The sequence below is a fragment of the Mya arenaria genome, chromosome 6 (assembly GCF_026914265.1).
Source record: "Mya arenaria isolate MELC-2E11 chromosome 6, ASM2691426v1".
NCBI classification, from domain to species: domain Eukaryota; kingdom Metazoa; phylum Mollusca; class Bivalvia; order Myida; family Myidae; genus Mya; species Mya arenaria.
The window spans coordinates 47,112,029-47,250,992 of record NC_069127.1 but is presented as its reverse complement, the minus strand read 5'-3'; the positions used below and the strand labels follow the sequence as shown (position 1 = coordinate 47,250,992).

Genomic DNA, 138,964 nt, shown 5'->3' with positions numbered 1-138,964 from the left:
AGTACATACAAATTACCTAGGATATTAGGCAGTCTATGCGAGATAGGGACATGAAAAATGGCCTCCTATGCCTATTTGCCTTATTTTCATTACATGTTATGGTGAAGAAAACGTAAAACGAGCAAGGGGACCATAGAGACCTATGACAGTTTGTTGCTTAGACCTAGTCCTAGGTGATAGTACATATGGATTACCTAGGATTTTAGGCAGATTGTACGAGAAAGTGACATGGAAAAGGCTCCAAATGCCTATTTTTACCTCATATTTATTAAATGTTATGGTGTAGAACCCATAAAAAAACAAGGGGACCATAGCGACCTATGTCAGCTCGTTGCTTGAACCTAGTCCTAGATGATAATACATATGAATTACCTAGGATTTTAGGCAGGCTATGCGATATAGGGACATGAAAAATGCTGCCAATGCCAATTTGCCTCACATTTATTACATGTTATTGTGCAAAAACCTTAAAACAATTAAGGGGACCAAAGTGACCTATGTCAAGATGTAGCTTAGACCTAGTCCTATGTGATAGTACATATGAATCACCTAGGATTTAAGGCAGGCTATGCGAGATATGGACATGGAAAAGGCTCGCGGTGCCTATTTTTACCTCATATTCACTAAATGTTACGGTGCAGAAACCTTTAAACGAGCAAGGAGACCATACCGACCTATGTCAGCTTGTTTCTCAGACCTAGTCCTAGGTGATAGTACATATGTATAACCTAAGATTTTTGGCAGGCTACGCGAGATAGGGACATGGAAAAGGCTCCCAATGTATAATTGTCTAATATTCATTACATGTTATGGTGCGGAAACCTTAAAACGAGAATCGGGACCATATCGACCTTTGTCATCATGCAGCCGAGACCTAGTCCTAGGTAATAGTACATATGAATAACCTAGGATTTTAGGCATGCTATGCGAGATAGGGACATGGAAAAGGCTCCCAATGCATGTTTGATTCATATTATATACATGGTTTGGTGCGGAAACCTTATAACGAGCAAGGTGACCAAAGCGACCTATGTCACCATGTAGGACAGACCTAGTACTAGATGATAGTACATATGAATTATCTAGATTTTAGGCAGTCTATGCGAGATAGGGACATGGATAATGCTCTCAACGTCCATTGTCCTAATATTCATTACATGTTATTGTGCAAAAACCTTCAAACGAGCAAGGGGACCATACCGCCCTATGTCGGCGTGTAGCTTAGACAAAGACCTAGGTGATAGAACATATTAATTACCTAGGATTTTAGGTAGACTATGGGTGATAGGGACATGGAAAAGACTCCCAATGCCTATTTCCCTCATATTCATTACATGTTATGGTGCAAAAACCTTAAAACGAGCAAAGGCACCATAGCGATCTATGGCAGGTCGTTGCTTAAACCTAGTCCTAGGTGATAGTACATATGAATTACCTAGGATTTAAGGCAGATTGTGCGAGAAAGTGATATGGAAAAGGCCCCAAATGCCTATTTTTAACTCATATTTATTAAATGTTACGGTGCAGAAACCTTAAAACGTGCAAAGGGACAATAGCGACCTATGTCAGCTCGTGGATTAAACCTAGTCCTATGTGATAGTATATATGTATTACCAGGATTTTAGGCAGGCTATGCGAGATAGGGACATGAAAAAGGCTCCAAATCCCTATTTGCCTCATATTATTACATGTTATGATGCATTAACCTTAAAACAAGCAAGGGGGCCATAGCGAACTATGTCAGCGTGTATAGACCTTATCCTAGGTGAAAGTACATATGAACTACCTAGGATTTTAGGCAGGGTGTGCGAGATAAGGACATGATAAAGGCTCACGATGCCTATTTTTACCTCATATTCATTAAATGTTATGGTGCAAAAACCTTCAAACGAGCAAGGAGACCATACCGACCTATGTCAGCGTGTATCTTAAACCTCGTCCTAGGTGATAGTACATAATTATGAATATTTAAGATTTTAGGCAGAAAAGGATCCCAATCCCTATTTGCCTCATATTCATTACATGTTATGGTGCGGAAACCTTAAAACCAGCAAGGGGACCACAGCGACCTATATCAGCGTGTATAGACCTTATCCTAGGTGAAAGTACATATGAACTACCTAGGATTTTAGGCAGGGTGTGCGAGATAAGGACATGATAAAGGCTCACGATGCCTATTTTTACCTCATATTCATTAAATGTTATGGTGCAAAAACCTTCAAACGAGCAAGGAGACCATACCGACCTATGTCAGCGTGTATCTTAAACCTAGTCCTAGGTGATAGTACATATGAATATTTAAGATTTTAAGCAGAAAAGGATCCCAATCCCTATTTGCCTCATATTCATTACATGTTATGGTGCAGAAACCTTAAAACCAGCAAGGGGACCACAGCGACCTATATCAGCGTGTATAAACCTTATCCTAGGTGAAAGTACATATGAACTACCTAGGATTTTAGGCAGGGTGTGCGAGATAAGGACATGATAAAGGCTCACGATGCCTATTTTTACCTCATATTCATTAAATGTTATGGTGCAAAAACCTTCAAACGAGCAAGGAGACCATACCGACCTATGTCAGCGTGTATCTTAAACCTCGTCCTAGGTGATAGTACATATGAATATTTAAGATTTTAGGCAGACTATGCGAGATAGGGACATGGAAAATGCTCCCAACGCCTATTTGTCTCATATTCATTGCATGTTATGGTGCGGAAACCTTAAAAGAGCATGGGGATCATATCGCCCTTTGTCATCATGTAGCCAAGACCTAGTCCTAGGTGATAGTACATATGAATAACCTAGGATTTTAGGTATGCTATGCGAGCTAGGAACGTGGAAAAGGCTCCCAATGTATATTTGATTCATATTCTATACATGTTTTGGTGCAGAAACCTTAAAACAAGCAAGGGGACAATAGCGACCTATGTCACCATGTAGCAGAGACCGAGTCCTAGATGATAGTACATATGAATAACGTAAGATTTTCGGCAGGCTATGCGTGATAGGGACATGGTCAATGCTCTCAATGCCAAATTCATTAAATGTTATTGTGCAAAAACCTCAAAACGAGCTAGGGGACCAAAGCGACCTTTGTCAGCTTGTTGATTAGACCTAATCCTAGGTGATAGTACATATGAATTACCTATAATTTAAAGCAGGCTATGCGATATAGGGACATGGAAAATGGCCCCTTATGCCTATTTGCCTCATATTTATTAAATGTTATGGTGAAAAAAACCTTAAAACGATCAAGTGGACCATAGCTCCTATGACAGTTCGTTGCGTAGTCCTAGTCCTAGGTGATAGTATATATTAATTACCTAGGATTTTAGGCAGGCTATGCAAGATAGGGACATGGAAAATTTTCAATTTGTCTAATATTCATTACATGTTATGGTGCAGAAACTTTAAAACGAGCAAGAGGACCATAGCGACCTATGTCAGCTTGTATCTTAGACCTAATCCTAGGTGATAGTATTTATGAATTACCTAGAATTTTAGGCAGATTGTGCGAGATAGAGACATGGAAAAGTCTCCCAATGCCTATTTTTACCTCATATTCATTAAAGGTTATGATGCCGAAACCTTAAAACGAGCCAGGGGACCACAGCGACTGATGTCAGCTCGTTGATTAGACCTAATCCTATATGTTAGTACATATGATTTACACAGGATTTTAGGCAGGCTATGCGAGATTGGGACATGGAAAAGGCTCACAATGCCTATTTTACCTCATACTCATTAAAGGTTATGGTGCAGAAACCTTGAAACAGACAAGGAGACCATACCGACCTATGTCAGCGTGTATCTTAGACCTAGTTCTAGATGATAATACATTTAAATTACCTAGGATTTTAGGCAGGCTATGCGAGATGGGGATATGGAAAAAGGGTCCCAATGCTCATTTGCTTCATATTCATTACATGTTATGATGCAGAAAACTTAAAACAAGAAACGGGACCAAAGCGACCTATGTCATTGTTTAGCAGAAACCTAATCTTAGATATGAATAACCTAGGATTTTAGGCAGGCTTTGTGGTATGGTGACGCGGAAAAGGCTCCCAATGTCTATTTGACTCATATTCATTATATGCTATGATGCAGAAACCTTAAAACGAGAAACGGGACCATATTGACCTATTTCACCTTATAGACGAGACCTAGTCGTAGGTGATAGAACATATGAGTAACCTATGATTTTAGGCAGACTATGCGTGATAGGGACATGGAAAAGGCTCCATATTCCTATTTGCGGCATAGTCATTAACTGGTAATGGCGCGGAAAAATTAAAACGATCAAGGGTACCATATCGACCTATGCCATAATGTAGTCGAGACCTAGTCCTAGGACATAGTGCATATGAATAACCTAGGATATTAGGCATGCTATGCGAGTTGGGGACTAGGAAAATGCTCCCAATGGCTTTTGACCTATATTCATTACATATTATGGTGCAGAAAACTTAAAACAAACGAGAAACGGGACCAAAGCGACCTATGTCATCTTTTAGCCGAAACCTAGTCTTAGGTGATATAACAGGATTTTAGGCAGGCTATGTGTGATGGGGACATGGAAAAGGCTCCCAATGTCTATTTGACACATATTCGTTACATGTTATGGTTCAGAAACCTTAAAACGACAAACGGGACCATAGCAACCTATGTCACCTTATAGACGAGATCTTGTCCTATGTGATACTTCATATGAATAACCTCGTATTGTAGGCATGCTATGCGAGATAGAGACATGGAAAATGCTCCCAATGCCTATTTGCCACATATTCATTTATGGTGCGGAAACATTACAACGAGCAAGTGGACCATAACGACCTATGTCAGCGTGTAGCTAAGACCTAGTCCTAGGCAGGCTATGCAGGAAAGGGACATGGAAAGGCTACCAATGTCTATTTCCCTCATAATCTGGCATTGCGCGGAAACCTTAAAACGAGTAACGGGACATAGTGACTTACGTTACTAAGTAGACTTGACCTTTCCCAGATGATGGTTTATGTGAATATATAGGCAGGTTATGTGGGATAGGGAAATGAAAATGACTCCCAATTCCTATTTACACAATAAACAACTAAAACGGTGCGAAACCCTTAACACGAGCAAGCGCACGAAGGGACCTATGGCACTTTGTAGCCCAGACCTCGCTTTAAGTGATAACATCCATGAATTACCAAGAATTTTAGGCAGGCTTCGAGGGAAAGGGGCATGAAATAAGCTCCAAATGCCTTCATTGCATTAATAGCAAACAGCGAAAACATGAACACGAACACATATACCATAGCGTCCCAAATCGCGACCTGGCCATACACGGTGAGTGAACATATGAATATCATAGGAATTTATGCAGGCTATGCGGGATAGGGACATGAAATTTGCTCCTAATGGATATTTAGTTATTTATATTCTGGCATTGTTATGGTGCGGAAACCTTACAACAATCAAAGAGATCATAGCGACCTTAGTCACTGTGTAGCCGAGACTTTACCCCAGATGATTCCATATGTGAATTAGTTAGGATTTAAGGCAGATTTTGCGGGAAAGGGGCATTTAAAGGAATCCCAAGTACTATTTAGCCAATATAAAACTTTTATGGTGCGATAACATTACAATGAGTAGTAACCTATGACACTTTGTAGCCAATATTTGGCTTGAAGTGATGGTATATGGATCAACCTAGGCAACTTATAGATAGATAGGGACATGAAAAATACTTCCAATGCCTACCTGGCATTACTAACATGTTATGGTGTGGAAACCTTTAAACGAGAAAGGAGACCATAGCGACCTATGTCACCGTTTAGCCGAGACCTGGCCATACTCGGTGTTGAAACATGAAAATATCCTATGCTATGCGGGATAGGGACATAAAATATGCCCATTATGCATATTAGTAATTTACCCGATATTCTTGCAGCGTTATTGTTTGTTATTGTGTGGAAACATTAAAACGTGCACTGCGACAATATGGACATATGTCACTGTTCAGCCGAGACCTTGCACTAAATGATGGCATATATTTGAATAACCTAGGATTTTAGGCAAGTTATGCAGGATAGGACATGATAAGACTCCCAATACCTAATATCCAATATACAACTGTTATGGTGCGATAACCTTAAAACAAGCAAGCGAACCATAGGGACCATTGCCACTGTATAGCCGAGACTGGTTTAAGTTTATGGCATATGTGAATCACTTAGGATTGTAGGGTGATAATGCGGGATAGGGACATGAAATAAGCTCCCAACACCTACCTGACCCACATACATACCGTTTATGTTGCGGAATCCTTACAACGAACAATGGTACCATATCGACCAATATCACAGTGTAACTGAGACCTGGCCCTTGGTGAGGCCTTATGTGAATAACTTCGGATTTTCGAAAGACTATTCGAGATAGGGACATACATTTGGTTCTTAATGATTGTTTAATGTGTGTATATAAATGTGCCTGTCATAGGCAATTAAATAAATAAATAGGTCCAGCTTTTATTTGTATTTAGAGTTACTAAGGTGTTAACACCTAATTGTGTGATGGCCGTAAACGACAGTGCACTTTAGTATTTACTTAAGAAATGAATTGCAGGGTTCGGACTCCACACCCTTTGACAAGCCCAATTGCGTTCATACCCCGATAATGATATCAACCCCGCAATTAATTCCTTATATTTACACCAATAGTTCATTATTTCATTCAAGAATCGTTAAAAAAAATACTTCATTTCATTTAAGAAATCCTTTCAGTAATGCTTCCTTACACATTCTGTATGTGAATCACTTAGGATTTTAGGGTGATAATGCCGGATAGGGACATGAAATAAGCTTCCAACACCTACCTGACCCACATACTTACCCTTTATGTTGCGGAATCCTTACAATGACCAAGGGTACCATGTCGACCAATATCACAGTGTAACTGAGACCTGGCTCTTGGTGAGGCCTTATGTGAATAACTTTTTCGAAAGGCTATTCGAGATAGGGACATACATTTGGTTCTTAATGCGTGTTTAATGTGTGTATATAAATGTGCCTGTCATAGGCAATTAAATAAATAAAAAGGTCCAGCTTTTATTTGTATTTAGGGTTATTACGATGTCTACACCTTATTGTGTGATGGCCGTAAACAACAGAGGACTTTAGTATTTACTTAAGAAATGAATTGCTGGGTTGATGTTATTATCGGGGTATGAACGCAATTGGGCTGGTCAAAGTGTGTGAAGCCCTAAACTGTGGACTCTGCTGTATAATTAACATAAATACACTGTCATATCGATCATAACATTGACATAACACCTTTGGGTGTGCACCGTCTTTCATGGAATCCCAAAATATGTTGTTAAACTTATAAAGCCAAAAGGGGGTTGAGGCCTAGGGTACCCTAATAAGATTCGCTATTGCAGTAAGGGGCGGTCCACGATTTGATATTTCCTAGGGATCACAACTAAGTCTTGATCCGTCTTCCCCTTGAAGCATAGAATATGGGGCATAAATAAATAAGGAGATTTGAGGGTTCTTACGCTATAATATCGCTATGTCTAAATTCAGTCTTGAACTGTGCACTTTGGTGTAATATTTGTTTATTTATATGGACATAAAACATTAATTTTATGGCGTCACATTGGGAATATGACGTCTTCCATGTTAGCCGAAAATATGTTAACACCTAAACAAATGCGCGGCTAAAATAATTCCAAAACTGTGCATTTTGTAATACATACACATGACAGAGGCTTGGAACTATCCCGGAATACGGTGAAGATGTTTGCCGTTACATAATGTCGTATCCCGGAGAGCAATGCTGATTTGTGATAAATGCATATTTATATACTTGATGTATGCTTATTAATGACAGGCTTTGATAAATTACCGCTTCAAATGGCCACATTCAGGAAAGGATACTAACACATTCATAAGTTTACAAAATGTTACCATATTTTTAAATATAATTCATTCAAGAAATATATTGTATATATGTAGCATACGTTTATAGACATAAACATAAAGATAATGCTACTTATCTTTATCTAAAAGTAAACATATTGGATACTCAACAACACTGCTAAACGAAAAGCCCTCTTTTCCCCTTAAGTAATCACTGTTTTCTCTCCTGCACCTCTTATACCATCCAAAATGTTACCCCTGTGTACCCTCCGTTAATACGGATGTTCGGTAGCAGTCAATCGTTTAGTCATCATTCGATTGTTCATCGTAAGATGCGAATCGGGGATCCCAAATTTCTGTCTATAAGGCATTGAAGGTAAATTTCGGCAATATATGTCTCTAAAAAATATAAAGCTATTGTTTTTGTTACAGGTACTATGTTACGATGGTTTCTTATATAGGGCCAATTTAAATTCGAAACTGTGCTAGAAACACCCTACATTTCAAATCTGAAGCTAAGCTTTAAAGCTGTACTCTCACAGATTGAACGTTTTGACACCTTTTTTGTCTTGGAACGAGAATATTTTTGCGTAAATATCTGCAAACCAATGGTAAAAGACTGCTGACTAAAGATCAGATCGCAGCTTTATATATTTCCGTCCCAAAATTTATGTTTTATGCATTTTTCTTAAACCGTTAGTAACGGTTTAAGCCATAAAACATTAAATTCGGAATGGAAATATGAAGATCTGCGATCTGATTTTTTGTCAGCAGTATTCACTGGTAAGCAGATATTTACGCAATATTTTCCAATTCCAAGACAAAAAAAAATCTGTGAGAGGGCAGCTTTAAACCTGATGTCTGCAACCCGGTGTTAATCAATCTCCAACGCAGTGTTCTCAATAATTTACATTTCATTTACCAAAATAACGGGTTTTTTTTCTATTGACACGGGATTTTCATGTTGTGTGCTCAAACACCTTAGCGAAGTATATTCATGTGTTCGTTCATTATGCTCAGACCAGAGTTTCCCCAGATCAATGGCCTATGTGAGGTTGAAGTGATTCCAAATTCCTACCACTCTGGCAATATTCATGTTAATTGAACATAAACTCGTGAATGCCTCGAACACGAGCCATCACAGCATATTGAGGCATAAGGCAATGCTCACATGTTAATGTGCTCAAACCAGACTTTTCCAAATACAATGGTATATTTGAGGTTGAAGAGATTCCAAATGCCGACCACTCTAGCATAGTGGCAAAAGCCATGATAATTTTAAGCAAACGTATCAATGCCTAGAACATGAGCCATGAAAGAGTATTTTTATTATCTATAGTTCACATTAAAGGCCCTGAACCTAGTTATCATTACACTTTCTGTTAAGGACCTCTTAGTCGAATAATCGGGTCAGTCCGTCCCAAAAATGGCGTTTGCAGCAGCAAAGTTCAATTTTCGAGCTCTATTTTCGGCTATTCAGTACAACAGCTCCAGCGAAATAAATTGATCATAAAGTAGGCCTCGTGGCCTAGTTCATCCCTACACTTATCGTTATGTCCCCTAGGTAAAATTTTTGAGTCAGTTTGTCCCTATCCCGCATAGCCTGCCTAAAATCCTAGGGTATTCACATGTGCCATCACCTAGGGCCAGGTCTCGGCTACACAGTGACATAGGTCCCTATGGTCCCCTTGCTCGTTTCTGCGAGAACGAGCCTTACATGTATGGTAGGGGTCAGTAGGGCTTATATTGCCCATATACGCACAATGTTGGGCTAAGGACGGGGCCAGACTAAAATCCTCGTAGTATTAACAGTTTCCCCGAATGTATCACACCGCCAGGTAACCCTTGGATACAGTGCCATTGGTCCCCTTGCTCGTTTTTAAGGCATCCGCACCATAACAGTGTCTGAATATGGGCCAAATTGGCATGGGGGATCGAGTTCATGTCCCTATCCCGCATAGCCTGCCTAAAATCCTAGGGTATTCACATGTGCCATCACCTAGGGCCAGGTCTCGGCTACACAGTGACATAGGTCCCTATGGTCCCCTTGCTCGTTTCTGCGAGAACGAGCCTTACATGTTTCCTCAATATTAATGCTATTATTATATTGATTTTGATGGTATACGGTGCTAGCACCGCATCCCCGCGGTGATATGGTGATACGGTGCTACGGTGCTAACTTCACGCACATCAACATAGCTACCTTATCCCGCACTCAATATCCCTGCCGTCAAATAGTTCCTCTAAGAATCACGTTTTAGATGACGGCATAATGTACTTTTCATTAACCATACAACAAAAGAAATAAGTGGCGCGTGCCTGACTTATCTTATCTTATCTTACAGCACTGATCACATAACCCGGAAACAAACACTTCCTTATTTTCGCTATTTTTTGTGCATTCGCCAAAATTTTATTCGAAAAATACTTACGGGTATGATTTCTTTACATGTAAACCTTTTAAAAATAAAAAAAGACAAAATCTGAATCCCCAACTACTAAATAGTTGGATATTCGAGCACAAACCAACCGAAAATGTTCAAATAAGCAATAATTAAGCTATGTTTTAAAACACAATTTTATGTTGTTGCATATACGGAACGAAATATAGAAGCGTCGTCAATAAAACAGAAGTCCTATAGCTACTACTAGAAGCACAGATAGCTCATAAGAAATACTAAAATCTACTTAATTTGAGGTACTTAAAACATAACTAGATTTTAAATAAATAAAAAATCGACAAAAATGTTGACAAATTAAAAAATGGATTTTAATATTGAAATTTACTATGCAACGGTTAAGAAAATGTGTATGAAAAGTGAATTGAGTTAGTAGGTGAAGTAGCATATTGTCTACATGTTTAAGAATGTTTTTAATAACATATTATAAGCAGTAGGAAAAGATGTATTTCATACCAGAAAATATTATATAAATATACATGTATGACAAAGTATTAAATGGAATATCAAAGTGACGGAATAATAGCCACAATAGTTTTACGAATATAGGGTGAGGAATCACTTGACTTCATCGGGGTCACCATTATTATTATAAAATAAGCATGTTATGATAAATTTGTAAAGCCTGCAGATTAAATATAGATAGCCTTATTCAAGTGAGAAGAAGTTCATGTTAAAGACAGCATATATAAAATTCTCGTTAACAACAGCGTTTCTTGAAAGTTTGATATTTATTGAAAGAACTAAAAGACATTTTACGAAGAATTCGTTTTAGGTAAGTAATGAACAAAACTAAAATTTCAACGCATGTCTGACTTCTTAAATATTACTTATAATTAAAAAATGCGAACACAACAAAGAATCACGACGCATACAGCGTTGCATCGTCCTACAATATTCCGTCAAGTTGAAATTTTGGCCAATGATTGCATCGTTAAAATACAATCAAATCTAAAATATTCCACGTGTAGAAGCAGAAATTAGCATAGTCGTTCATAGACTAAGAAATAGTTTTTTATCTTTTCTCTTAAAAAAGTTATTTAGGAATTAATGTCACTTTCTTGCTTGTTTACATCGGTTTTGAACCGTGATGACCCATGTGAGAACCATGTTGAAGTCACGTGATTCCTCACCCTGGAATATATATTGAATAGTCATGCATATTGTAGATTTTAAATAGTTTTATTAATAATTGGACTAGTATTACCATATTATTATTATCATTATTATTATTATTATTATTATTATTATTATTATTATTATAACTTATTTCATTCAAATAGAGTGTTAAAATACATGAATAGAGAGTGTTGATAACACCGAAGTTAACAAGCGTTAAGAGGTGTTGATGTTCATACAAATGGTGCAGATGTGCATGGTGCTCTCTCAGAAAATGGACTTTGTCTGTGTTAAACTTTCGATTTACCAATTTTACATACAAATTTCTATGAGCTTCTTTCTCTAAATGCCTGGAATTTAATGGAGGTGACAGAAAAAGTGTCTTTTATAGCAAAAGAAGATATTTAAAAGATGACAACAACTAGCAGACGACAAAAACTCATCAAAAACGAAAGTAAAAAAGATGCTCGTCAAATCTGATTGCAGTGATTATGGATATCCAAAATCTGCTGATGAATTTACTGAACCACTTCTGCAACGATCCTTTCACTACCTCGATAACGAACTTTTATACTTCACTAGAGAAGCGTACGTCATTATATCCTGAAAAGTTGTTCTAACGAAGCAAGACAAATCAACAAATATCGTGAGAGGTTGGTGGTTCCGGCGCGGCAACTTCCTGGCTGCCCTTAGTCCAAACTAGTGAACTAGCAATCCCAACACTGTTACTAGGGAAGAGAGAAGCACCACGATTACTATACAATACAGGCATATATCATTGGGGAAAGAAACAAATACATATCTTAAGTTTTCTCTCAAACTGGAATGCAAAATGACAATATCTTCATTGATGATGATCTGTTATTGACGACCTATTAATGACACGAATATATTTGCAATCGTTTTATCTCTACAATTTTACATCATCAGTGACGTTATGGAACAGCAAGCCAGCGATTCATTTGAGACATTTGGTTGAACAGTAAATAGTATCCTCGCCGGACTACCCCGTCAAAACCTATAACAGAATATGGCAAAGCTGGAGTCCAGCATATGCTTGATGAACAAGCGCCTGGTCAACAATGGTACCACAAAAAGCGCACCAAACACGTTCTTACACGCAAACCGGCCACAGTTCTAAAGTAATGAAAGTAGCCAAATAAAACAGGTAAAGTCAGACGACTCTACAATACGCGCGGGTCAAAAGAAAATGATATTAAAAGTGGAAGGTTAAAAGGGCAGATGAAACAACGTGCGTCACAGCCGGTACTTACGCCGGTGAACAACATACAGGTAGAAACAAAGGATGCTAATGTTCCATATTGTTACTACGCAGCAGAAGGCTACAATGAGTGTTGTCCAACAAAGTGAACATCCGACAAGAGTTTTGCTGTCAGAAAGAAAACGGTGTCGGGTCAACTCGGCCCAATTACCTTTTCGGCCTGGTCCTAATTGGCCTAGTCCTTTACACGGATACGAAACAGTGGCTCCAGCTCTTTTAGTAGCTGTGTATTAAAAAGAGCCAATGACACATCCGAGCTAGAGCAAAACAACGGATATCATCGTAAAACGTAAGTATGACTCGTTATTTTATTTAATATCACAGTTATGAGGGCTTATTTGAGAAATCGGGGAATGCAGTGCCATATAAATATGTTTAATCTTCACACGTATTTCGGTTATTTTGTAAACATATTGTTTATGGAGTTATAAAACCGATTCTCGTACAAACAAATGCGTGTCTACATACGAAAGTAGAACGTTTTCACCAATTTTCAGCTGAATTTCACTCAAAAAGCTGACATGTACAGGGGCGTAGCTTGATGAAAATATATGTGTAGGCCACGTTTAAGGGGACCCGGGGGCATGCTTCCCACCTCCGGAAATTTTGCTTAGCTAGGTGATTGTAGGTGCGTTTTGGCGTATATTTCGTTGTTATAAAAACATTAAAGAGAGCAACAATATCATTATGTTTTACCTTAATTTAATTTTGTACGTATTTTAGCTAAAGAAGACAGGCCATAGATTCTGAAGTAAAACATTGAACATTTTATTAATTAAATTTCACTCAATATTAATGCATTTTGTTGCCAAAATCTAAGTTAATCATATGTGTATTTGCACAAATAATGTCATATATATATATATATATATATATATATATATATATATATGTCGCTTTCTACAGCACAGTTGACTTTCCGGGATCACCTCTAGCTTCCTGCATTTTCGCGACGCAAACACATTGATTAAGCGGTCAACATCTATGATCATGCTCTCGTGGCTGTGATTTAGGGCCAAGGATGACAACCTGTCGTTTTTCATTGTCGTTCGCTGGAAGTTTTTTATTCGTTTCATTCCACTAAACGACCTTTCACAAGAGGCTGATGTAGGTGGCATGGTAAGAAGAACCTCGAATATTGTAAATATGCTTGGATACAGGTCCTTGTTGGTCTGCTTCGTGGTCTCTTGTAGTCTAGATAAACTTGCGTCCGCGATGCTCCATCTCACATTCCATTCTGTTTTAAATGTGTCAAATGTTTCGTGGCGATCAGGGGCCTTAGCAGCGTAAATTGATGGCAGCATTTCGTCCTGCAGAATTTCCAGTTTTGATGGCAATAAATGTTGTGCACTGTATCTGTCTTTGAAGACATTGTACAAGGTTATTCTGAAGTAGTCAGATGGTGTTTGCACCTCAGGATTTGCTCTGTTTTGCTGTCGACTAACTCTTCTTGGCATTGATGGTTGAATGTCCGTTGCTTTCATATACAGTCCATTCTACACATCAGGATCAGCCCTCCCGTCATTGCACAATTTGACAATGACGTTTGTTTCTTCAACAGCGTGTAGTAGATCATTGCATTCCTTCTGAAGAAGATTTGTCAGGTTTACGGTAGTACCCAATGTGTTGCGCCACTACAAGTGAGATAACGAATTCAAAGTGCAGTACAGCGGACAAATACTGGCCTTCTCGTCTCTGTCTTCATTAATAGTTGCAAGTGCGTGGACCACTACGGGGAAAGCATTTTGGAACGTTTCGAGTGCGTCTGCACGACTGAACCATCGGGAATTATCAACAAAGATTGGGGTATTTACAGTTTTCATAGACGCACATATTAAATTATCTTACTTTTTCGATATATATTTTATATATATATATATAATGAGTTACACTATTTACCGAAACACAACGCAAGCTTGGCTTAGTTTAAGTAAAAACTAGTGTGTATTCTTACAATAATTCATTGTTTCCTCGACCAGCAAGGTCGTAATACAGTATATTTTAGCAAACGATGTTTAGCCAATAAACATGTGTGTGCGTGGTCTTTCATTTGAGATTGACAAAGTTAGTAGCTAGACATTGTGGGTATAGTGATGTACATATCTAGCATAGAAGTGTCATAGCCTCTCTTATATACACAGCTCCTAAAAGAGCTGGAGCGCCACTGTTTCGCAGCCGTGGTATAGACAGGCATCAAAGGCAAGCGGAGGTTTGACGTTTGTCTGTCGACCATGCCTGAAGTAAAAGTGATTTCAGAGAGAGTCTGAGCTGAGCACAGTGGCTCTTACAGAGAGCCAGCAAGCAGAAATGTTGAGCATGACAGCGGTAATTGATGTATTTTAATGTTTTTTTTGTTAGTATTGTAGACCTACGCGTCATACATTTAGAACCTGCGCGAAAAGGTGAGTCATTAGCGCATGTTTAAAATAGTGTCATTTGAATTATAATACTGATAAAATGACCATGAAATGTTATTTCAAGTCCCTGAGGTAGAAGCCTAATGTACCACTGCCGGCATCATAGACAATACGGATTTCATGCAGGAATAATATCATTTGAAGTATAATACTAATAAAGTAACCATATTGCATGGACTGCTTTTTCGGGTCATTGAGGTTACAGCCGAGGGTACCACTGCCGGCGGCATCGACGATGCGGCTTACATGAAGGAGCATGCAGGCGACAAAGTCTTCTTGTAGATTACAAGAGAAGAGATTAGTTAAGTAAGATGAAGAATATTTGTTCTCAAATGGGTCTTTGTGTTGTACGCATGTTCAATCAGTCGATTTCGACATAACAGTTCGATATGTTGGATAGATTTATGGCGTCAGATTGTGATGAACATTTTGTATCGTCGTGGACTTGAGATCACCCATACTTGTTACGTATTCATTATGTGATGTGATTAATTTCATAGTAAATTAGTAAGGAAGCATCGTATTTCTCTTTCTTTCTGAGTCCATTTTGTATCTTGAAGAAATAACATGTCTGTTAATATTCAAAACATCATCGATGTCATCTACTATATTCATTAACACACATATTTTGGGTATTTCTTGTTATTAATTAATAAAATATTTAAGAATAATCCCAATGAATTCATAGATGAAATCGTCTAGCCCTTTGTGGCATTGATTTTGGGCTCATCCTACTTGGGGCACAATTGCCACATCTTGTAGACCATTTTGTTGGTGATCAATCTTTAATGGTTGATTACAACTATACTGCCAAAAGATACCTATTTATTAGGAAAATGACTAAGGTGCTATTGCTTTACTGTTATAGTGATGACTCTGCAAGTAAACTCGTTTAATGAGCTACATGCATTTCCTACATTTATAAAATTTCGTATGCATTCTTATTAAACTTCTAAATACCAAAACTTCAATATGAACTTTGTTGATTATTGCTACTTGTACTGTGACTGTACATTAACATCTAATAAAACCATTCCTTGTAATTCACACTGGTCGCAATTATGGAACGTCAACGTCACATGCTAGACAGTGTATTGTTTAACTTTACTTCTACTTAGAAGAACGGTCATACCTTTTTGTTACTCATACAAACAATGTAAAATGTTGAATACTTTCTTGTGCATTTCCCTCGCACTATATGTATTTTGGAAAATATTAACTACTGACAACAAGATTGTAACCGTGAATTTAATAGAAGAAAGCGCAAAAATATTAAATGATTGGTGAATGCTTAAAGATTTACTGTGGTCTACTATAGTCTCATAAGGTAGAAATGCCGTGTTTTATGCACATTTCCTTCAATTTAAGCACAGTATTCTTCATAAGAACAATCGGTTTCGACATTTATTCATTCTTTTTGGAATATTAAAACAATATTATTAATTGTGGTTAATCTTATTTGGGAGTAAGAGTGCATCTTTAAATGCATAATTCTTCGTTTTGCTAAAACTAATAACTGTTTGTTGATTCAGTTGTTAATATTTTTTGTATAAAAGGACATTTTGATATTATTTTAAGAATATTTTGGAATTGCAGTTTGAATGTTTTTGTATGAAAGGGATTAGTTTCTTTTGGAGTGTGGAAAGCCAGATGCTACTATGGATAGAGTCTGGACTATTGTTGTTATTGTAAATTGATATATGTAAATCTCAGGGCTTAAGTGTTTGCAGCGGTCGTCTTGGAAATGACGCCGACGTTGGAAGGTCAACATGTTACACATATAACGGGGAGAGCGTAGTAGATTATCTATTAACTAGAAGCTCTAATTTTGATTATATTAAAAACTTTACACCATTCTCTAATCACGCCCCGATTTCATTTAATCTTAAGGTATTAACGGTAAAATCCGAACAATTGAATAGCAAAGTGATCTTTAAATGGAATGTAGGGCATAAAGAACAGTTTTTAAAAAATTATCATGTGAAACGATAATTGAAGAAGACGTAGACATCAAGAATTTTGTTGAAAACTTTTCTACTGAGAATTTAACAACATTCGAAGAACTCGACTCTCCATTTACAAAGGATGAAATTAGAAAAGCGGTGAAATTGCTAGGAACAAATAAAGCATGCTCTTTTGATAACATTATTTATGAATTTAAAGATGGGATTAACATATTGGAAACTCCTTTCTCTCAACAAGCGAAAGACAGTGAGTGAAACAGAAAAAAATGTTATTTAGATCTAGGATAGTGAACTACAGTGTTGTAAAAGTGTGGATATTATAACAATAGTTCGGTTCTGGGTATCAACATGGCGTCCGTTGTTGGACCTTTCCCAGCTCTTGCGGGGAAGGCAATTGGTGGCCCTACGGTGGTCAGTCAGATTCTTCTTGAGAATCCGCTGACCCCCTCGGAGTCCACTGCCCAGGATTCGGTCATGAATGAGCTCGTGGCTTTACAATGAGCTCGTGGCTTTACAGAGTCCTACTATGGCTTTTTTATCTAATTTGATTTACCCTTGCCACCTATAGATACTGATTTAGATTATGGATTGTACAATGTTAACATGGAGAATGATTTGGATCGTAAAATGGACTTTGATTTTGAACAATGATTTGATTATACGGTTTTGCCGGTTTTATCTATATTTAATTAGAAATAGTCATTATTCAATATCATTAAAACTGTTCCTTTATCCTTTAAAATATAAAAATAACCTATGTCCTTTTCTTAAAATGGTAATGTACATGTACTTTTCCTCCAGTCAAGTGTTATCTCATTTCAGTCGTGTACATTTTATTATTTTTTCCAATACCATGAATACACTGTGTTTTTTACACTCGCTTAAACTTCATGTACATTTAAACACACGCGTTAAACAATGTAGCCTAGAAAGATTGTCAGTGTTATTGGTATTTTTATTGTGTACTCTTTTACATCGTTATAGATTTAAACTCTGTTTATCTTGCGCCATATGTAATAGGAAATATTGGGAACATGTATCGTCTATCCCGACTTTCCTTTTCATTAAAATATTTTACAAATATGGATTTTACTCGCCGGTCAATTAAAACTATAAATTAATGTTTGTAAACATATATAGTTTAAATATAAACGTACTTCGGTCAAAATTAAAACAATCCTTTTTAAAGAATTACATACATGATATCGATATTGATATACTTTGTATTCAGGAAACACACATTGATAGCTTCTTTTTGGTAAGAAATATTGAACAAATTATATCCGATAAATATAGGTATATATGGAGTTACGGACACGGCGAGTCTTGTGGTGTATGTTTAATTATTATTAATGATAAAATTAATCTTGACAATTTCCAGACTGCTTTAAATGGACGGTTCATTTACCTAGATTTTAGTGTTTTTGATTTTAAAGCTAGATTGTGTAATGTGTACGCGCCAATTGTTCCAGGAGACCGAAATGAATATTTTTCTAACATTAAACAATTTTTTTGTTTCATCTCGGAATTTAATCTTATGTGGTGATTTTAATTTTATTTTTAACAGACAGACAGACAGACAGACAGACAGACAGACAATTTATTTTGACTTGTACAATGTACATGGTCAACAACACATAATGATATAACATATAATGTCAACGTGTATGTAAAGTAACAGATAATGCAAACAAATTATTATATATATACAAATATATATGTACAAAAGTATTCAATACTTCTAAGTAATTAAATTAAATAAACTAATCTATATATATATATATATATATATATATATATATATATATATATATATATATATATATATATATATATATATATATATATATATATATATATATATATCACATATCTATGAATATATAATGGATATCTACCCAACTCTCCGTAAACAGTGGCATTGCAAGTGTTTGTTTTAACGTTCAATAATCTTTTACAAAATTTCAAATGAATTCTTTCTAATTCCTTTGATTTAGTATACCCCCAAAACTCTGCCGAATAATTTAAAATAGAACCAACAAATGCGTCAAATAACTGACACATAATTTTGGGTTTGAAGTCATAATCTTGACATTTACAAAATAATACGTTCATTGCCTTAAGTGCTTTGCCATTTAAATGTTCTTGGTTCAGGTTAAAATTTCCAGTATAATTAAAAACAACACACAAATAATTAAAATCATTAACAACTTGTATATCATGACCATTGTAAGTCCATCTTTCATTGGGAAATAATCCGCCTCTTTTACGAAACACCATGATTTTGTCTTATCAATATTCACCTTTAATCCCCAGGTATTACAGTAATTTGACAAATTGTCCAAATGGGTTTGAATTTCTTCACGAGATTTTCCTACAATGGCCATATCATCAGCAAATAATAGCATAATTATGACAATATCATCTATTTGTAATCCTGAATTAATATCATTTTGTAAATACAATTCAATATCTTCCACAAATAAAGAAAATAACAAAGGGGACATAACTTCACCCTGACGCAACCCGGCAGCATAGCTAAAGTATTCAGAATATAATGACAACGATTTTACACAAGATTTAACCTTCATATACATATCACGCACTATTCTAAGTATTTTTCCCTGTATTCCACATTTATACATTTTCAGTCATAGGGCATTTCTATACATAGTATCAAAACATTTCATCATATCAACATATATAACATAAAGCTTTTTGTTTTCAAACAAATAATTTGAATAAGAGATAACAATATAAATATAGCATCAGTGGTAGAGCGGCCTTTTCTGGATCCGAATTGGGCATCCGAAATAATATCATGTTGTTCACAAAACTTTTCTACACGCTTATTTATAACAGTGGTAAATAATTTCGATAAACAACTAACTAAAGTAATTCTCCTATAATTATTTACATCAGAATATGATCCTTTTTTATGTAAGGGGATTATAATCCCTCCAGTCCATTGTTCGGGAAAATAATCCGAATTTAATATAATGTTAAACAAATCACATAGATGTGATGCTAAAATGTCTATAGTTTCAATAAAATATTCATTTAACATATTATCATTAACATAGGCTTTACAACGTTTTAATGACTTAGTAGCATCTATTATTTCTTGTACAGATATTGCCTCGTCAAGTTCTGGAAAACTATTATTTGGTGCATTAAAATCATAATTAATATTAAAATCCTCTGCGTCATGATTAAGGCTGCCAAAGGCAGAGGTACTTAGATTTGCGAAATATTCTCGAAAATTATCGAGTGGAATTTTATTTGAATTGTTTGTAGTTTTAGACTTAAAATATTTCCAGAATTCTCTAGGCTTACTCTTTCTCAAATTTTCAATATCTCCCATTCTCTTTCTATAATCAATATTCTTTCTCTTACGAACTATATTCTTGTACTGTTTTTTCGCATTACATAATAACAATCTATTTGCATCTGACCTATCATATTAAAAATTCTAAGAGCATCTAAATACCTGTTACCTTATTTTTTTAAACATGTTCATAACTTTAAAGAATATCGGGATCCAAAATTAATTACAATAAATCTTCAGGATTGTTTTTAGGAAAATGTAAAAATAGAAGTGATTATCCCTTTGGAATTTCATGGGTAGAGAATTGCAAATTACTGGGGTATAAGTTTGGATATAATTTGACTTACGATGACATCTGGAGTAAATTATTTAATAATTTTAGAAATACTTTGAACTTGTGGTCTTCTCGCCGTATGTCTTTTAAAGGAAAAAAGTACCATTTTAAATAGTTATGTAGTTTCTAAAATACTGTACTATATTTTTGCCCAAGATATGCCTCAATATTATCGAAATATGTTTCAAAGATCGTATTTTAGATATATATGGAACAGCACTTTTGAACCCATTTCAAGGAAAACCCTATATTTACCCTTAAGTCAGGTTGGTTTAAACGTTCCTTGTATATCGTCCAAAATTAAAGCATTTTATTTGTCCCATATTTGTAGATATTTAAATGATGACGCTATTCCTTGGAAGTATTTTACAACATATTGGATTGGTATACAGATGCGTAGCTATAAACTTTCACTTGCTTCAAATTTAATTCCACATAGTGAGTTTGTCCCGTCCTTTTATAAGAATTGTCTCACATATTTAAAAGAGTTTAAATAATTATATCCTTTTCTGCCTAATATCTTAACGGCAAAACAATTATACATTTCCTTTGTTAAACGACAAATTGAACCAAAATGTGTTAAAGATAGTCCATATATCAACTTTGAAACTCATTCCATAACATTTTTCTAGAGCAATTGATCCGACATGCAGAAATACTCGTTCACAACGTCATATATTTTAACTCATTCTTATCAAGGTTTAATCGTTCCCTTCCAACTAAGTGTACTTTCTGTAATAAACCTGAAACAATTGATCATCTTTTTTATAGAATGTGGGGTTTTTTCTACCAATAAATAAAACATGCTTGTATTTATTTAATTTAGTTACAAATGGAAATTATTCCTTTAGTAAACAAGAGATGTTTGTCAAACATTATGCCCCCTGAGCGCCAAGTTGCCAGAAATATTTGGACAATTGAATGAAATATGCATGGACTGAAATGACAGCTGATTTGTCATTGGATGCATATGAGGCAGGTCATCTACTGGTCATACCTAATCTTCATGTCAAGTTTGATGACCATAGGTCCGGGAATTGTTGAGTTATCACTCGGACAAGCTTTGGTCTTCCAACAGACCGACCGACATGTGCAAAGCAATTATATAACCCCTCTGCTTCGAAGGGGGGCATAATTAAACTAGATGTTCACTGAAAAGTGATACTTCAACTCATGCATTTAGTGACATATAAATTTCTACTGTCTACTATATAAGAAAATAAAATATGGACAATCAGAAAACCTTTTTTCAGCTTACAGTCACACTGACCTTGACCTTTGACCCACTGACCTCAAAATCAATAGGGTTCATCTGCTGGTCATGACCAATAAGCCTACCTAGTATGAGGTCCCTGGGTCAAAGCGTTCTCAAGTTATTGATCGGAAACCGTTTTTCATGTTAAGGTCACACTGACCTTGACCTTTGACCCACTGACCTCAAAATCAATAGGGTTCATCTGCTGGTCATGACCAATACACCTACCAAGTATGAGGTTCCTGGGTCAAAGCGTTCTCAAGTTATTGATCGGAAACCGTTTTTCATGTAAAGGTCACACTGACCTTGACCTTTGACCCACTGACCTCAAAATCAATAGGGTTCATCTGCTGGTGATGACCAATACACATACCAAGTATGAGGTTCCTGGGTCAAAGCGTTCTCAAGTTATTGATCGGAAACCGTTTTTCATGTAAAGGTCACACTGACCTTGACCTTTGACCCACTGACCTCAAAATCAATAGGGTTCATCTGCTGGTGATGACCAATACACATACCAAGTATGAGGTCCCTCGGTCAAAGCGTTCTCAAGTTATTGATCGGAAACCATTTGGTATTCCGACCGACCGACAGACAGACAGACAGACAGACAGACAGACAGACCGACCGACATGTGCAAAACAATATACCCCACTTTTTTCAAAAGGGGGCATAAAAATGGTTTCACTATGTTGACATAAAATGTGATGAACATGTGAAATATGTTCTCCTATCTGAATCAAGACATATTATTTGGTGTTCCAGAAACGAGGTTAAAAAAGAAAGTAAGTGTTGTTTCAAATGATCTTATTCATAGGTTTTTAAATAGAATAAAACATTGAATAATGATAGATTTTAAAAGGATACATATTGATAAATTTAAGTCATATTGGTCGAATTTCTGTTTAATAGAAAGCAATAAAGTACATTATTTTACCATTTTAGAGGCAAATCAGTATATTCGATAGACATTTCTTAAATATAATATAATCATTATATACCGTGGTTATTCGTGTGCTGTTGTGTAGGTGTTTTTTCTGCTTTCAGGCTGATGGTTGTACGAGAAAGGCCTGACAGCTTAGACCGTCAGCCATCTTCCTGCGAGCTGATGGTATTTATTGATTTTTTGTACATACTTGTAAATTACTGTTTGATTCATATAATTTCAACAACCATCATTCCACTCATCCTTCATATGTATATATTCTTCCCCTTCATAATACTGTGTTAGATTGTTAGTAAAACAAGAACATTTTTCGATTTCTAAATATATAGCTCATTGTGAACTTTCCAGTGACAATGTAAATATTTGACATTCATCTTTTCTAAAACACACACACACACACACACACACACACACATATATATATATATATCTTTTTCAGTTAGTTTTGTTACTGTGTTTGTTTGATGCATGTTTGGTGGGGCGCTATACACCCCACCCTCATGTTTGTTTTATATGAATAAATTTTAAGAAAAAGAAAAAAAAACTCCTTTGGAGATTATGTTTAATTACGTTTTAGAAAAGCAATGCTTTCCGAGTTCGTGGTCAAAAGGCGTAGTTTTGCCCATGTTTAAAAAAGGTGATAATTCAGATCCTAATAATTATCGAGGCATTACATTAACTAGTTGTTTCGCCAAGTTATTTACTATGTTGATAAATGAAAGGCTGAAACGATGGGTTAAGGAAACAAACTTACTCACCGATGCTCAATTCTGTTTTAAAAGCAATTATAGTACAATAGATGCAATTTTCTCGTTGAAGTCGTTCATTGACAAACAACTACAAAATAAAAAGAAGCTACATTGTTGTTACATTGACCTACTTAAGAGGTCCTTAGACTTACCGAAATACGATTATTTACCGAAAGACGGATAAAATTACCGAAAGACGCATGAAAGTTACCGAAAGACGCCTTCTAATGCATTTATTTTATTGTTTTTATATTAATATTATACAAATACGTTAGAGAAAAATATAATGATGTAATAGGCAGTTGAAATTTCAGTGTTCGATGTTAATGTAGATCGAATTCCGCGTGCCGACTCGCCAACCGAAAGACAGATAAAAGCTTCCAAAATAATCAATGAATGATGATCTCATAATATTCATATAACTAAAACACACTCATAAAAATGAAAAAGTTGATGAAAATATTTACTTATTGTCCAATTGAATAAAGACAATATGTCAGTGAAATAGTTGTCTCCCTTAGCCAACAGAAAGACGATTTAACGCAGGTAAAAATAACTTATTAGTTGTTGTATTATAAAAATGATTATGAATTTGGATTCAAATAATAGCATTTATATTCTTATGGAAATGTTAGATCAATATACAGCATTTGAAAGTATTTGGGAATATACTTGAAACATTGCCTTTGAAATAGGTCGAACATGTCGCTAAAATCATTTTCTTTTAAACTAACTTAGATCAACAGTATAGTTCAGGGCTTTCAAATGTTAATTTTTGTTTATATGAAAATTGAAAAAAGAAGTTTTTTAACAGCGAAGTTTTTATCTTCAGATAAATTAGCTTACTTATGGACAATAATAACCAGACCACACCAAATCAGGCGATGTTTAAAACAACATAATTATCACCCGGTATATGACACCCCTCAAAGTAGCGGCACGTTTTTTGGGGGACAGTTTGGTATTATTGAAAGTGTGTTAATTTGGGTAAACCCTTTTCGGCTCTGTGACACGTGTTGAGTAAATACCATAATAATTACGCATTAAAGGACCGCATTACGTGTACATTTATAATTGCGGGTGATTTTTTCACACAAATTGACGGCTTCATTTGAAGGTTCATATATAACAATCGCGAGTAAAAAAGTAAGTTATTGCTGTAAGTATTAAAAAAGTCCAAATTAATAGAACTTTACACTCTGAAATCATTAATGATGGATGAGTTTCCTTGTGCTATATGTGCTGTTGACTGTAGTAGTGATAATTGCATACATTTTTCTAATCGTAGGAATTGGGTTCATGCTAAATGTTCTGAATTGTCCGAGCAAGACCTTAAGTCATGGAGTGCCAAAAACCTCAAATTAGTTTGTATAATGCCGGAGCTGCACTTGCAAGGTAAGTGCCTGCTATATTGAAGGAGTAGACATATCTTATTCCTAATACAAACATATCAAGGCCGAAATATGAAGTGTTTTAACATGAAATAATTTGGGAATATCCGTAACGAACATTATTTATTACATTTTACACAGTAATATAGAGTGTCTTCTCATTCATTTTGTTATTGCAATGATATGATATATCTATATAAATGCTATTAGAAGAAAATTTTATCATATGATGTAAATGTTAATTGTAGAACTATGTTACCGGTGTTGATAGTATGTATGTTCGTGAACCGTATATATATGTGGTTTGGTGAAACAAGAGGTTTTGACATTTAAATATTTATTACGTCACGTATTATTTACCTGCGGGTTATTTTACGAAATTATTCCAAAGTTTTTACCTAATAGCATTTAACAGACATACTTTCAATATCGATACCAAGAACGTTATAAGTAGTGAACATGGTACAGACTCCAACATTCCATGACTCCGGAAAGTCATTAAGTCTTACAAACCAGGGCAAGTCTGAGTGTATGCTGCTCGATACCTACGATGTAGCGATCTGCTTTGACCAGAAATGTGATGTGTTCGAAGAATACTGTGCGGACATATCTGAAACGTTCGTGCAATATTTCCGGAAACGCCTCAAATCATGTATTAAGGAAAAGATTAACGACCCTGTAAGGAATGAGGCGATTCCCCCAAACTGGACAAACAATTGCGAGTCCATTAACCATGTCTTAAAACAAACTGTGGATTGGAGGTCACAACCATTCACAAAGTTTGTTCACCTGTCCAATGAGCTAGTTGAAGGTCAATTCAAAGAGTCTGCCATTGTAGGGACAGGTGAATTCCGCCTGGTCGAAACCCACTCCCAATTCCATAAATCAATCAAAGCGCTGAAAGCGCTGCAAGACTGTCGGTGACGTAACTGAAGCAAGCAAACACTACCGCAAAGTTCTTTCAAATGAAACGTGATCAAATGATTTCATACAAATGATGAACACTCTTTAAGGTAGATGAAGAAGGATAAATGTGATTATAATAAGCACAAATATATTGGCCCTACTTAATCATGTATCCAAAGGCCTACAAGATTCTTAATTCAAATTTCCTAATTTTGAACCGCTTTAAATTAGTTAAATGCATATTCATTTTGTTAAAATTGCTTCAATTTATGACGTCGTTATAACAGTTTCAGTAAGCAATTACATTCCTTCATTTCATTAGGGTCTGTTGAAGCCAATGTCTTTAAAATGCAAATACAATACAAACTATACCCAAGATTCAAGGGACATAATAAAAATATAACTTTAAAATGATGCTCTTTCAAGCCTAAAATGCCTCCCAGAACTTCTATCAACAGAGTCCACATATCTACAAAATTTGTGCTCGAGTTACTTTCTTTAATATAAAAGTGAAAACAAATCTGCATGGTGCTGTGGCATCATACCATGAAAAAAACTAATATCTTTAAAATGTGTTTTCTAGTTTGTTTTTATTATAAAAGTGTTAATAAATCTGCATGGTGCTGAAGAAAAAAAATTAATGTCTTAAATTTCAAACCTGCAGCATTAATTAGCGCCATGTTGTCAAGAATATCTGGACAATTGAATGAAATATGCATGGACCGAAATGACAGCTGGTTTTTCATTGACAAAAGATGCCTTTCAGGCAGTTTTAAGATTATGCTATTCAAAGTATGAGGGTAGTTGGTACAGTTTTCACTCATATTCAGATGATGGCTGATATTTGCTGATAAACATGTATCCTCTTAGCAGCAGGGAATAAGTAAATGACATAGTTTTAATGATCAATATTGGAGATGTGACCTTGACCTCCAAATCCAAAGGGGTCATCTGCTGGTCACCCCAAACCTAAATTTCAAGTTTGAAGGCCATGGGTGCAGACTTTGTCGAGTTGTCACACAGGCAAGCTTTTTGCGTTCAATGGTCTGTGACAAATCAATAGGGTTCACCTACTCGTCAGGCCCAACCCCAAAGTCAAGTTGTTCAAGGGCCATGGGTGCAGGCTTTGTCCAGTCATTATTAGTACAACCTTTTAGCATTCAAGGTCACTGTGACCTTGACTTTTGACCCAATGACCCCTTAAATCAATAGGATCTTCTAATAGTCAGACTTAGCCTCCATTTTGAGTTTGAGGGCCATAGGTGCAGGCATTGTCAACTTATCAGTCAGATGTATGGTTTGACACCTTCCTGTTCAAGGTCACTGTGACCTTTGACCATATTACCCCTAAAATCAAAAGGGGTAATCTACTGGTTAAACCAAACTTTCATGTCAAGTTTGACAATAGGTCTAGGAATTGTAGAGTTATCAACCGGAAAAGCTTTGGTCTACTGTCAGACAGACGGACGTAGCGGCCAACATGTGCAAAGCAATATACTCCTCTTCTTTGAAAGGGGCATAATAAATTGAAATTGATTAAATATTTTTGTTTATTATGTTAATTAACTTACATTACATACAACAAGTACCATTTTGATATTTTCGAATGCTCATTTGGGCATGTACATGGGTTTTGATCTATGAACATGAAACTACATAGTGATGTTCCCTCCTATCAATTCTAAATTTAAATAACCATGAGAAAAAAAGAATGTTTTCACTGCACCATGAATAAATATGTCAAACAAAATAAATGTCAAGTTATTCAAGATTAATTTAACACTGTTCTTTTGATGATTTCCGTGCATTCCTGACTGCAGGTTTTTCCCATTTTCTCACACAGTTATTTCATATTGGCCTTACAAGGTCAGATCTTGAGTTGGGTCTTCATTGCTGGACACTATCTCTTTATCTCCACACAGAAAACACACTGGTGCAAGTTTCACTGCAACAACTGCAAAAAAAGTTATATTATATTCTAACTGAACTCTGCATCAATATTCAATTATTTTTTATTGGATTTAGGAAATGTCTTTGTTTTAAAGGGTTCATATAAATTAATGCATTTTTTTCAATTTAATGCATTATCATGCTGGACTCTTTGACATTGATGGTTAAAACAAAGAAGGCATATGATTTGTGTACAGATTAAACATTATTAATTATAAATGTGTTCTTTAATTAATAGACAAGTGGCAACAATTTCCCCAGTTAAAAAAGCTTACATTTGTATATCTGCAGATTAATCATTTGCATTTCTTTTGCTTTGATCATTTAAGTCAAATGAGTTAGACATGATAATGCATTAAAATAAGAAATATATTTTTGGGCATCAATCTATAGTGTGTGCCTTCAATCTAGAAATAAATTTCTTCTCAACAGATGCTAAATTATAAAAAAATATATAAACCAAGATTTTGATTATGACATACCTGCATAGTTAGTGGTCTCCATAACTGCTCAGAAATGCTCCCTATGACAAACTAAGTGCTGGTGTATGGCTGGGTAATAGTGCTGCTCCAACCAATAGCGCAATTCTTCCTACAGGTGGACCAGCTCCTCAATATGGTTTCTGTCATGGCAGTGATAACAGTATGTAACATGCCCTTTTCTACTTTCCAGAGAATGAATATTCCAATCAAAATTACAAATTTAAGAACAAATATATACATATGCACATGTAATGTTGTTAAAAACAAACCATTTAGATGCCACAAAACTATAAGATTTTAGGTGAAAATTGAGCCAAATCAAAACATTTAGTCATTTAAAGCTGCACTCTCACAGATTTACTGTTTTTACAACTTTTGTCTTGGAAAGACCTATTTTTTTTGCTAAAATATCTGCAAACCAGTGATATAAGACTACTGACAAAATATTAGATTGCAGACTTCCATATTTCAGGTTGAAAACAAAGGTTTTATGGCTTAAAGCGTTACTAACGGTTTAAGAAAAATGCATAAAACATTTTGAACTTAAATATAAATATTTTCTGACAAATTTATTGTCAGCAATCTTATATGAATGGTTAACATGCATTTTCACATAAATTGGCCCGTTCCAAGACAAAAAATAAATAAAGTAGTCAAAACATTCAATCTGTAAGAGTGCTGCACTCTCAGTCACAGATTGAAGGTTTTGACAACTTCTTTTACCTTTTGGCTTGGAATAAGCTAATGAAAAGCAGTATGAAAACTGATGAAATAAGACTGCTGACAAAAGATACATGTAAGATCATGTTTTTTATATTTACATTTGTAACTATTGGTTTTATGGTTAAAAGCATTACGAACGCTTTACTAATAATGAGATTTTTGGCACAGAACATCATCTTTGACCATATTAAAATAAGAAAACAGCGTTCCAATATTTTTAGTTGTCTTTTTTGACTGAATTAATATAAGAAAGCAGCGATCCCCTTTTTCCAGTTGTCTGTTATGTCCAGTGTTCAGAAATTCGCATAAAATAATTCATTACAAGACCAAGAAATAAAAAAAGAGTTGGTAAAACAGACAATCTGTGGGAGTGCAGCTTTAACATATATGATATGCATTATCAGCCAAGTGCAGACCTACTCACATCCTGGCTACACAACCAGTACATTCATCAGCTTTACTGATTCGAACCAGGCACATTTATAATGGTAGACTAGCATTTTACCATTCTGTGCTGGCCAGTAAAGTTCTCATTTGAATTAGAATTCAAAATGTGTATACCTTTGTTCATTTTTTTTGCCAACTCTGTTTCAACTGAACTTCCTAAATGAATGAGAAGTTTCAAAAAATAATTACAATATCTCAGTAAATAGCTGCAATTATGTGTTTCTTGTGCAATCTGTCAGCTTTGGTAGGCTCAGGTTTCATTTTGTCCAACTCAATACTTGTAATCTTCTAGTCTGATGTACTGCCATCCAATTTTTAAGTCAGGTCAGGCAGCCATTTCAGCTTTGTTCCAGTTGATTGTATCAGATGATGTTAACAATACTAGCCTTGTATCCAGGCACTTCTCAATCTGAAAGTTTACAAAAGAACACGGCCTGTAATATTTAATAAAAAAATCATAATTGTTTACTCCTGGATGATGGGTTCTAAAGTAAACCTTTGAGAAAAGATGCTACTGGTATAGTGCTTGAACCCACGACCATGTGAACACTTGCATGGAGATCTGTCAAACTGAGCTAACTGGGTAACTGATTTTTAGGCAGCTCCCAGCTTGGCTCTACAATTGACAGGTGCATTATACATTATAGAGACAATAAATCAAACACTTGAAGCACTAGTCCAAATAATAGTAACTTAACTGATCTTTTTACAAATTTTGATATGCCATATCCTTCACATACAAATTTTTTGTACCAAAAGTGGGTAGCTATTCCGATTGGGATGTCAAAACATAATGATATAAACTGTTAACTTATACATGAAGATCACCTGCAAGGCTGCGGTGCATAGATTTACATAGATGTAAAATGGTTGTGTTTAAATGCATTAAATGCTTGTTTTGTGAAAAAAATCTTTGCACTTACATGGTATTAATAACTAAAATACGAATATAAACCTTTAATATCTATTTCAAACATATAATACTTATCTAACTACGATTTCAATATCTTTCAACCCCCCACCCTGTTTTGCACAAACCCGATTAGATGTAAGGGATTGGAAGAATCCCATATAACACGTCTATTTTTTAGACTATTGAAGCATATATGTTCTTTTTTTATGGTTGAGACGTTTCAGGTTAAACAACAATTAAAAATGCGAAATAATTTTAGTGAATAATCTACTCTGAATTGAAAGTAACATGAAGATGTTGTAGTGAAGGATTTGCCATATATATATATTCATTTTTTTTTAATCGTAAAAAGAGTCCGTCAACGTACAAATATTTAGACTAAGAGATGTAGATCAGCAAGATGTACCTTCTAGTACAAATAATTGTACGTTGACAGATTTTTTTACGATTTTTGAAACAGCAAATCCTTCACGTACAAATTGTTTTGTACGAAAAGTGGGTAGTTATACCGATCGGGATTCCAGGTTAAAGCATATTGCATCTATAACATAAAAACAAGAAATATTACCAGATAATGTTATGTTATATAAATTCCGTAACCAAAAAGTAATATCAAGCAAATAATTATGAGTTTGATGTTTTTTTTCTTCATTTCATTCTGTCAAAACATAACAATATATACATGAAGGGCACCTGCAAGGCTGCAGTTCACAGTTTTACAACAATCGGAACATTTCGGCCATCAATTGTAACAACTCGCCATCTTCAGTAAGCTTCGAGATAGTCAATCCCTGTTGGATACTCGCTGAGGTGTTCAGATTGTTCCGGCCAAGGCCGAGTTGTTACGATTGTATTATCTCGAAGCTTGTCGGAGGTGGCCGAATTATTACGATTGGGTCAAGTTGTTCCACTTGGCATAATTGTTGTCTGTGTCAGTCAACTTTCCTTTTAATGAAAAGGTGAATAATGTGTTTTAATGCATTAAATGCTTGTTTTTTTTGCAAAATAGCTTTGCACTTCCATGGTAAATATGAATATAAATCTTTACTTTATTATCCATTTCAACAATAAAATACTTCACTTAATAAAATTTCAATATTTTTCAAACACCCCCGCTTTTTGCACAAAACCGTTTAGACGTTAGGGATTGGAAGAATCCCGTATAACACGTCTATTAGTTCAGACTAATGTACATGTACCTTCGTGTCCGAAATCGATCACTTCCTCACAGCTCATTTCTGGATTGTCTCCATCTAAATTTAACATTTTTAGACGCATACATTGATGCCATTTTTGCTTCGATTGATGTTAAAGCAATAACACTAACTACAGGTCCGTTATTTTGTAGAAGAACGTGTTCGAAGTAACATTCAATTTCATTTCCGCATAATCGCCGCCATATTGTGTCATTCGGAGCTCCTCGGCCATTTTATTGAAAACAACCTCGGATGTATGCCGGTACATCTGTTGAAGTAGTTCGTAAAATTTTGAATTATATCATTATTTAAATGTAATGTTTTAGAGTCGTATTTATTGATCTAAGTTTAAATTTATTCTCATTGAATTGTATTTTAGCAAACATAATGAAGAATCCCAAGAGTAAAGTCACAAAGTTTAACTGCTAAATAAAATTACTACGCGATCTACTTGCAGCGGACTTAAACGTACCACTTTTTGAGGGTGTAAACCATCCAAATACATCCGAGGTTGTTTTCGATAAAATGGCCGAGGAGTTCCGAATGCATATTGTGTATGACTTTAAAAACTACACCCTATAGTCCAAAATAACAATAGGCATAACGTTGACACACTGTGATAGGTATAATCCAAATAATTTACTCAAACAAATACAATAGTTCGATTGCTGCTGAAAAAATCATTTGAAACATAAAAGCTATTTCACAAAATATGACATGACATGAACTCTTTAACCGCGTATGATTTATTTCTTAATAACTTTCATTCATAAAATAAGTTCTTTGCCGGGGTTTGCCGGGTCAGTCTTGAATGCCGGGATATGTGTGACGTCACACGGGGTGCAAACATGTGGTGTAGCTTACTATTGGTTGTAGGGTAAAATGACTTCGTATGTAAATGCTATACTTTCATTATTTTTCATTATTTTGTTCAATAAAACTCACCAAATTGCAACGGTACAACTATACTAAGAGTAACACGCAATGTTTGTCATAAAAAAGGCAATAACGCGTTAAATACACATAAGCAGGTACTTGACGCGGTCACGGACACTACGGACCATGGACATTACGGACCAGATTTAGGGACACTACGGACCAGATTTAGGGACATAACGGACCATCTTCGGAATCTTATGGACCATGATTGAAACATTTTTTTTTTAAAATAAATCACTCATTAGTTTATAATTTGTTAATAAATACTTGAATATGAGTGCTCAGTATGACGTTATATCTTCCATAAAACTGAAAAATCCCGTGAAGTTCGAATAGATCTCAACATAAAATCTTGTGAAATTCCAAAAGGTGTTAAAGGCCTATGCATTTATAACAATTATGTGAACAATAATGAACGAAATTTGAAAGATCGGCAGTTAAATCAGTTAAAAACAACAGAAGAAATATTTTCCAAAACAGTTTATTTCCCAAAATAAATCGAGCAGAAGTATTTTCCAAAACAGTTTATTTACCAAAATAAATCGAGCATATATTAAATAAACGATGTGTGTTTGTTGCAATTCTTGCAAACTGATGTTTAAAACTGGCAATTTCTGTTGCCTTAATTAGTGTTTATTAGTTATAATTGTACCCGCAATTATCGGCGGTATATAACAAAAGAAACAGACATTATACTGACAACCTTTAATTGGCAATCATAAAAGTGTGAAAACCCATTGTAACAAATTTAAGACCAATGAGTGAATAAATTAAAAAAAAATGTTTAAAAACATTATAAATGATGGTCCGTAAGTTTCTGAAGATGGTCCGTAATGTCCCTAAATCTGGTCCGTAGTGTCCCTAAATCTGGTCCGTAATGTCTGGTCCGTAATGTCCATGGTCCGTAGTGTCCGTGACCCCTTGACGCCCCACATTCACGTTAGTAGTTCTGTTGCTACGCAGGTGGTGTGTATTAATATATTCATGTTCAATATGTCGTGTCAGGCGACTAGTCGCGTTTCTGAAATACCGCTCTCTAAAACTGCTTGGATGTCGATGTCATTGGCCCAGCGCCAAAAATTACCAAAAATTCCGTAGGCATGTTCCCAAAGATCGCTCCGTAGTAACATCTACTGACGGTCTGTCCTCTGTGGTTTTACCAAGGACCAACGGCCGAAAACCGGGACAACGCAAACGCCCGGTTAATGTCCGCACAACCAGCATTAAGCACCCACGTACGTCAGAAGACTCAGACTAGTCCAAATCCATTGCAGACAATGGAAATGCAGGCTATTATTTCTAATGCACCATGCTAAACCATAAAAAATTTAAGTATTTTAACTTTAACTGTTTGATGTCAACGATGAAGATATCTACATAGATAATAATAAATATTGCACATAATAATGAAACATAATTCAATTCGGGCAACATTTTTGCCATGCACATATGAACTTAGGTAACAACAACTTTCCTTTCTTCATGGTCATATACGCATGGTGCATTCAAAGGTAATTATTAATATATTCTTATAATTCAATCTCAATTTTATTGTTTGTATGTCTGACACATTTGTTTGTAACACAAGGTGAATTTTCAATGTACATTTACCATAGCTTTTGTCATTAACATGTATATATTGCAGCGTTCAATATTTCATGTAATTTTATTATGTGTATGACTTATGTTTTATGCAGCCTTCCATGTTCGATGTGAATCAAATGTATATGTCATGTATGTAGAGAAATGATGAAAATAAAATAAAAATTTAGTATTAAGTTAACGGTATATATTTGTCATGTTCTTACTTTACCTTAAACATATTGAGAACAGGAGAATACTCTTATTGGCTAAATAAGGCCACTACTTTTATATAAATTGGTTTACAAAACCGGCGGGTCTAATTTTCCGAAAAGTACAAAAAAAATAAAAAAGGAATTTCCCTTTTTTTTCAAAATTATTTTTCCGACCGTATTGATTTGGTGCGAAACGAAAGAAAAACGAACATATAAGAGTACGAAAGCAGTAGATCTCGACTGGTTTGTTGTTCCGTAGCAGTATTCGCCGATTTATAGTGATAGCATGTGAGCCATCCAACTGGTATGGCAGCGCCGTTGGCAATGGCGGAATTGACGATAGCAGTCATTCTTTGTATGAAATAATTTATAAAAATATGCAGGAGATGTTAAAATAACAATAGTAAAAACATTGGCAAATTTAACAGCCGACACTAACAATAACTGTCACGTGATTGTTGTTTTCCCCCGCCAATTTAGGTCATGAAAATACTGTTGTTTATAGATAAAAAAATAAAAGTGTCAGCGGCTGCCATCGAATTAGTAGACACAAATATCTGTAAATTATGTGTTAGAAAAACATTTTAAAGCATTTTATGGTTAAATATGAAATAACAGTGCACTAATTGTGAGTGGTGAAATCGAAAGTAAAATTTCTAAGTTGACACCGGTGACCTAGTTTCACAATTTCGGTCGTTGGTGTTTATAGATTTTAAATCACAGACTGGTTTGGAAATACTTGTCATTGAGTCAATTTAAAGCTTGTGTTTAATCTATATTACATATTTATTCATGTTGGGGTTTAAAGTTGAGTAAAAACAATGAAAGAGTTGAACACATGTGTCAATGACATTACCGGGTGTTGTAACTGTGTAAAACATTTAGATAAAACAACACAGAAAACTTTTTGAATTAGTCCGTTTAATCTGTTATGAACTTGACATTTCACTATAAATGAGATTTGTTGTTGTAACCAAGGAATGCTTTTTGAAATGAAAAATAAACAAGCAAGTATAGATGCCCTGTGGACTCATGTATACACAAAATGGCAGAGTTTGGAGAAGTTGAAAATATCCGATACATAATTATGGATTTCACTATCAGTTTACTATCATTGTACATAAAGTTAAGTCACATGCTAGATTTATTATTTTGCTATGTGATTTTTATGTACTTATGTGGTAATTTGCTGCAAGATTTGAATTTGAAATGGATTTGGTGAACATCCCATGGTAAATATCCCGGTCCGAAAATAACCGGACTTAGCACGGACCGGGTTACACAAAACTAGGACCCCGCATGGTAAGGGTAATAAAAACTCAAATTAAGGTCTAGTTTGGTTTTGAGTTTTCCAGGAATTGTTTGAATATTAAAGCTCAAATGTCTTCTTAAAATGTTACTTCCTTATTTACAAAATTGGTAATTATTTCACTTTATTGACATTTTCCAATATTGAATTAAATGAAACAATGTTTAGAAAATGTAATGTATTGTTTTAATACAGTGCAATTGTTGTGTATTTTAATGCGTAAAATTCGCCTTCTCCTTTTTTTCAATTTAATATCGGTCAGTTTTTAAGTGTGCTGCATTTACTTTTGCTTTAGCAATAAAATGCTGCATACCATTAAAGTTAAACAAATGTCTTGCTGAGTGATATTCAATGTATCTTTGAAAAAAGTGTAGTTTATACGTGTTAACATGTTTTATAGTCAATTTCATTGATGTTTCATATGCACAGTATGTAAGCTTTAAACTGCGTGTTTAATTAGAACTTTGAAACTTTGAGTGTATTAAAACATGCATTAATAGCAGTTTTAAGATTTAAAATGTCAAGTAAATGATATAATTTCTCAATGTTTATGTTGTTCTCTGATTTTTGCTCTTCAATAGTATGTTTTGTGACTTTTTTCCCTTTTTTTTTTTTTTTTTTTTTTTTTTTTTTTCGACCACCCAGTGGACATTTTTTCTGAAAATTCTTTTAAACCAAAAAATAAAAAAGGAGTGGCCTAAAGGAAAAAAAAAACCCTCATTATTTCTAGATATTATTTTATAATTTTTGGCTACAATGTGTAAAATCATCAAATATATAGTTTTGATTCTATTTATAGAAACGGTTTGTGGTATAAGCTATTGAAGTCTGGATTAGACGGTCGACTATTTAACGTAATTAAATCAATTTATTGTGAAGTAAGATTATGTGTAAAACATATGGCCTCGCTATCTGATTTTTATGATTGTGATATTGGCCTTTTACAGGGAGAAATATTGTCACCGATTTTATTTTCAATGTTCGTTAATGATATAGAACTAAAATAACGATGCAGGTTTAGCATTAGAACAACTTTCAATTTATTTGTTATTGTTTGCAGATGATGCTGTAATATTTTCGGATACTGTTGAAGGTCTTCAAAGATCTTTAAATAATTTTCATGCATATTGTGAACAGTGGAAACTTAAGGTTAATGTTAATAAAACAAAAATAGTTGTTTATAAAAAGGGAGGTAATAACAAAGAAAATGTAAATTTTTACTACAATGATGAATTGATAGAAAAGGTTCAATCTTTTAACTATCTTGTATTGTTTTGTCAAGTGGGGGATCATTTATGAACGCCACACAGACATTAGCAGATAAAGGACTTAAGGCTATGAGGAATTTGTTTGGGATAACTTGGGGGAAAGAAATTCCTGTTAAAATTATGTTGGGTTTATTCGACTCATTTGTGTCATCAATTTTGTGCTATTCTTGTGAAGTATGGGGCTTTTGTAGAGCTGAATATATAGAAATGGTTCATAGAAAATTTCTGAAAAGACTTCTTGGTGTAAAAATATGCACTAGTAACTCTGCAATATATGGTGAACTAGGACGGTACCCTCTGTATGTTACTAGACATGTACGAATTGTAAAATATTTTCTTAAACTGTATCAATTTAAAAGAGACAATGGCATTTTATACAATACATTGCAAAGCCTTCGATATGGTGCGGAAAATAACGCAAATTCAAACAATTGGTGTTCTAATGTACGCACTATATTACAAAATGCAGGATTCAATGAAGTATGGTTATATCCGGAGTCGATTAATATTGATTATTTTATTCCTATTTTTTAGAAGAAGGTTAATCGACTCATTTATTGGACACTGGAAAAATTATATAAACTCATTAAGTTTACTAGTGTTATACAGAGAACTAAAATGTACTATTCATATGTCATTGTATATGCAATATAGATAAATTGTATAGCTATAGACTTATAGTCCAGTCATAGGAATATTATTGCTAGATTAAGATTGTCCTCTCATATGTTAAATGTTGAAAGAGGCAGATATGTTAATATTGAAAGAAATCAACGTAATTGTGTTTTATGTGTTCATAATGATATCGAAGATGAATATCACTTTGTTTTGATTTGTCCGAAATATAATGACATTAGGAAAAAATACATAACCAAATTTTACTATGCAAGACCAAGCATGTTTAAATTCATTCAATTATTAAACTCGGAATATGATGTCTACGAAAACTACCCGGTGCTTTTAAGCTACGATATAGTGCTTTGAATAATAATGTTTAACTTTTAACATGTTGAAATCATTGATAGTTTACGGTATATGTATATAATGCACTCTCGCATTTATCAACTATTGCCATGCCATGTGTTATGTTATTGTAACAACGATGCACTGTTTATGTTCAAGTTAACAATAAATGTTCTGTTCTGTTATTCACAATTGATTAATCATGTTTTGACTTCCTGTTTAATCAATATTTTTATCACCTTTCTTTGCATGGTATAGTCTGACCTAGACCTTCAAGTTTTTAGAGTAACTTACTAATAATATATATTGTAAGTTACAATTGGCCATAGGACCCTTCCCATATTTTGTTTAAGGACTTTTTATTGGTCAAGTTTAATTATGTCCCTCCTACTAATTTCTTATTGAAGAAGACTTTTTATAAAGGGGTACTTATGGAGAATATACAGCAGGGAGACCGTCTCCCTGGTCTAGTGGTTAAGGCATCCACGGGAGGGGGAAGTCGTGGGTTCGATCCTTGGCCGTGTCATACTGAAAGATGTTAAAAGTTGCTCCCTTGCCTTGCGCTCGGCATATACAGGGTATTGCTTGGAAAAGTGGTGTACTCAGTTCTGGTTCAACCCAGGAAAGTTGTATCCCGTGTATCGGTGCTTTACACCGAGCACGTTAAAGAACCAAGAGGTCTCTTCGCAAAGAGCTAGGGTATTGCACCTAGACCTCTTGTATCTCACTCTGTTTCTTCAAGTCTTCCAGTGTCTGGATTTGACAGTGAATTGCTGTCACTTCTATCTCCTGTCACTTATGGCATTTAAATCCAATTTAAGTTGTGATGGAGTCAAACGTGGTCAAGCCATAATGCAGCCAATGGGTGCGGGCAGACCTTGATAAACTAAAATAAACATATACAGGAGGGGTCTTTTGAATTTCAATTGGGAAACACGGAAATCCATTTAAGTGGCATAACCGTAGCCACAGTGGTAATACATAAGACTAAATAGTCCAGCCACATACATGTATGAGATTTTATATGACTAAACATGAAAAAAAAACATACTGGATTTGAAATCAGGTTGATGTTATTTCTCATTTGAAATCTCTGATTTGAAAGGAACGTTATTCATAAAATAAAGGAATGGAAACCTTGAACTAATCTCTGTGTTAAATAAAACTACATCAGCCAAACTCTAAGGCTGACCAACGGTGTCTGTCAGCAGAAACTGACAAGGAGGCACAGGGCCTACCGAGCTATTCCCCAATCATTCATAGTACCCCCTGTGACCGCATCAGCAGGCTTGCACCCAAGTCTTTGCTAAAGACTGTGCATGAGTGTAACCCTCCCCTACTAGCAAGATCGGCCGCCATAGAACCTGACTGGCGACCTGCCCTGTGACAGGAGTTAACAGCTTGCATTTACATGCCCCTGTAAATGCCACTGACTTATATTTATTTCGAAAAAGCCACTGGCACATGCAAAGATTATGTTCAAGTTTATTCTGTGTTTCATTTTCTTTCTTCTTTCCAAATACTGCACTATGGCTGTTATTTTATGTGTGCTATTTCACACGCAAAATTAAGCACATGTATACTTAAGCACAAATCAATTATATTCATTTCATTTTATTTATGTATATACATGTATATAAAAATAGTTATAATTGCCATACACCATTACCATTACCATGTATATCTTGTGTAAAGGAAGCAATAAAGTATTTAAGTGGAATTGAGTTGAGTTCTAAGAGCTATTCTTAGAGCTACTTAGAATTACTAGCACTACCGTATTATTGTAAAAATTCTAAAGTGCAAGACAGAATCGTAAGTTTTGAGTAATAGCCCTTTAATTGTTAGAATTGCTTTCTGTCTAAGCCAATCATTTTTCATCCAATCCTCACCAAATGTTAAGATATGTTACAATGTTTATGGTTATATCTTGTATCTGGTTTATCTTGGACAAGTTTGATAACAGTTCTGATTGTGCCGACACAGAAGTCAAACTGCCTTCCATCAACTGTGCCACAGGTGGTACATAATGTTACAGAGTTTACCATCAACTGTGTGCCACAGGTGGTACATAATGTTACAGAGTTTACCATCAACTGTGCCACAGGTGGTACATAATGTTACAGAGTTTACCATCAACTGTGTGCCACAGGTGGTACATAATGTTACAGAGTTTACCATCAACTGTGTGCCACAGGTGGTACATAATGTTACAGAGTTTACCATCAACTGTGCCACAGGTGGTACATAATGTTACAGAGTTTACCATCAACTGTGCCACAGGTGGTACATAATGTTACAGAGTTTACCATCAACTGTGCCACAGGTGGTACATAATGCTACAGAGTTAACTGTCTTTCCATTCTCTATAGCCAGTCACTGATACATCCTCACATACACATGGAACAACTAATCACAATAGGCACACTGGCATATAAACATTGAACTCCACATTCAAATTCCAGTGCACCTTTGAATTCAATCTTCATGTACAAAAGTAGCAAAGTTGAATTAACAGTGATAGTAAAAGGCAATAAACCAATGAATTGATTTTTGAGATTTCAGATATTTTATGCATAGATATAACTCAAAAGATACCATATCAACTTTAAGGTACTGCCAGTTTGGACACTTGCTCTAGCAAGGGTCCTGTCTAGCTACATGTACCTTTAAACACCTACACCTATCTTAGCGCTTTACAAGCATGTTTTGAGCCCCAACTTACTGGTAATGACACCTGAGTGTCACCATATCAACAAGAGCTGTCACAGAGACAGCACGCTCGACTATTCCGCCGCTTTTCAATGTAAGGATTGAAACGTTTTGGCGAAACATGCATGGATCACTGTTAAATTAGATTTCAATGCAATACATGGTGTGCTGAGATATTAACATAAATGTGGTTCCATGCAAAATTTTAACGAGAATTTCTAAGTCTAATAATAAGAGCCATTTATTTGCAAAATACAGTTATCTAACTTGGTTATTCAATTAAGTTGTGTGGTTGACTACCATTGTATAAAGTATCAATGCAATATCTCAAGTAGTTGCTGAGATATAAACCTATGTGTGCTTACACGCAAAACCTTAACCAGAATTTCTAAGTCAAACAATAAAGGGCAACTAAATGCAAACTAGAGTTATCTAACTTGGTTAATTTAGTAGGTTGGATGGTTGAGTACCATTGTATCAAGTATCAATGCAATACCTTCAGTAGTTGCTGAGATATTAACCTGTGTGCTTACATGCAAAACCTTAACCAGAACTAAGTCGAATAATAATGGCCTATTATTTGCATTATATTCAAATAATTGTTATCTAACCTCATTAATTTAATATATAAGATAGTTGAGAATACATATCCAAAGTTTCAATGCAATAACTGATGTATTTACTGAGATAATGGCTTAAAGGTGCTTACATGCAAAACCTTAACCAAGGTGTGACGCCAACGCCGATGCCTCCGCCGCCACCGCCGACGCCAGGGTGAGTAGAATAGCTCTCCTTATTCTTCGAATAGTCGAGCTAAAAATGTTCTTACAAGATGACACCATCGTGTCTACCAGATCTATATGTATATGATATTTTCAGAATTTAAGAGAACTTAATGTATTGCAATAAAATTAGGAATGAATGTGGGTTTTCTTGTGCTAGGGCACAGCATTGGTAAGAAAGACACACCTCACCAAATCTTGAATCTTACAAATCACATAATGCAAATCCAGACAAAACCCTATTCCAATGATAATGTACATTTTTCAAACTGACACAAATTAATACTACAAATTACTCTTAAGAAAAAACAATTGGAAAAATATTGTCGTCAGTTTCCTGACATTAACATTCAACAATATACAATACTGTACAGCCTGGATATATCACAAAAGAAGCACATGTACAATGCATTCTCATGTCGTTTAAATGGTGAGCCAAGCAAGTATTTTAAACAATATAAGACATACAGTATATTTCCTAAATGTTATATTGTTCAGTATTGTTTTTGCATGTAGTACATGTATGTAAAATATATCAATACAATCTATTTTTGAGCAATATAGTCTTTGATTCTATCACAATTTTCCACACTTACATAACATTTCACAAAGATAACCTTGACACAACATCTTGAATGTGGAGCATCTCTAGGCTGTTCATCAAACTTTTCTACTTTTTCAGCTTCTTCTTTGAAGGCCCTAAAACAGGTAAAACTATGCTTACAACAACTTCATTAGTTGGCATAATAGCATAACAGAAAAATGGGGTACTTTAGACAATTTTTGCATGGCTACTTTACTTCATTCTTCTTACATTTGCTTTGATGATTTGTCAGACATTAGCTTAATGATATAGATGTATAAAAACAGATTAAATATTTTTTTAGTTTGTTTTAGTGCAAAATCGCCTTCAAAATGGTGTCCACTAAGAGTGAAAAATATCCTCTTATTGATGGGCAATTTAGACCATACAAATTTCAACATTTCATTAAAAATTGTCACCCAAATATATATAATACTTCTAAATATGCATGTTTCCAATGGTATAAGAACTAATGAAGGGTATAGAAGTTATTAATAAATATCCCAACCTGCCTTAAAACTTAACCTAAGTTCCAAAGTCAATCAGGGGCCATAATTTATACAAATGATAATAAGGAGTTATTTAACCTCATTATGTGATGGCCATTAACAACTATGTAAAGTATTAAGGGAATTGAATGAAGGGTATTGAACTTATAAGTGAAAATCCCCACCTGCCCTTAAAACTTTAACTAGAAGCCGACGATGGGGCGATTAGTAAAGCCCTCCTTATTCTTCTTAAAGTCGAGCTAAAAATAAAACATTAACAATGTGGACAGACAGACAGATGTCTGGACAGACCAAGGCAATAATGGACAGACGGAATAGCGGACAGACAGACAGAGCATTACTATAGGGCACCTGAAAACTTTTGCGGGGGCCCTAAAAAATAAAGGTCTATAATATGCATTTAATTGGAAATATTGTTATATTTCTTTATTTATTAAGTAGGTTGGATAGCAGTGAGCACATATCTAAAGGTTCAATACAATACATAATGTATTTGCTGATCATGCAAAACCTTAACCAAGGTGTGATGACAGCGCCAGGGTGAGAAGTAAAGCCCTCCTTATGTTTGAATAGTCTACCCAAAATACTGAAGCCAGAGTTACTGTTCTCTTGCAATGCACTTCTCCAAAATGAGATCTATCTGTACATGAAATTTGAAGTAAATACATCAAATACTTTTCGTGCTGTGCTCTGGACCATAAAAACAACACAAGTATAAAAATGAACAAAGAACAATGTCTAAAAAGATACAGCTGCCAGTGTTATGGTTCCTGTGCACTGCCCCTCTCAACATACACCATTACTATATCATCTTTGCTTTCTGCAGGGGATAGCAACAAGCTGAAACAAATCTAGGAATCATAAAGACCTGCATTGAGACAACACTCACCTTCTTGAGCCTGCACTGCGGAGCTGGTGGGTTGGGTAAAGTGTTTCTTTAGCGGCTGCCAACATGTATAGTAGTTCTCATCCACCTTTGTCTTGTTCGCCCAATCCGTCACACGGAAACTCAATGATGACTCAAACATAAATGCCTGGGAAAAAAATCATTTTTTTATTTTATTCATGGCCATGATTATTCACAGCTTAAGTTAACCTATTTAACTGACACAGTGAAATTTAAAAAGACCTTAAATATTGTTTTGCTACCATAAACTGATCAAACCAGTGCTTTAACGCTGACAGTCTGCTTGACTATTTCACAGATTTTACCAGTATTACATTGTCAAATAATAAGGAACATCATTTGAATTACATGCAAGATAAGTGTCTGACTTAATAGTAAGTTGAGCTAAGAAGGTTGGGAGCCCTTGTACGAAGTTTAACTGCAATAATGCAAGAAGTTGTGGAGATATTGACCTATACATGCAAAATATAAAGAAACAAGAGATGTTTGTCAAACATTATGCCCCCGTCTCCCTAAGCACCATGTTGTCAGGATTATATATATGTTGTCAGAATTATATGAACAATTGAATGAAATATGCATGGACCTAAATGACAGTTGATTTGTCACTGACATTGGATGCCGTTGGGGCAGTTTTAAGATTATGACCATTCGAAGCGTGAGGATAGGGTGTGTTATGACCATGACCTTTGACTCTATGACCTCAAAATCCATAGGATTCATCAGCTGGTCACCAAAAACCTGAATATGAAGTTTGAGGGCCATGGGTGCAAGCATTGTCAAGTTGTCGCACAGACACGCCTTTTTCTTTCAAGGTCACTGTGACCTTGACCCCTAATACAAGAGCTGTCACAGTATATGACGAATGCCCCCCGAATGTGACATTGATCTATGAACAAGGTCAGTACATGATAAGTTAAAGATCAAACAAATACATATGGCAAGTTATTTTAAATTGCCTCTGATCATAAAAAAAATACCACCCATACTTGACAACCTACATTTTTATGTCCTTATATTCAGCATGACATTGTGAATAAACACAAAGTGTATCTTTCACCTTAGAGGTAGGGACACGGGTCTTGCACGTGACACGTCGTCTTGGTATGTCGAACACATGTGGCAAGTAATTTTAAAATCTGTCCATACAAGAAAAAGTTACAGCCCGGACATAACAACCAATACTCTGTATCCTTATATGCAGCACTCCATTGTGAATAAACACCTAAGTGTGACCTTGACCTTGGAGGTAGGGACACGGTTCTTGCACGCGACATGTTGTCTTGGTATGCCGTACACATGTGGCAAGTTATTTTAAAATCTGTCCATACAAGGGAAAGTTACAGCCCGGACACGACAACCTATACTCTATGTCCTTATATGCAGCATGCCATTGTGAATAAACACTAAGTGTGACCTTAACCTTAGAGGTAGGGACATGGTTCTTGCACGCGACATGCTGTCATGGTATGCTGAACACATGTGGAAAGTAATTTTAAAATCTGTCCATACAAGGGAAAGTTACAGCCCGGACACGACAACCTATACTCTATGTCCTTATATGCAGCATGCCATTGTGAATAAACACTAAGTGTGACCTTAACCTTAGAGGTAGGGACACGGTTCTTGCACGCGACACGCCGTCATGGTATGCCGAACACATGTGGCAAGTTATTTTAAAATCTGTCCATAATATTCTGAGTTACTGAGTCGGACGGACGGACGAATGGTGTGATTTTAATATGCCCACCTTCGGGGGCATAATAAAAAGGGTCGGGTCATCTACAGGTCAGACGCAACCCTAAGTCAAGTTTGAGGGCCATGGGTGCAGGCATTGTCGAGTTAACACTCAAACCAGTTTTCGCATTCAAGGTCACTGTGACCTTGACCTTTGACCCCTAAAATCAATAGGGGTCATCTACTTGTAAGGCCTAATCTCGAAGTCAGGTTTGAGGGCCATGGGTGTAGGCATTGTTGAGTTATCACTCGAACAACCTTTTATCATTCAAGGTCACTGTGACCTTGACCTTTGGCCCAATGACTGCTTAAATCAATAGGGGTCGTCTACTGGTCTGGCCCTACCTCCAAGCCAAGGCATTGTCGAGTTATCACTTGAACAATCTTTAACCAATTAAGGTCACTGTGACCTTGACCTTTGGCCTGATGATCCCCCAAAAACAATAGGGGTCATCTTCTGGTCAGGCCCAACTTCCATATCAACTTTGATGACCATAGGTCTAAGCATTGTTGAGTTATCACTCGGACAAGTTTTAAAATTATTTAAAGGTTATTGTGACCTTGACCTTTGACCCGATGAGCCCTAAAATCAATAGGGGTCATCTGCTTGTTAGCCCCAACCTTCATGTTAAGTTTGATGACCATACGTCTAGGAATTGTTGAGTTATCACTCGGACATGCTTTTGTCTACCTACGGACAGGCCAACCGACCTACCTTTTTCGAAGAGGGGCATAATAAGGAATAAAAAAGGGTCATAATTTATATCATATGCAATTGAAAGTTATCTTACTTGATTATTGAAGTGGGTCGGATTATTGAAAACACCTGCCATACCAAAACATATTTGCTGTGATATTTATTTATGATTGTGTGCTTACATGCAAAACCTTAAAGGGATTGTACTCTGTATGATGAAATAGCGAAAAAAAAGAAAATTGTTGAACACTGACATAAACTCGGTATGGATGTGTACAATGCATTGAAACTGAAGTACAGTAAAACTGCGATCGCTCAAGGTCGCCAGGGACCGAGCCAAAACCTCGAGGGAACCGATGTTTCGAACGACCTGATTTTCAATTTTCCAGTTTGATATGAAATATCTTTCAGTGTATTTTAAGTTTGAAGTCGTCAAACAGACTGTTTACTAATACACTGATTATGTGTTGCGTTGTGGAAATCGCTAATATGTTGACGTAAACTAAATGTAAAACGCAAAAGAAAAAAACAATAAATGATTAAATAGAAATGTTTATTTTAACAAAAAAGCACATTTTCGTAACAAGCAACATTTGATTGACAGAACATATTGTGGCTTTAGTCAGATTTAAGTTTCGCAAAATCAAGGATTGTTGATTGGTGCATCTTGTCGGTTTCGCGAAACTGTTCAATCATAATGTGACGTGACAGCGTACAGAGCATCTGAAAATCACGGTCAGCATCGGCAGTGAATTCAAAGAACCTTCTGACCACATCTTAAGCGTTAACTTCTCATAATTAACTTCTCATAATTATGATCTCATATATATCAACTTATATCGGTCATGTGTTAACAGTGAAAAACGATTTTTTCACACCTTATCAAATTGCCTTTCAACTGTCATTGCAATTTTTACAACTTGCGAAAATTTTAACACCTAGCAATTGTTTGTTTATTTTGGAACATGCGTTCCGGAAAAAGTGTGAAATTATGTCCTCGAGGGAGCCATAAGGTTTTGTGCACGATTTGTGTACTTGGGACAAAGGATATTGCTCGACTGCTCGACATAATTAGGTTTCGATGCAGCGTGGGTATATTTTATATGAAAATAGAATATAAAAAGTTCGGGACCAAGCTCCGATCTCGAGGGAACGCCGGTTCTCGAACGACTGCTTCTTTGAAGGAACGCAGTTTCATTGTACCACATAGTTTACAATTAATTTTTTTTCCACAGTTTTTTCGTATTTTTCCATTAAAAAGATTAGATTACTAGGTATGCCTACCTAGTAGAATTCATTCGTCATGCGTGATTGGCTAGTCGATGTTATCACCTGATATAACCAAGTTAGCTATATAGCTTAAATATTCCAACTATTTAGGGCAAGCCTTCGTAGCACGGTGGATATAACACTGGACTGCAATTTTGGCGACACTGGTTCAAACCCAGTCTCCGACTCAATTTTTTTTTTTACAATTTTGATATCAAAGAGTAAAACATTTTATTAAATAATTGTCCCGAGATCCGTTACAGAAAAAAACTTTTTGGTGCCAATCTGGTGTACAGTCCCTTTAAACAGAATTAGAAGTTAAATAGTATAGGAATAAAATTATATAACATGCAAAATAGAGTTATCTAACTTGATTAATTAGTACTAGGTTGAAATAATTTGGAACATGTGTGAAGCCTCAATGCAATACATGGTATATTTGCTGAGGTATTGACTTAAATATGGTAGCATGCAAAAACCTTAACTAAAATTCCTAAGTTAGACAAAAGAGGGCCAAAATAATCATTATATGCAAGAGTTATGTACTTAATTAACTGGAGCTACCACAAAAGGTGACTAAAAACTGACGAAATGCCAAATAATCTTAAAAGCTGAACTTGTATGATAAAAAGAAAAGGACTGATCATTATATTATGCAAAATAGCGTTTATCTTACTCATTCAATAAAGTCATTAAGTAGGTTGAATGTGCCATCAGCAATTCACCCACCTGTATGCCATCACCAATGCATCCACCTGTATGCCATCACCAATTCACCACCCTGTGTGCCATCAGCAATGCACCCACCAGTGTGCCATCAGCAATGCACCTACCTGTGTGCAATCACCAATGTGCCTACCAGTGTACCATCAACAATTCACCCACCTGTGTGTGATCAGCAATGCACCCACCTGTGTGCCATCACCAATGCACCCACCTGTGTGCCATCACCAATGCACCCACCTGTGTGCCATCACCAATGTGCCTACCAGTGTGCCATCACCAATGCACCCACATGTGTGCCATCACCAGTGTGCCTACCAGAGTGCCATCACCAATGCACCAACCAGTGTGAAATCAACAATTCACCCACCTGTGTGCCATCAGCAATGCACCCACCTGTGAGCCATCAGCAATGCACCCAACTGTGTGCCATCACCAATGCACCCATCTGTGTGCCAACACCAATGCACCCACCTGTGTGCCATCACCAATGTGACCACCTGTGTGCCATCAGCAATGCACCTAGCTGTATGCCATCAACAATTAGTCTACCTGTATGCCATCAGCAATGTTCTTACTTGTGTGCCATCAGCTACCCGAACAGGTGCAAGGGGTTCCTTGGAGGCTTTCTCAAAGCACTCAGCATCCGGACCATGCGGTGTCATCATACTGTGAAGGGTACAGCCACCCGGCATAAATCCACTCTCCTAGTTTAAAACATGTTCATTTGATAAGTCAACATCCATGTAAACATCATCAAGGAAGGTTGTTGTTTTTCAAAGAAAAACACCTCTATGTGAAAAATTATGCTCAAACTTTAACTATCATTGAAGTTTTTGGAAGTTCACAATGCCTTTATAAAAAATTAATCTCTTTCATAATTGGAGCAAAACTGAGACACATACCTTAGCCTCATACTTTCCTAGAATCAGGCCCATGAATTCACTCATACAGTTTCCTGGAAAAAAACACCCAGCTAAAATACTTGACATCATACTGGTTTATAAAAACTTTTTTTTCAACTGTGTCATAAGTTTATGGCTGGATTTAAATTCCTTCCAATATTTGAAGAATAATACCAAAGACAATACTACTTTGAACAAAATCGAAATACAAGCAAAACAACTTTACAAAAATAGGTCCAAGGCCTATAACTCTTGTTCAGTTAACAATTAAATATGGTGAGGAGAGTGATGTCCCCTGTGTGGCAGTGTTTACTTTTTTGGACTCAAGAATTTGTGAAATAAAAGGTGTATAAATGCATAAAAATGTAAATTAAAAGAGTTGAATAAGGATATAAACTGTAAGTTAAAGAGAAAATATCATTACACTTCGGGTGATAATAGAAAATCATGAGTTTATAAACTTTTTCTATTGGCAAACCATTGGGTCATAAATGTATGCGTTAGTGCTAAAAATATGTAAACTGTGTATAAGCGGTATATAGATAACTCTGTTTCAGCTCAAACGCTATACCCCATTTCCACGCCGACTAAATTTTAAAATACACTGCCCAACAAAAATAAGGTATGGAAAATGTTGATATGTGAAAACGGGAAAGGGAGAGTGTAAGCAGTGTAAGTAGCATTGGGGAATTTGATGCGAGTGTTGAAGTGGCAAAGTGTAGCACTAGCAAACAAAAGAAAAAAAGGGGAGAAAAGATAACCAGGACATAAACAAAAAAAACTTTGTTACAGTGGAAGAAGAAACCACACCACACTCCAACCCAAATCAGAAGACGATATCGCTTTTATAGAATCTTCGGACAGCAATATGACTATAATCCAAATAGCACTAAAAGAAATAAACCTGAAATTAAATCAAGCAGAACATTCAAAAGAAGAGTATCTCAAAACAATTGTTCCTGAAATTGTCGAAATAGTAAAAGAGGAGATGACAAAAGCGTTTGACATCAAAATCGACAAGCTAGAATCTAGAATTTTTGAGATAGGAAAATCAAACGAGGGCTAAAGAAAACTATTAAGGATCAAGAAATAAGGACGGAAAGGGAAGCAGACCAAACAAAGCAGGTGAATATTGATCTGGAAGGAACAATTGTCACACAAGCAGGTTATATCAATGAATTAGATCAATATGGGAGAAGAAGCAATTTAATAATATCTGGGATCAAGGAAGGGTCAGGATCAAATGCGGAAACACAAGAGGAAACAGCACAAACGGTAATAAAAACATTGAACAACAAAATTAAGGGCCTAGATATGTCAATGGAGGATATAGACATGTGCCACAGACTCGGGCGCCCTATTGACAGAGCTAGGCCAATTATCGTAAGATATATTTCCAGGATGGACAGAAACACCTCATTAAAACGTAGGAAAGAGCTTAAAGGAACAAATATTTATGTAAATGAGGACCTATCAAAGCTGAACAGACTGGTGTTAAGTCACACGAGAAGGCAACTCTCCGAAAATGAAACTGTGTGGGCAAAAGAAGGCAAACTATACTACAAAAACAATACAGGCAAAATTTGCAACATCTGCTTCCACGAATATAGAGACTGGACCGGAATCCCATGGCCTCGACTTGTGCACACAGCATGTATACTTACAGCAAGTTCTACTTCGTGAAAACCGTGAGAATATCAGAGCCTTATTCCTTAACGATAATAATAACAAACTTTCCGAAACTAACAGCAACTCCTGCGAAGGCTTACTTACAGTATATGAATGTTGAAATGCCCTAAAAGACATGAAAAATAATAAAAGCCCCGGTTCGGATGGTTTCATTTTAATAGACTCTTTAAATTACTCCTTCAGAAATGGTCATTTAACACCACTTCAAAAACAAACTTCAACCAACAAACTGCTTTTTAAATTGAAACTTGTCGATTGTAGCTTATGTACATTCTGTAACTCAGGTATTGAATCTATTGAACATTGGGAATGTTACAAGACACAACAATTATGGAATAAATTAAACAACTTCATAGCTCCAACAACAATTAATATAATTATAGGTAAACGCGAAGCTTTATTGGGAACAATGACAATCAAAACGCGAGGCGCTGAAAGATTATCTGCGGGCAAACATGTGAGAGTTGCAAATTTTATTTGAACTATGGGAATGAGTGAAGAGCACATAAATAAAAGTGAAAAATGTGCCGACAGCGCTTGTGCCCACACTGGGCAAAGAAACAAACATGCCCACACTGGGCGTCGCCCGGCGAAGAAACAAACATATCTATATCTTTATGGCGTCTTGTGGCATTTTGTTTTTGTAAATGTCACTTCAAGCGTCGTAATCCCCCATCCTCATGTATTTAGTGTAACAATGCATGCCCATTTCAATCGTTTCTAAAGGTTTTTCGTTGCTTTGATTAGATATTATACGATAGGAAAATACAATACATCATAATATAAAATACATCATATATATATATATATTATTTCCTTTTATTAACATACACATTTTGTTTAGGGAAAACCATTTTTTTACAAACAACTTCAACAATAATTCCATTCAAAATGAAGTTTTATATCAATTCAGTCGACGTATCCCCATGTATTTGAAGTTATAGTAAATGCTCTTTTCAATCGCGTCTAAAGGTTTTTCGGTCCTTTGATTAGATAGCATACGTTTGACAAATTTTATGAACTTACACGTTTTAATTGTTTAAGGAAAATGATTTTATTTTACGAACAACTGTAGCAATAATTCCTTTCAAAATGCAGAGCTTATCAGATGGTCGTTTTCTCACGGTGAGGACAAACATGTGGTCAGTTAATGTATGTAGAAACTATATTTAGAATATAGGTCAGTTAATGAAGTTGAAACTATTTTTAGATAATCGAAAATTGTCTGTTTTAAGAATGAGAATATGATTGTGCTTTTTCAAGTTTTATTGATAATATGTTATTTATGTTTTATGTAAGTATCTTTGAAGAAATAGTACTAGTGCTGTTATGAATGCGTCGCACTCTTTGGATGTTTTACAGGGTTTATTTTCCGAACTACTTTGCTTCACCAAATGTATGCATAACTCACTGTCATATCAGGACATGTGTGCTAATATAAATTGAAAGCCTAATGTCTAAAGCTATATGCCAAGGATACACTGGAACAAAGCTTTTATGCAAAAAAAATCATCATATCATATTGATAATATAAACGCCTAAAAATCATAGAATGAATAGTATTTTGTTATTGTGTACCAGGTAAATCATAGTATTTGAAGCATTAGCAACGCGAAAACCTGAGATACAACTGTTTTGACACTCATAAAAGTAATATAAGAAATGCACCATTACAAATTAGCGTGCTTCAGGGTCACGTCAGGTTAAAATAACAAACCCTGCAGGCGATTGGACACTTGCGGTCGGTAATAATATCTGGAACATCTTGGGCTAAACACAGAGTGAATATCATTATGTAGTCTTCCTACCAGAGCCTCCATTATTTTGACCCACATTAATCTGATAAATATAGCAATCTAAAGATAGATATTCTGCTAAAGATAAAACGGAAATAGCCGAACAAGCAAGAACTCATACTCGGACTCCAATACAACTAATCTATATTTATGGATTTTACGTCATCCTGCTAAACATAGAGCGCATTGAGACAAAAAATGGGTTAAAACGACATGAATAGAAGTAGTTCTTTGGAGTTTGCGGTCTTAAGACTACCTGTGCGCATGCGCAGATAGTCTAAAATCAAAGGGCCATAACATTGAAAAATTATCCCAGCAGACCATGCCACTGTAACTTCTAAAGTAGACTTGGTAGATATCATTCCTGTGAGAGAAAAAAATGAATTTATGACATAGAGAAAATATTTTCTAAGATTTGACCTATTGACCTAGTTTTTGAACCGAGAACCCCAAAACACAAATTTCTAAAACAACATAAAGAGAAGTAACTGACAAAGTTTCATAACAACTTGGTAAAAACTATTGACTTAAATGATTTGGAAGAAAATTTCCTAACATTAGACCTATTGAACTAGTTTTTGAGGTGACCCATTTTCACAAATGTCAAGACAAAATGTAGAAAATTATTCTGACAAAGTTTCATAACAATTGGATAAAAACTACTGACTTTATGACATGGAATAAAAACATCCTAGGATTTGACCAAGTGACCTAGTTTTTTACCTTAGGTGACCCACATTGAAAAATGTCTAATAAAACATGAATAAAGGTGTTGGTACTTTATGACATGGAATCAAAACTTAAACATGGAATTGTAAATGCCAGCCCAGCTACTGTTTTTCTTCATTCTATAACCCGTAATTTTTCGCTGAACAAGAGCGGTCACAGACAGCTATATCCCCCGCCTCATGGGGGCATAGTTTGTAACAAAAGCCCATCAATGGTAAGGGTGGTTTCTCAGGAACATAAGAAATGCATAAAATTAAGAAAGGGCAATAACTCTTCCTAAAATAATCCCTTCATGAAATAAAGAAAGGGCAACAACTCTTTCAAAAATGGCCGAATCGCAAAAGGCAGACAATATGCGCTGTGTCACTATATAGTCATTAATCTGTGAAAGTTTGGTAGAAATCGCATGAAAAATGTAAGAGGATTTGCGAAGAAACCAATTTTAAATGTAAAATAAGCAAAGGGCAATAACTCTTTCAAAAATGGTCAAATCGGGAAAGTCCGACAATATGCGCTGCTTCACTTTATGATCATCAATCTGTGAAAGTTTGGTAGAAATCGCATGAAAAACGTAAGAGGAGTTGCGAAGAAACCAATTTTAAATGTAAAATAAGCAAAGGGCAATAACTCTTTCAAAAATGGTCAAATCGGGAAAGTCCGACAATATGCGCTGCTTCACTTTATGGTCATCAGTCTGTGAAAGTTTGGTAGAAATCGCATGAAAAACGTAAGAGGAGTTGCAAAGAAACCAATTTTAAAAATAAAATAAGCAAAGGGAAATAACTTTCAAAAATGGTCGAGTCGGGAAAGCCTGACAATATGTGCTGCTTCACTTTATGATCATCAATCTGTGAAAGTTTGGTAGAAATGTAAGAGGAGATGCAAAGAAATGAATGTGGGACGGACAGACGCATGCACGCACGCACAGATGCATGGAATCGCGTCTACCATTAATATATCCCCTCGTCATTTCAAGGCGGTGGATAAAAATCCAGCTCAAATAAATGGCTATAATTCTGTAAAAATTACCTGAGCAGAACAAGCTGATTCTAGTGCACAACTAGGTTTTCTATACAGAGTACAAACAAAATATCAAAATGTCTATGCCTAAGGGAGAGAGCATACAACACCTGTCTGCCATGAGTGATCACATATCATGTCTAATTTTTTATTAGGGATGGCAACGAGTAGTAAAATTAATACTCGAGTACTCGGACGATCGTTCGATCGAGTACTCGGGTACTCGATTACTCGGAAAAATTGAATATGTGTTCACAAAGAAAAGATTGCGTATACATGTATCGTTAATGACGTATATTGTGCGTTGGTCATATTATTGGTCATTTTCACCTTTAAAGTAAACTTTCATTACGTATTTTAACAAAAAATGATATAAAAAGAAAACAAATGTTGTTTCAGGCTTTTAATTTGTCTTATTCGTTTCATTTTATACAATTATGCACTGCAGAAATAAACAACAATCAGAATTACAATGAACGAAAATTAAAAGCATACATAAAAATAGTGAACGAAATTCAATACGAAGTTCAGTTGTTCACTCTATAATTTAATTTTTAAATGATAGTTTTTCGTACTGTGTAATTGTTGTTGACCTCATTAATATTCATAATTCTTGATTTAAAATATCAACCAATCAATTGTGATAATCATTGCAAAAATAGTTAAAATACGCCCGTTAAGAAATCAATAAATTTTCGTAACGGTCGATACTTGCTCGTAAGCGTCCATTATTTGATAAAGGTCTCTAATTGGTATACAATAGAATAGTGTAGGTGAAAGTACCGCTATCAAAACTTCGCTAATTGACATCAGCACTTATTTAAAATAGGGGTCCTTTGTTGACAGTTTGCAACTATCACAACAACTCTCAACTAATTGATTGAGGTCAATTGTGTACACAGCGGGGATTAGAGGGACCGTTAATTGTCCTCTTGGCAACTAACTAGATCTGATATTTTGTCTGTAAATCGTGTATTTGGTGATTTTTATAGATTTAAAAAAAAAAAAAAAATCCGAGTACTCGAGTAGTGATTTGGTACTCGAGTACTCGGACGTCTATAACCTGCTATGATACAGATATAGATAGTGCTATATAACATTAATACATACTGTGGTAGTATGGAGGGCGGAAAGTGTTGTCTGTCACTCCCCATCGGGGAGGGAAGATGACAAAGTCAGCGATGGCAACACCTGGCCTTGTTGATTGGCAGGTCAGGACTGTAAAGATCGATGGGTCCTGAAGTAGCACATTAAATTCAGTTGACATGAGCTTATTTTTCTTGATTGTTCAAAATCCAGCTAGGCTTGAGGCTCCCACACAAGTGAGTTTCCAGGGTAGAAACCAGCACTGGTGGTTAAGTACAACTGGCAGCTAGAAGGGTGAGGAGCCTAGAGCAGCAGACAATTGTATCAGTAGACCTATTCAAATGCAGTACTTGGGTTTACTTTCTACATTATGTAACTGACAGGTAACCTTTGATGTATAAATGTGTTACAGTTAATAAACTAAAAAATATTGTACCTTTCTTTATTTATGTATGAAAAGTGCTCTTCTGTTTTTTTCTTTAGGCCTATAATAATTAATTTTCAATGAATAACTAATACTACAACGTAACGGCAGATACTTGTACATACATGTGTTTTGCTATGTTATATCAAATATATATCTTTAATAAGAATGTTCTACAAAATCTAATCACTGTTGAAAAATCAATCTCAATATAACAAGAGGCCCAAAAGGGCCTATGCTCTACTGGCATGGCTTTTGTGGTCATATCAATCCAGAGTATGTATGTATGGGTAAAAGGCAACAGACATATACTTTATGTTTTGTGTTTGGGTTACCTGAAAACGTAGCACGTTCAACATCTGAGCCCAGAAAGTATTGTAAGTAGATTAGTTGCATGAACTATTTTAATATGTGCCAAGTAAAAGTCATCTGATAAAAAAAAAATGCTTTCAAAACTGTACTCATAGTAAAAATTTCTGTAGTTTTAGAAGTTAAAAAAAGTTGGTCAAAAGGTCAAAGTCAAGGGCATCCTAGGACAACATTGATCAATTTGAACAAACATTCACAATCAATTGTGCTGAGATGGATGCACGAACACACAAAAAGATTTTCAAACCTTTCCAGATTTATGTTTACCAAACCTGTGAACCCTGGGTGTGGCCAGTAATGACACCAGGTGCATAACCAGGTGCACGGACGCACGACCGCACGCATGCACATACTACGTACACATTACCATCACATAAGCTCTTCTGGCCTTTGGCCAGTAGAGCTAAAAATGAGTTTCTTTTTTTAATGAAATGTATGTGTGTTAAAATATTTCGTCCAAAAACATAACATATCTGTTGAGATTTTGACCAGATTTACTTTATAATCAATTAGTGTTGCATGTATTAAATATAAATGCCAGGGTTTGAATAGGCATTGAATAATTGCCTCATGGTTTTTATGAGGCAATGCCATAATTAAAACATGTTTATAACATAAACGAAGGAAAATTGACAGACAAATAAAGCAGCATATCAGTACCGTAAATCAAAACAATGTGTTTTTTTCACGCAAATTTCTATAATGGTTTTTCTCATCAAAAGTGGTGTCCCTTCTCCTTCGTTATACCAATGACTGTTTCCCTCTAGGATTTAAAACATTGCAAAAAATGAACAACAGCAAAAGGTACCAATATCTGATGTAATGTAAAATAATATTATGACAAATTCAAATGTTGAAAAATTGGCTTTGATTTCTAAAATAACATAAATCTAAATGTGCATGGAGTCTAAGCCATATAATATTTTATCACTTCTGAGTACATATGTTCTTTTTGCTAGTATTGTAACTCACAGCATGGTCAAAGGCAACTGCGTTGATAACCATGAAGTTTTTCAGGTTGTACTTATATGGTGTGTAGTTTCCATGCCAGGCCACAACATCAAATGGTGAATGGTCCTGAAATAACAAGACAGTTAGTTGAACTTTACTGAAGGCCTTATTGATAACTAATCAGTTAAGTCCTTGTCCTAGCCTAGTGTTCTATGTAGTTCAGTCCTTGCCTTACTGTAGTGCACTATGTAGTTCAGTCCTTGCCTAACTGTAGTTCACTATGTAGCCCTGTTCTTACCTTATGCAAGTGTACTACGTAGTTCAGTAATTGCCGTACTGTTGTTCACAATGTAGTTTAGTCCTTGCATTACCCTAGTGTACTATGTAGTTCAGTCCTTGCCTTACTTTTGGGCACTATATAGGTCAGTCCTTGTCTTACCATACTGCACTATGTAGTTCAGTCCTAGTCTTATCATGGTGCACTATGTAGTTCAGTCCTTGCCTTACACTAGTGTACTATGTAGTTCAGTCCTAGTCTTATCATGGTGCATTATGTAGTTCAGTCCTTGCCTTACACTAGTGCACAATGTAGTTCAGTCCTTTTCTTACTGTAGTTTACTATGTAGTAAAGTCCTTGCCTTACCCTAGTGCACTACATAATGCAGGCCTTGCCTTACCCTAGTGCACTATGTAGTTCAGTCATTGCCTTACCCTAGTGCACAATGTAGTTCAGTCCTTTTCTTACTGTAGTTTACTATGTAGTAAAGTCCTTGCCTTATCCTAGTATACCATGTAGTACAGTCCTTGCCTTACCCTAGTGTACTATGTAGTTCAGTCCTTGCCTAACTGTAGTGTAATATGTAGTTCAGTCCTTGTCTTAATGTAGTTCACTATGTAGTTCAGTCCCTGTCTTACCCTAATGTACTATGTAGTTCAGTCTTTGTCTTACTGTAGTGCACTTTATAGTTCAGTCATTGTCATACTGTGGTACTATGTAGTTCTGTCCTTGCCATACTGTAGTGCACTATGTAGTTCAGTTCTTGTCTTCACTAGTGCACTATGTAGTTCAGTCCTTGTGTTACCATAGTGCACTACGTTGTTCAGTCCTTGTCTTACTGTAGTGCACTATGTAGTTCAGTCCTTGTATAACTGTAGTTAACTACGTAGTTCATTCCTTTCCTTACTGTATAGCACAATGTAGTTCAGTCCTTGTCTTACTGTAGTGTACTATGTAGTTCAGTCCTTGCCTTACCCTAGTGTACTTTGCAGTTCAGTCCTTGTCTTACCCTAGTGAACCATGTAGTTCAGTCCTTGCCTTACCCTAGTGTACTTTGCAGTTCAGTCCTTGCCTTACCCTAGTGTACTTTGCAGTTCAGTCCTTGTCTTACCCTAGTGAACCATGTAGTTCAGTCCTTGCCTTACCCTAGTGTACTTTGCAGTTCAGTCCTTGCCTTACCCTAGTGTACTATGTTGTTCAGTCCTTGCCTTACCCTAGTGTTCTATGTAGTTCAGTTCTTTTCTTACTGTAGTTTACTATGTAGTTCAGTCCTTGCCTTACCCTAGTGTACTTTGTAGTTCAGTCCTTGTCTTACCCTAGTGTACTTTGTAGTTCAGTCCTTGTCTTACCCTAGTGTTCTATGTACTTCAGTTCTTTTCTTACTGTAGTGCACTTCATAGTTCAGTCCTTGCCTTATCCTAGTGCACCATGTAGTTCAGTCATTGCCTTATCCTAGTGCACTATGTAGTTCAGTCTTTGTCAAACTGAAGTTTATTATGTAGTTAAGTCATTGCTTTACTGTAGTGCACTGTGTAATTCAGTCCTTGCCTTACCCTAGTGCACTATATAGTTCAGTCCTTGTCTTACTGTAGCTTACTATGTTGTTCAGTCCTTGCCTTACTGTAGTGAACTACATAGTTCAGTCCTTGCCTTACTGTTGTGCACTGTGTAGTTCAGTCCTTGCCTTACTGTAGTGCACTATGAAGTTCAGTCCTTGTCTTACTGTAGTTTACTATGTAGTTCAGTCCTTGCCTTACCCTAGTGCAGTACGTAGTTCAGTCCTTGCCTTACCCTAGTGCAGTATGTAGTTCAGTCCTTGCCTTACCCTAGTGCAGTATGTAGTTCAGTCCTTGCCTTACCCTAGTGCAGTATGTAGTTCAGTCCTTGCCTTACCCTAGTGCAGTACTTAGTTCAGTCCTTGCCTTACCCTAGTGCAGTATGTAGTTCAGTCCTTGCCTTACCCTAGTGCAGTATGTAGTTCAGTCCTTGCCTTACCCTAGTACAGTATGTAGTTCAGTCCTTGCCTTACCCTAGTGCAGTACGTAGTTCAGTCCTTGCCTTACCCTAGTGCAGTACGTAGTTCAGTCCTTGCCTTACCCTAGTGCAGTACGTAGTTCAGTCCTTGCCTTACTGTAGTGCAGTATGTAGTTCAGTCCTTGCCTTACACTAGTGCAGTACATAGTTCAGTCCTTGCTTTACTCTAGTGCAGTATGTAGTTCAGTCCTTGCCTTACCCTAGTGCAGTATGTAGTTCAGTCCTTGCCTTACACTAGTGCAGTACGTAGTTCAGTCCTTGCCTTACCCTAGTGCAGTACGTAGTTCAGTCCTTGCCTTACCCTAGTGCAGTACGTAGTTCAGTCCTTGCCTTACCCTAGTGCAGTACGTAGTTCAGTCCTTGCCTTACCCTAGTGCAGTACATAGTTCAGTCCTTGCTTTACTCTAGTGCAGTACGTAGTTCAGTCCTTGCCTTACCCTAGTGCAGTACGTAGTTCAGTCCTTGCCTTACCCTAGTGCAGTACGTAGTTCAGTCCTTGCCTTACCCTAGTGCAGTACGTAGTTCAGTCCTTGCCTTACTGTAGTGCAGTATGTAGTTCAGTCCTTGCCTTACCCTAGTGCAGTACATAGTTCAGTCCTTGCCTTACCCTAGTGCAGTACGTAGTTCAGTCCTTGCCTTACTCTAGTGCAGTATGTAGTTCAGTCCTTGCCTTACACTAGTGCAGTACATAGTTCAGTCCTTGCTTTACCCTAGTGCAGTATGTAGTTCAGTCCTTGCCTTACCCTAGTGCAGTATGTAGTTCAGTCCTTGCCTTACACTAGTGCAGTACATAGTTCAGTCCTTGCTTTACTCTAGTGCAGTACGTAGTTCATTCCTTGCCTTACACTAGTGCAGTACGTAGTTCAGTCCTTGCCTTACCCTAGTGCAGTATGTAGTTCAGTCCTTGCCTTACCCTAGAACAGTATGTTGTTCAGTCCTTGCCTTACCCTAGTGCAGTATGTAGTTCAGTCCTTGCCTTACCCTAGTGCAGTATGTAGTTCAGTCCTTGCCTTACCCTAGTGCAGTATGTAGTTCAGTCCTTGCTTTACCCTAGTGCAGTATGTAGTTCAGTCCTTGCCTTACCCTAGTGCAGTATGTAGTTCAGTCCTTGCCTTACCCTAGTGCAGTATGTAGTTCAGTCCTTGCCTTACCCTAGTGCAGTATGTAGTTCAGTCCTTGCCTTACTGTAGTGCAGTATGTAGTTCAGTCCTTGCCTTACCCTAGTGCAGTACGTAGTTCAGTCCTTGCCTTACACTAGTGCCCTATGTTGTTCAGTCCCTGTCAAACCACAGTGCACTATGTTGTTCAGTCCCAAGGAACCGCAGTGCACTATGTAGTTCAGTCCTTGTCTTACCCAAGTGCACTTTCTAGTGAAGTTCCTTGTCAAGTTCAGTCATAGCAGCACTGTACATCTTGAGTATGGCCAATAAGAAAAGTATGTGTACATGAACCAGACTTTCACATAACTTCGCCAGTCTTCATGAAAATATATGTTCAATCTTGATTCCCATTTTGGCAAGAAAAACATTCAAAACAAGAGTATTGCTGGAAGTGATGGATGCTGCCCAAAGACCTACAATAAAACTGCGTTGTTTGAGAACCTGCAGTCCCTCGAGGTTGGAGCTTGATCCCAAACATTTTTTCTTCTAGAAAGTTCTAAAAATGCAATGAAAGTTGAAAGGAAATTTCATAAGGTGTGAAAAAACGTTTATCACAGTTGATGCATGGCCACTATTAGTTGATAAGGGCAACTGAGAAGACAAACATGAGTTTGAACAGTTTCCAGAGACAAACAAGATGCACCAATTATCAATCCTTGATTTTGCAAAACTTAAATCTGACTAATGCCATAATATGTACTGTCATATTTAAATTTTGCTTGTTTATAAAATGTGCTTTTTCTAAAAATAAACATACTAATAACTAATTATTTTTTTATATTTTTTTCTCTTATATTTAGTATACGACAACCTTTGAAGCCTTTGAACATATGAGCAATTTCCACAACGCAACAGTAGTAAACTTAAACTACACTGATAGATATTTCATAACAGACTGGAAAATTGAAACTCGGGTTGTTCGAAATATCAAATCCCTTGAGGTTACAGCTTGGACCACGGTGTCCTCCAGCAATCGCAGTTTTACTGTACTTTCTATGAAAAGGCAGAAATTGTAATGCAATGTGCTGGTAGAAGTTGAATGGTTGTAGCATTATTATTAGGGATACAAACAGATATTAGAATATTCGATCAAATGTTTGGTATTCTAATGTCAAAATCGGTATTTGAATATTCAAATTTTGGATGTTGAATAAATAGAATAATAAACATTTTGCATTTTTGCATTTTCCATTGTCATGTTTTTACAACAAATGGCTCATATTGCCAGAGGTGTGAATGTGATGACAATACACTAAACAGGTACTATAAAAAGTCCCTGTAATATTAAAATAACTGGCTGTTAGACAAGTGACATCCACAATTTCGATCATTTGGGATCAATTAAATGCCTTTGCCAATTTAGGATTGAAGGAAGAGGCCATCACAATGCTGTAATAACAAGAGCTGTCACAGAGACAGCACCCTCAACTATTCGGTCGCTTTTCAGTGTAAGGATTGAAAAGTTTTGGCGAAACATGCATAGATCACTGTTAGATTATATTTCAATGAAATACATGTTTTACATGGAACATTTTAACCAGAATTGTTTAGTCTAATAATAAAGGGCCATTATTTGCAAAATACAGTTATCTAACTTGGTTATTCAATTACATTGGGTGGTTGAATACCATTGTATAAAGTCTCAATGCAATACATTAAGTAATTGCTGAGATATTATCCTATGTGTGCTAACATGCAAGACCTTAACCAGAATTTTATCGCATAATAACCCTTTAGCGCATGTATACGAGATAGGCCGACATAGCTCATTACCAGATGTATACGCATTTGGCCGACCGTATCCATTACTGGATGTAAACGCATGGCCCGCATATTTCAATAGGGTCATTTCAATATTTCAATTTTGCATCTTTCTTTTTGTAAACAATATCCCGGATGTTTATAAAATTAAAGTTTAACCTTTTGTGTATTGATTTTCCCTTGAAAATATCGTCTGCTAAATTGAGAAGGTGTTTATACTCCCAATCGCAGGTGTGATATCCCATTGTGACGTAATAAGACCACGAGCTAAGTACTGTATGGAATTTCCCCCAAATTCATTGATGCGTAAATCATTAAATATATTACGTCAGTTCAGTTTACCATTAAAATCAATTGAGATTATATTTACTTAAAGGTACTATTTTGTTTACAAACAAAAGAAACAATTAGTAAATGAGAAAATGATGGGTAAATTTTCTGTGAAGCTTATATAATGTCCATCATAGTTTTGGCTGTAAAATAGGTCATGTGCAAGCGTTTTGTTTGATCAAGATCTTTTTATTCATACCGGAAAATCATTTATCGGCTTTCTTTTTTTGTAAACAATTTTATGAGGGGGTAATAAAGTTTAACAGACACCTTGGACTGGATCTCTCAGCTGGATGACACCGGATATTCCTGACATATTTCTGTGTTAATTAATACACAAGAACATAAATTGTCGGCTTTTTAATCCAGATGGGTCTTTTTTATGATAGGGGTAATAAAAATTAGATCGATCCCAGCATTTTATTACCCTTTGATTTAATGCAATTATGACATTTCAAAGAAATGTTACAAATCCATCTTAAAAATACATTCACAGCTGAAATAAAATAATTTAATATTTCATCATTGACACCATTTATTAGATAATTTAATTATCTATAAAAAATGAATTCCCATAAAAAAGATTTGGACACAATTATTTGGAGTAACATTGATTTTAAGGTCATACTGCTGTATTCATTTTCTCATTTTCAAATATCCAGAAAAGTACCTATGCAGATAAGGACTGCTTATCAGTAAGATGGCTATTGACTGGGAGGTGTAATCTGGCCACTTGTCTATGTGCTAAAGGGATAAAGAGGCAAAAATTATATAATATAAAAGATCGAGTTATCTTACTTGATTAAAGAAGAAGGTCAAATGGTTGGGAGCATGTGTGTAAAGTTTCAATGCAATACATGATGTATTCGCAGAGGTATTGACTTAAAAGTGGTAACAAGCAAAACCTTAACCAGAATTTTTATGTCTAAAAAAGAGGCCATTATTTGAATTTAATGCAAACTAGAGTTATCTAACTTGGTTAATTAAGTAGGTTGGATGGTTAAGTACCATTGTATAAAGTCTTAATGCAATACCCCAAGTAGTTGCTGAGATATTAACCTATGTGTGCCTGCATGCAAAACCTTAACCAAGGTCCAGCCAACGCCGACGCTTGGGTGAGTAGTATAGCTCTCCATATTCTTCGAATAGTCGAGCTAAAAATGAGACTATATAAAAATGCAACAACAACAACAGCAACTGACCTGTACTGCCTTGAAGAGGTGACCCTGATACTTGTTGATTACCTCATAACCTTTCACCTCTCGATCTTCATACCATGCCACAGGTGACAGGAAGTCACGCGGGTTTGCCAACCCATTCGCACCTAACAAATAACACTCTTGTTTACTAAAGATTAAATCCTATTTTTCTTGGGTTGATGTTTATGAATTTCATTGATTTTCAAGTTATATTTAAGATATGAATCAGTAATTGGAGTTTCATGTCTGTGAAACGCCATGGCGGATATTTGAAATGTAGTTTTCAATGTCCCTTAGTTGAATATGTTATGGTTGTCCAATCAGGGAGCAATGATGTCATAATGCCCAACCGTGTCATGCAGATTAAAATATTCTTTTCTCTATATAAAAAAAGGACTACAGGGCAATAAATATATTTAAAAAAATGCTGCTGATGATGATGTAGATGATAATGAATTGAAGCTTTACCTATGGGTCCCAGGTCTGGAAGGATGAAATGACTGTCAAAGACCTCCAGCACATAGCCTCGTGACTCGCCCATCACAGACACATTAAACCGCATCCCAAGCTGAAAAATAAACAATAAGGAACTATACCAAATATCCTTAATATTAAGTCCAATATACAAGCATTCCTAAATTAAGTGAGAAGTTTACCTGAATGACGCAGATTTCATTTGGTTCTACTAGCATCTTGCCGAACTCTGTCGTTACCAGCAAACTGCCCTGCTGGGGAACTGCAAACAAGGTGTAGTACAATAAAAACAAGGCAGTCCAAAGGACAGCTATATCCCCCGCTGTTGTTTTTTAGTATATTTTGTTTTTCTCGCAACCTGACTGGTATGTTGAATCTGTCCAAAAATTGTACACAACCACTGGTCAAAAATTGGAATATAGGAAATACAAGTTGTTTAATTGGTAACCTAAATATTCTTGGACATATGAACATATTATAAAAGGATGTTTGTTAAAGTTATTCATATTGTGTGTAGTGTTGGACCTATAAATGTCAGATGTGACCTTGACCATTGAGGTATGGACCCAGGTCAAAGTCAATGCACATCATCTCAATGAGAACAACGTTTGTACCAAGTAATATGGTAATCCATTACTGCATAATTAAATTATAGCATGGACACGAACATGTGTACTCTGACCTTTAAATGTCACGCATGTCATTGACCTTTGAGATATGGACCTGGGTCAAGGTCACTGCACATCATCTCAATGAGGATAACATTTTTACCAAGAAATATGGTAATCCATCACTGCAAAAGTAAGTTATAGCACAGACACGAGCATGTACTGTACTCTGACCTTTAAATGTCTTGTGTGACCTTGACCTTAGAGATATGGACCCGGGTCAAGGTCACTGAACATCGTCTCAATGAGGACAACATTTGTACCAAGTAATATGGTAGTCCATCAATGTATAAGTAAGTAAAAGCGGACACCAAATGTTACGGAAAAACAGACAGACTGACAGACGGTCAAAGTGCATTCCTATAATCCCCTCCCCACTCCGTGGCGGGGGATTAAAAATCTTTACTGTTTAGCAGGTTTGTGAATTAATTTATAACCACATGTCATGTAGCTTTCATTTCTATTTAAAACACCATTTTCTACTTAATTCAGAACAACTCGGAGAAAATATTAACAAATAATTAATTAATTAAATAAATAACATTTGAAAAGGCAAACATGCTATTTTATTACCTATGAGAAAATCCCCATCAGAGCTGTATACACACCTGAAAATGAAGTGTAAGGCATCGATATGAAAATTAAAGGCTGTAAGAAGTTTAAGTGCTTGACATTGAATGATGTCAAACAGACTGGGAGAAGTTTAAGTGCTTGACATTGAATGATGTCAAACAGGCTGTAAAGAAGTTTAAGTGCTTGACATTGAATGATGTCAAACAGGCTGGGAGAGGTTTAAGTGCTTGACAGAGATAAGTTGTCCTACAAGCTGCAATAAATTAAGTGCATAACAGAGAGATGAAGTCCTTCAGGCGAAACACCTTAGTGCATCTCCATGTTTATTGATCAAAGCTCCGCGGTATGGCATGATTTTTTAAAAGCATTTTATTTATGTCTTTTAAACTTCACTTTGCCTCTAATTTAACTAAATTGTATGAGATAAACATAACAAACACAACAGTAATTGTAAATTAAATTAACTGTACCAGGACAGATAGACTTGTGGCAGCCAAATGGAAATAGAACCTATGTGGTGGACAAGTATTGGACAGAATAATTTTGGATGGAAAATCAACAAACTGAAATATGGTGTTTGCTTAAAAATGTACACAAAGATCATCAAATTTTACTTTGCTCTACCTGTCGTCACTGGATTCATCAAAAGTGTTCTCAACTCAAGGAAAGAAACTATCAAGTTTTTAAATCAGTATTAAAGATTAATCCATCTGATGCCTCATTCACATGTCCTCCGTGTGCCATATCCCCTGAACTTTATCATTGCTTTCATTTTTCAGACTCATTTTTTATCTCCACCCCCAAGAAAATAACATCAAAGCAACCAGATGGACCAGGATCATCTGCAACTGACAGTGTAACCAGTTTTTAGATATAAATGACTCATTTCATCCTATTCCAGATTCCGAAGACTGGCTTCAACCTGTCGAGGACACCGCAGCGGACACCACAACCCCTATGACTAATGATTCTGTTTTATCTTGCAGCACAAACAGTGACTCCTCAAATTTATTTGACAATCTTAAAGCTCTCAGAAATGACAATAAACATCTGGTGGTAAGCTACCTTAATATTAACAGCATACAGTTCAAATTCCATGAAATTTGTACAATCCTTGATGATAAACTTTCAGATCTGCTCGTAATTGCTGAAACCAAACTGGATGAGAGTTTCAACAACAACCTCTTCACTGCAGACGGATATAAGTTAGAAATACGAGATCACAACTGCCATGGTGGAGGACCAACAGCCTTCACACCGGCTGATCTCCTCTTCAAATGCCGCAGGGACCTGCAAAATGATCACCTTGAGTGCCTGTGCTAGGAGTTGTCGTTCCAGAGGCGGAAATGGGGTATTCTGTGCTTGTATAGCAAACCGTCAATGTCAGATCCAGACTTTGAAAAATATTCTTCTAAGTGTTTGGACAAAATGTTGATAACTTTTGAACATATTATCTGCATAGGAGATTGAATTATGACATTTAGGAAAAAGAAGGTCACTTTCAAGTCATACAAGAACTTTGTCAACAAATCATTTTATGAACATTCTTTCAATGTACCATTCCATCTGGCCCATATCTTTGAGGACATGGTCAATATATAAAGGGGCTCACAAACACCTCGAAACAAGTCGTTGACGAGCATGCCCCAGTAAAACAGAAAACCCAAAAAAGGAATCCACAACCTTACATGAAGGTACCGTAAACTTATTTACAAGGCTTGTCAAGCAAAAAAAACATCTATGACAGAAATCAGAACATGGCTAACTAGTTAAACTACACTAAGGCCACACCAAATTAATGTTTCGTTCCTCAGATTGTTGCAAAAAAGAATTGGAGCGAGCGAGCGAAAAATAATAATATTTTTTTGTCAGTTTTCATAAAAACCGAAGCAAGCGAAAAATATATTTTTCCTTATATTCAATATAAATAAGAAAGATTGTTCAATATAATTGCCCTTAAACCCATTTTAATGCCATCTTGAACTGAACCTCTAATGGAAATTGGGAAAATGTCGGAATACATACTATTTATTCATCCATGTTTAGTACAAACATTATATGGATAAATCTAATTTCTTATATAATTAAAATGTACTTTAATATGACGATCATTCATAATAAGAAATAACCCTGCTTTTAATAAAAAGTTTGAAACGACTGATATAAATCTACCTGAATCATTTTAACATCATATGCAACTGTATTTAGACATACTTAGGATTGATTTTGGATATGTAAAAAATGATCACTTACACAGGCATCATCAAACATCAGACTCCATATAACATAGACTAATTTTTGTTTTTATTATCACAGGAAATGCAATGACATGTGCTTATTACAACAAAAAGAACAAGGGTATTTTTCAGAGTACTTTTTTTGGTTATTTAGATGTTTTTATGCACCAGCCAATTGAATATGCCCACCCCCCAGTCGGGAATAGCGGGGACTTTAACTTCCGGTCTCTCAAAACCCGGGTAAAATACCAGACCTGCAGGGACACACTGCTGGTAAAATCCCCGCCAAATGGCCCCGCAACCCCGGTACCTATGCGAGGCCCATTCCCGACTATTTTCAATATGAAGACAAAACCACATTCACTAGGCACTGCGAGGCCACCTGAAAGGTAAAAACACAACCCGTTGCCTCCGCTGTCCCCGGTATACCCCTGGAACGAGGGCGAGGGGTGGGCGGGGCAGTGTTTTCAATTAAGAGGCATTAGTATGATTACAATTCCAGATTATGCTGCAAATAAAAACAAAATATAAGATGATAAACTTAGGCTTACTTATGTTGAGGCATATCCAGGCCATTGCTTATATCGCTATTTGTGAAAAGATATTTGTTCAAAACTGTTGTTTTGTCAGAATTTGATCAAACATGAGCTTGATACATCTATTTGGACCAAACAATGACTCATGTTTCAGTTAATATGACCTGTCATCTTCAGCATCGTCATAATGAGGTAAAATGTTGGTCCCTTGTATTATGACTTGAATAAAATAGTACTAAGTTGATCATTCCTATTTCCATTCAAAACGAGTCACTAATTACGCAATATAATCGCTACCAGTCTCAGATACACATGCTTTATTGCATAATGATTGCTTTAATTAATGATCCTTTAGTGCATAAGACGATCAACAATGACTTCAAGCATGCTCAAAACATATTTATTGTCAAAAATATGATTTAATTTCCAAACTTCGAGCCACATTGTTTATACCGGAAGCCGCCATTTTGATTGAATTTATTGAAACCCATGCTTAAACCGATCGATATACAGTATAAAACACTACGCATCGGAAACTTCCCTTTACAAAAACACGAAAACTAGCGTAGAAAAATTATACTTGATTATTTTTAGCCTTTTAATAAATTATTACCTGAAAAAAATCTGCTTGGCGATCAAAATGGAGGAGTGGGTGCACAAAAATAAAATAAAAATAAATATAAATAGGAGCGGTAAATCCGCGGAATGAAATATCAATTTGGTGTGGCCTAAGTTCAGAAATAATAAAACCAAAAGTCAAAAGAGAATATATAGCTGTTTATTTCCAAGAACGGTGTAGTGGAGGACCCAAATCTAAAGACTTCTGGCCAAAAATCAAACCTTTTCTCTCACAGAAACCCACAAATAAATCAGATAACCCAATAATACCCAAAGACAACATTAAAAATTGTTTCTGATCAAAAGCTGGTGACAACTAAAATGAACTCATTTTACATCAATATAGCAAAAAATATTGGAATATCTGGAACTCAGCTTAAAGATAAATACCATAGTATACCTTGACAAAAAACAGGAAAATTGCCAAATGACACCTTACTTTCATTTTATCCCCATCACCGATAACTGGTATAGATTTGATTACTCCCAAAATCATCATTGCTAGCAAAGATATTTTAAAAGCTCTCATCAAAAACAATGGCCAATGAAATCATAAGCCAAGGATCATTCCCAAAAGCTAGCACAAGCTACTGGTCCCCTATTTTCAAGAAAGGGGACACCTTTATTGAAAAGATCTATAGACCAGTCAGTTTTTACCCTCAATGAGAGAACAACATTTGGATTTTAAACTACCCCTGCTAGTGAAAGACTGGAAAATAAGCCCTTGATGAGAACCAATATGAAGGTGCAGTTCTGATGGACCTCACAGAAGCATTCAACTTACTGCCCCTTGATCTCATCTTAGACAAGCTTAATGCGTATGGTCTCAGCCCCAGCATGTAAACTTATGCACAGCTATCTAACAAACAGAAAACAACATGTCAAACTTGGTCAAATTGCCAGTGAGTGGGACTCCATCCTGAAAGGCATGCCACATGGATCATTATTAGAGTCTATAGTATTCAACATCTTCCTCAATGACATCTTCTATTTTATCAATAATGCAGCTTTGTATGATTATGCAGATGACCATATTCTCTCCATGTGTGGTAAAAATCCTGATGTTATTAAGACCACTCTTGAAGAAAAAAGTAACATTTTGATAAACTGGTTTACTTCCACTGGAGTTCCAGTCAAATGCAGGCTAATCCTGACAAATTTCAAGCCTTTTCCGTTGGCTCAAAGTCTTTTAAAGAAATAAAGGAATTCAATATACTTAATCACACTATTGTTTGTGAAGAGCAAGTGAAACTTTTAGGCGTTGAGGTAGATAGTTTATTAAATTTTGTGCCCTGATTTCTTAAATATGCAAAAAAGCAACTAAGCAATTGGATATCCTTCTAAAACAAAGCAAATTTTTGACACAAAATACTAAGCTTATTATCTTTAAATCTCTAATCAGATCCAATTACAACTACTGTCAAATTGTTTGGCATTTTTGTAGCAAGCCCAACACAGAACAAGAGGGCCATGATGGCCCTAAAACGCTCACCTAAGCAAAGGGCCACAACTAAAGCAAAACAGGAAGTTGGCCATTTTGTTGATGTTGTTGTTGATCAATGTGACCCCTTGTTGTATTTTTGTAGAAGGTTACCTAAGGAAGCTTCCTGTAAAGTTTCATTGATTTTAAACTGGTAGTTTTAGAGGAGATGTTTTTTAAAGCAAAACAGGAAGTTGGCCATTTTGTTGATGTTGTTGTTGATCAATCGTGACCCCTTGTTGTATTTTTGTAGAGGGTCACCTAAGGAAACTTCCTGTAAAGTTGCATTGAATTTGGACTGGTAGTTTCAGAGGAGATGTTTTTTTTAAAGCAAAACAGGAATTCAGCCATTTTGTTGTTGTTGCTGTTGTTGTTGTTGCTGATCAATCGTGACCCCTTGTTGTCTTTTTGTAGGTCACCCAAGGAATCTTCCTGTAAAGTTGCATTGAATTTGGAGTGGTAGTTTCAGAGGAAATGTTTTTTTAAAGCAAAACAGGAAGTCGGCCATGTTGTTGTTGTTGCTGTTGTTGTTGTTGTTAATCAATTGTGACCCCTTGTTGTATTTTTGTAGAGGGTCACCCAAGGAAGCTTCCTGTAACATTTCATTGAATTTGGTCTGGTAGTTTAAGAGGAGATGTTTTTTAGAGCAAAACAGGAAGTCGGCCATTTTGTTGTTGTTGATCAATCATGACCCCTTGTTGTATTTTTGTAGAGGGTCACCCAAGGAAGCTTCCTGTGAGTTTGATTGAATTTGGCCAGGACGGACGCCGGACAAAGACCAATCACAATGGCTCACCTTGAGCTCTTTGTGCTCTGGTGAGCTAAAATTGGAAAAGATGCAATCCAGAGCTTTAAAAATTGATTACAACTCAACTTACGAAAATCTTCTTCATAGTGTTCAATTGCCAACATTACATCTGAGCAGGGTAAGATCTCTATTGAAACTTAAAAATGTCTGACCAGAATCTCACCAGAATATGTTCACAACCTTGTAGCTTTTAAGACATGTAATTTTTTATCTCAGATATGAAAACTGTGTAGAGATGTTCCATCTGTAAGAAGAACTAAATATGGCAAGAACTCTTTCTGCTTTGAGGCCTGTCAGGTACAGCCTTCCAAAGGAAATAAGCTGCTCTCAAAACTACCTGGAATTTAGAAGGCTGATGCGCACCTGAAAAGGTCCCTCTTGTAAATGCTCAATGTTCAAATAATACCTTATTGCTTTAAAAAAATTTTTTGTAGAAATTGTGAATTATAAAATGTTTATCCTTTGTCTTAATCGAAAATGAGTTTTGTTTTCATTGGGATAGCCTACACCCAGCAGACAAGATATGGCATTCAAATACCAGAAAAGTTTTTAGCAGACAATTTGAATAAAAATAAGAAATAATCAAATTAAATGATATGGGCTAATACCTATTTATGATTGTTTCATATTTATGTATATGTATTCATGTATACATCTGTCGAACACATCATTATCAGCAAAATCTAGTAGTAAATTAGTCCAAATTACATGATAAATTACCTCCTCTAAGCAATATTTTCCAAAGATTTTTCCTATTAAGCTAGATTAATAATAACTTTTTTTACTACACTACACATCAATGTACCATACTGTTATTCCCATGAATATAATGCTACTTACAATTTTGTTTTTTCAATGTTTATGATTATCCTTTAAGTAATACTAACCATTTCAGAGGTATGTCATCTAGCGGAACTGTGCTCGTGTGGATTGCCCGTACAGCCGGGAAAACTTGTTGATGTTATCACTGTTTTCAATGCTCTAAACCAACTTACTTTTTATAATTGTATGCATCAATATGATTACGAATAGCTTTTGTAAATACTTGTTCCAATATCTTTTCATTTTAACCAATATGCTTTTATTTCCAGGTCACAAGCTCATTGTTATCATTTTGATCTGTACGAAGGCTGTTCATAAAGTTCATGGACAATATTTAAATATAATCAAGTATGTTTAGAGAAAATAAAAAATACAGTAAAAAATACCTTTAATTCTGCACTGGATACACGAACACGTGTCAAAATACATAGAACATAAACAGTTTTACAGCGGCTTTACAGAATACCCTATTACAGCCACGGAGCACTTTGACATAAAAAACGCCAACATATAATGTCACGTCACATTTTTTCAAAATATTCTCCCTTGCAGTTCATGCACTTGTTGTGACAATCTACCCATATCTTGTAAATGTCACGGTACCATGACTTGTCATAAGTAGCAACTGTAGATCGTACCACCAGGGCAAGCTCCTGCATATCAGTGTCCACGTAAATCCCCTTTAAGGCATGGAAAAACAGCAAAGTCCATTGGGGCGCAATCGGGACTATAGGGCGCATGCTCAAAGCTAAGGAAATCGATAGACATCAGTGTATCAGCTGCTTTGTGTGAAGGTGCGTTGTCCTGGTGATATAAGATATCATCGATATTCTCATGAGGCAGCTTCAGGCATTTAAGAAGTCCGTGCGTATTACCTGAAAATAAACAAATTAATGTGAAACCATAGGAAACGTTTTTTTTGTGGCGGAAATGACCCTTGATAAATAATTAATTGTGTAATGTTGTTCGAAACTTTTTTTTACTTAATTCATTTAATTTGATATAAATTGGTTTAAAAAAATAAAACCTTTAAAAACCTTCTGATAATATGGGGCATTGACAGTTTTCCCTTCTGGTACTAGGTGCTGTAGGATCATACCTTCAGAATCAATGAAGAAAATATACATTAATTTCTTAGCAGTCTTGCAGACTTTTGCCTTCTTTGGTTGTGGTGAGGTCAGATGTTTCCATACCATGGATTGCTGTTTGGATTCAGGCTCATATAAATAAAGCCAGGTCTCATCCATTGTCACTATACGTTTCAGGAAAGCATCACCCTGGCATTGAAACGGTCCAAAAAGGCACTTGAAATACTGATTCTTTTTTCTTTCTGCTCATTGTTAAGTAGCCGGGCAACCAATCGTGCACATACTTTCCACATACCTAGGTCCTGTATTATGGTCCGTTACACAACATTTGTACATATTACACATTTCCTGAACAGTTTTTCTGGGATCAGTTTGCACAATATCTCGGACCCATGCTATGTCGCATTTAGACCTAGATGGCCGGCCCGCTCTTGGAGAATCATCCACGCTGATTTAAACATCTCTGAAACGCTTATGCCATTTAAACACAAGACTTCTGCACAACTTTGTTCTGTCCTTAATGTCATATCCATTTATTATGGCTGAGCGCACTCACTACCTATGTGTATGGATAATGTCGTTAAAAATTCCAATGTCGAGTAATGACATCAATATTTCTGATGAATACTGATATGACATCATAAAATATACATTCAACACGTTGATATAATTTGGAGCCAAGTTCTCGTTTAATTACATTAAAAGTGAGTGCTCTTGTTTTGCGTTATGTTTAGACACCAAAGCGCTCCGTACCGACTATTCTACATTTCTTTAAAAATAAATTTATTTCGGAAATGTTTATATCTTTATACATTGTTTGATGTTTTCCTTTTGATTGGAATGTATATTTAAAATGATATGCATTTTATTAAAATTGTTGTTGATTTAAAAACATTATACCACTTGGCCACAAACTTTTTATCTTCACCCATGGGCAAGATTATAAGTATCTTCCATGGCCAAGAGTGTAAGATAGGTTCATTCAGACCCGAGTGTTTCCGCAAAACACCCTGCGCGAGGTTCGGGATGAACCTATCTGACACGAGCGGCTATGGTAGATGCTTTTTCTCCCACCTCAGTTAAACAAAATTAAGTATAAATATATTTTTTGCCGGAACTCTTTTGTGCTTAGTGAAAATAATTGCGTATGGATATGCGATAGCACGTGGTTGTCATGGATATGCCCGTAGTGATCCAGTTAATGTTAATAGTCAAATCGGTCTTTTTAAATAGTTCTAAGGAGAATGAAGCATTATTTCTTGAATGGTGCGTGAAAACTGTTTTATGGTGACATTTGATGCGAGAAATAATTAATTAGCATTCTAAATATTACCATAAGACAAGATTTCCTTGATGCTAATGACGACAGTCTTCAACAAGCTAGGTAGTTACAATCATGTGGTGACCATTAAAAAGAAGTTCCATACTGGCATTTTATCTTCGCCTGTGGGCAAGATTATAAGTATCTTCCATGGCCGAGAGTGTAAGATAGGTTCATTCCAACCCGAGCGTAGGGCGTTTTGCGGAAACGAGGTTCCAACAAGGGAGGTTATTACAATGTTGTGACCATTAAACAAGAGTGACACTCACAAAATACGCCCATCAATAATTTCTTGGATTCTAAGACAACTTACTGTCACATTGGCCCTTTGAGAAGCAAGCTTTTCAAGAAGCAAATGATTTGGCACAATATGGCATTAACAGTAGAAAAAATTTATTTTAATTCAAGGGTTTCGAGTCAAAAGGTGCTAAAATGTCTATAATTTTCATAGGCACTTAATCTGTCAAAGTCAGAAAAGGCTCCTGAAAATCGTGTCTATAGATATAGACGATTAATCCCAAATCATGCCCAAAGACGATCAACGTGTTCGGGATTTGAAAAACAACATTCATGTAAAAATCGTCTCCAAGAGATGATTCATCCTTAATCGTACCCAAGAGACAATCAGTGTGTACTTGGCAAAGCATTTATACCGGCAAACATTCTTGGTAAAGATTTTATAGCTACAAACATTTTCAGCAAGTTTGGTGAAGGTCAGATGAGAATTGTTCAAGTTAGAGAGTAGACAAAGCTTAAATGGCAAGGGCAGTAATCCTGAAGTGCTTCGGGGCATTTGGCTGATTATCATACTTGACCGATTTATTTTACCAACAAATATTTTCAGCAAGTTTGGTGAAGATCAGATGATAACTGTTCAAATTAGACAGTGGACAAAGCAAAAATGGCAAATTTTGACCAATTCAAGGGCCATAATCCTGAAGAGCCTGGCTGGTTATAGAACTTTGCCAAGAATATATACCAACAAACATTTATAGTAGCAAGTTTGGTGGAAATTGGATGAGAAATGTTCAAGTTAGAGAGCGGACAAAGCTAAAATGGACAATTTTGACAAATTCAGGGGGCCATAACTCTGGAGTGCCTAAAGCGATTTAGCTGGTTATTGAACTTGACCGAGATATTTCACCAACAAACACTTTCATGACGTTTGGTGGAAATTGGATGAGAAATGATCAAGTTAGAGAGCGGACAAAGCTAAAATGGCCAATTTTGACAAATTCAGGGGGCCATAACTCTGGAGTGCCTAAAGCGATTTGGCTGGTTATCGAACTTGACCTAGATATTTCACCAACAAACACTTTCATGAAGTTTGGTGGAAATTGGATGAGAAATGTTCAAGTTAGAGAGCGGACAACATTGTGGAGCCGCCCGCCCGCCCAATTTTGACAAATTCAGGGGGCCATAACTCTGGAGTGCCTAGAGCGATTTGGCTGGTTATCGAACTTGACCTAGATATTTCACCAACAAACACTTTCATGAAGTTTGGTGGAAATTGGATGAGAAATGTTCAAGTTAGAGAGCGGACAACATTGTGGAGACGCCCGCCCGCCCGCCGCCCGCCCGCTATGGGTGTTCCCATAATACGGCCATCGTAAGATGGGCGTATAAAAAGGAGTTCCATACGGGCATTTTATCTTCGCCCGTGGGCAAGATAAGAATATCTAGCATGGTTGAATATCTACCATGGTTAAATTATTGGATCTACTTATCTGAGGTGGGAGAAAAGAATTTCTAGCATGGTTAAATTAATGGACCTACTTATCTGAGGTGGGAGAAAAAGTCTTACAGGCTACAAAAAGATATAAGTGTTTGACAGAAAGATGAAGTCCTACAGGCTGTAAGAAGTTTAAGTGCTGGACAGGGAGAGGAGGTCTTACAGGCTGCAAGAAGTTTAAGTGCTGGACAGGGAGAGGAAGTCCTACAGGCTGCAAGAAGTTTAAGTGCTGGACAGGGAGAGGAGAGTTACAGGCTGCAAGAAATTAAAGTACTGGAAGAGCATAAATTTTGGACTTCATGAACAAGACTTTATTATCAGCTCATAGCTTACACAGGCTAACAATAGCACAATACATATTTACAAGTATGAAAACTACTTCAGAAACAACTAATTATGTTGGCATTATTTAAATAGATCTCTGACATGATTATTAAATCATATGGTTAACACCATTAAATAATGGTCAAAATAACCAAAACAATGACGATCACAATTAAATGCACTTAATTATATCTATTATGGAAAAGAAAGAGAGATACTAAATAAAATAGTACAAATGTAGTGGTCTATAGAGGGTATTATGTACCTGTCTCCCATAGGCGAGTTGCAGGTGTAGATGTAGATAGCAGCTCCATGTCTGGACATTGGGTCTCCTGCCCCACACACCGTGGACAAGCCCTGACATACAGGGAACACACAAAGTGAACACTCATTGTATCATCAGAATGTTGGAATACTGAATACATAGCATGTTAACCAATATCATTTGTAGTTTATTTACATAACACATATAATATTGACATAGTAAATGCCCCCCAACCCAGCTTTATTCAGCATCAAGTACATTGTTGAGAGGATTACAAACTTTCCACAAGAGGCTAACTAACATGCTAGTGATGGACGCAGGTGTGTTATAATCAAACAAAATACACATAGTCTACACAGAACATTCATTCTGTGACCTTTGTTGTCTATATTAGGCTATTAAAACCAACGTGTATTTTTTAATTACATGTACCTGTACAAAGTCTTGTTTCTTATTCTTCTTGTTTGGAATGTCAAAAGGCAGCCACCTCATCTACAAGAATCAAACAGAAACATTATTAAACCCAGAACAATGTATGGTACATTTGTAAGTATAAGAAGTTTAGAGCAGCTGTGTTGCTGTAGGGTAATAAAAATACTTCAAATGGTATTTATTTTCCAGTCAAATTTATAATCCGTATTCACTTATAAAAACAAGAGGCCTAAAGGGCCTATGCTCTACTGATATGGCTCTTGTGGTCATTTTCAATCCAGAGCATGTACGTTTGAGTAATAGGCAACAAATATATAGTTCACTTTTAGTGTTTGGGTTAGCTGAACATGCTGCACGTTCAACATCTGAGGACAGGAAGTGTTGTAAGCAGATTAGTTGCATGAACTATTTTAATATGTGCCAAGTAAAGGTAATCTGAGGGTAAAAAATATTTGCTTTCAAAACTCTACTCATCAAAATTTCATTTCTGTAGCTTTAAAAATAAAAAGTCAGCCAAAGGTCAAAGTCAAGGAGATCCGAGGACAACATTAATGCTTGTTTGCAAAACTGTTCACATGGTCAAAATTTCATTACTGTAGCTTTAAAACTTAATAAGTAAGTCAAAAGGGGTTGGGCCAGCTTTTGCCCAAGGGGCATTATTTCAAATGTTTTTAATTGCATCATATGATGCTCCACAACAAATATCAAAGGTATGGGGGCTTGTGGTTTGAAACAAGAAGATTTTGATTTTTTTTTAAATAAGTCTCTAGGAAAATTGTGACACCCAGGGCAGTGCCAGTTTTGACCCAAGGGGCATAATTTGAACAACCATGGTAGTGGACCACTAAATAAAGCCTTGTTCAAAATAGCAAGGATTTGCATAGTGGTTTCAGACAAAAAGGTTTTTAACATTTCCTAATTTACAATTTAAGGGGGGGGGGGGGGGGGGGAGTCCGTCCCTTACAAAGTAAAGAGAACTCTTCCCTGGGCCTCCGCCAACGAGGTCGTTTGCATTTGCCGCACTGGTCCCTTGTGGGACAATCTCCGTGGGGGGGGGGGGGGGGAGGAGTAATGACCCCAGGGGCTTAATTTGAACAAACCTTCACAAGCAATTGTGACTTTACATGTAAACTTGGCTAAAAATAGACTTTGCTCATGTGGACTTGGCTAAAAATAGACTTGGCTTAAAATATAACTTTTTAATACTTTCAAGACCCATAATCCAGGCATGCATGGGCAGATCTGGCTGGTTTTCGAAAGGAACCGAGCTCTAATGAATATCTAGATACTGTAGATAGATAGATAAGTTTCATCGAGATACAATAAAAAATGAAGACTGTATCGTGTTCACAAGCAATTGTTTACAGATGCACGGACAAGACTGTATCGTGTTCACAAGCAATTGTTTACAGTCGCAGGGACGCACGAACGCACATACTACGTACACATTACCATCACATAAGCTCTTCCGGCCTTTGGCCAGTAGAACTAAAAACAGAAGTGGTGTAAGTCTGACCCTTGAAGCAACATGTACTTATTTTAAGCTGTAATTCACAGTCGACATTTAGACATTCTGAACCATGACCAGTGACATCATGCGCATGATCCAAAGCATACAATCATATGATATCTATCACTGATAGTTAAAAATAACTAGTGACAGTTTGGGGACTTTTCCACTGAAAACAAGGCAAGACATCCTTCAACCCAAGGCTGAAAGGATTGTTACAGTGTAGGCCACTAACTAACCATAGTATTGGGGGATTGTTCCAGTGTAGGCCACTATCTAACCATAGTATTGGGGGATTGTTCCAGTGTTGACCACTAACTAACCATAGTATTGGGGGATTGTTCCAGTGTGGGCCACTAACTAACCATAGTATTGGGGGATTGTTCCAGTGTGGGCCACTAACTAACCATAGTATTGGGGGATTGTTCCAGTGTGGGCCACTAACTAACCATAGTATTGGGGGATTGTTCCAGTGTGGGCCACTAACTAACCATAGTATTGGGGGATTGTTCCAGTGTAGGCCACTAACTAACCATAGTATTGGGGGATTGTTCCAGTGTAGGCCACTAACTAACCATAGAATTGGGGGATTGTTCCAGTGTAGGCCACTATCTAACTGTAGTATTGGGGGATTGTTCCAGTGTAGGCCACTAACTAACCGTAGTATTGGGGGATTGTTCCAGTGTAGGCCACTAACTAACCATAGTATTGGGGGATTGTTCCAGTGCAGGCCACTAACTAACCATAGTATTGGGGGATTGTTCCAGTGGAGGCCACTAACTAACCATAGTATTGGGGGATTGTTCCAGTGTAGGCCACTAACTAACCATAGTATTGGGGGATTGTTCCAGTGTGGGCCACTATCTAACCGTAGTATTGGGGGATTGTTCCAGTGTGGGCCACTAACTAACCGTAGTATTGGGGGATTGTTCCAGTGTGGGCCACTAACTAACCATAGTATTGGGGGATTGTTCCAGTGTAGGCCACTATCTAACCATAGTATTGGGGGATTGTTCCAGTGTAGGCCACTAACTAACCATAGTATTGGGGGATTGTTCCAGTGTAGGCCACTATCTAACCATAGTATTGGGGGATTGTTCCAGTGTAGGCCACTAACTAACCATAGTATTGGGGGATTGTTCCAGTGTAGGCCACTAACTAACCATAGTATTGGGGGATTGTTCCAGTGAAGTTCACTAACTAACCATAGTATTGGGGAATTGTTCCAGTGTAGGCCACTAACTAACCATAGTATTGGGGAATTGTTCCAGTGTAGGCCACTAACTAACCATAGTATTGGGGGATTGTTCCAGTGCAGGCCACTAACTAACCGTAGTATTGGGGGATTGTTCCAGTGCAGGCCACTAACTAACCGTAGTATTGGGGGATTGTTCCAGTGCAGGCCACTAACTAACCATAGTATTGGGGGATTGTTCCAGTGCAGGCCACTAACTAATCATAGTATTGGGGGATTGTTCCAGTGCAGGCCACTAACTAACCATAGTATTGGGGGATTGTTCCAGTGTAGGCCACTAACTAACCGTACTATTGGGGGATTGTTCCAGTGTAGGCCACTAACTAACCATAGTATTAGGGAATTGTTCCAGTGAAGTTCACTAACTAACCGTAGTATTGGGGGATTGTTCCAGTGTAGGGCACTAACTAACCATAGTATTGGGGGATTGTTCCAGTGTAGGCCACTAACTAACCATAGTATTGGGGGATTGTTCCAGTGTAGGCCACTAACTAACCATAGTATTGGGGGATTGTTCCAGTGTGGGCCACTAACTAACCATAGTATTGGGGGATTGTTCCAGTGTGGGCCACTAACTAACCATAGTATTGGGGGATTGTTCCAGTGTAGGCCACTAACTAACCATAGTATTGGGGGATTGTTCCAGTGTAGGCCACTAACTTACCATAGTATTGAGGAATTGTTCCAGTGTAGGCCACTAACTAACCATAGTATTGGGGAATTGTTCCAGTGTAGGCCACTAACTAACCGTAGTATTGGGGGATTGTTCCAGTGCAGGCCACTAACTAACCATAGTATTGGGGGATTGTTCCAGTGCAGGCCACTAACTAACCATAGTATTGGGGGATTGTTCCAGTGTAGGCCACTAACTAACCATAGTATTGGGGGATTGTTCCAGTGCAGGCCACTAACTAACCATAGTATTGGGGGATTGTTCCAGTGCAGGCCACTAACTAACCATAGTATTGGGGGATTGTTCCAGTGTAGGCCACTAACTAACCGTACTATTGGGGGATTGTTCCAGTGTAGGCCACTAACTAACCATAGTATTAGGGAATTGTTCCAGTGAAGTTCACTAACTAACCGTAGTATTGGGGGATTGTTCCAGTGTAGGGCACTAACTAACCATAGTATTGGGGGATTGTTCCAGTGTAGGGCACTAACTAACCATAGTATTGGGGGATTGTTCCAGTGTAGGGCACTAACTAACCATAGTATTGGGGGATTGTTCCAGTGTAGGGCACTAACTAACCATAGTATTGGGGGATTGTTCCAGTGTAGGGCACTAACTAACCATAGTATTGGGGGATTGTTCTTGGGGGATTGTTCCAGTGTAGGCCACTAACTAACCGTAGTATTGGGGGATTGTTCCAGTGCAGGCCACTAACTAACCGTAGTATTGGGGGATTGTTCCAGTGCAGGCCACTAACTAACCATAGTATTGGGGGATTGTTCCAGTGTAGGCCACTAACTAACCATAGTATTGGGGGATTGTTCCAGTGTAGGCCACTAACTAACCGTACTATTGGGGAATTGTTCCAGTGTAGGCCACTAACTAACCATAGTATTAGGGAATTGTTCCAGTGTAGGCCACTAACTAACCGTAGTATTGGGGGATTGTTCCAGTGTAGGCCACTAACTAACCATAGTATTGGGGGATTGTTCCAGTGTAGGGCACTAACTAACCATAGTATTGGGGGATTGTTCCAGTGTAGGCCACTATCAAACTGTAGTATTGGGGGATTGTTCCAGTGTAGGCCACTAACTAACCGTAGTATTGGGGGATTGTTCCAGTGAAGTTCACTAACCAACCGTAGTATTGGGGGATTGTTCCAGTGTAGGCCACTATCTAACTGTAGTATTGGGGGATTGTTCCAGTGTAGGCCACTAACTAACCGTAGTATTGGGGGATTGTTCCAATGAAGTTCACTAACTAACCATAGTATTGGGGAATTGTTCCAGTGTAGGCCACTATCTAACTGTAGTATTGGGGGATTGTTCCAGTGTAGGCCACTAACTAACCATAGTATTGGGGGATTGTTCCAGTGTAGGCCACTAACTAACCATAGTATTGGGGGATTGTTCCAGTGCAGGCCACTAACTAACCATAGTATTGGGGGATTGTTCCAGTGCAGGCAACTAACTAACCATAGTATTGGGGGATTGTTCCAGTGCAGGCCACTAACTAACCATAGTATTGGGGGATTGTTCCAGTGTAGGCCACTAACTAACCGTACTATTGGGGAATTGTTCCAGTGTAGGCCACTAACTAACCATAGTATTAGGGAATTGTTCCAGTGTAGGCCACTAACTAACCGTAGTATTGGGGGATTGTTCCAGTGTAGGCCACTAACTAACCATAGTATTGGGGGATTGTTCCAGTGTAGGGCACTAACTAACCATAGTATTGGGGGATTGTTCCAGTGTAGGCCACTATCAAACTGTAGTATTGGGGGATTGTTCCAGTGTAGGCCACTAACTAACCGTAGTATTGGGGGATTGTTCCAGTGAAGTTCACTAACCAACCGTAGTATTGGGGGATTGTTCCAGTGTAGGCCACTATCTAACTGTAGTATTGGGGGATTGTTCCAGTGTAGGCCACTAACTAACCATAGTATTGGGGGATTGTTCCAATGAAGTTCACTAACTAACCATAGTATTGGGGAATTGTTCCAGTGTAGGCCACTATCTAACTGTAGTATTGGGGGATTGTTCCAGTGTAGGCCACTAACTTACCATAGTATTGGGGGATTGTTCCAGTGAAGTTCACTAACTAACCATAGTATCGGGGGATTGTTTCAGTGTAGGCCACTATCTAACTGTAGTATTGGGGGATTGTTCCAGTGTAGGCCACTAACTAACCATAGTATTGGGGGATTGTTCCAGTGTAGGCCACTAACTAACCATAGTATTGGGGGATTGTTCCAGTGTAGGCCACTAACTAACCATAGTATTGGGGGATTGTTCCAGTGTAAGCCACTAACTAACCTTAGTATTAGGGGGATTGTTCCAGTGCAGGCCACAAACTAACCATAGTATTGGGGGATTGTTCCAGTGTAGGCCACTATCTAACCGTAGTATTGGGGAATTGTTCCAGTGTCAGCCACTAACTAACCATAGTATTGGGGGATTGTTCCAGTGTAGGCCACTAACTAACCGTAGTATTGGGGGATTGTTCCAGTCTAGGCCACTAACTAACCATAGTATTGGGGGATTGTTCCAGTGTAGGCCACTAACTAACCATAGTATTGGGGGATTGTTCCAGTGTAGGCCACTAACTAACCATAGTATTGGGGGATTGTTCCAGTGTAGGCCACTAACTAACCATAGTATTGGGGGATTGTTCCAGTGTAGGCCACTAACTAACCATAGTATTGGGGGATTGTTCCAGTGAAGTTCACTAACTAACCATAGTATTGGGGGATTGTTTCAGTGTAGGCCACTAACTAACCGTAGTATTGGGGGATTGTTCCAGTGTAGGCCACTATCTAACCATAGTATTGGGGGATTGTTCCAGTGTAGGCCACTAACTAACCATAGTATTGGGGAATTGTTCCAGTGTCAGCCACTAACTAACCATAGTATTGGGGGATTGTTCCAGTGTAGGCCACTAACTAACCATAGTATTGGGGGATTGTTCCAGTGAAGTTCACTAACTAACCGTAGTATTGGGGGATTGTTCCAGTGTAGGCCACTAACTAACCATAGTATTGGGGGATTGTTCCAGTGTAGGCCACTAACTAACCATAGTATTGGGGGATTGTTCCAGTGTAGGCCACTATCTAACTGTAGTATTGGGGGATTGTTCCAGTGTAGGCCACTAACTAACCATAGTATTGGGGGATTGTTCCAGTGAAGTTCACTAACTAACCGTAGTATTGGGGAATTGTTCCAGTGTCAGCCACTAACTAACCATAGTATTGGGGGATTGTTCCAGTGTAGGCCACTAACTAACCGTAGTATTGGGGGATTGTTCCAGTGAAGTTCACTAACTAACCGTAGTATTGGGGGATTGTTCCAGTGTAGGCCACTAACTAACCATAGTATTAGGGGATTGTTCCAGTGAAGTTCAGTAACTAACCGTAGTATTGGGGGATTGTTCCAGTGAAGTTCAGTAACTAACCGTAGTGTTGGGGGATTGTTCCAGTGTAGGCCACTAACTAACCATAGTATTGGGGGATTGTTCCAGTGTAGGCCACTAACTAACCATAGTATTGGGGGATTGTTCCAGTGTAGGCCACTATCTAACTGTAGTATTGGGGGATTGTTCCAGTGTAGGCCACTAACTAACCATAATATTGGGGGATTGTTCCAGTGTAGGCCACTAACTAACCATAGTATTGGGGGATTGTTCCAGTGTAGGCCACTATCTAACCGTAGTATTGGGGGATTGTTCCAGTGTAGGCCACTAACTAACCTTAGTATTAGGGGGATTGTTCCAGTGTAGGCCACTAACTAACCATAGTATTGGTGGATTGTTCCAGTGTGGGCCACTAACTAACCATGGTATTGGGGGATTGTTCCAGTGTAGGCCACTAACTAACCATAGTATTGGGGGATTGTTCCAGTAAAGTTCACTAACTAACCGTAGTATTGGGGGATTGTTCCAGTGTAGGCCACTAACTAACCATAGTATTGGGGGATTGTTCCAGTGCAGGCCACTAACTAACCGTAGTATTGGGGGATTGTTCCAGTGAAGTTCACTAACTAACCGTAGTATTGGGGAATTGTTCCAGTGTAGGCCACTAACTTACCGTAGTATTAGGGGATTGTTCCAGTGTAGGCCACTAACTAACCGTAGTATTGGGGGATTGTTCCAGTGTAGGCCACTAACTAACCATAGTATTGGGGGATTGTTCCAGTGTAGGCCACTAACTAACCGTAGTATTAGGGGATTGTTCCAGTGTAGGCCACTAACTAACCGTAGTATTGGGGGATTGTTCCAGTGTAGGCCACTAACTAACCATAGTATTGGGGGATTGTTCCAGTGTAGGCCACTAACTAACCGTAGTATTGGGGGATTGTTCCAGTGTAGGCCACTAACTAACCGTAGTATTGGGGGATTGTTCCAGTGTAGGCCACTAACTAACCATAGTATTGGGGGATTGTTCCAGTGTAGGCCACTAACTAACCATAGTATTGGGGGATTGTTCCAGTGTAGGCCACTAACTAACCATAGTATTGGGGGATTGTTCCAGTGTAGGCCACTAACTAACCATAGTATTGGGGGATTGTTCCAGTGTAGGCCACTAACTAACCATAGTATTGGGGGATTGTTCCAGTGTAGGCCACTAACTAACCATAGTATTGGGGGATTGTTCCAGTGTAAGCCACTAACTAACCTTAGTATTAGGGGGATTGTTCCAGTGCAGGCCACAAACTAACCATAGTATTGGGGGATTGTTCCAGTGTAGGCCACTATCTAACCGTAGTATTGGGGAATTGTTCCAGTGTCAGCCACTAACTAACCATAGTATTGGGGGATTGTTCCAGTGTAGGCCACTAACTAACCATAGTATTGGGGGATTGTTCCAGTGAAGTTCACTAACTAACCGTAGTATTGGGGGATTGTTCCAGTGTAGGCCACTAACTAACCATAGTATTGGGGGATTGTTCCAGTGTAGGCCACTAACTAACCATAGTATTGGGGGATTGTTCCAGTGTAGGCCACTATCTAACTGTAGTATTGGGGGATTGTTCCAGTGTAGGCCACTAACTAACCATAGTATTGGGGGATTGTTCCAGTGAAGTTCACTAACTAACCGTAGTATTGGGGAATTGTTCCAGTGTCAGCCACTAACTAACCATAGTATTGGGGGATTGTTCCAGTGTAGGCCACTAACTAACCATAGTATTGGGGGATTGTTCCAGTGAAGTTCACTAACTAACCGTAGTATTGGGGGATTGTTCCAGTGTAGGCCACTAACTAACCATAGTATTGGGGGATTGTTCCAGTGAAGTTCAGTAACTAACCGTAGTATTGGGGGATTGTTCCAGTGAAGTTCAGTAACTAACCGTAGTATTGGGGGATTGTTCCAGTGTAGGCCACTAACTAACCATAGTATTGGGGGATTGTTCCAGTGTAGGCCACTAACTAACCATAGTATTGGGGGATTGTTCCAGTGTAGGCCACTATCTAACTGTAGTATTGGGGGATTGTTCCAGTGTAGGCCACTAACTAACCATAGTATTGGGGGATTGTTCCAGTGTAGGCCACTAACTAACCATAGTATTGGGGGATTGTTCCAGTGTAGGCCACTAACTAACCATAGTATTGGGGGATTGTTCCAGTGTAGGCCACTAACTAACCTTAGTATTAGGGGGATTGTTCCAGTGTAGGCCACTAACTAACCATAGTATTGGTGGATTGTTCCAGTGTGGGCCACTAACTAACCATAGTATTGGGGGATTGTTCCAGTGTAGGCCACTAACTAACCATAGTATTGGGGGATTGTTCCAGTAAAGTTCACTAACTAACCGTAGTATTGGGGGATTGTTCCAGTGTAGGCCACTAACTAACCATAGTATTGGGGGATTGTTCCAGTGTAGGCCACTAACTAACCGTAGTATTGGGGAATTGTTCCAGTGAAGTTCACTAACTAACCGTAGTATTGGGGAATTGTTCCAGTGTAGGCCACTAACTTACCGTAGTATTAGGGGATTGTTCCAGTGTAGGCCACTAACTAACCGTAGTATTGGGGGATTGTTCCAGTGTAGGCCACTAACTAACCATAGTATTGGGGGATTGTTCCAGTGTAGGCCACTAACTTACCGTAGTATTAGGGGATTGTTCCAGTGTAGGCCACTAACTAACCGTAGTATTGGGGGATTGTTCCAGTGTAGGCCACTAACTAACCGTAGTATTGGGGGATTGTTCCAGTGTAGGCCACTAACTAACCGTAGTATTGGGGGATTGTTCCAGTGTAGGCCACTAACTAACCGTAGTATTGGGGGATTGTTCCAGTGTAGGCCACTAACTAACCATAGTATTGGGGGATTGTTCCAGTGTAGGCCACTAACTAACCATAGTATTGGGGGATTGTTCCAGTGTAGGCCACTAACTAACCATAGTATTGGGGGATTGTTCCAGTGTAGGCCACTAACTAACCATAGTATTGGGGGATTGTTCCAGTGAAGTTCACTAACTAACCATAGTATTGGGGGATTGTTTCAGTGTAGGCCACTAACTAACCGTAGTATTGGGGGATTGTTCCAGTGTAGGCCACTAACTAACCATAGTATTGGGGGATTGTTCCAGTGTAGGCCTTAAACTAACCACAGTGTTGAGTATTGTTCCAGTGAAGTTCACTAACTATCCATAGTGTTAGGGGATTCTTCTAAAGTAGGCCACTAACTAACCGTAGTATTGGGGGATTGTTTGAGTGTAGGCCACTTACTAACCATAGTATTAAGGGCTTGTTCCAGTGTAGGCCACTAACTACCTATAGTATTAGGGGATTGTTCCAGTGTAGGCCGTAAACTAACCACAGTGTTGAGTATTGTTCCAGTGAAGTTCACTAACTATCCGTAGTGTTAGGGGATTGTTCCAGTGTAGGCCACTAACTAACCATAGTATTGGGGGATTGTTCCAGTGTCGGCCATTAACTAACCGTAGTATTGGGGGATTGTTCGAGTGTAGGCCACTTACTATCTGTAGTATTAGGGGCTTGTTCCAGTGTAGGCCACTAACTATCCATAGTATTAGGGGATTGTTCCAGTGTAGGCCACAAACTAACCACAGTGTTGAGTATTGTTCCAGTGAAGTTCACTAACTATCCATAGTGTTAGGGGCTTGTTCCAGTGTAGGCCACTAACTAACCGTAGTATTGGAGGATTGTTCCAGTGTAGGCCATAAACTAACCACAGTGTTGAGTATTGTTCCAGTGAAGTTCACTAACTATCCATAGTGTTAGGGGATTCTTCCAGTGTAGGCCACTAACTAACTGTAGTATTGGGGGATTGTTCGAGTGTAGGCCACTTACTAACCATAGTATTGGGGGATTGTTCCAGTGAAGTTCACTAACTAACCATAGTATTGGGGGATTGTTTCAGTGTAGGCCACTATCTAACCATAGTATTGGGGGATTGTTCCAGTGAAGTTCACTAACTAACCTTAGTATTGGGGGATTGTTCCAGTGTAGGCCACTAACTAACCATAGTATTGGGGGATTGTTCCAGTGTAGGCCACTAACTAACCATAGTATTGGGGGATTGTTCCAGTGAAGTTCACTAACTAACCGTAGTATTGGGGGATTGTTCCAGTGTAGGCCACTAACTAACCGTAGTATTGGGGGATTGTTCCAGTGTAGGCCACTATCTAACCGTAGTATTGGGGAATTGTTCCAGTGTCAGCCACTAACTAACCATAGTATTGGGGGATTGTTCCAGTGTAGGCCACTAACTAACCATAGTATTGGGGGATTGTTCCAGTGAAGTTCACTAACTAACCGTAGTATTGGGGGATTGTTCCAGTGTAGGCCACTAACTAACCATAGTATTGGGGGATTGTTCCAGTGAAGTTCAGTAACTAACCGTAGTATTGGGGGATTGTTCCAGTGAAGTTCAGTAACTAACCGTAGTATTGGGGGATTGTTCCAGTGTAGGCCACTAACTAACCATAGTATTGGGGGATTGTTCCAGTGTAGGCCACTAACTAACCATAGTATTGGGGGATTGTTCCAGTGTAGGCCACTATCTAACTGTAGTATTGGGGGATTGTTCCAGTGTAGGCCACTAACTAACCGTAGTATTGGGGGATTGTTCCAGTGAAGTTCACTAACTAACCGTAGTATTGGGGGATTGTTCCAGTGTAGGCCACTATCTAACTGTAGTATTGGGGGATTGTTTCAGTGTAGGCCACTAACTAACCGTAGTATAGGGGGATTGTTCCAGTGAAGTTCACAAACCAACCGTAGTATTGGGGGATTGTTCCAGTGTAGGCCACTATCTAACTGTAGTATTGGGGGATTGTTCCAGTGTAGGCCACTAACTAACCATAGTATTGGGGGATTGTTCCAGTGTAGGCCACTATCTAACTGTAGTATTGGGGGATTGTTCCAGTGTAGGCCACTAACTAACCGTAGTATTGGGGGATTGTTCCAGTGAAGTTCACTAACTAACCGTAGTATTGGGGGATTGTTCCAGTGTAGGCCACTATCTAACTGTAGTATTGGGGGATTGTTTCAGTGTAGGCCACTAACTAACCGTAGTATTGGGGGATTGTTCCAGTGAAGTTCACAAACCAACCGTAGTATTGGGGGATTGTTCCAGTGTAGGCCACTATCTAACTGTAGTATTGGGGGATTGTTCCAGTGTAGGCCACTAACTAACCATAGTATTGGGGGATTGTTCCAGTGAAGATCACTAACTAACCGTAGTATTGGGGGATTGTTCGAGTGTAGGCCACTAACTAACCATAGTATTGGGGGATTGTTCTAGTGTTGGTCACTCACTAACCGTAGTATTGGGGGATTGTTCCAGTGTAGGCCACTAACTAACCATAGTATTGGGGGATTGTTCCAGTGTAGGCCACTAACTAACCATAGTAATGGGGAATTGTTCCAGTGTGGGCCACTAACTAACCATGGTATTGGGGGATTGTTCCAGTGTCGGCCACTAACTAACCATAGTATTGGGGGATTGTTCCAGTAAAGTTCACTTACTAACCGTAGTATTGGGGGATTGTTCCAGTGTAGGCCACTAACTAACCATAGTATTGGGGAATTGTTCCAGTGTGGGCCACTAACTAACCGTAGTATTAGGGGATTGTTCCAGTGTAGGCCACTAACTAACCGTAGTATTGGGGGATTGTTCCAGTGAAGTTCACTAACTAACCGTAGTATTGGGGGATTGTTCCAGTGTAGGCCACTAACTAACCGTAGTATTGGGGGATTGTTCCAGTGTAGGCCACTATCTAACCATAGTATTGGGGGATTGTTCCAGTGTAGGCCACTAACTAACAGTAGTATTTGGGGATTGTTCCAGTGTAAGCCACTAACTAATCTTAGTATTAGGGGAATTGTTCCAGTGTAGGCCACTAACTTACCATAGTATTGGTGGATTGTTTCAGTGTAGGCCACTATCTAACCGTAGTATTGGGGGATTGTTCCAGTGTACGCCACTAACTAACCATAGTATTGGGGGATTGTTCCAGTGAAGGCCACTAACTAACCATAGTATTGGGGGATTGTTCCAGTTAAGTTCACTAACTAACCGTAGTATTGGGGGATTGTTCCAGTGTAGGCCACTAACTTACCGTAGTATTGGGGGATTGTTCCAGTGAAGTTCACTAACTAACTGTAGTATTAGGGGATTGTTCCAGTGTAGGCCACTAACTAACCGTAGTATTGGGGGATTGTTCCAGTGTAGGCCACTAACTAACCATAGTATTGGGGGATTGTTCCAGTGTAGGCCACTAACTAACCGTAGTATTGGGGGATTGTTCCAGTCTAGGCCACTAACTAACCATAGTATTGGGGGATTGTTCCAGTGTAGGCCACTAACTAACCATAGTATTGGGGGATTGTTCCAGTGTAGGCCACTAACTAACCATAGTATTGGGGGATTGTTCCAGTGTAGGCCACTAACTAACCATAGTATTGGGGGATTGTTCCAGTGTAGGCCACTAACTAACCATAGTATTGGGGGATTGTTCCAGTGAAGTTCACTAACTAACCATAGTATTGAGGGATTGTTTCAGTGTAGGCCACTATCTAACCATAGTATTGGGGGATTGTTCCAGTGTAGGCCACTAACTAACCCTAGTATTGGGGGATTGTTCCAGTGTAGGCCTTAAACTAACCACAGTGTTGAGTATTGTTCCAGTGAAGTTCACTAACTATCCATAGTGTTAGGGGATTCTTCTAAAGTAGGCCACTAACTATCCGTAGTGTTAGGGGCTTGTTCCAGTGTAGGCCACTAACTAACCATAGTATAAGGGGCTCGTTCCAGTGTAGGCCACTAACTAACCGTAGTATTGGGGGATTGTTCGAGTGTAGGCCACTTACTATCTGTAGTATTAGGGGCTTGTTCCAGTGTAGGCCACTAACTAACCATAGTATTGGGGGATTGTTCCAGTGTAGGCCACTAACTAACCGTAGTATTGGGGGATTGTTCCAGTGTAGGCCACTAACTAACCATAGTATTGGTGGATTGTTCCAGTGTAGGCCACTAACTAACCGTAGTATTGGTGGATTGTTCCAGTGTAGGCCACTAACTAACCGTAGTATTGGGGGATTGTTCCAGTCTAGGCCACTAACTAACCATAGTATTGGGGGATTGTTCCAGTGTAGGCCACTAACTAACCATAGTATTGGGGGATTGTTCCAGTGTAGGCCACTAACTAACCGTAGTATTGGGGGATTGTTCCAGTGTAGGCCACTAACTAACCATAGTATTGGGGGATTGTTCCAGTGTAGGCCACTAACTAACCATAGTATTGGGGGATTGTTCCAGTGAAGTTCACTAACTAACCATAGTATTGAGGGATTGTTTCAGTGTAGGCCACTATCTAACCATAGTATTGGGGGATTGTTCCAGTGTAGGCCACTAACTAACCCTAGTATTGGGGGATTGTTCCAGTGTAGGCCTTAAACTAACCACAGTGTTGAGTATTGTTCCAGTGAAGTTCACTAACTATCCATAGTGTTAGGGGATTCTTCTAAAGTAGGCCACTAACTATCCGTAGTGTTAGGGGCTTGTTCCAGTGTAGGCCACTAACTAACCATAGTATAAGGGGCTCGTTCCAGTGTAGGCCACTAACTAACCGTAGTATTGGGGGATTGTTCGAGTGTAGGCCACTTACTATCTGTAGTATTAGGGGCTTGTTCCAGTGTAGGCCACTAACTACCCATAGTATTAGGGGCTTGTTCCAGTGTAGGCCACTAACTACCCATAGTATTAGGGGATTGTTCCAGCGTAGGCCACAAACTAACCACAGTGTTGAGTATTGTTCCAGTGAAGTTCACTAACTATCCATAGTGTTAGGGGCTTGTTCCAGTGTAGGCCACTAACTAACCATAGTATTGGAGGATTGTTCCAGTGTAGGCCATAAACTAACCACAGTGTTGAGTATTGTTCCAGTGAAGTTCACTAACTATCCATAGTGTTAGGGGATTGTTCCAGTGTAGGCCACTAACTAACCGTAGTATTGGGGGATTGTTCGAGTGTAGGCCACTTACTAACCGTAGTATTAGGGGCTTGTTCCAGTGTAGGCCACTAACTACCCATAGTATTGGGGGCTTGTTCCAGTGTAGGCCACTAACTACCCATAGTATTAGGGGATTATTCCAGTGTAGGCCACTAACTAACCATAGTATTGGGGGATTATTCCAGTGTAGGCCACTTACTAACTGAAGTATTGGGGGATTATTCCAGTGTAGGCCTCTAACTAACCGTAGTATTGGGGGATTGTTCGAGTGTAGGCCACTAACTAACTGTAGTATTGGGGGATTATTCCAGTGTAGGCCACTAACTAACCATAGTATTGGGGGATTGTTCCAGTGTAGGCCACTAACTAACCATAGTATTGGGGGATTGTTCGAGTGTAGGCCACTAACTAACTGTAGTATTGGGGGATTATTCCAGTGTAGGCCACTAAGTATACATGATGTTGGGGGCTTGTTCCAGTGTAGTTCACTAACTAACCGTTGTATTTAGGGATTGTTCCATTGAAGACCTGGTTAGAGATTGGGTGGGGGTTGTTCAAATGTAAGTAACTTACCTGGTTAGGGTTTTTTTTTGTTTGTTTTTTTGTTGGGGGGGGGGGGTCGTTCAAGTGTAAGCAACTTACCTGGTTAGGGTTTTGGTGGGGGTTGTTCAAGTGTAGACCACTTAAGGGTTTGGATGGGCGTTGTTCAAGTGGCCCTGGTTAAGATTGGGGTGGGTGTTATTCCACTGTGGCCCACTAAGCTTGTTAGGGCTAAGGAACCTGGTTCCAGTGTAGAGCTGATAAGGGTTGGGAAAGGTGTTGTTTCAGTGTTGACCTTGTTAGAGTTGGGATGGGCAATGTGCCAGTGTAGATAACTCAGCTGGTTATGGCTAGGGGATGTGGTTCCAGTTAAGACCTTGTTATGGTTTGAATGGGTGTTGTTCCAGAGTAGGCCACATAGCTTGTTATGCCTAGGGGCCATGTTCCAGTGTAGACCTTATGAAAAATTAAGGACTGGTGTTGTTCCAGTGTAGACCACACAGCTGGTTGGGCCTAAGAAACCATGTAATGTTCCAGTGTAGACCTGGTTAGATTTATAACTGGTGTTGTTTGAGTGTAGGCCACATAGCTGGTTATGCCTAAGAAACCATGTTCCACTGCAGACCTGGTTATGTTTAGGACTGGTGTTGTTCCAGTGTAGGCCACATATCTGGTAAAGCCTAAGAAACCATGTTCCAGTGCAGACTTAGTTATGTTTAGGACTGGTGTTGTTCCAGTGTAGGCTACATAGCTGGTTAGGCCTAAGAAACCATGTTCCAGTGTAAACCTGGTTAGATTAAGGATTGGTGTTGTTCAAGTTAAGGTCACTTAGACTTGTGCTCCATTAGGCATAGGGAGCCTTGTTACAGTCCAATCCTGGCTAGATTTAGGACTGGTGTTGTTCCAGTATAGGCCACTTAGCTTGTTCAGGCTAGAGGGCCTTTTTCCAGTGTAGACTCTGGTAATGGTAAGGATCGTATTGGGTTAAGCATCATCCCAGTAAAGGCCACCAGCCTCAGCATTATATGGGGGGGGGGGGGCACTTGCCTGGTTAGGGTTAGGATGTGCCTTGTTCCAGTCGTCTGTCATATTACCTCGGTCAGTCTTCTCAAATGGAGTGTGCACGGCAGATGGACGAATCCTGTATAACCAACTGGAATAAAAGTAAATCAACTGTAAACAAATACCAATTTTGGTTGGATATGAAATGATAGCCCCGATAGTAAATTATTTAAATGTATACTTGGCTATCTTCATTTATAGATTTGTAATTACAGTAAAAATAATAATCTTGTTTTCTTTTCCGAATATGACTGATAGCCTCTGGTTTGAACACAATAGCCAGTTATTTCCACATGTCATGATTTTTGGACGGTGCCCCTCAGGGCCCGTCCTAAGTAGGCACATCAGCCGATCAAACTACAAGCCAAAGCACGCCAGTGCGCTCAGTAAATAGTTTGCATCATTGTTTTGAATACACAGCTGATTTAAAGTGGCTGTTACATAGTTTTTTTCTAAAATATCTTGGGGAATAGTGAGAGAAGTGGGTCATGTATAATTTATTGACCATTGGTACTGAAATCAAATATTTATATTGATAAATCATTTCGCCAATATTGACTACTTCATGGAAATAGTTCCACTACATTACTACAAAACTGCATTCGGAACTCCTCGGCCATTTTACTGTATCGATAAAAATAAATCCGTAAATGTTTCGAACTGAATACTGAAGTACATTGTTACTAAACATATTTAATTCAATACTTTGAACTATCGAAATATTTTAAAATATATATCATACTGTAGACTCTTTAAGTAGAATCATCAAAATATGATGCGTTAATGGCATGACCCAAAATGACCCGGTTTATCCAAGATGGCGGACGAATCAACACATGTCCGTGGAATTTCCGATGTCAAATCGGATTTAAGGCATCACACTTGAGTTTTACAATGGATTGTTAGTGCTAAAAAGGAGAATTAAAAATAATTAATTGAATAAAATCATCAGCTTATGGTCAAATTGGCTGAATTTAACGCAATACAATTAATGACTGATATACATCTGGTGAAAGGTCACCAACTGCTAAAAGTAAGTTGCAGTAAAACACGGAAATACAAACTTAGTAAAAATCCAAAAAACAATGACGTCGTTTTGCTTCGTGCCATTAGTAGATGTTAATAATTGTTGCAAATATTGATTGGTTTTGAATACAGCGGGTAATTGGCCTTGCCTAGAGTCCCCGGGGTGCAGGGACTTTGGTGGGGATTTTACCAACTGTTCGTCTCCGCATGGCATGGAATTTAGCTGGTGTTGGCTGTACTGAAAGTCCAAGTCGCGGCTATTCCCAAGATCTTGGGGTGGGGGGGGGGGGGGGGCGTGGTTCTACAATTGACTGACCAGTGCATAATTTGGTTCCCTTTATGCCATGTTGATCTGATTCATACCATAGTAGAATATTTTCTTCAACTGTAACAACACTTCGATATTAAACATTGCATTGCAAAATAGGAACACGAAAGTTTCACATAATTTATCTTGAGCCAATATCATTGTTTAATCACACAAGTGTGTATAATTACACAAGTGTTTCATTAAACACTTAAATTCCGATCAGCTTCTGTCAACATAGCATTGCCATTTTGGACCTATCAAGCTGATGCGCGTCATCTTGAAGCTCAATATACATCAAGTCGAAAATTATAGATGTGTTCACTATGTGACGTGCCATATCAAAAATGGTAAAAAATCATTCAATGTACAATTATTTGAACTAAATAAACTTAGTGCTTGAAATGTCATTCTTGGCTAGGAGAAAAAGTTGGATGTGGACATGAAGACTCGCCAAAACAAAACTTGTCCAAGACTCTGAAGTTGCTGTTTATTTGGACTAGTCAAGTATTAAACTTTTCAACAAGATAAAGTTACTATAAATGATCCTGGCATTAGGACACGGAGCTAGCCTGTTTGTATTATCTGGATGGTGCTAAGCCCCTGGTGAGCCTTAAATGCCTTGATTTGAAATCTGCCACTTATTATTCACCATCATTGACTACACATTTTTCAGGTAAGTGTAAATTACAGTATTTTCTTGTATGTTAAAATTAACAATGGTAAAAGATAATGCATAACTTAATTGTGCATGCTGGGGATATCAATATTGTATACATGCATATAGCTTTACGGATATTTACAGTGTCTAAATAGCTCAAAAGGGTCTTACTCAATGAAAACAAAAAATCAAAATACTAGAATGTAGACAGGATTTTGACATTTTTTGGCAATTAATTAAATTCAAGGGTGTAGCCAGGCTGTACTAAATGTGAGGGGCTATGGGATGGGGAATCCCTGTAACCGTAGGAGGTTAAGGGGGGGGGGGGGCTGCTCCCCACAGAAATATTTTGATTTTTAAAGCTGTGTTAGCTATCTACCACAGAGAAACAATGCTTTTTATAGCTGATCTTCCCTTTAAGGATTTATTCTGATGTCAAAACATAACCCTTGACTTTGATGCCATGTTTGACCATTTTTTTACGCATGTGCGTAAGTGTGTAACACTGGCTACGCCCCTGAAATTGTTCTGTTCAAATCATTCTCATTGGTATGCCTATCAAGCATCAAACATGTATGTCTAAAAAAGATCAATAAAAACAAGCCATATTACTGAAATGTTCAAGGCCAACAGATCCCTTCAGAGAAAATCATGCATAACCCTTTTATATACATATATTCTCCCTCCAAACAGAGACCTGGTATGTTAATTTGCATATTTAATCCAGGACATCCACATACTATGAATGCACTTCCCCCTTTGGCAGAATGTTACATTACTCTTATTCGTTATTTCAATTTATTTCTGAAGACAGCATGAACTTTTATAGAAAAGAAGTGTCAGTAATTTAGTCTGACAGCCTGTGATTTTTTTTTCAATCAGAAGGAAATTTTGCAATTTTAACATGGCCATGTTTTGACATGCTTGCACAGTGTGTGAATTGTGATCAAAATTGTGCTTGGTTAATTTTGTGCTAATGTATATCTTGGACTTGACATATTTCTTAGTTACCACATGGCTTGTTCCAATGGGTAAAGCATTTGGAAATGTCAGTTCAAACCTGATAAATATGAAATTCTTTTGCTTAATTCAAAGTCAATATTTTCAAAACACCCTCTTTTTTAAAAACTTGTTTTAATAGATGTTTATGGATAAGAAGACTCTTAATTTGAACATCAACTTGTTTAGACTAAGAAATAATTGATCAATTAAACGAGACTTACCTGTAAGGTGAAGTTTGATTGAGATTCTCCGAAGCACAAAGTCATGGTGATGGGCTCAAGTGAGATATGCGTCAGCAGCCCTACTGGTCAATCTTTAAAACATCCGTGAGTGAACACCAGTCATACATTGTAGTCACAGTCGTACTTTAGTTACTAAGATATATGGGAGGGAACATTTTGGGTGTGGCACTTGAGCCCATCACCATGACTTTGTGCTTCGGAGAATCTCAATCAAACTTCACCTTACAGGTAAGTTTCGTTTAATTGATCAATTCTCCTTCAGCACAAAGTCACGTGATGGCCCCAGTGAGATTTTAAAGGGTGTTCACGAAACGTTACAAACCAAGAACATTGAAAACTATTTTGGTTTATTTTCTATGTACAGTAATGCATGTAAAATATTAATCAATATTGCATTAATCGACAGAATTAGTATTATCAGCAGCTTTCAAAACACCTTCTGCAAAACTATGATCAGTCAAAGACTGTTTATTATAAAATTTATTAAATGTACATTCTGAAGACCAACCAGCGGCATTCATTATAGTTTGTATTGATGTGCCTGTCCCAAAAGCAGCGCTAGTTGCGGCTGACCTAACACTATGACCTTTAAATTGCTTAGTGTCAATACCGGCACTGGTTAGTACTGATTTTAGCCATCTGGAGATAGTTTCAGTTGAAACTCCTTTATGTGGTTTTTGGACACTAATAAACAAATTACTAACTTCCCCTCTTTTGCCACTGCTTTGTTCTAAATAAACATCTAAGGTTTTAACTACACATAAATCAACATCATACGTATATCGTCTAAATGTAATTGGCTTTACATGAAATCCCGGCCTTGTCTGCTTAATTAGCTGATTTATCACAAATGTAACGGTATCTCCCCCATGGCCCATGTTCTTAATATCTAACATCTGTAATGATTGGGCTCTTTGACCAGAAAGAAGGGCCATGAGCATAACCAATTTCATGGTAAGTGTCTTAAAAGACAGTTTCTCTGTTGGAGACTGCTGTTTGAGATACCTAATTACCACAGACACATCCCAAGTGTTTACATAACAAGGCAGGGCCGGCCGCATGTTAAAAGCCCCTCTCATGAATCTAGAAATAATTGGGTGATTTCCAACTGAGAATTCACTGTTTTGTAAACAAATAAAGGAGGAAATAGCACTCCTCGCAGTATTAAGCACATTGTAAGTTAATCCCTCTGAGAAAAGTTTGTCAAGGAAATTGATAACATCACATACAACTGGACTAGAAACTTGAACATTATTTTCAGTGCAATACATATTCCACTTTTTTATATACGTTGTATATTGCTTTTTCGTTGATTTCCTCCATGAACTCATAATTACATCAATGGCATTGTCTGATAAACCCTGATCTTTGTATTGTTCCCTGACACATGACATATTAACAAACTTAGTTTCTGGCATAATGGGTGCAGTTTGTCTTTTGCATATGGCAATGTTAGAAGACGTTTCTGTGGTGGAACCCGCCGGGGTGACTCGACACACATTTTTATTAGAACCGGATACCACATCTGCGTTGTCCAATCTGGCACAACCAACAAACCATCCGCCTTGTCGTGCGCAACTTTTTGCAGTACCCTGCCTATCAGACTGAAAGGTGGGAAAGCATAAAATCTATATTTTGACCAGTCCCAATTAAATGCATCGACACGTGCAGACCCTGGGTCTGGTCTCCAGGAAATGTATTTGTCTACCTGGTGATTCAGCCTAGAAGCAAACAGGTCTATTTCAGGTGGAAAAAACTGTTTTGAAATCCTGTTAAACACAGAAATAGATAGCATCCATTCTGTATTGTCGTGAAATACTCTACTTTCTCTATCTGCAAGGTAATTATCTTTGCCTGGTACATGCTCAGCAGTTAGCCAAATATTATGCTGATAAGCATATTCCCAAATTACACGTGCAATATCATTGCATTGTTTTGAGCGGGTACCCCCCATGTGATTGATATATGCAACTGCAGTAGAATTGTCTACTTTTACTCTGACGTGCTTTTCTCTTAGGCACAATGTATAAGCTTTTAACCCAAGTAACACAGCATTTAGTTCTAAATAATTGATATTGTCTTTAAAAGAAGCTTCTGCTATAGTCCACTGGCCACCTGTACTGTTATCTTCACATACTGCCCCCCATCCCTTTGAAGAGGCATCGGTTGTTAATGAGATCACTGGTATGTCCCTGTAAAGAGGCGCCCCGCTGTTCTTGACAGCTTTTAACCACCAATCTAGATCAATCAGAGATTCAGCACTTAGTGTCATATGGGAATCAAAATTGCCTTTATTATATTTCAAAGCACTTGTTTTATCCTGTTCTAAAACTTTTGTGTAAAGTATCCCATAAGGTATTGCTATACTATACGAAATCATCTTTCCTATTATTTCTGCTACCTGCCTAATTGTATAATTAGCAGAGTTCTGTAAAGTTTGTATAGCTAGCGTTATTGTTTGCACTTTTTGTTCTGTAAGGGAAATGGTCATAGTATTTGAATTAAGAATGAATCCCAAAAAGACAAGTTCCTGTGTTGGTATAAACACTGATTTTTCGTTGTTTATAACGAAACCTATGTCAGCAAGCAACTCTTGTGTGACAGAAACATTTTCTAGACACTCCGCGTACGTAGTGCCTTGTAAATACGAGTCATCCAAATACACCACAGACGGAAAACCTTTCATACGAAGACAAGAAAATACAGGCTTGAGAAGTTTAGTAAATTTCCTTGGTGCACAGGCTAAACCGTTTGCAAGACATGTATATTGATAAAGCTGACCTCTCCATATAAATCTCAAATATTTCCTAAATTCCTCAGATACGTTCACCGTATAGTATGCATCTTTTAAGTCTGTTGACGCCATGAAACAACCAGGTGTTATAAGCCGTATAGCCGCATGTAAACTTTCCATTTTAAAATGTATGTACTCGATTGACTCATTAAGACATTTTAAGTTTAATATCACTCTGTATGAACCATTAGATTTTGGCCTTAAAAACACTGTTGAGATAAATTCTCCATCACAATGCTCTGTAGTCTCAATTACGCCTTTATGTAAAAGGCCCTTTATTTCTCTATCCAGCACTATTGTCTCTTTTGAATTTAATTTAGTTTCACGTACATGAGTCTGATTTGGCGTGTCAATAAATTCTATGGTACAGGCATAAACAGTCTCTAAAATACTCTTGTCAGTGGTCAGTTGTTCCCATTGGGTACCGAAATGCTTTAGTCTGCCTGCTAATTTAATGCAGTTAATGTTAGAGTAACTCACCTCAGCTACATTGCAGGTTGAGGTTAATGTTTGGCATGTTGTTTGGGAGTCGCGCTGGACTGTCCCCTGTGCGGTTCTCCTAGAGGATATCCCCTCCCCCTCTGTGTTTGAGGATAACGCGGTGGATACGGTCGTTGTCCTAAAAAAGAGCCTGATTTCCGGAAGGTACGGTCTTTCGCGTAAGGTGTCTGCCTGAATTTTCCAGCACATACTTTGAATCCAATTTTGTTTGATTCAGTTATTGATTTCAACTGATCAGTTATATTGTCTCCGAATAACATCTGTGTGACTGGATTAGTATTGGAACATATGGCCTGATATTCCTCGTTCAAGTCGCGCTTGATTGACTCATGCCTGCAGGCATTAGCATCTGGATTTCCCACGGCAGTCAGTGCTACGGCATCCACTAATTTTGTGACAAGTTCATCGAAATTCAAACTCTCCTTGCAATCCCGTCCTGCAACCAAGCTATCAATCACCTGCATGATCGGCACCATAGCTCTTAGTGTGAACTGCTGAATCTTTTGAAGCTTAACGTCTTTTGAACGCATTTTCGCTTCAATTTTTCTCCATATTTCAGGATTTACTTTAGGAGGATTTAACTTCGTGACGTTTTCTGGCACGGGGTACTTATCTGCCAAATCATTCCGTTTTTTGTCTTCCATTGTCTTGTCAATGATTTTGTCCGTCAAACTGGCAAGAGGTCCCGAAACTGGTGAGCCTTTAGCCTCACTCAATGACAAAGCCGCGGCAATGTCCTCAAATATACCAGCCGCCGTAACTGGCTGGCTGCAGCTGGCCTGGTCAGCGACATCAGGCGTTGGCATTGAGGAAGACTCGTCTTCACTCTCATCGCATGGTTCTTGCATTTGTTTGCGAAGTCGATCAACGTCTGACTTCAAATGCGCAAAATTTTGCATCATCTCTTGCATTAATGCAATTTGCTCCTGTTGTCCTTTCTGAATGGCCAACAAATCATTCTGTGGTGCCCGAGAATTATCCCGTTTAGGCACGTCCGAACTGTCTTCCTGATTACAGGGTATGTCTGTTACAGTTGGACAAAGTTCTTGTGATATTTTATGCAAAATACCACCATCCATGATTAGTGTGATACACTATAACTGTTTATTTCCAAGTGTCTAATTAAAAACTACAATTATTATAACTAAAACTATTTAAATTCACAAATAACATTTTATAAATCCAATGTATCACTAATTCTTATAACCATTATGAGCTATCACTCTACAGTAAAGATAATATTGATGTGTACTCAGCAAGGGCTAGAACGCAATTGACCAGTAGGGCTGCTGACGCATATCTCACTGGGGCCATCACGTGACTTTGTGCTGAAGGAGAATGAGCCCTTAAATCTGCACTCCCACAGATTGACTATTTTAACAGCTTCTTTTATTTTTTGTTTTGGAAAGAGCAAATTATTGCGTAAATATATATGTGCAAACCAATAATAAGATATCTGACAAAATATCAGATCTTAGATTTTCATATTTATGTTCAAAAATTGATGCTTAATGGCTTAAACTGATACTAACGGTTAAAGAAAAAATGCATAAAACATCAATTTTTGAACTTAAGTATAAGAATCTATGATCTGATTTTTTGTCAGCAGTTTTATATTACTGGTTTCCATGGATTTTCGCAAAAAAAATGGCTCGTTCCAAAACAAAAAATAAAGAAGTTGTCAATACTTTCAATCTGTGAGAGTGCAGCTTTAACAACAAAAATAGAATAAACCTACAATTAAGCAAATGAAATTTCAGATAGGCATAAATGAAGTGCTATCCTTAATCATTAACAATTTCATTCTTCAAGTTTGGTTTTTCCTCAGCCTACTGTCACTCACCTGCTGCACAATCCCTGCATAAGATTTTACGTCGACAATGAATTAGACAATGAGGTTGTATTCTAAGTCAATTTAATGACCTAAAGTAACTAGCTTAATGATTAAGAAGGGCTCATTATCAGCAATCACTCCTCCCATTCTTAATAAAAAAAATTCATAAATATTTTTTTTCTTGTTTTTTTTTATTTACTTGTATACTTTATATCCAGTTAAATACAGCCATCACACATTTTTTTCTCTCCTAAATACACATGGGGATATCAATATAACATTGGTCTATTTCTATTGGTCAAAAAAATGTCACAACTCCAATATTTATGAAACACCGCTGCTGGTCAAGGTCAGGTCACGCGGTGACACCACATTTTTCCATTTTCCAAATTTAAATTACACCAAAATGGCGTCTTTATTCGAATTTGATGAACATTTCAATGAATAAATAAAACATTTAAACAGGATAACAGGTTGTCAACGTTATACTTACATTACAAGGTTAGTAGGTGACATAGTATTGGAAATACGAGGGGGCAAGAATCCATATTTAGGTTCGAGCTTCACTCCACTGCAATATGGTTTCCTTTACATTGAATATCCCATATCGCGGGTTACCTACTGACCAAGGAACTTATAGTATCCTTCCACATGTTTTTAAACAAATTCATAGACAAGAATGTTTTTTCAAATGACAATTTGTCATTTTGTATTCATTGTGATGAAAAAATGTAAAATTAAATTTCCAACCAATTCTTAAGAGGAAAAAATGTGATATTTATCTTATCTCCTGATAAAAACTTTCAATCAAGTTGGGTACTGAATGGGGTACAATATTGGTTTAAATAAGAAATGACATCATGCACACATAGTAATCTATGACTTCATCTTACCGGTGACCATTATGATGTCACAATTAAAAAGAGTTTAGTTTTTTGTTGTTATTCCTTTCTGCTGTACTTGATATTGTAGGGGGCTCGCCCTAGTTTCACGTTAGTGAATGTACTCGACGCAAATTTATATCACAACTTCGCTTCAACTTATTGTAGGCCGTGTGAACAAGCTCAGCTTGGCTCTCAAGTAACCAACTCAACTCTGATATTACGCAGACACTCTGTAGTTCGTACCAATTGTCAACCACGTATTGAAAACAGTTTTAAAGTTTTAACAGTTTTATTGCATTAATAAAGGTGAAACATCACTCGAACTTGATACAAATGTTTATACAGAAATATTATGTATTTATATCATAATATTCATTAAAAGTCACTAGTTTTCGCTGGTGCGCACGTTCCGAAAAACTTGTATTATATAATATAATTTATTTGTTATATTATTTATTAATCTAGCGGTGTTATTTCTGTAGTTCAACGCGATTTCAATATTGTTCTGGTAATGCAATCTAAGCGAGATAACTCACAAAAGTCACCCTACTTGCTTATAAAAGTTGTCTGTGCGTTATATCTTCAATATGTATACTGCACTAGTAGGACTTTGTCAATGAACATTTGTAAAACTACTTATAAATGTTCAATTCATACAAAGTCACATAAGTTATACGTTTGCTGAGTGATTATTTTATCAAGTAGTTCTTTAATGTAACTATTGTAATTATTTCAGTTGAAACTCAGATTTATTACTTTAGCAAACGTAACGTGGTTCTGCACTGAACAAATGCTTGACTCAGATTGCCTGCCAACGAAAATCGTGGCACTTTTATACTCTCACAGTTGGCAAAACGCTACTACCAATAAGAATGACGGCAATGCCACCCAAAACGTTGGGAGTGCCAAGAAAAATTATGGCAGTGACAACGATTTGAATGGCAGTCATGTGACTGCCACAAAATAGAACGTTTATGTGAATCAAAGGCAGCCATCTTGGAAAAATATGTAACTGATACAAAGAAAGGCTCAGGACATAGCCTTAAGTTTTGGAATGTAAACATAAACAAATCAAAAAGATGAGTCACCTTATACATGACTGCACTTGACCTTAAACGAGCGGAAGTTGCGCAGAAAAACAAAATGGCTGACATTGTGTGAGTACAGAAACTTTACGATAAATAATGCAAGAAATATGGATATAACGTCGCACCAGCGGTGAGGAAAACAAATGCATCTTAACACCAAAATATCGAGGAAAGCTATTGTTGAACGATTTAAATTTAAAAGCATGCATCTGTTGAAAACGTTCACTAAATGCTTACAATTACCGGGTGGGGTAAAGTTTATCTGAAATGCACTTTTGGCAAATATAAATACAGAGTCAGTTCATGATACTTTTACCCCTCCGAATATCATCATGTTCTGAATAAAATCGGGTAAGTGTTAAATAAGATAGCTTTAAAAAGTATAGGTTACATTTATAATGTATTTATGTTAATAACAAGAACAAGTTTAACTTTAAATTAATGTCTTGTGTCCCAAAATCCGGGCACAACACTATCACCTTTATATGTATTCTTCTTACAAACAGTGTGAGAATGATCGCATGATTCTTTGGTTTGAAATTTTTCCTAATACAAATTTTTGTATAGAATAGCATCGCTTCAATGGTACATGTATCCTGTTTTTAGCTCGACTATTTGAAGAATATGGAGAGCTATACTACTCACCCAAGCGTCGGTGTCACACCTTGGTTAAGGTTTTGCATGTAAGCACCTTTAAGTCATTATCTCAGCAAATACATCATGTATTGCATTGAACATTAGATATGTATTCCCAACTATCTAACCTACTAAATTAATGAAGTTAGATAACACTGATTTGAATTTAATGCAAAAAATGGGCCTTTATTATTTGACTTAGAAATTCTGGTTAAGGTATTGCATGTAAGCACACATAGGTTGATATCTCAGCAACTACTTGATGTATTGCATTAAGATTTTATACAATGGTACTCAACCATCCAACCTTCCTAATTAACCAAGTAAGATAACTCTAGTTTGCATTTGATGCAAATAATGACCCTTTACTATTCGACTTAAAAATTCTGGCTAAGGTTTTGCTTTATTATTTGACATATAAATTCAAATACATCATGTATTGCATTGAAACTTTATACACAGGATCCCCCCTATTCAACCTTCTTAAATAATCAGGAAAGATAACTCTATCTTTTATATTTTATCATTTTTGCCCCTTTATTATGCAACTTAGAAATACTGTTTAAAGTTTCAAGTATTGGACTTAAAATTTTCCATGTAACCACATTCATGTTAATATCTCAACAAATACATAATGTATTGCATTGAAATCTAATCTAATTTTACAGTGATCCATGTTTCGCCAAAACTTATTAATCCTTACACTGAACAGCTGTGTAATAGTCGAGCGTGCAGTCTCTGTGACAGCTCTTGTTTACTAGAGAAGTAAAACAGGTAAGTTGTTTTTGACCTAATTATTTTTTAGAGCTATAGCATTTTAGACAGTTTTGAAAACAATATTTAATGTTGTCTTTTGATGACCTAGATTGTGGCCTTTTGAACATATTAAAATTTGAAGCTTCAGCCATGAAATTAAGACCATTGATTCGAAATCAAAAATCAAAATTGTGCTTTGATAACGTTATCCTTTCGACATACTTTCCTATTTTTAAGCTACTTCAATGAAAGTTTTTTAGTACAGTTTTCAAAACAAAAAGCAATGTTGTGCTTTGATGACATAGAATATGATTTTTGACATACATTCTATTTTTGAAGCAACAGCAAAGAAATTAAGACCATGTGTATAACTTTTAAAACAAATATCAATATTGTACTTGGATAACCTCGATAATTACTGTTTGACCATCTTTTCTATTTTAAGGTACTGCAACGAAAGTTCAGTAAGTTTTGCAAAACAATTATCAATGTTGTCCTCAGATCTTCTTTACTGTGACCTTTTGACCCTCTTTCATAAAATGTACTGCTTTAAGAATAATTATAAATGTTGTGTTTGGCTAACCATGATTGTGACATTTTCACTTACTTTTTTATTTTTGTGGCCTCTGCAATAAAATGTTGCTATGTTCGGAAAACAATTCATCATTGTTGTTCTCGGGTTACTTTAAAGGGACTGTACACCAGATTGGTACCAATTTTTTTTTTCCTGTAACGCAACTCAGAACAATTATTTAATAGAATGTGTTAAGCTTTGAATCATAATTATAGAGAAAAGACCAAAATGTAAAAAAATAGCAGTCCAGTGTTGTATCCACTGTGCTACAAAGGCTTACTCCAAACGGGTGGTATATTTAAGCTATATACCTTCTTAGACATACCCAGTAATATTTTTAATGGAAAAATACAAAATCACTGCTTAGCTAAAATAAATTTTAAACTATGTGGTACTTAAGTCAGTAAGATTCAATGCATTGTACACATTAATACCAAGTTTATGTCAGTTTTCGACAATTGTTTTTCTTGCAAATTGATCATCTTGTGCACAGTTGCTTCAGCTAAGGCCTACGTTTTTAATTTTGAGTACAACATTGAACTTTGGACCATGTATACTGTTTTAACAAACATCTGTTAATGTTATGCTTCAGTTATCTTGATTGTGTCCTTTTGGCGTATTTGTTATGCAACTGGAATGAAATTTTGACTATGAAGTAGTTCTGCAAACAAACATTAACGATGATATTGCCAGGTGACCTTTTCATCAACTTTTCAAAGTTACAGCATTAAGATGAATAATTATGTTTGGAAAATAAATATCAAGCTTAGATATTTGGTTTGAAGCATTGTCTAATTGTCCTCACCTAAGAGTGTTCAAATTATGCTTCTACCATAATTCACCTAAGAGTTCGGACACTCTAAATATTCGGACACCCATAATTATTTTCCAAAATAATTTATTTTGCGTACCTAATTTTCGGACACCCAAAGGACATCAATCATAACTTTCACAGTTACCAAGTTTCACAGACGAAGATTATTGATTTTCATCTTTACAATGCCTGGCTAGATTACCTAACCGTATACACCACTGTGTCAAGTTAATTAGTTACTACCCATCCTAAATGATTTATTGCCTGTTGAAAAGGAAGTGTGATATATTTATTGGACGATTAAAGAAACAACAAGGGCAATCAAGGGATTAAGAAAACATAGACATGACATGTTTGTAAAACGATCTGCCAATAAACTTTCAGACTTGTACAACACTTACAGACTGTAAGAATCAATAATCGTACAGTTATACATTAATCCTGCATAGCAATGTCCATGCTCTCCACGAGATCCTCATGGGTATAACTGTAAGTTATGTGATGTCACACAGTGTGACTCTTTGATCTGAAGCCGATAGAATGTGTTTATTCAGTTCAATGCATGTATAAAATGGTGTTTTAATTAACTTGATGAAGGATTTACACTTATAGGCGTAATAAATAAGTTTATGACCATTGATTACTACGGATAAATTAATAAGTAATAAAATGCAAACATGAAAAAAAAGGCAGGTTAAACAAACATGTAAATAAAATGTAAAAATGGTCATTTTCTATGTTTTCGGACAGCGAAAAAAATAATTAATTTAAGGTGTCCGAACTCTTAGGTGAATTATGAGTATATTCAAGATTAGGTTCCGATGATTTTCTGTGTTTATAAGAGAAAGGACTTAGTTCTATACTTGCAGCAGACCGAACAATGTCACCGTCCATCAGCACTTTCAGTGCTTTGATTGCATGCCTAGCTTTTGCATGATCAAACAAGAGCTATCTTAGAATGTGATTATTATCCTTGCACACCCATGTGTCTGAAATGCTGTCTGGATAGAACAACTTAAGAAAATCAGGACTACAGGAACATGTTTCACTGAAGTAAAATGTGCCACAGAAAATATATTTTGCTTTTTAGGCCTTACTGATGATAGATTGTGTCACATAAGTGCAGAAGGATGCTGTGCCTTCACATTGATGGTAGCAACATAGGTCTTTTGTTCAAAACATCCATATCCTATGGTGGTCACTTCTGCCATACAATTTTAAAATCCAACAGTATGTGACAAAGATATAAACCGGACACAAACTATTATCAGTAAGGCTTATATAGCAAAAAGTACTAAATTCCGAAGGTTGCTGTGATCTTGACCTTAAAGGTGAGGACTTGAGGACATGAGCAACCACTTCATGGATGGTCAGTAGCAATTCCCTGTGTCTTGGAACCATGCGTACCACTTTTACATTGCCATTTTCCTTATAGCATTCTTTCCATTGCATTCAGGCCTTACTCAACTTATCCATGATTTTTTTTAGATTTTTTATGAAGCACACAAAGCTGTCCTCTGTTCAATGCTCGTTTACATGCATCTTTCAAAACAATAAGGTAGCAAGACAATAAAATGATGTCAGAAATTAACATGACTTTATAAAAAGCACGTAAAGTTATGGTGCCCTAATGAAGTAAAGTTTGTTATGTATCAGTCACATTATCCAGCAATGGGCAACCAATGCGTTCTTTGATAAAAATGGCGTGGTTGCCAGCCGGACACCCCTAGTAATCGGACGGTGACTGAGGCCATCAGGCGAATCGGTGGGGGTCATGGGGAGAAAATAAATTGTAGTTAAAATTCAGCGATGTCTCCACCGATGCCCCACATCGCTCCTCATCGGCAACCCATCATTAACACATCTTTCAAGGATCGGCTGATGTATGGCCGAGCATCGTCCAGTGTCCTTTGAATCTGAGGTCATCGGGGGGTGAGTAGTGGGCAAAACAACCATTGGCCCATAGTCAACCGATGAACGACCAATGTACGAACGATGTTCACCAATGTATGAGCGATGTAATATACATCGGCCGGTTACCGCTCGAACATCGGTCTATGATTTGCGATGCATAGCTGGGCCTTTATAAGCGCGTCATTTTTCGCATGTACAACATTCATTCAGCAGACTACAACAATGCCAAGACCAAAGAAAGACAGCAAGGAACCACCAAAGGGGAGTGACAAGTGCAAGGGCAAGGTAAGTGGCAAGGGCAAGGCGAGTGACAAGGGTAAGGTGCTGAAGAAGCCAACCCAAGCACCGACCAGGACCTCACCCCGCAAGAGACCGGAACAGGATCCAGAGAGCACAGACACTGACCACACCATCGAACATGAAGAAGATTTTGATGAAAGGGCTCCAAGAAGAGACAGCGTGTGGGGATGCCACTAGAAGAAATATCCATGGACACCATGAAGAGGATAGCCAGCTGGTTCGAGGGCATGCCCATGTTCTTTGACCTGGCCGACCCAAAGTACAAAAACACTCAACTACGAGACTTGAAGTCTGATGAATGCTCCGCCTCAAGCTCCCTCATAAGAGTTTCGTACTGCCCAAACAGGGCTCTTCTCAAGATCCAGTCTCAGACCCACCACCTTCTTCTTCGTCTACGGGCTCTTTGTCGCTCTCGTTCTGCTTCTTCTAACAACGCCACCAAGATAACGTCATGTTCAAGCCGGGCTTGTGCGAGTTGTTGCTGCAGCATGGCTAATATCAGGTGTCTTGGTGCCAAAGCCATTGTGGTTGATTGACCATGCTAGGTAGGGTGGTCATTTTATACTAATTGTCCGAAAGAATCGCCATCGGCCACGGGAGTTCAAGTTACATCGGCCAACCATCACCCGGGCATCCTACAATGTCTGTAAGATGGCCGGCCAATAATCGTACCATGTCCGATTCACAGTCCGGTCACTGGCCGAGCATTGTAGGATGATCGGTGAAGACTGTCCGATGTTGGGTCGATGTCTGGCCGGTAATCGGTGCCACGCTGGAGTCACTCGCCGAACGATCATCTGCGAGGGTATGCACAGCCTCAGTATGATGCCTGTTGCTGTGACAAATGTGTTAAGGATTACTTGACCAATGAGGACCGATGTTGGGGCATCGCTCACACCACCTATTACCACTGGTTACCACCAGTCTACGGCCACCGGTCAGGAAATCTGACTGAGGCATTAATGTCATGTGACACTGCTGAATACATGTTTGGCAAAAGAAATTGTAACATGAATGCAATATACACAAATCTACAAGTTTTGTTGCATTTTGCATATTTAAGCACTTTCCGCAAACTTTTTGAACACCTCTCGTAATTTAAAAATCCGACCATGAATGAGAAAGATATGGAATGGAAAAGGGTAGGACCGTTTGACAAACTGATGGATGGATAGACGTTACACATGTGAGATTCCTATATAGCCCCATATTGACTTTGTAAAGCAGGAGTATAACAGTATTCAAAATAAATACATTAACCATACACAAATAATTATGTAGAACCTGAAATAAAAGACATGTTTTTTAATGTTATGAATGAATGCCATTCTGAATAAATATCCTTTGATGAATGGAATGTTCCTTGAGGTCTGCATGTTGGATATAATGCCATTACTAGGTATGATTTGTGTACCATGTCTAGTTGAAAACAATCTTTTTTAAAAACTGCCCCTTTGTTATTTGGGTATTGCATATACAGTAAATCTGCGGTCGTTCGAACAAGCGGTCGTTCGAGAACCGGCGGTCCCTAGAGGTCGGAGCTTGGTCCCTAACATTTTTCCTTCTATTTTCATATAAAATATACCTACGCTGCATTGAAACCTAAATATGTCAAGGAGTCGAGCAATATAGCCCAAGTACACAAATCATGCACAAAACCTTATGGCTCCCTCGAGGTCATAATTTCACACTTTTTCCCGAACGCATGTTCCAACATAAACAAACAATTGCTAGGTGTTAATTTTTCGTAAGTTCTAAAAATTGCAATGACATTTGAAAGGCAATTTGATAAGGTGTGAAAAACCGTTAATCACTGTTTATGCATGACCGATAGAAGTTGATAAGTGCATTTGAAAAGATAAAGAATTCCTTCTTGTCACTTTGCTTTGCAATATGGCAATTTTGTAAAAATAAGCATAAAACTATCTATTTATTCATTTTTTGATATTTCTTTTACATTTTACATTTGGTATACATTTAGTATACGACCTCCTTTGAACATATGAGCGATTTCGACAAAGCAACACATAAAATTGGTGCCTACTTAAAAAAGTCGGTTTGACGACTTCAAACTTAAAATACACTGAAATATATTTCATAACAGACTGGAAAAAAAAATTCGGGTCGTTCGAAACATAGGTTACCTTGAGGTTTTGGCTCGGTCCCCAGCGTCCTCGAGCGATCACAGTTTTACTGTATATATATATAACACCTTAATTTAAAAGGATAACTAGATGATTGTTTTTGTAATCGAAAACAGATGCCTCTCCCTCTGAACATCGTTTCAATATGGTGAACATTTTTGGCAAGTTATTGCATAATCCTTCAAGCGGTTTATGAGATATGGAGCGGACATGAAATGTAGTCATATTATAGTCATATGATCTTAGGTCTCTAAGCGTGATCTTGCCCTTAGAACCGTGCTGGTTGTAACATGTGCTCTCCATATGGTGAACATTTGTGGCTAGTAATTTTAAAATCCTTTAAGCGGTACACAACATATTGAGATATAGTCATATGACCTTTGACCTCTAAGTAGTGTTGGGAATTGGATCCAGTTTGACTATCAGTAATCAGTTCCACTCAAGTGACTGATTATAGATAGTACAATCAGTTTTTGACAATACCTTTATTGTACTTTTATTCTTGTACATTACCCATAATTGTTTACTAAGCTTATGTTATGCGTATGTTTAGTAATTTAGTGTTGCTGTTGCTTTGGGTCATATTGTTAAAGAAACAACTGAACATTACTGAATGCAAAAATACAGCAAGCAGAAAATTGGCGGAAGTTAACCAAATGCAAATAACTAGAGGAAAGAAGAAAAGCAACTCACTGGTTGGATTGATGATCAATTATGACCAAATACAATCGATTGTCACCAATTTCAGACCCAACCAAACATTTTTTTATCATAATCGATCTTCAAAACATCACTTCCTCCTAGCATTACATTGTTGAATCCAGCTGGTTGTTACATGCGCTCTGCACTTAGTCTCAATATGGTGAAAATTTGAGTTATTTCAAAACCTTCACGTGGTTCAAGAGATATGGAGTGGACACTACAGTGACAAACAGATTGACGGACGGACTAGAGCAAAAACTATAGGTCTCCCCATTTATGGAGGGACTGACAAAATTATACAATTGAAAAATATGGTGTTTGACTTGACTTTATAGTACAAGAAAATGCTTAACAATTGCAATATTTTTAACACAATATGTGCATATTCTCTTTTCTGAAGGCTGAAAATTGGTTACAGCTTTTGAAAAATAATTATAAGTTGGTTTATGGAAAGAGCTCAAACACTGTAACACAAAGTCTCAGCTGATCTTGGCATTGGATTTCGAATTTAGAATAAGTATTTGGGAATGTTTGTGAAACCTAGGCTGGGGCCAGGTCTATTTTGTTTGAGTAAAATAAAACTGCACAAAAGTATTTAACTGCTTGAAATGACAGCATTACTTTATTGCCCTAACTCTTGGTTCTGCTTGATCATGTTCCCAATTTAAATCTCAAACACGATTTAATCAGAATAAAGCATGCATGATTATGCTTGCATTTATAATACAGGCTAGAGTTTATTTCTTATAAGATTAACAGTAAAACTGTCCATCCCAGATCAGTTGAAAGTGAGTAGTGTACCTCCTCATGTTAGAGTTCCTAGGAGCAGTAAATGCTGACCCAGACAGCTGTTCAGCATACAGGCCATATTCACATTTCTGTGGGTTGTTCTGAAACAAAGAATTCAAACATCATAGTTTAAATTATTTATATAAGTGTATAATAAAATTTGGTCTTGGCAAGAAAAAGTAGAAAATCAGGAAATGACATCAAAATTAAACCATGCTACAAATTTTTGTTTTTAAATAAGCTCTTGTTAGATGCGCTCTGGCTGTCATACTATCACAGGAATGTGACATTGGACCCCAAAAGGCTTTGTTAGACAGTGTTAGTGTTAAGGCCTATATGGACAGATAACCTTCAGTATTACACATATTTTCATATTGGCCATCCCTATGTTCCAATGAAGTTTGGAAATATTAATCGCTTACATTTTTAAAGAGCGAAGTATGAGAAATGGGAAGTCACTGCAAGATTGAGTGAATGTCAATTCGTGTCTGTTATACTTTTAAATGTGATTGTTGCGCATTATTGAACACGTATGATAATGATAGAGATATGTTTGCCAGGATTAATATTTTAATGAAAACATTGAATTAAAAAAAATGAACTTTTGTTTGCCAGGATTAATATTTTAATGAAAACATTGAATTAAAAAAAATGAACTTTTATGTTAAAGAGAATGAAGAAAAAAATAACTAGCACTGAAGAACGATTACGATAAGTGAATGATGAAGGAAAATAGCTTGATCTTGTTCACCATTTCAAATTCAAATTCTAGTAGTCATTATCAATAGAAGTCATCTGCTGGTAGTATTCAAACTGCCTGAAAAATATAAGGTTAATGGACACAAGTGTTTATCAATTCTTGTTCTTAAAGTGACTGGCTCACACTGTGGAAAATGGGTAAATATACGTGTACTAACCCATACATCAATGTTATAATAAAAACATGAATTCTGTAATCAAATTAGGTCTCTTCATGTTTACTTTGACAACATGTATAAAATAAACAACATTTATACCATTGACTTAAAAAAAATCACTGTATTTAGGAAAATTGGAAGGTGTTAGTAAAAATCACATTTGTAGAAAATTTAATGTATAATCGGTGTTGACTGCTTTTTGTGGAATAAGAAAGAGGTCTGAATATTAAAAAATAATTAAATACGACAATGCTGAGTGATTAGACTAACGACTGGTACTTCTACTATTTTGATGGATGTACGGTACCGTACATCTCCGTATACCTTGAGTGTACGGGCATGTACGGTCTCCGTACACTTTGAAAATACGGGATTATACCATTCCCGTACACGATGAATATACGGGCGTGTACAATTCCCATATATTATGGATGTACCGAAATATACCAGTTCCTGTACACGGTGAGTGTACGGAAAAGTAACAATTCCCGTACACTATTGATATACGGAAATGTACTTTTTCCCGTACACCCATGTTGCAAAAAAGTTTGGAAATTTGTTATCATTTGACAGCATATATTATACGAACAACATTTATACCATTGACGTGTATACATTTTTCCGTGTTACTTTGAGAAACAAGAATATCATTATGATACAGAAGAATAAGATTTGACAATGCTGAGTGGTGTTTCATTTGACAGCTATATGATACGATCAACATGTATTACATATACCATTGACTTATTCGTTTTTCCGTGTTTCAGAGTAACAGGAGTCGCGTTTTGAAGAAATATTAATGCTTTTATGTGTTTACTTTTAACAGCCATTGAAGAAATTACAATGACATCAATATGATACAAAATAATTGAATTTGACAATGCTGGGTGGATAATTTCACGGTTAGGGCCCGGGAATGTTTAGTTCCCCGTACATGATGAATATACTGGCGTGTACAAATCCCGTATATTATGGATGTTCGGAAATATACAAGTAACATTACCCGTACAAAACGGATACACGGACATGTTGTGTTTCCCGTACATGCTTGGTGTTTAGTTTCCCCGTATATGCTGAATATACCAATGGGGCATATAGGTTATGAGTGGAGGGGTTCACTCCTAAATGTTAGGACTTACAGTGAAACTGCGTTCCCTCGAACAAGCGGTCGTTCGAGCAATATATCGAGTAGTTGCTGATATATAAACATATGTGTGCTTAAATGCAAAACCGTAACAAGAATTTTTAAGTCAAATAATAAAGGGCAATGATTTGCATTATATGCAAGAGCAAGTTATCTATCTTGATTTATCAAGTAGTTTGGAACACATACCTATAGTTCCAATGCACTGCATGATGTATTTGCGGAGATAATAACTTAAAGGGGCTTATATGCAAAACCTTAACCAAGGTGTGATGCCAACGCCGACGCCAGGGTGAGTAGTATAGCTTCTCTTATTCTTCGAATAGTCGTGCTAAAAACTGTTATTCACGGTTTCAAACATTTCATTCCTCTCTCGCGTCATTACGCACAGTGCTGTGACACATGCATAAATTCAAAGATGTCATTATGAAAACGACAATAAACTGTCATTTTACAACCTCTTTCGACGTATAATATAATAAAAATGAATCTGGTTTATTTCAGGATAAGATCACAATGTTTTTACCCAATGTGCACGAAAAGTAAATATTACACTTGCGGCTGTTGTACTCATAAGCTTTTGGTGCTCATGTGGTACATTATATTGCGATCTTACACTGATCAGCACTGACAGGGAACAGGTTTGCAATTAAGCAGGAGTACCTGCTATGTTATCATATGACTGTTGATAATATGACTGTTGCAGTGTATTCAGCAGGCCTTCTTCTCGGTTCAATGACGATGATCTCAAAGAAAGGATATGAACATTTTTTACATCTTTTGTGTGAAGCAAGTTTTTAGCAATTCAGTTTTACTACCACTAACAATTTGCACAAACTATAAAACTGGGTTTGGTATATTTAGAGTATTTCCCTTTGTTTATTTTAATACTTATTTTTTTGTCCGCAGCATCTCTCCATGAGCCAAACTTCGTGTACGAATAGATCTTCTTGAGGGGGGGTGTATTACACAACAACCATAGCTCTGTTTTTAATATTTTAGCAATAATTGTCATTTGTTCTTTTTTTAACTTATGTTTGTGTCTGTTCTTATATTCCGCAAATGAGTTCAAAACCTGTGCCACAAGTCCTCTCAATATTAACCTTTAACCTGCTTCTATCCACAACACTCTCCTTTGCCATGTTTAATTGCTAGTTTAAAAAAAAAAAAAACTTAAAATGTCCCGACTATATGTTATCTCGCCCCTTTCGGTCTTGATATTGACTGACTAGGCATTTATAGCAACATAAAGTTATTGATTGACTTGTATATTATTTTTAGGTTTAATGAGTAACATACATTTGGTCTCATCTACTCACACCTGACTGGGTTAAACACGTTAAAACTATATTCAAGGGCAATGTGTTTAAACGTTTTCGAGACCTCCTTACATCGCTTTAATGACTGGAAATTTGAGAATTCTCTTATCAGAACCTAACGTTTCGATTTACGATTTTGACGATGTTTGGAAGGAGCAAAAATGGTCCAAAAATGAATTTGGCAATCTAAAACCTGATGAGTTTGTATCAGAAGAAGTAGTTGCGATACAAACGTTACTTACAAACGTAAGTGTAAGGCAGGCGGAAGTGACGGGATTGTTTAAAAACATCTTACCGATGGAAGGTCAATCATTGCTTTGGTATTGACCAATATGTTTACTTCTGGTCCCGGTGTTTATGAAGATAGGTAAGATAACAACTATACATAAGGGAGGCAATAAAGAAAACAGACGTGCTCAAAGACGTGCCGTCACTATATCGTCGTTTAATCTAAAGCGTTTTAAAAAAAGTTTTTTTTTGTAACGATGCAAGGACAATCTGCTCACAAACATAGGGTGGTTTTCAAGAACAGTGGTGAGTGTGTTTGATGTCATCTTCTGCGCTACGTGAAAGTTTATTATTTGCCCGGGAACATTCCTCAATTGTATACCTTTATTTCCTTGATTGGGGGAAGCTTTTGACCGCGTCTGGTACGATGGCCTCTTCTTCAAACTTCTCCAAACCGGCGTGAACCAAACAGCACTCATTGCAGTAAAACAGATGTATACAGCAGTTCAAAATCATATAAGATATAAGTGTTTATCGTCCAAGAACTTCGACATCCTACAAGGAAATCCCCAAGGCCATAATGTACCTAGTCTATATCGACGGACTTATACTTGGAGTTGCGCGACAATGGTTGTGTCATGTACATTTATAGTATTGCTATGGGATCAATAACGGTTGCCGATGATATTGTGCTGTTGCCACCATCAAAACTAGGAATGGACACCGATGATTTGTTTTTTTAATTGCTCCAGAAAATGGAGATTTTTTGTACAATGCAAATAAATGTACTGTCTTAACATTCAACAACCGTTTACATCAATACCATATATGCCATCTAGGCAATAAACTAATCAGTGAATTCCAATTTGTTCTCGCATCCTCCATGAAGAACGCATGCATCAAGATTCGCGGTCCGCTAGGGGGGAATACACTGCAATATTGGAATCCATCCGAAGTCGATGCCTCCATTTACTTTGAAGACTGTCTATTAGAAAGTGTCGTACTGCATAAAGTTTGTGTGGTTGCGAGACATGATTTTCCTATTTAAAATTAGACAAACAAAAGCTCGAAACAGCACATAAGTATTACATAAAACATATGCAAAAAAGGAAGCTCAACACCAGCAATATTTTTACATTATGTTCACTCATGAGTAACTTACTTTTATGAGCCAAGTATGTCGACCGCGTCCACATATTTGGCTAAGGAAATATTAGACCATGAAACTGTAAAGGTTGTTGATGGAATATTCATTGTATAAATACATAGTGTCATATGTGGACTACGGTTAGTTTCCCTCTTCCTACGCTTGGAAAAGTATTTTCCAATATAAGGTGCTGAAAATGATAATGCAGGAAGTGTCAGACTGTGACTTAAACATCATGATGGCTCACCCCAAACATTATTACACCGGGAAAATATTTAAATGCATGGTCAGCTGCAAAGGAATCTCCAGCTAATGTTAATGTACTCATTTCTAATAAATTGAAGTGCCTTACGTATGACGAGACAATTACGAGACGTATTACGTATTAGAGACGTATAAGAGACGTATTAGACGTATTAGACGTATTAGAGACGTATAAGAGACGTATTACGTATGACGAGACAATACTCTCGCAACTGTGAAATGTGTCATCTGACGTGCGAAAGATTGAGCACATGTCTTGTGCTACTTTTCAAAGAGCGATCGTGTAAGAAAAACACTGTAAGAACATGTCTTTGACCTTAAAGGTCTGGTTTATATTAGTAAATTCATGACTCTAAGCGGGAAAGAACAGTGCCTAAATGTATTGAATATTTCGGCAGAAATGTCAGATTGTGAATCGTCTAGTCGGTGAGTATCAAAGGTGCTTTAAACATGTTTGAATGTACGTAAAGCAGAGCAATATAACCTGGGCATAAACATTAATGCAGTGCATGGGTACCATCATAGAAACGTACTTGTTTAAAATAAAAAATAATAATAAATAAAAATAAATCATTATTATATTGCATTTTGTTATATAATCGTGTCGTCGTTGTCGTTGCTGTTGTTGTTGCTGTTTTTGTTGTTTCTTTTAATGTTCAATGACTGTAATAAATGTTATTTTCATTGACTACGTATCTTAACATATATAAGATATATACGAGCAATAATAATAATAAATACGTGAGGTGGCTCTTGTCTGTATTGTGCAGGTATCTAGTCTTACATGCATTATAATACAAAGAATTTTAAATTGTTTTCAACAATACAAACAAGTTAACTTTTTACATTTGCATATCCATATTATTAAGATAATTTAAATTTTATTCTCTTTATACAGTTTGGAATTTAGAATTTTGCTTACGCTCGAGGTTCCAAAACCCTGCAATTACAAACAAACTAACCAAACACCATGAGTAATGATATTTGTTGATAATTGAGATTTCACCTTCAATTACTTTGCGAGTATCGGTGTTAATCCCTCGACTTTAAAACCACCATGCCATTGCCACTATTATTATAATGTATATTGGTACCAATTAAACCTGTTGTTTATATGCTATGCTCTCCATATATGGAGGAAACCCTTGTTTAATACCAAATGGAAAACAAAAACTTTGAACGTCGTCTGACAAACGACCGACCAAATAATTTTACAGAAATGTTTCTCTCTTGACCCTTTACCGATGTCCATTTATACATCAATGACAACTTTAGGGACTAGCCTTTTTAGTAAAACAATAAATGTATACCTTGTTAAGAAGCACGAGGCTAGGGGGAATACACTGAACGAGAGAAACAAAGCATACAAACTACAAAAACAAACCACACATGCATCATATTATATATAGCTGGGATTACGGTCAGTGAAACGCGAGTTCACTGGGGGTAGGGGGTAAACCAGTGTCGCCACTGGGGGGAGGGGGTAAACCAGGGTCGCCAGTAACGAATCTTCCTTAATAACACATCAATCCAAACAGTTGAATGATAGGTATTTGCAATAAAGCTCAGTACTAACGTGAAAACAATGACCTAATTTAATAAACCCCAACGGCATTGACAAGCGTTCGCGTCATGGTGGTAAACCTCAACGGCATTGACAAGCGTTCGCGTCATGGTGGTAAACCTCAACGGCATTGACAAGCGTTCGCGTCATGGTGGTAAACCTCAACGGCATTGACAAGCGTTCGCGTCATGGTGGTAAACCTCAACGGCATTGACAAGCGTTTACGTCATGGTGGTAAACCTCAACGGCATTGACAAGTGTTCGTGTCATGGTGGTAAACATTGACAAGCGTTCGCGTCATGGTGGTAAACCAGAACGGCATTGACAAGCGTTCACGTCATGGTAGTAAACAAAGCCTCGTCTGCAAGGTAAAACGTTTGTTTTCAGGTTATATTTACATCGTACATTGAAAGAGACACAAGGTCAGTTATGTTGGTAATATTTAAATGTTTACAACTTTAAAAGATCTGATGCTCTTGTCAAGAAAGAAAACAGAAACGTACTGTTTAAAGATGGCACACCTGGTAAGAAGTGGTATTATGCTTTCATGAGCAAAGACTCTAGCATTATTAGTCAGGAGTCGACGAACAGTAGAATTGAAACGCTCTGAGGTCACAAAGGAAACTACAGATGCTCGGTATGGTAGATTCAGGGGAAAACTTACACACAAAGGGTTCATTGAAAAGCCCAGCAGAAAATGGATTGCAGTGTTCAACATGAGAAGCAAACAAGCGAAAGTTATTTGGCCATTTAGTCGTACTTTAAATGTTCCACACATTACCAGCGGAAAACAGCGGCTAACTGCTGTGTTCTGTACTGCTTCAGGTCAATGGTGCCTCAGAATAATGATCTCCCTGAGCCTTAACACAACGCAAACTATCACATAATGATCTCCCTGAGCCTTAACACAACGCAAACTATCACATAATGATCTCCCTGAGCCTTAACACAACGCAAACTATCACATAATGATCTCCCTGAGCCTTAACACAACGCAAACTATCACATAATGATCTCCCTGAGCCTTAACACAACGCAAACTATCACATAATGATCTCCCTGAGCCTTAACACAACGCAAACTATCACATAATGATCTCCCTGAGCCTTAACACAACGCAAACTATTACATAAATGGTTTCTTGAAAGAAAGATAATTTCCTACACGAAAAAGGTCTGGATGAATTCAGATCTATTCTCGAAATTCATAGATCACTTTGACAGATTTGCTGGACTGGACTGGAGCGTCAAGTTCTATTGTCTTGTTAATAGAGTAGGCAGTCATGTTGACTATTATGTGTTTAATAGAGTGAGAAATAAATAGTTTTTAATGAAAAAAGTGAAACTTCCATTGGTATTGTAATTCGTGAGAAGACAGGGAACGGACCAAAGCACGATTCAGAACTAAGTACAGGACCGATGTTTGTGAAAAAAAACAACAACAACTTAAAAGCAAAATAAAAACAATGCATGTTAGTAAGTGGGGGTTTTCAAAACCTATTCTAAAGCACTTGATCTTGTACGTGTGTGTTTTCAGTGTGACCAGGGTACTCAGTGCATGCACTTGGAATGTTCATCTACAGCAGCTGAAGAAAGTGATCACTTCTGCTGTACAGTATGTACAATGATACTTGCCTGCAAGTTTACATTGATGATTCTTAGAAAAAATGTATATATTTCTGTAGGAAGCTAAAACACTCAAAACTAAATAAATACTAATTTAAATTTGTGGAAATTCATAAGTTAATAATTTTAGAAATACATGATGCCGTAGTCATGTAACTAACTTTAACAATGTATTAAAAACTAAGTATGTTGTTTTTTTCGTTCCAACCTCCGAACACAAGTAGGTCTCTCAAAGAATCCGTTTCAATGGGCTGTCATGTAAATGGCATTAAGACTCCGTATACAGCACAACCACCAAATAATTCATTAGTGGACTACGAATTATCCTCGTGCATGTTTAGTGACGTTACAACCGATAGAATCATTTCCTAAACATTTACACACATGGAAATCTTTGGAAGATGTGGTTGTACAGTGGAAACTCACTAAACCGGATCTCCACAAAACTGGAATCCTCGGGATACCGGACCTTTTTCAGAGTCCCGATTTCCCCCTTCTATTTTCAATGTAAAATACAATGTACAAACAATGGCTTTAAGTTAAAATGCACATCATGACCTTTGCACTCTTTCTAGCTATTGAAAGAGAGCCACGCCAGGCTACAGGTAAAGAACTCGACACAATGAAATAGTGGGTTGAAAGGACCAACACACAAAATGTTGTTTTGTCTTCGAAAAGTTATATATCTAGCAAACCTACGACATAAATGTTAAGGTGTTTTGACAGATCATTAATTTTACGAAAGAAAGGTTTTACATAATTAAGTTCTTAAAATCGTATTGGCAAAGATTCTACATGATAGGAATAGTCTCAGGTGTTGAAATTCTTAACACTTCAAACTACACATTAAGATGTTTTCATATTTAGTAACCAGGAAGGTGAATGACCGTTTCTTCAGCTTCTTTTTTTTAGTTGAAAGCCACTTTATTGATCGGATAGTCTGGAACGATATGCAATAAGGGACAGTCATGTTGTCAACGACCTCAAAACTAAATAAAGCATTTAATTTTGTAACGTTCTAATTGTTGGCCTTCCCCACTGTTTGTTTTGAAGTCTCTTTCATTGTTCGATACATGATTGCCGGAACATATTATTTTAAAGACCTTTTGATTATGTTCTGTCATTTCGGGATCAATTTAAACTATTTTTGCAGAAAACTTCATTGGGCGACACATCAAGTCAGTTTCTTCCATTATGGAAACTTGGCTGACACTGAAAGATGCACTTCATGACCGCTACAATGTATTTTCTCTATGCTGTCGTTGTGAGAGCGACAGCCTGAGGATGTTTTACTTACACGTGCTATTACAATGATATGACAAAATCATTCCATACAAAAAATGGCCGAGAGGCCATATTATAGGTATCTTTTCTGAAATTCAGAAGTCAATTAATTGGACGAAGACATTATGGCCACACTCCTAGACGCTGTATCAAGTCGACCGTTTTAACTACTGGTATGTCCATCAGATGTTTGTTTGCTGTTTAATTAGAGTTTCTCTTGTCTTCTAAATAAAAACAACGAAAATAATATTCCAATCCCTTTAAGTCAACCAAATTATTTTAAGAGCAATGTTATAACTGCCTACATCATCAGTAATCATGCGAGTGTGTACAATGGTACATGTCATTTGGCGGTTGAAGTTTGAAAATACCGTACGTTTTTTTTTCACGGTCGCTTTCAATGGAGCTAATTTGCTCTTTAGCTTGTGGGTTACCTCATGGGCTTTTGTCATTTGTCCACCTCCGTGGATTAGAACACCAAATATGTTGTAAAATCCACTGGAAACAGTGGTGTTTGATGTTGAATCAGTTCTGTGTAAACTTAGCGTTGCTGGCAAACTGCATAGACTGAGCATTTTGCATGGATGTGGACGAGGTATTTCCGCTGATGTATAGGATGCCTGATACATGTAGGTCCTTGTGTTGTTTGTGGACCTATGTGGAAAAAGTTGTAAATAGATTAAATGTTCTTGTGTTCCAATATTTGCATAATCTTGCTGTGATTATTAGTAGATTGTTTGGATAAATCCAAGTCTCCATCACCATCTTATTCATCGTGGAGCTGAATTTGTTGACACCGACGGTAACTTGGCCATATATTGACACTTGTACGTCGACCAAAAAATCGGCCGACGCTTAATTTGTTTATTTGTTTTTTGACAACGGGTATTCATACATTTTGCATTCGTCAAAGTTAGCCAATCTGTTTTCAATCGGTCATTTTGTATCAAATAGTAACTGCTTTCCAATCATATTCGTGCAATGTGGCAACTAGACTTATGATAACTTGTGGACGGCTTGTTTCTAGTTGTAAACAGTTTAACATGCAGACAAGTTTGTGGTAATTTAAGTCCCCGAATCTATTGAACATGCGGTCAGATGTCGAGCATAGACTATTCTCACATTTCAACTGAACGTGACATTATTCGTATTGTGGGGACGTTGTCGCTGAAACGTTTGGAATTTTTTACTCTCTAAATACAATGAAAATAAAAATGTTTATGCTGTGTAATATTAAGATGTGTATAGTGATTTGGCTTGAACATGCAATTGATTAATCAAATTATAAGTTTCTTCCGGTAGTTTTTGGTGCGGAAGGGTGATAATCGACCCGAGGGCACGCACAGAAGAACCATTTTTGTATATTTCACAAACACAAGCCCGCTTCGTTGTTTACCGTCATCAAATGTATGGTAACCATCTGCACTCGTTGCAAGTGACGCGTTGTGGCCCGTTACTCATCTTCCATAGATTTTTCATGCACTGGTCAAATGACCGGAAACTGTGACTTTCGGGTCAAATGACCGGAAACCTTGACTTTTCTGGTCAAATGACCGGAAACCGTGACTTTTCTGGTCAAATGACCGGAAACTGTGACTTTTCTGGTCAAATGACCGGAAACCTTGACTTTTCTGGTCAAATGACCGGAAACTGTGACTTTTCTGGTCAAATGACCGGAAACAGTGACTTTTCTGGTCAAATGACCGGAAACTGTGACTTTTCCGATATGACAAGAATGAATGGTCTTTCATAAATATGAAAGTGAGTTTGTTGATAATGCTTCATGCGAATGTGTTTTAATGCATTTTTAAAGTAAGATACTTTGAGGGTTTTATAAACGAGTAAGGGAAAAATGTTTTCCTCTCGTAAAAAAATACCCGTTTCAATTACACGGCCTCTAAACGCCAGCTCCACCACTTTACGGTGGTGCAAAGAAAAAGAGCTGTCGACACTTCCGTGGTGGAGCTGTGCCCTATGTTTACATGAACAAACGTTAGTATGATTTATATTTTATTTGATAATTTCATTTAACGGACATATTTCGAAAATCGGAGAATGTGGTACCGTGTAAGAACACTTCTACTGTTGGCTGGTTACTATTTCAGTTCAATATTGTGCAAACTGTGGTGTCAGGAGCTTTTCTCCCGAATCGGACTTGTGCATATTTTGAGATCTGATTGCAAAGCAGGTACATTTCGATGCTTACACACCCCGTAAGAACATTCTCACGCATGCAAACATAACTGTTATGTATAGTACCTATGCCGGAACACAACAAAACTGCTAAGCACTTCTTAAAAAGGATAAATGCACATATTTATAAAAGTGGTGGCGCTGTTGCCCTAGTGGTGGCGCTATCGAGTATGTTTTGCGCTTGAAGTAATATAAAAAGTTAACGATTTTGGAATGAATACAACAGTTGCTATGTTTATCATTTATTGAACATTATGCTGGTTATGCATACTACTTGCGGAAACAAAACTCTACGCGAACTACCTTAACCTTACTGAAAATTATTTCGAAAATTAATGGCTAGATGCTGTTAATATTAGCATATAACTATAAGTATCTATCATGTGGGTCCGGTTATGAGAGAGGTATTCCTGCATACCGGACGTGTGTTTCCGGTCATTTGACCAGTGCTGGAAAAACGCATCTTACAACACCATGTACGATGAGTTATGCACCTCAACGCGCTACTTCTTATTTCTTTTATTATATGGTTTATGAAAAGTACATTATTTCATTTCAATAATGCGCAATCAATTATATAAGTATGCAATTAATTTAAATAGATAATGAATAATCGTAAAAACGCGATTTAAATAGTTACTATTTGACATCAATAGTGATTTAAAATTACTGCGCTCTATGACGTCAGTAAACAACGTTTAACGCGCTTTTTAGTAAAATGTGGGATAACAGAGTATTTTAACCTCATTTTTTAACAGATGTATATATAATATTTAATTCCTTAATAATTGTGGTATTTTAAGGTAAACCATCCTTCGTAAAGATGCAAAGATGTGTAAGTGCATTTTAGATTATCTGGTTTATTCAAATTGATTAACCATCGTATTATTTTTGCATGGATAACATCTTTGAACTACATTATAAAACACTACTAATATGATGTGATATATTAAATGAAGGTTATAACACAAATTGTATTAAGATTATATAGCATTTGTTTCTTAAATGACATAATATCTTTATCAAAATAATCTCTCGGTGTAAACATTAAAAAGATTCAAACTTAGCTTTTTAAACTTAAAAATGAAACTTTACCATAGCAATGTTTGTATAACTGATGGATGGCTTCACTTAATATACTGCACCTCTCAATAGGTATTCTCCTTTTCCTAGATAGTTTTGTGCCGTGTGGACGACTCTTAATGACTCCTTCCCGAGATCTAAAAAGGCTCAAGAAATGTGTCAATTTCCTCGTTTTATTATGAGATGAAACACTTCGAAGTCAACAGTAAAAGTGACTCGAGCGAGGAAAGACACAACTTTTAGAGAATTGCCAAAACTATCATCATCTGATGACAGGATGAAAAACTGGTCATGTAACGGGTTTTAAAAGTAGTAGTAGTAAAAGTAATGTCCGGAATACACGGTTAGTCACGAAGTCTTAGTCGACTATGAAGCAATGTTGTTATAACTATTAGTTGTCCAACGCTCACTTCGAAAGTATCCAAGTAAAACAGCATACAAGTTTTAAGTGTTTTATTTGATTGTGATAATAATGAATAACAGTGGTAACAATTCCTTTTCACTAGTTTAAAATGTTCATATATTTTGTAATTTTGATAGGAAATCCTAACAGAGGTGTATCCTCGACGCTTGTCAAAACCAGAATAATGTTTTATCAGTATCTTTTGGTCAGTATCTACCACGTGACTGTCACAAGGCTATTAATAAGTTAATATTACATAACTTTTTTCCATGCTGGACCGCCGCATTTAGAAATAAGACGTTTTAACAACAAAATGCGCTTAGGGCGATATGCATTAAAGATAAATATCTAAAGCATGTACTTGTAACGTGGTGGATACGTAACGAACAAAAGAACATTGTAAAATTAATATGCAATGTACATTTGAATATTGCAAAATATATATGTATTCTTATAAAATAAAATTCAGTGACTAAAATGCTACAAGTAAATTATTGCAAATAATTGGCGTTGTAGCACATCCAATGACAAAGGATGTTACAAAAAGTCATGCCAATACATGGCCAATGAAATTGAGACAATTAATCCAGACGCAGGGGACACTAGGGGCTGGGCCCTAAAAATGTCATTGTCTGACTTAATCTTAGACTGACTTAAGCCGGGCATTCTGTTTATATTACAATCTAAAGTTTCGCAACAATCTTTAGACTTAGTGATAGGTTGTCAAGAAAAATAATTCCACAGACTAATTGATAATAGAAATGCTATACGCTGTGTATACTATAATATAAAGTTTGACAACTATGTTTGAATAGAGTAATAAATGTCATGAAATAATTTGGATATTATCAAAAATTCTGTTTTACTTTAAGTACCAAAAATGTATGTTTCTAACAGACAAAATATTCTAAAATTATGAAACATGAAAAGTACTAATGACATTTCGTAAAACTTCATTACACAAAAGTACTCGAAATTTTACAGCATAACAATAACCTCTATATGTTTTATCAATTGACTTTTCATTGTTGATCTATGGCGGGTATCACAGGGGAACGAGTTGGCGAGGGGTTAAGTCTGCGAACATAGAAGAACCTCGTGCGAGGACCATTTCTGTAAACATGAGACTGCCCGGTCTGTGCAAGCATGGTCCAAGGGTTGGACGTTGGTAGATGCTCGTTGGTTTCAGACGATAAGACTTCCTCTTCTATTGGCGAGGGCCTTTCGATCGTCGGTAACGTTTGTCGATGTAGCGTCAATGCTTTCAAGTTGGTTAATACCTCCTCCTGAAAGGCAGAACAAAACATTCACAGTTTTGTTCTGTACATTATCATACACTTTATGAAAGTTTATGCACGAATGCGCTTGAATGAGTGGAATATAACGTTCTTATAATAATATTATGTTTGTTTTTCAATTTAAAAGAACATTATCAAATTAAATACGTATTAAATAACAAACAATATGTAACGTAATAGCTCTATTATATATGTATAACCATGAATCCTTACATTCAACATGTACATGTATACTATTTACATGATAATTTCACACGAGGTAGTCGTTTATATATAGAGGAAAGCACTTGTCACCTGCTTCGCAATTCACGTAATACTACACACTCGCAGAAGTAAATCCGTCGGGCCAGCGGTCCTTTCGACCCGGTTCAAGTAAGATTGTAAAAGCTAAGGTCCGTGTGGCCGATGGAAAATTTCAAACTTTGATAGATGTTTTTCAAACTTGTTTGTCGTATTAATTATAAAAGACACACGTTTTAGCGCATGCGCAATTGAAAAGTTGTATTTTTTTCGGTACTATTGTGTGTGTTTTTCAAAGGATAATATTACTGGAACTCACGAACAGTTTACAACGTCAAATACAATAAAATAATGAACATGTTTAACATGTTTAAGTGTCAGCATGTTATGTACACAAAATACGTTCTAAGATATAGTTAAGCTTTGAGTGCAAGATTAAATGCCTGGATACAGACGCAGTTAAGCAGCATAATCCCAGTATTATGTACATTGATCTTTTGCAAAAATGGAAGCATGGTTCTTAGTTATTTATGGGGGGGGGGGGGGGTTCTGACAAATTTGAGATGCTGTCAGACCAAATGGCTGACACTCGTTCACGATGTTTGATAATGTCGTCGAATTTCCTTTTGACACGACATGTTCTAAACATTTCAAACAGTTCTGTCACGAACCATAAATATGTGTCCATGGCTGTATTAAGAAATGATTTCCGTATTAAATTCGCACGGTTATATCACCAAAGGAGTCTATAATGGTCACATAATAAAGATTTGAGAAGTATTCGAGACGTGTATTTCCAAGGCAATGTATTACTTTTACCCTGGCGAGTGTTATAATATGTTCACGTAGCTGTAAGGTAATAATGGGCTCAATTTCATCTATTACTGACTGCGGTTTGGTCTTAAATACCAAATGTCAGATGTTTAATGTTTGTACATGTACTGAAATATAATTTTTCGTCATTTTAAATCATCACCAGGAACTATTAATGATGTTTTAAATTCATATATTCAATCACAAATAGAAATACCATATTGACCCCCTTGAAGTAATCACATTTAGTCAACATTTGGAAGATCCAATTATGCTTTCTATTGATCTAATTTAGTCAAAGTTATAACAGAAAGAGGTTCGGTAAGATATGTGTTCAAACACACAACAATGTTGCAACACCATAATCGTCGTATGCACCTTAGTAATTGACTTATTGACAGCAGAGATGTTTAAGCATACGGAATAATGAGTTTATATTCATGTTCCTTCCATTGTCGTAAGTACCTTTCCATACAGTATCTTCTTACTTTTCGGACACACATCCGTTTTAGCCATACAAACTTAGTTGTTTTAAAAATTGATATTGGTATACCAATTTACATCTAAGCGCGTGTGGCTTTAGGCTCCAGTAGCAACATGTCCTCATGGCCTATTAAGATTGACACCACGCACAGACGCGGGGTTGAGCGTTATGTTAACGTATAAACTAGCAGGATTTTAGCAGAAATGAAAACAACGTCATTTGACATTATTGGGTTGCGTAGGTCCTTCCTTACCTACTTTAAAATAAAACTACTTCAAGCACAATCAACGTACCTGAGTGAAATTTAAAGCATTAAGAGAACATATTCTGGCGATATATGTGACATGTATAAATATAATTATTACCTCTATTAAACGTTGTATAAACAGTGTCTGCGTTTGTCCCGAATGACCCTTTTACAGTCTCACGGTTATTTGAAGACATTTGAGCAATAAAGGATTCTGCCAGTGGGCGCAACATTCATGTACACACATGACATACTTTGGCCAGCGATGCATTTGCGGATAAGTGTTAATAATTAAAATTAAGCTTTTATTTAGAATACAGTTAAGCGCTTCTGGGTTGTCAGTAGGCTTTTCATGTATATGTTTAATCATAGCCACTGTATGACAAAACAGGACGAATGGTAGCTTTTAAGTGTACAATAGAGGTCCTTAATTGCTCAGATATCTTTAATAAAAAACTGAGTAACTTTAAACATTAGAAACATACCGTATCTACTGTACCCTCCACAGCGCAATACTGCTCCAACTGGCCTAAGGAACACGGCTGGTGACAACATTCTTCCACAATGCCATGTCGGGTGAAACCTATGTTTCGTTTCTCTAAAATATAGTTTGTCTGTATATTATATGTTCTACACGAAGATACTCTACAGTTTGCCGTTTATTAAATATTATTCAACTTCTTATGTGATGACTTATCTTTATCAACGAACATAATTCATTGATACAAATACACTTGGTTAAACAGTGTTTTACTCCACTCACCCCTCCTACTTTGAATCCCGTTGAAGCCCCTGTCCTGACAGACTAGCCTGAGCATAGTGTCGAGGTTCGAGCCACAGCCCACGAACTGCACTTGAGCGGCTTCTGTGATGGCGTCCGTGAGAACGGTCAGAATTAGCGTCACGATTGTCTGCCACATCGTCTTTTCATGTCGTGAAAAAATATTTCATTATGATAAATATTGTATTGTGTTAACTATGCACTTATTTGAAGAAAAAACACTTTAAAACCCTTTATTTCTTAGGTTTAATAAATTATTACGAAATGTTGCTTTTAATCAAAATCCGATAACAACTCAATGCCCAAATGAAGATGTGACTGAGGTTTGTGCAGCCATAGGGGCAAAGGAAAATGTTTATTAGTTGTATATCCCTTAAGGAGAAGAAAAAAACTTATTACCGTATTACGTAAATAATGCACAATAAAAACACATTTTGCACTTATTATATATCCGTTGAAGTTGAATTTTCAGTAAAAGTTAGATGACATGAATTAAAATCTTAATGATGGCCGGAGAGAGCGTAGCGATTGAGCCCATCTTAATCATAAGATTTTAATTCCGGTCATCTTACTGACTTAGAATACAACCTCATTGGCTAAAACATTGTCAACGCAAAATCGGATGCACAGATTGTGTTTGGGATGAGTGGCAGAGGGCGGATCTTTAATTCCCGCGAAAGTTGAAATTCTTAATAATGATAAAGCGCAGTACTTAATGATTGCCTATCTGCAATTTCATTGGCTGTAAATATAGGTTGTAATCTAAAAAAATAATAATAATAACCAAAAAATATTTACAATTTATATGTTAACGATAAATGAGCGCAATATTATATAGATATTTGAATGATTAGTGTCTTTTCAAATGGTGTGAATGTTTCCAATAAGTTGACAATAGCGCCGTGAAAATCATGATTTTAACCTCGTTATTTACATGTTTTAAGCTAGTGAAACGCTCATTCTGTCCATCTGTCAGCGAAAAAAACAACTTCGGCACTGATTTCTTCGAACTGTTCTTTCTCTGGCATAATGGACAGTTTTTGGCCTTTCACCATAACTTAATCGACATTTTCAGTATGTGCTACTCCGAAACTACACCTCTAGTTTACCGTGTATCCATGTACTCTCAATACAATCGCCCAGAATGCCATTATAACAAGCTTACGTTTAGGATGTTTACGAAATCCGCGTGGCCTTTTAAAGATAAGTACTGAACAAGATAAATTCTAAACAAGAGAGATAATAACTGTCTGGTTCGATAGGAAGCCTATGATATGCCTGCGGAAACACGTAAAGGGAAAATTCATTTAACTTCCCTTATCATTAATGCTACTATATCTCATATGTAATTCTGTTAAGGTGATCACTAATGGTATTAAATGCAAAATGACATTTTCATAGTTGCTTAAAGGTCATTTTGCAGCCATTATACCGAAATACAAAATTAAAACAACATCAATAAATCAAAAAATATTTAAAAGTCATCATTATAAGAATTCACGAACAAGTAACAATAAAGATGAAAATTTATCATACACACCTTTTATTTAATAGTATTTAAAGTTTTCATTCACATTCTAAGAACTTTTTACAAAAAATACATATATAATTATAATGATAAATTATAAAACCATACAAAATATCAAAATTTTAACTTTCAATCAAGCTACTACGACCTTTAATAAAAGCAGCAGTAGCTAACGTATGCTATATGAAAAATATAACGGACTTATTTAAGTGAGAGCAGTTACCGTGAGTTTTACTCCTAACAAGGTCTGGAGCTGTCTTGTTGGCTGCCAATTCCTTTTGCTGACGGCTGTGGCGAAATTCTCGCCTATTTATACATTCTCTCAGCCATAAAAAGGAAGTGTAGACAAGAAATACCATTGCAACATGAGATGGAGATGATTATTGAAGCCGATGTTGACGTTTGGTGCGATTGTCTTTCAACTGGTAAGATTTTATGTTGACCTATTGGAGAAATATAGTGAAACACATTACTGGAGTACATTACTGTAATAATGTAGTAAAGGCAGCATAATACCTTCTTTGCATAAATATGATATAGAGTGACGGGTGGGTGATAACATTTAATACTTAATACGTAATACAATGTATATCTAAAGTTGACACAGAGAAAAGCAAAACTTTAGTCATAGGGTCAAGAATATCCCCTGCATACAAAGCTCTAAACAGACCAACTTAACAAATACAGTTTTATACTGTGCAGAACTATTTGGGGGTTTAAAGTATTAAAATATTAAGTTAGAAGCTTATTTAATACTGTTTCCTTTCAGACAATAAAGAGGTCACCGCCCTATCATCGATCAAACACGGATATATGATAATAATACTTCGTTGATATGAACTATGTAACTACTTGAGACAGAACCATGTTGTAATGCGAGGACAGGTCTTTTTATAGACGGCGTCATACTGCAAACTTGGCGCACGATTGGAAACCACGTGGGAACCGTTTATTTAAAAATAGTTATCCCGTTTTTCAACGTTTTCTTGATCTTGAAGCTGAATGTTCGAACATTTGCTTTCATACCAAACAAATTACAGACGAAAACAACTGTTTGAACATAAGTAGAATGGAATATCATCGTTCAAATGCATTTCGAACAGTTTGTCGTTGTAATACGTAATATAAACTTCCCGGAAAATTTACACAACAATTGGCAGATATTTTTTTTACTCCAACGCCTCAAAATTTGTCAACAAACTAGCGTCATTACCTGGAAATCGACCGGTTTTCAAGCAAAACAGACTGTTATCTGACAGTAAGATGACTGAATATCCATGTATCATGAAACACACTCTTAAACTAGGAAAAATGTTTTATATCCAACGATTATCCGCAATTGTTTTGCGAACACATTCGACCTTTCAAATTTTCAATCAATAAATGGCGGCGCAGTAATTAGGTTATGTATTCATGCTCTGCTTAAAATAAATGTGTTTCTTTATTTTTTTGGAAACAGGTGCACTAATAAAACTTTATTGATTACTGTTCATAAACTCTTTGCACTAAAAACGAGCGAGTAATTAACTATAAAAAAGAATAACAGAGATCTTTTTCTCAACAAACCGTTTAAATTTGACAGCTACGTCATCTGCTATTATATAAATAAAATTTGCGTAAGGGGCGTCCCACGGGTTACGGCTTAAAAAATACCCTTTTCGGAAAAGGGGGTTATTAAGAAAATTAATTAAAATACTCATAAAACTCCGAAAATAAGCATAAAAGAAACAGAAAAAATGTTTATTTCAGTGTAAGATCGTATTTTATTTCACGAGTGATCTAAGAAAAACATATTTTCACGAATAGCGAACTGAAATAAACAAATATCGTCTATATCATCGACAAAGGAAATTATCTAAAGTTATAGAATTGCTTTATCAAGAATCAGACGGAGTGCCCATACCTTAAAGATTGATCCGGAAGACACGATTACATTATTAGAGAAGATAGAAAATGTTGAATATGTACTATCAATACGGTTGATTTAGAATATCACATTTTTTTGTCCTTTATAAATTGACATAAGGAATAAGTATAACATAAAATAAACTGATCGCTTAACACTATTGAAAAATTTGTATTTATCTTATCTAGTAATAGTATAAGGAAAATCAGGAACTTATCGAAATTTGATTCTATTGCCATGTCCAAACGAATTGATGTACTAAGTAACTCGCTGCCGCTGTCTCTTGATTTGCTTAAATGCAACTAAATGTATCATTTTGTTTGTATTGATGTATGTGTGAATGTTAGCATGTGTGTGTAGTCATGTACTTATATGTTTGTATGTTTATTTTTTTATCGTTTTTAGTTAGCATGTGTGTGTAGTCATGTACTTATATGTTTGTATGTTTATATTTTTATCGTTTTTATTTTTTTGTGTCCATTTTGGTTATATTTGATGCTAATTTTTATCAAAAGCATGTATTTGCTGATATTGCCAATAAACGGAACATTTAAAACAACGGAAAAAGATAAGTGTTACAAACTATTGTGTTTTGTTAAATCAGGTTTAAACATTTGTTTTGAATTGTATTTAAGCTGAATCTACCATATTATATCTTTGTTGTAAAACTATGATAAAGTATATTCATAGAAACTAGTTTATAACAATTATTACCAAATAAGGTATTTTCTGAAGCATATTTTTAATTTTTCATCAAATATACCATAGCTCTTATCTTTTTATTCAGATATATAATATTAAACGAAAACTGAGAAGTGAGTTCAGAAATAGCTCAGTTACAAGAACCTTGGTGAGTTATCAGGCTTGAAGAGACATTTTTATTCAAAACGCTTATAATACATTTTATAAAGGAATAGTTCTGTAAATTACGAGACAATGCTAATGTTCATGTTTCAGGTCTCGAGTTTCGATATTATAGATGAGAAATACATTAACATTGTCATTTTGGTATCGAGTATTATGAAACACGAAGGCAATGCCCGGAGTCAATTCAATTCAATTCAATTCAATGACAATTAATATCTTAGAGATGTTTAAGACACATTCAGACAGTTTAGGTAAAAGATTTCAATGAAGATTTAAATCAAAACAAAAATGAAAACTCCGCATGTTTTATAAAGTTTTGATAAGGATATATTTGCATGTCAGTGCAAACGATGATGGTAAATAAAACCCAGTTTAAAGTGACTCTCTTATTCAAAATCAATACATACACATGTATAACAAACATACATTTTGAGTGATACACCTTCAACTACTTACGAAATAATGCATTTATGGAAAATATTAATTACTGATATCAAGTTTATAACCGTGTATTTAATGGCTGAAAACGCAAAAATATTAAATGATTGGTGAATGCTGAAAGATTTACTGTGATCTTCTATCTTCGCATAAGGTAGAAATACCGTGTTTTCTGCATTTTTTTTAAACCAAACGCAGTATCCTTCATTATGTTGTTAGGGATAATCTCTGGAGTAAACTTATAAAGTTAGGATTACGAGGAAAAATATTTGGTATAATTAAATCCATGTATTCATCAGTGAAATCCAGGGTAAAGTATTGTAACTAGTTGAGTGGAACATATGAATGTGTAATAGGTGTACGACAAGGAGAATGTTTATCGCCTTTCTTGTTCTCTATGTTTTTAAATGATTTAGAGTCAATTTTCTATGAAAGGGTATTAATGGTATCAATATTGATTTGTTTAAACTTTTCTATTACTATATGCTGATGATATCATTGTGTTTGCTAATAATGCTGTGGAATTGCAAGAAAGTCTTAATTTATTGTCAAAATATTGTGAACGTTGGAAATTAGTTGTAAATACTGATAAAACGCTGCCCAATCGTAACAACCCGGCCATCTCCGGCAAGCTTCGAGATAGACCTCGTAAATAGTAGTAAGGATATACGAAAGTGCGATGCGGCTGCCGGCGATTAACACCGTTTTCAATCCGCGTAAAGAAGGCCCATTGTAACAACAAGAAATGGATTGTGTTAAATTAAATGTGCTTGTTTAAGAGAAAATATTTATTGTAACCTCAAAGAATGTTCGTTTTATGAATATTTAGATGTTTCCTTATAGTTGAAGCACTCTGTTTCCTCTAGAAAAATCGTGAGCACACAGAAAATGTACTTGACAGTCATTGAAATGATCATACGGTTCATGGCATGCATGAATCGTTACATCGGATTAAATGCACGCATGGACTAAATGTCAACATTTTCTCAACAGTTATAGGAATACCCTATGAAATCTAATTTTAAGTCATACTTTGCCGTGTTTTTTCTCACACCATGCCTTGCCATTAAAACAACATTACTTTCTGTAAAATCATTGATTGCATGTCCAGAGTTTTGTGGTTGTGGTAGGATGGTGTGAGCTTGGCACCAGTCAGCTTTACCAGCTGAAATCTATGCATGCCTTTACTTCAGCATTATTGGGTTTGGGCTGCAGATTTTTTTTGTGTAAACAGTTCTGTGGGGTTGGTGGGGCGTGACTATCCACGCAGTAAGCTCAATTTAGAGTACCATACAACGTTCATGTGGATATGCACCAGACAATTGTAACCACGCCCCCCCCCCCGGTCTGGGAATAGTGGGGACTTTGACTTTCAGTACAGCCAACCCCGGCTAAAATCCCCACCCTGCGCGGACGATCCAATGGCAAAATCCCTGCCAAATGCCCCCACACCCCAGGGACTCTAGGTAAGGTCCATTCCCCTCTATATTTTAAGCGAAGATAAAACCACCGCATTCACCCAGCACTGCAGGGCCACCTGATAGGTAAAAACACGGCCCATTTCCCCGGGTTAACCCCAGTATTCCCCCGGACCTGGGGTGGGGGGGGTACAATTGACTGGTGCACTAAGTTGACAGAACTTGTCTTAAAATTGTATTTGTTCAAGGCAGATCATGCTTCACTTTACCTCCTAGGCTGTGGTTAAAACCCACTCATTAGAAGTTCCTTACACATATATTTGTCTTAATCTATAATTATTAGTCTCATATCTTTGAGTAAATTGTCATTTTTTATTAAAAACAACAACACCAAAAGAGTAACTGATAAGATACTCAACTGATTTATTTTTTTGTAATAAAGCCTTAAACAAATATTTAGCCAGGTTACTAGCTTTTCAGCAATGTATACCAGACTTTTTCAATAATACTTAATCTATTTTGAATAATTAGCCTTTAGATCACTCTTCACCAAATGACTCTTTTATGTCCAACTCCATAAAATGCAACAAGAATAATTACAGTTTGGATCAACATGTCTCTTAATTTATTTTTAATATTAGTCAAGTAATAACAGAGCCATCTGTATGCAATCCAATGTAAAATTAATGATAAATTAGGTTTTGCTCCCATTTTTACTTTCATTTCTGTGCCAAGCCCTTTTAAGTGCATTGAGTCTTTTGGGAGACTTCACAATATTTCTGGCATTTAATCCCCATATATGGCTTTAAGTTGCCATACAAATTTAAGTCTTCATTACAAAAAATACTGTATGTCTCCACTTTAACCATAACCACACAATGAGAGGACTATCTAAAGCATTACCATGTGTCAGAATTATAGATCTTTCTTTGCATTTTATTTGTCTAAATATATTACCGGTCTCTTGAGCAATATCCTTGTGCCTCTTTGAGTACTTGGCTTGACAGTTTGGTTTTTAATACATTGTTTTGAATGTTTTATTTGTACACAACAATGATGATGATGATGATGATGATGATGATGATGATGACACTATGCTATGCCAAAATCTCAACACATTTTCTTCAAACAAAAAGGACAGTCATTCAGAATAACTTTTATTACATCATTTGAGAAAATAAACTCATACAATCAACGAAATAAACATGCATCTGTAAAATCACAAGTCATGTTATGTGATCGTTAAATTTAAATTTAAATTTTAAGAAAATAAATATTGGTTGCAGTAAGCAATACGCATCACTTCTAATAAACATTCCAACTGACTGAAAAATAAATCAACACAAACTGTTTGCAAGTCAGCTAGTATCTTATTTTATGCCTTATCAGATTGCTATGCAAGCTGGAAGCTTACAAAATCACTCTTAAGTCTGTTGCCTAAGTAGAAACAAGTATTGGCATCCTTTTCCTGAGGTCAAGAGAAAGTATCTTGGAGGTCTTGAACTCACAACCTTGAATTTGAGACTTCTCCTATAGACCACTTTCACCTTTTCACATTTTAAAGAGCCCAGTTTACAATATATGGCATTTGCAAGGATGTGCCCTTTTAACGGATTTTCTGAAGCCTTAAAAATTGAACTGAACAAAATAGTTCTACTTTATTTGGTCTGCCGATGCCATCTGTTTCTGTTTTTGTAGTTATCTTCCCTCCATAATATAGGAAAAAACACTTTAAGCGTAGATAAATCCTTTACCATATAACCCTTTTAAAATATATGTTCGGATTTATTTAATAATCACGGACCAACAGATGACGTTTATCTTCAACTTCACATCAGTATGTAAGTCATCAAATATTTGAGATGACAAGATGTTCCACTGAATGCATTGTTTCCATCTTGCACTCATTTTTCCAAGGTAGGCGTTGCAGTTGTGTTAGATGATTTCCATGCATTGCAGGTCAATCCTCATACAATGGCATTTTTGATTAGATTCGGATTCCAGTGCCTGAAATAGAAAACAGAAAATACAACAATAATAGGAATTATATCTTCAGATCAATTATTTTAAAAGCCTGTACAACAACAGAAAAGTATTCACAAAACATTAACTGCAACACCAATTTAAGCTGCATCCTCACAGTTTTACTGTTCTGACACCTTTTTTATTTTTGTCTTTAAACGAGCCAATTGGCAATTATTGTGCAAATGTAGATATTAGACTGCTGACATAATATCAGATCACAGTCTTTCACAAGTTTGAAAATTTGGTAAAAATACCTCCAACTAGTCATATAAGGTCACACATGATATTACAGATTTCAATTGTTGATGAAAATATTTTTTGCTATTGCTTTAAGCCCTATAATTAATTATATGTGTAAATTTAATTCAATTACTCCTTTGGGCTTTTGAAGAATGACCAAGAAGAACTGTCAATCTGTGAGAGAGCAGCTTTTAGCTATGGATTACTGGTAAGTGTTTAAATTCATCTACAATGTTGATATTTTAATACTGTCAATCCTTGTCGGTTAATTGTACAAACATGCAGGTACTTTTGGGCTTAAACCAATAGGATACTTGACTGTTAAATTATTGTCCGAATTTCGAAAATCGCACAACCATTACCTCATCTGCCTTTTTTCATTAGAACAAGCTGGGAATCAAGAGTCAGCTGCACCCCTGGTAACATACTCTTCTCTGAAAATGACAATAAGATTAAAATTTAAATGTCTGCATTTCATTGGCACAGTAAAAATGTCAGCATTTTTCAATGTTTCTGCATCACCACCACTGGTGGATATCATAGAATTTAGTCTTGAAAGAAATGTGTGCTGGTTCATGCGTTCAAACTCATTTTGTTAAACCAATAGCATGAAGATCTAATTTATTTAGAGAGAACTATATTAGTGAACAGGGCCGAGGCATTCAATTGTGCCATTACATTAAGTTGTTCGATACCAACACTCACGGACATATAAACCGTACATCCTTGGTTAAAAGAATATAAATTTTAATTATAAAAAATTAAAGTTAATGATATGAAATGTATGAGATAAATACACTGAGAAAGAAAGTCTAACCTATTATCGATCTAAGTAAAGTCAGATTCAGACTTATTTGTTATTAAAAAAAATCAAATAGAATATTTGTTTTCTTTATTTTTGCCACTGTTCACTGGAGCTTCAAAATTGTTATTTAATATATTAGAATCTGTCAAATGAAAAAAA

General features: G+C 36.8%; 2 protein-coding genes and 1 long non-coding RNA gene across 4 annotated transcripts; all 3 read right to left on the bottom strand.

Annotated features, from left to right (window-relative positions):
• Nucleotides 1-27,587: 27,587 nt before the first annotated feature.
• Nucleotides 27,588-32,283, bottom strand: LOC128238735 (uncharacterized). Of its 2 annotated transcripts, none has more exons than XR_008261760.1 (4): nucleotides 31,766-32,283; nucleotides 29,768-30,062; nucleotides 28,484-28,623; nucleotides 27,588-28,005 (listed from the first exon to the last, which is right to left on the bottom strand). It is a non-coding gene; the product is annotated as an uncharacterized LOC128238735 (long non-coding RNA). The 2 variants fall into 2 exon arrangements; XR_008261759.1 differs by having other exon boundaries at nucleotides 29,843-30,062.
• Nucleotides 32,284-40,193: 7,910 nt separating this feature from the next.
• Nucleotides 40,194-113,332, bottom strand: LOC128238556 (homogentisate 1,2-dioxygenase-like). Its single transcript, XM_052954600.1, has 15 exons — nucleotides 113,296-113,332; nucleotides 112,557-112,645; nucleotides 93,562-93,667; nucleotides 77,062-77,121; nucleotides 76,630-76,721; nucleotides 65,399-65,433; nucleotides 64,340-64,419; nucleotides 64,152-64,251; nucleotides 63,687-63,808; nucleotides 56,944-57,048; nucleotides 55,203-55,329; nucleotides 48,859-48,911; nucleotides 48,532-48,660; nucleotides 43,510-43,654; nucleotides 40,194-42,227 (listed from the first exon to the last, which is right to left on the bottom strand). Exons 1-15 carry the CDS (start codon nucleotides 113,296-113,298, stop codon nucleotides 42,199-42,201), a joined length of 1,275 nt encoding a protein of 424 aa, XP_052810560.1. The 5' UTR covers nucleotides 113,299-113,332; the 3' UTR covers nucleotides 40,194-42,198.
• Nucleotides 113,333-126,737: 13,405 nt separating this feature from the next.
• LOC128237843 (insulin-like growth factor II) lies at nucleotides 126,738-129,717 on the bottom strand. Its single transcript, XM_052953423.1, has 3 exons — nucleotides 129,570-129,717; nucleotides 129,283-129,395; nucleotides 126,738-127,001 (listed from the first exon to the last, which is right to left on the bottom strand). Exons 1-3 carry the CDS (start codon nucleotides 129,715-129,717, stop codon nucleotides 126,738-126,740), a joined length of 525 nt encoding a protein of 174 aa, XP_052809383.1.
• Nucleotides 129,718-138,964: the final 9,247 nt, after the last annotated feature.

Coding starts and splice junctions, on each gene's coding strand:
- LOC128238556 (XM_052954600.1), bottom strand. Junction 76,722..77,061: donor AGAAACAAGACTTTGTACAG/GTACATGTAATT, acceptor CCTGTATGTCAG/GGCTTGTCCACGGTGTGTGG. Junction 55,330..56,943: donor CAGTTGCCTTTGACCATGCT/GTGAGTTACAAT, acceptor GTGCTACTTCAG/GACCCATCGATCTTTACAGT.
- LOC128237843 (XM_052953423.1), bottom strand. CDS start 129,717: ATGTGGCAGACAATCGTGACGCTAATTCTGACCGTTCTCACGGACGCC. Junction 129,396..129,569: donor GGGCTTCAACGGGATTCAAA/GTAGGAGGGGTG, acceptor ACTATATTTTAG/AGAAACGAAACATAGGTTTC. Junction 127,002..129,282: donor TGGAGGGTACAGTAGATACG/GTATGTTTCTAA, acceptor TCTGCCTTTCAG/GAGGAGGTATTAACCAACTT.